This window comes from Euleptes europaea, chromosome 2 (genome assembly GCF_029931775.1).
Source record: "Euleptes europaea isolate rEulEur1 chromosome 2, rEulEur1.hap1, whole genome shotgun sequence".
Classification (NCBI taxonomy): domain Eukaryota; kingdom Metazoa; phylum Chordata; class Lepidosauria; order Squamata; family Sphaerodactylidae; genus Euleptes; species Euleptes europaea.
This window is the reverse complement of record NC_079313.1, coordinates 95,823,259-95,967,437: the sequence shown is the minus strand read 5'-3', so window position 1 is coordinate 95,967,437 and position 144,179 is coordinate 95,823,259. Positions and strand designations below refer to the sequence as shown.

The 144,179-nt window shown below is 43.2% G+C and overlaps 1 protein-coding gene across 1 annotated transcript; it reads right to left on the bottom strand.

Moving 5' to 3' along the window:
• Positions 1-29,232: 29,232 nt before the first annotated feature.
• RAP1A (RAP1A, member of RAS oncogene family) lies at positions 29,233-133,075 on the bottom strand. Its single transcript, XM_056844538.1, has 9 exons — positions 133,039-133,075; positions 72,150-72,220; positions 51,201-51,284; positions 47,361-47,429; positions 46,611-46,667; positions 45,410-45,550; positions 36,261-36,404; positions 30,932-31,047; positions 29,233-29,951 (listed from the first exon to the last, which is right to left on the bottom strand). Exons 3-8 carry the CDS (start codon positions 51,255-51,257, stop codon positions 30,961-30,963), a joined length of 555 nt encoding a protein of 184 aa, XP_056700516.1. The 5' UTR covers positions 51,258-51,284; positions 72,150-72,220; positions 133,039-133,075; the 3' UTR covers positions 29,233-29,951; positions 30,932-30,960.
• Positions 133,076-144,179: the final 11,104 nt, after the last annotated feature.

The window sequence follows — 144,179 nt, the reverse complement described above, 5'->3', positions numbered from 1 at the left end:
GCCACCATGAAGCATGAGGGGTGACAGAGCTGGCAGCCACCTGCTCTTCCTTTCTCTGTCTTTCACAAGGACAGGGCAAGGAAAAGGCTGTCCATGTGAGCCACCACACCCCAAGCTGCCCTCATCAATGCGAATCTGGCGTGAGGGAATAGAGCCTGGCACAGTGGATCTGCTTCTCCTCACTTCCTCTGTTGCAGGGAGGGAGGCAGGGCAAGCAGGGTGTGACCCAGGCAGCAGGGCTGGGGCTGCTGCCTGCCTAGCAAATGTCTCTTGGTGCCCCTGGAGCCCCACCCTCAGATGCCTAGGTCTGCCTAATGGCAATTGCCTAGGTCTGCCTAATGGGCAGGCCACCCCTGACAGACAGGCACAAGAAATCTAGAATCAATGGAACCCAAGTTACTTGGAGATGGAGGATGGACCACTGGGACTCCTACCTAGTGACTTATAGGAAGGACATTTAGAGTTATGTGAAAATAGTAGTCTTGTTTCAAGATACAATTCCTCTACTAGGGTTGCCTACCTCCAGGTAGTGGCTGGAGATCTCCTGGGATTCCAACTGATCTCCAGGTGACAGAGATCAGTTCGCTTAGAGAAAATGGCCACTTTGGAAGAAGAGTTGGTTTTTTTACCCCAATTTTCTCTATCTTTTTGAGGAGACTCAAACCTGCTTACAATTGCCTTCCCTTCCTCTCCCCACAACAGACACCTTGTGAGGTAGGTGAGGCTGAGAGAGTTCGGAAAGAACTGTGACTAGCCAAAGTCACCCAGCAAACTTCATGGGAGGAGTGGGGAAACCAACCCAATTCACCAGATTAGAGTCCTCTGCTCATGTGAAGTGATGGGGGAATAAAACCCAGTTCTCCAGATTAGAGTCCACCGCTCTTAAATACTACAACATGCTGGCTTCACGCTGGAAGGTGGACTTTATGGTATTATACCCCGTTAAAGTCCCTCTTCTCCCCAAACCCCGCCCTTCTCAGGCTCCACCCACAAATCTCCAGGTATTTTCCAACCCATAGTTGGCAACCCTATCCTCTACATATATCAATTCATTGCAATTATATTATATTATAGAAAGAGATATAATTTTGTGTCTGGCTAAAATATGAAGATATGAAGACCAGTGATCTATCTAGTCCAACACCATTGATCACACAAGGGTCAACCAGCTTCCCCCTCCCTGTTTTCTGTCAAAGACATAACTTTATTTTAATGATGCAAGAATGGGCTTGTTTTCTATAGAAGTAGAAAAGAGCAAGAGTCCAGTAGCACCTTAAAGACTAACAAAAATATTTTCTGGCAGGGTATGAGCTATCTGAAGAAGTGAGCTGTGGCTCACGAAAGCTCATACCCTGCCAGAAAATATTTTTGTTAGTCTTTAAGGTGCTACTGGACTCTTGCTCTTTTCTACTACTGCAGACAAACTAACACGGCTACCCACTGTGAATTATCTTCTATAGAAGTGTTAAGCAGTTTGTTTTCATTGACAAATAAAACACAGTAAAACTGAAATACTTTTCACAGTTAGGCCTAACCGCAGTTCTCTTAAGAATGCAGGGAAATTTGTTTTCCTGCAAGTTCTTGCATGTCCCCCACTTGTTTTTTTCTAAATAAATTATCTTCTACTACCCTTTTAAAGCCATCTGTGCTCATGTGTATATATATGCACACATTTTTCATAGTGCTTCATTGTCTTGGATCCCCTGTTCTTATGATTTCTCAGGGTACCATCTCTCTCTGCCCTCTTTTTGGCAAGGCAAAAGTTTAATTTTGGTATTAATAAAGGGGATAGAAAGTGCCTTGCACTGGGATTACCAATAGCGTCTAGCATCACCTGCTATGTCTTCTCAGTCAAGGGATCCCTCCCCTGCCATTGCCAGGTCTTGAATGGGGGAATCACAAATCTGACGGGAAATATTCCACCATTCTCAGCTCCTGTGGTGCAAACACCCCTCCTTCTGATGCCCCTTAAATTCCCATCCCATAGACCAGCAATGTAAATCCCTCTGATGTCAGTTTGAGGATAAACAGCCTCTCCTGACTGCAGCATATCCCATTGTGTTGATAACATGCAGAGATTAGAGACATAAAGGCTTTGGAGCTTCTTCTTGTTTGTTACTAGCAAGAATCTATAGAAAACAAATGTGTAATAAGGCGAAGTGCATTCTACCAAGCATTACAAGGTTACTTGGCCTCCGAAAATCCCGGTGATTGTCATTAGTACGAGATGTTCTTGAGCCTTGTATGTTGGTAATCACACAACACATCCTGTGCTTCAGCTGCATTCAGCGATTAGACAACTCCCTGCCTGGGCAAAGCCCGGCCTTCGCCCTCTGCCCTAGATATGCTTCATCGTATAATTCCTCCTGCAGATTAATAGTTGGTAGTGACACAGACGTTAATAAAGGGATAGCCCTCATATCAAATATTCATTCATTGCAGGGATTATCCTGCAGGGAACTTTGCGCTGTCATCTTCAATAGGCCATCCAGGATCAAAACCCAGCGAGTTTGCCTTGGAGCACTGACAGAGCAGCTTGGTGCTTCTTGCTTGAAAGGCTAAGCAAATCATAGTTGAACGCTGTCAGCTCCTGAAGGCCCCCATAGAACTTTCCTCTCTGTTCATCATTACTTGTAATATGACAGGGCTTAAGGGTTTCAGCAGAAATCAGGGTCACACTGTTGAGGCATGCAATGGAACCCAGTTCCTAGCTCAAGGAGGTGGCAACAGTTTGAAGGATTCGTCGTATAAAGGTTTGGGAAAGTGATAACTCATTGGAGTGGAAAGCACATTCTAGCCATGAGTAGATCACCCAGATCTGGTTCATTCATATATGTTCACCACCAGTCATGTTTTGCATGCTTGAAAGATGCAACACTACAGACAAGATGACACTGCAAGGACAACACCAGAGCCCGTGCTGTATAGTCATCAGAATGTAGGCTAGGATCTGGGTGACTCAGGGTCAAATTCACATTCTGCCTTGGAAGCTCACTGGGTGATTTCTAAGCCAGTTGCTCTCTCTTAGCCTAACCTACCTCACAGAGCTGATGTAAGGATAAAATGGAGGATGGGGGAACACTGCTGTGAGCCACTTTTGGTCCCCATGGGGAGGGAGGGAGTGACAGAGAGAGAGAGAGAGAGAAAGAGAAAGAAACAAACAAATGAACAAACAAACTACAGGTGTTCATATTGCTTCATATCACCCTGAACTCAACATTTTCACTTGATAAATTAAAGTATTTCTCACCACTTTGGAGGCTCAAAAAGGTTTACAGATATGCATAAACAAAGACATTAAACCAGAAAAATATCATCACACCAACTAATATCAGCTTTTAAAACATCAGCTAGCCAAGATGAAACTTGAACACAGGCAGAGAAGATTCCATCCTCACCTCCACCGGTAGTCCATTCCAGACCAGTGATGTAACAACTGAAAAAGCCTTTGAATAAAAAGCTACTGACCCACTCCCCCTGTAAGGGTGTGGATTGTGAGGAGGAACTGATATGAGGATGTGAGCTAGTGCACAGATTCAAAAAGGCAGAGGCTGTCAAAAGGGCAAAACCAGCACCTTAAAATTGAGCCTGGAAGAATACCAGCAGACCAAAGCAGATGTTCTACGATAGGCAAAATATGAGAAAAGCATTTCAATTTTCACATTCAGTTATTGGTGAGAAATGGCTGATTTGCCCACACATCCCAACAGTTACAGCATCAAATGGCAACTTACACATATGAATGGGCCACAAATCCAGGATCACAGATAAAACTTTCACACCCTCTCTCATCACTTCAAGTGCAATGTTTTTCAACGGAGTTAGATCCCAAATTCAGCTGCCAGTGATCAAGACCACGTAAATCAGGTGAAGATAAATAATGCAATGTGCATACACGCACAAGCAATAGTGTCTACTCAGTTATGGGATTGCATAAGTCCCTTCCAGGGTGCAGATTGTTTTTTTAAGGATGTGATTACCTAAGTTCATCTTTCCTTTGAACCACTCAGGTAAAGTTTGTCTCTTTCCTCCAAACACTAATGCTTCCTAATTCAGAAACAAGCAAAATTCAAACAAAAGCTTCTCTCTCTCTCAACTTGCCAATTTGAGTTACATGGACAAGTAAAGTACAGGATGCATATTCAGGGTGCACAGGAAACAGAACCTCTGACAACCCTATTCAGTTCAGAAGCGGAGCTCTAGTCCCAAAGCAACAGAAGTGCTCTCATCCGACACGCCAACCAATGCTCCAGGCCATGTCGAGTTTCTATCCTTAGTCTCTCCACAGTGCAATGCACTGATGTGTCAAATCTACTACTCTACTAGAACTTCACTTTGCCTCCATCAGGTAGGCTAGGTAAGCAGTTCAAAGCAAAAGGAATCTCAGAAAAATATCATTCTAGGTTTTAAGAAGGTTCTCTCTACATGTAAGCAGAATAAGGGCATATACATTTGCCTAGCCACACCAGTTTTACACTTGACACATGGGAATATTGAGACCCTAGAGCATATCTTTTTTTGAATGTAACATCTATAGTCATATTAGGGAAACTCTGATTATCCCTATAATTTCCCGCCATCCCGGCAAAAATAGAAGGACTCTTCTCTCAGTTATACTAGCAGATAAGAATCAAGAGATCACTTTCAATGTTGCCAAATTTGGATGGATAGCCTATAAAACAAGGAAAACTTGGGTAAGCCATATATAGGCTTTTTAGCTATAATTTTATAAAGATAATGTATAACTCTGTGAATTTATAATTTTAAAATGTTTCTTTTCTTAAAAGTTATTTGATATACTGGAAGCTTGAATTATTATATTACACTTGACACCAGTGTTGTCCTTCTTTTCAGTGGACAGAGCTTGCTGCATTCCTGCAGATTTCATCTTCCAAGAGAAGAAACCAATGGCATAGAAAAGCAGGAGGAAAGAAAATGTGCTTCGTGGCACAGTACCTGCCCTGCATGCACAACATCCCAGGCTCAAGGCCAGACACCTCCTGTTCAAGGACTTCAGATAGCAGTTCTCAATAAAGGTTTTAAACCTGTGGTACTGAAGATCCACTGTCAGTTGTGGTAGACTCGACAGTGCTAAGCTGAACATTTTCACTCCTGGGTTAAAGTAAACATGGTGACCACTCATACCTCATATTGCTAGGGAAGGAAGATGGCACCCCTTTTAAAGGCTTCGGCATGAAATAATGGGTTCATTTCCTTCCCTGGTAAAGATGGCTTGGCTGGGCCACCACAAATCTCACACAAGACATGAGGCAGCTCCTTATGTATCAGTGAACTCTGAGCAGAACCAACTGCTTTATTCCATTGGTCTCTTGTCAAGTAACAGCCTAATTTCATTTGGGCTGACCTCTTCAAATTTGAAAATTTAATTAATTAAGAATTGTGAAATTTCCATTTTTATTTTTTCAGATTCTTATGTAATGATTTGTGTGGCAAATCGAAAAGGGAATACTAACGATTAGCATAGCTCTTAGTTTGAAACTGAAAATTTAGCATTTTTCAGGGAAGTAAAAATAGAAAAAGCAACCAGGAAACTTAAAACCTTCCAAGTCAGCAGCCATCACCACATCCTGGGGCAGGAAGAAATACTTCCTTTTGTTTGTTTTGAATCTCTCACCCTCCAGCTTTAGCAGATGACCCCATGTTCTAGTATTATGAGAGAGGGAGCAAAGCTTCTCCCTGTCCACTCTCTCTATACCATGCATAATTTTATAGACCTCTATCATGTTTCCCCTTAACCACCTTCTTTCTAAACAGCCCTAAGTATTTTACCCACTCCTCATAGGGCAGTTGCTCTAGCCCTTTGATCATTTTGATTGCTTTTTTCTGCACCTTCTCAAGGGCTGCAATATCTTTTTTTTGCGGGGGGGGGAGGGGGGACCAGAACTGTACACAGTATTCCAAGTGTGGTCTCACCATAGATTTGTACAAGGGCATTGCGATAGCAACAGTTTTATCCTCTAATCCATGCCTAATTATGACCAGCATGGAATTGGCCTTTTTCACAGCAGTGACCCTCTGGTTGGGTCCATGACCAACTATTTGAGGGCACAGTCACTGACGATGACTGGAAATTTTATCTCTTGTGTCTTGACTGGAGCATGCATTTATCCAGTCAATATGAGGGTAATTAAAGTCTCCCATTATTACTACTTCATCACCTTTGGATGCTTCCCTGATTTCATTCTCCATCTCTAGATCATCCAAGCCTTTTTTATCAGGGGGCCAATAGAATGTCCCCAGTACTAGATTACCTTTGGGGCCCAGCATTGTCACCCACAAGGATTCTGTGGTTGAGTCTGCCCTTTTTATGGTTTATAGTTTGTTGATGTACATAGTTTGTTCTAGTTTGTTGATGTACATAGCAACATCCCCTCCAATATGCCCTTTCCTATCATCTCTATAGAGTTTGTATCCAGAAATGACCATATCCCACTGGTTCACTTCCTTCCAATAATTGGGATTCAAGCCTGACTCAGATTGAGCTATGTTTCCTTATCTAGAAATATTATCTCACTACCATAGACAACTGAGGATCATTCAGGCAAATAAGATGGCACTAAATTTGTTACAGAAATGAATACCTGAATTTGATTTACTAGCTTGACAGCTTCTCATAATTGCTTAATTCATTTATCTTGTTCCACACTTACTTCTGATATCTCAGGTGTAATTCTGACATCCCATCGGTTTGGAGCAACTAATGACCAAACCACCATTGATTTTAGTCCAGTCACGCTTAGAATTACAAATGGAAAACTTCTTGTGTAGGTGATAATTTCTGGTACTGTAGCAACGTAGTAGAATTTATAGCCAGCTGGTTTGAGCTGCCCTTCCAGTGATAGATGGATTCCTACATGAGGGGAGTGCAGAGAAATTTTTCTGATTTCCCTATCAATCAAACAGAAAAAGGCTTCTTTGCAGTCAGACTTGAATGTCAGGCTGAATATTTTATGTTGTAAAGGCTGATTTTCTATTCATCCATTATTCTCATTAAACAAGTAGATGTCACTTGCAAACCTAAAGCATCAATGCCATTAGGAAAGAACTGATATTGGTTCTGCATTTTGACAGTAAAAGACTATTTTAAACCTTTAAAATCACAAGCTAAATAATTTCAATGGAAACATTCTACAAAATGCATCAAAAATAAAATACATTATTTGCAACATTATTCCATTATTTTTTCTATTTGCAGATATATAATTTTATGACACCCTTAATTTCTAAACATTTGTCTTTCACACACATATACTGTTGAGCTTTTCTTCAAAAAACAAACAAGGATTTGCCCAAGTCAATAGATGGATTTTGTAAGCTTACATCTGTTTGTAAGAAACAGCTAATGTGTTCACAACAGATGAAATGGGAGAACCAGTACTCGGATAATGTGGGATTTACTTAATGTAACAAAAATTACTCATCACGTACATAAAGAAAAATCAAGGGTCCACTGTACACAGGAGCCCTGTTGACAAGTTACAGTGAATGTCTGTACAATCTTCATACAAGGCAGGCTTGATTTTTTATATATGTTGGGTAATTCACGTTACATTCATTAAACACATAACTGAACATGTGATTTAAGCTACCGGTACACATTTATCTAGGTCCCTGGTTTCATTTGTAAAGTGAGCACACTTTGGCTATTTCTTACAAATGGATGTACACAGACGGATGCAGGCAGTATGTGCATTCGCCATAGTATGGGAACAGGGCTACTGAGTGAGATCATTTGCCTGTCAATGTCACCATTGTCTGCTTTGACTGGCAGTATGGATCCTGGGTTTTAAATGGTCCCGCAGCTGTTCCTTTAATATAAGTGTGGTCTGGTGCACTTAGCAGGGGATGCCGTTTAGCTCCTTGAAATAAAAAGCTTCAACTGCCCATTTCTCCATACGAAGCCTCTATTAAAGCAACAGGGCATTATTTTTTCTTGGCCAGCAGGCATCACTAACTGGAAGAGGTTCTTCAGAGTCTCAGATAGAGGCCTTTCACATCATCTGCTATCTGATCCTTTAGCTGGAGATGCCAGGGAGCTGGGACCCTCTCTGCATGCCAATTGGACAATTGGACTCTTTGGCATTGAAGTCCCTCCCCTCCCCAAATCCCGTTCTCCTCAGGCTCCGCCCCCCAAAAACCTCCCACTGGCGGCGAAGAGGGACCTGGCAACCCTATGCATCCAGTTCGGCCCTCAATGTCTTCTGCCTTGCAGGAAAGCCTCCCAGTCTGGACTCTGGCCTGTTCTGTTAGTCAATAGTCTCCACAGCCAAACCTTCCTTTAGCTTCTCCCACTCCCGAAGTCCTGAGGCTAGCTCTGCCACTGCATATGCTGTCCTCTGAGTTTAAAGCAGGGGTGGGGAACGTCAGGCCCGGGGGCCATTTAAGGCCCGCAAAATCATTTAGGCTTTGTGGTTCCTGGCAGATCTCCAGCTCAGAAGGATCTAAGACTGGCGATCCGCCCCCTCCTGCGGACAGGAATAGCCTCTATTCAAGGCAGATGTGAGTTTGTTTTGCCGAGAAAAGGAACCTTTTTCCTCCTTGCAGAAGAGTCGTTAGCTATGGAGCTGCTAGGAACGCCCAAGAAACTGTGTTAGCCCTTTCCCACCCGGGCCATGGAGAAACATATTCCCTCTGTACTACATGAGGGCTGGTGGCAAAAGTGGCGACAATGGAGGGGTTAAAGGGGGCAGGGCCAGAATGTGCAGGGGGGCAAGTTCTTACCCAGTGTGCCCTCATTTCATCCCTGCAGGCGGAGGTAGCAGGAGCCGGCTGTAGAATCTGGCCCTGACCATGCGGAGCAGGAGCAACTCCAGCGTGCAGCTGGACAGCTTCGCCTGGCTGGTACAACAGACCATCCTGTGCCGCCAGGTGGGCGAGTGCACCACCGGTTGGATGCCTGCCTGGTTGCCCATGTGGGGGGGTCATCTGGGGCAGCTGGCTGCTTGGGGCTTGGTCAGCTAATTTTTAAGTTGATAATTTTGTATGGCCTGCGAATGATGTTATAAATATCCAAATGGCCCTTGGCAGAAAAAAGGTTCCCCACCCCTGGTTTAAAGCAACGATGTTCAGAAATAGAACAGTTAATGCTATCAAGCTGGGGAGGTTTTTAAAACAATCCTGCCGGTGAAGGAAAAAGACCAACCCCGAGTGGAGCAAATTGCTCCATCCCCATCTTTCCTATGAGCTAATAGACAAAATGTTAGATTAAACAGACCGTGAATATCCTTTATTGCTAAGGGGCTTAGAAGATACCCCCTAAATATCAATAAGAAGAGGCAACGTGGACTGAAAGCGGAAAAGAGGATGCATTTGTGAATAGTTCAGTGTTATGGAAAGAAACAAGACAGTTCTTTTACAAAAACAACAATGGCACTGGTCCAATCAGACCTTGCCTCTAAGGTCACTTTCTATAACCTTCTTAATAAGATGAGAACATTTTGTTGCTAAGCTAACAGTACCGGATTTCTTTAGCAGACATGGCACTGGGAATCCAGGTGGCTCCGTTCATCTAGGCACCACAGTCCTCTTGATAACCAAGCTGCCTCTTTTATAATGTTGGGATCAATCACACCACCTCTAACGTGGAAATACGCTACGTGAGGTGAAGCAGCAGACCCGTACGCCTCATCTCACATGCAATGTCATGTGTGAGCCCCTGAAATCTGGGCCCAGCTGCTCATAGTCACTGAATGAAAAATCTGCAGTTGGGCTATAGAAACAGACAAAGCCCCACTAAAGCCACTGCAGATTTCGGTTTTGGGGAGGAAAAAATGCTTGGAAATATCCATGCTGGATGCATTAAATTCCTGATCCCTGTGAAAGAGATGGCAGTGTGGGGAAATACTCGTGTGGAGGAGGATGCCATCTGGCTCTTTAACACTCAACCCCACAATAAAGGCTATGTACTCTACTTACAAGTGGCCCACTGTCTGCCCATGAAGTCAGCCTTTGTGGTTGTAGCATCAGCTGCTATAGTGGAAAGGACTAGTCGGATGCTGCAGAGCTGAGTGCGCTGCTCTCTTGGGCACACAACGACTGGGGCCCAGCCAAAGCCAGGCTGAATCGAGGGCTGGCTGTCACCCAACTCTATTGCCCTGCAGATCTTTAATGTGGCAGAGCAGTTATAAGTACTGAATTAAGTGAGACGAGCTCTACCTTTTGATCAGCATTTCAAACATGGAGATGCTCGAAAGCCCTGCCATTAAAATGAGAGCAATTGTTGAGGTTTTAAGCTATAAAAGTGGAAAACCCACCACCTGCTAACGTCCTTTAGAAGGATGGAGGATGGTTTCATGTAAGCAATTCTCTTGAGTGGCTGCAAAGCTGCTGTACAATAAACCTGATACATGAAATGTTTGAAAAGGGTCAGCATGTACTTAGTCATTCCCTTTCAGTTTGACCTACCTCTCAATGTTGTTGTGAGGATGAATTGTTGATGGGAAACTAAGAAAAAATAGTGATTTAATTGGAAGTCTCCTCATTGCAGCGAAGTTGGCAATAGTCCAGGCTTGAAGCAACAGGCAGTTCCAGGAGTAAAGGATTGCATAGAGCATGGCACATCATGCTGATGGAGATGATCATGGCCTACATGTGGGGGGAAATGGGTCGCATTTGTAAAGAATCGGTCTCTCTTTGTTGTTTTTAGGAACAATTACAACTCTTTGCATAAAACTGAAACAGAAAATCTGACCCTATGGGACTGTGAAATAATTCTTGGACTGTAATTACATTAAAAGAAAAAAGGATTAAGGGAACATGGTGTAACACAAATTTGGGTGTGGGTTATTGTCTGCTTTTTATAAGTTTGTAGTGTTTTTGCAATATTTTGTTCCTCGGGGTATGTGTGTGTATGCACACCATTTTTTCCTTGAAAAAAAAAGTGTGTGTGTGTATGTATATATACACACACATACACACACACACCATTTTTTCAAGGAACTCAAGATAGTATATATGGTCCTTCCCTCAGCTATTTTTGAATATGAATATATATATACACACACACACACACACACACACAACCAATTTTCAAACCGGCTTACAATCTCCTTCCCTTCCTCTGAGAGAGGAAGGTGAGGCTGAGAGAGCTCTAAGAGAGCTGTGACTAGCCCAAGGTCACCCAGCTGGCTACTTGTGTAGGAGAGGGGAAACCAACCCAGTTCACCATATTAGCGTCTGCAGCTCAGGTGGAGGAGCGGGGAATCAAAAACGGTTCTCCAGATTAGAGTCCACCGCTCTTAAACACTACACCACGCTGAGCAGAATAATTAAAGTAAAAGTGGTGAAAAGGCAGCAAAGACCGCCCCAGCCCACCTTCAAAGAGGTAAAGGGCGGGGCGAATTTTGGCTGCGGTTGCGAGAATGAGAGCCAAGCGCTGGGCATCGTCAGGCCTGATGTATGATGAGGGGTGGAGCCAAGGGAAGGGATATTATGGACTGGGTCGGGCAGACCCTCCCTCTTTGGAAGTCGAACAACTCCGGTGAGCACCCTGAGGCATCAGTTTGGAAGATGAAGGAGTAACCCTCAGACCAGGACTGGGGCCTCCGTCCCTGGCAGGGACCTGGGACAGGAACTCCTTGAGGGGTGCCGCTATCCTTTACCTATAGACCTTGCGGCTAGGGTGGATTGAACGTGGCACACCTCCCTCAAGCACTAAAAAGGCTTGGCAAGGAAGAGCAGGAGCCGTACCACATGTGATGGCTCAGAGCTCAGAGCCAGGGTGGGTCTCGCCCTAAGAATGGGGATGCAAAAAACAAGAGGAGGCCTGACTCTTCAGCATCCCTGCAATGGCCCGCACTGCAATCAGTTATTGGGGATGTTTTGGTTGTGTGCGCTGCAGATCCCTCTTGAACAATAAAAATAAAGTTGGCCCAGCTCTGGTGTCAGCTCTCGTTATTATGCATCCGCGGACAATAAGCACATTGATATTTCCCTATAGGAATCCTGTGACACTGGAAAGGTTGTAAAGTAGTCAGGCTTCTCTAGTTCCATCAAAATATAACACACACACAATTAGTTTATTTAGGACCCATATATAGTTTCTTGGGATCAGACAATAAGGACCTTGATCTTCTCATCAGCAAGGACAGAGAGGAGAACTCTCAGAGCTTCCTGCCTCTCAGTCAGACATGTTTTCCATCCCAGCTGTGCTTTAGCTCTGCTAAAGAACCAGGCCAAAAAATAATAATCATAATATGCCTATTTTAAGCATCAGCTAGGAGGGAAATAAAAATACAGAGTCAAAATTATTATGCCTTAACACTATACCAATAGCTTTGGAGGGACATTGACAGTTGTGAAAATGCTGGTGAGACAAATATTTTCAAAAGTCTCAAGCAGAAATAACCCAATTCAACTAATAAGCTTGACATATGAAAATTAGACACCTTAGGCCTCATACTGGATCAACTTCTTCAGTGAATGAATGGCTATAAGGTTAGTTCCCCAACCCTCTTTGTACTAAATTCCCACAGAAGGTACATAGGTGGGTGATGGCAGAAAATCATGTGTCCCACTATCTCCCTTGCTCACTAGCCAATGCTGGCCATGCTACAAGCTTACCTTTGGAAGAACTTCTCATATGCTTGGATTACATATGCCCAGGGTCATTTGTAATACAACTAGGAACTCCTTTGATTGCTTGATAAAGAGATAATTTTTCAGGGTTGGAGGTTAGTGATCCAATTAAAATTCAAGCCAAGGTGTAGCACCCATCACTGGTTGTGTGTTATTAGTAAAGGTTGTGCATTGGAAACACTATTGCTTCTTGTGCGATAGATGCCCTGCCCTCCCCTATCACTTTCTTCCTTATTTATCTCACACTTCCTTCCTACACTGATCTCCCCCTCCTATTGCCCAACAAAACTATCCCTTTATATTTATTCTTTACAAGGAAATCTCCTTAGGACACTCCTCTCCTAAACCTGTATCTACTTCCAGCTCAAACAGAGGTGATATTCATATTCTGCCTAAAAGGAACTCTGTCACATACAGAGACCCTAAGTATCCTTGACTAAATAAACACTGGCTCCTTAAGAACCGCTCTGTTTGAAATAGGAAGTTGGGGGAGAATATATTCCAAATTTTTTATTTTTAACAGTGAAGAGCATCCATTTAAAATGGGTACTGTGTACTACTACAAGAAAAATCTAATGAAACCAAAATGTCAAGTTTCTTCTGGTCTACCATTTCTGCTTAGGCAGTATGTTGAATTTTAAAAAGCACTAGGAATGTAAAATCCTCAGAAATCACCACAAACGCTCTATTGAGCCTTAAGTATTCAACAACCCCACACCAGGATTAAGAGTGTTTTCATACAACATGAGGCTTATATTGCTTTTAAACCTCTATGGTGCTGTTTATCCATCCTTATCAAGGCCAAAATTTTGAAAGGTACAAGGGATGTATTTGTTACTCAAATGCACAGTCTGGTCAACATAGGCATAGTATGCATGTAAGAAATCTTCCTATGTGAAAAAGTTCTGAGTAGTTAGGCAGTCAGAAATCCATGAAAAGCTGCCTTTTCAGAGAGATGGGAAAATCAGCAAATCCCTGTAAAATACAAGCAAATTGTGAAGATATGCTATGCTGCTTAACAGGATGCATTTTCAGGGGTTTCATAAACCTCATAGTTCCACAAAGGTTTTCTAGCATTCTGAATGGCATGAATATTTCAGAGCCATTCCTTGCAGCACTGCCACTGAGTAACTACCATTTTCAAATGATATTTTGCAAACCAGCTGAAAGAAAACAGTGCAATATTTCAGCAGCTAAGATCCCAAAGGCTACACTGATTCCATGTACAGTCTCATGTATAGCCAGAGGTGATTAAACAGTAGGTTTGGCTCTGGCTTTCTGAGAAATGGGTGCCTACTCTTATTTTCCCTGCTGCCCATCCAGATTCTTTTACTTTCTTGTATTGTCGTACAGAGAAAAGCCACATTTAGACTAAAACAGATCAATGTGATAGTTGATCTTCAGTCTTCGCCATGATCAATGGCAAATGCATGATGAATCCAATAATGTCTTCTCTCTGCTTAATTCATGTCGTTCATAATGCCAATCCAGTTCTGCAAAAAGTCAGAAGGGACAAAAAATTTAAAAGGTGTGCCTAGGGTTGCCAGCCTCCAGGTAATAGCAGGAGATCTCCTGCTATTAAAACTAATCTCCAGCCGATAGAGACCAGTTCACCTGGAGAAAATGGCCGCCTTTGGCAATTAGACTCTATGGCATTGAAGTCCCTCCCCAAACCCCACCCTCCTAAGGCTCTGCCCCAAAAACCTCCCACGAGTGACAAAGAGGGACCTGGCAACCCTAGGTGTGCCTCTAACTTAGTGCAGGAGACATTATGGCTATCACCAGCAAACTCTACAGCTGAAAGTATTTTTTGTTAAAGACCAGAAAACAAACAGATTCATAACTTTTCTGGCCTATTGCATTCATAAGCATGTCCTGCCTGGGAGGCTTCAGTATTGTTACTGAGAGCAACACTGGATTTACTGGAGGTGCTCCTTGCGTTCTGATATAAAGAGAATATTCTGATTGACCGTAACTTCCCCCATAGGGATTTAGAGGCAGGGCAATTCTCTAGCCTTCTGTGTCAACTGGAAGAGGTTATCCCTTTAGTCCATGACTTCCACAGGTGACGTAAGCCGACCAGAAAAAATGGTTCCATAGCTCTCACTGCAAAAACAATCTCTGTGTGTGTGTGTGTGTGTGTGTGTGCGAGCGCCTTCAAGTCACAACCGACTTATGGCGACCCCTTTTGGGGTTTTCATGGCAAGAGACTAACAGAGGTGGTTTGCCAGTGCCTTCCTCTGCACAGCAACCCTGGTATTCCTTGGTGATCTCCCATCCAAATACTAACCAGGAATGACCCTGCTTAGCTTCTGAGATCTGATGAGATCAGGCTAGCCTGGGCCATCCAGGACAGGGCAAAACAATCCACAATGATCCCTTTTCCTGTGGCTTCTCTTTAAGCCCCCAAAATACATTAAGAGATCACAGAACTCCAATATCCCATAAAGAACTGCTTTTGAAATTTTACCTGAAGAGACATTTGAAGCAGATCTGGAATTTCTTCAGGAAAAGCATCTGAGGGATTTTGAGGGGAGCCAACTGTTTCAGTAAGAATATTGAAGTTCCTCGTCAGTGTTTCAGATATGCTAGGTTGTCACCAGATTTGCCCAAAGTGAAATTCAGAATGAATGGCCCAACCTCCCAAGCAACCTTAGCCTGCACATTGGTGTGGTAAAAAAGATTTGGACTCGTATAGGGTCTAATTTAAGCTGAGTTCTCTCCATGTCAAGCAGTGATGTGTGCTCAAATTACCAAAACTGAGAAGAGACACACTGTGGAACTTGCAATCTGTCAATGGAAAGCAATGACAGCCACAGAACTTCGTGACTCTCCGCTGCCCCAAGAAGCCATTTCTGAAAGTTTATTCTTGGGTTCATGGGACCCACAGAGAATTACAGCCACACATGAGAGGAGGCTCCAGAGGGGAGGGAGAAGGGGGCAAAATTGCTTCTTTTTGTTTCTTGCATGAGCAGAACTCTGCTGATGGAAGGGGCAAGAGGGAGTAATTTCACCCCTCCCCAGCCTCCTAAACCCTTGTGTTTATGACTCCATGTGGGTCCCATAACCCCAGAAATAAACTTTCTTGGGGTTGGAAATGGCAGAGGGGGGAGGGAAGAGCTGGGAAGACTGGGGTCTTTGTGTGGACCTCAGAAGGTCCTGGCACTGAATTCTACCCCAGATGCCCTCTAGTTGGCTTATTCATATGTTACCAGCCTATATGTGCACCCTGTAAAATTAACTGTTCCTGTTGTGTTTAGCTATTCTGAGCTTTGTTGTACCAAGTACTATTAAGTGGCTGCTACTTAGAAGCACAGCAGGAGTAAACAGAGAGTAAAAATTCTTAAGCTGTCTCAATTGTTGCTTCCCACCCTATCAGGAAAATAAACAGGGAGCTGTTGCATAAGTGAGAATATTGTGGGAGGAGGGGGAAAGTCCTAATGCTAGCCTTCAGTGCAGACAAAATAATGCCAAACTGAACAAGGTTCTTCCTTCTCCCAAGCCATCTTTGCTGTCCATATACAACACAGCAAGATGTTTTAATGGACTGCAGGAAAGAAAATGTAGAACAGAAAATTCTGTTCTCCCAGGAGCTGTTCTCATAGATATTGTAAAGAGCCAAGTAGCAGCAGCATCCACCAGCACGTGTGTCAGTACCTTTGAGACTATGCTGCAGCTTAAGGTAAAGGTAAAGGTCCCCTGTGCAAGTACCAGGCCATTCCTGACCCATGGGGTGACGTCACATCCCGATGTTTACTAGGCAGACTTTGTTTACGGGGTGATTTGCGAGTGCCTTCCCCAGTCATCTTCCCTTTACCCCCAACAAGCTGGGTACTCATTTTACCAACCTCAGAAGGATGGAAGGCTGAGTCAACCTTGAGCCAGCGACCTGAAACCAACTTCCATCGGGATTGAACTCAGATTGTGAGCAGAGCTTGGACTGCAGTTTACCACTCTCTGCCATGGGGCTTTGTTGCTGCAGTTTAGCCAGAGATTAAGTGCCAATTGGCATTCAAATAACATTTTAAACTCTGGCTGAAAGATGCATCTTTCATGTAGGATAGAGCTATCCATGGCTACTAGTCAAAAAGAATACTAGCCATGATGCATACCTAGTCTCTCCAGGATCAGAGGAGCATGCCTATTATATTAGGTGCTGTGGAACACAGGCAGGGTAATGCTGCTGCAGTCGCCTTGTTTGTGGGCTTCCAAGAGGCACCTGGTTGGCCACTGTGTGAACAGACTGCTGGACTTGATGGACCTTGGTCTGACCCAGCAGGGCTTTTCTTATGTTCTTACGTTCATACAACAACTAATATAAACAAATCTAGTAAATTAATTGGGAGCCCTGGATATGGAAATTCAGGATTGTCTTCGTTCCCCTCTCCTTCCTTGTGTGTGGCTCTTTCCTGTCCCTCACTTCGATGGGAGTGTAAACTGATATTGGCCTTCTTCAGCTCCTCTTCTGATTCCTTCTATATTTTTCTGTCTTGGCACTATCCTGCCAGACCACCTTTCACTCTCTTCCACCTTCTCCCAAGTCTGTGTATACACACATACCATGGGGCTTGTTCACACAGTTATTAGGGAGTTGGAAATCCAAATATGATGTAACACAATAACGGTGGAACAAATTCCTCTTTGAGATCAGATCAGCAAGGCTTATGGCATCTAGATGAACTATCATGGTGCCTGCTAAGCTACTCTATGACATCAGGCATTCATGGAGACACAACCGTCACAGACCATGGTCCTTGAAGTCATGAGCTGCATCCAACCAGCTTTTCTGCTTGGGATGATGGGCAGGGTTGCCAGCTCTAGGTTGGGAAGTTCCTGGAGATTTGGGGGTGGTGCGTGGGGATGGGAGGAACCTCATCAGGGTATAATGCCATGCAGCCCAGACTCACAAGCAGCCATTTCCTCCAAGAGAGCTGATCTTTGTGTGATGCAGATCAGTTGCAATCCCAGGAGATGTCCAGACCCCACCTGATGGGACCTGCATGGACGAAAGCCACATGGGATTAATGCTGTAGTAAGGAGAAGAATCCAATGAGATTGAGTGGGAAAGCTGGCAGGATCCAACCCTATTTGTCTGAAATTAATGTGGCCCTGTGGCACCGTACTCCACTAATTCAGAAGAACATCCCAAGTATACAAGCCCTAAAAGAAGACATGCCCATGAGATGCCTTAGCTGACAGTTTCCGCTTCATTTTCTGTCTTTGGGAACTCAACATAATGGCCATCAAGCTATGCCCCATGTTGGCATGAAGTTTTGGTTGGCTTTTACTGTCTGAAGGATCAGTTCACAAGTTTGAATTGAATTGAAGCGGATGTTTAAAGAAAACTTCCACAGCTGCAAGGACCAAGGATCCATGCACACTAGGAGCCACTGATGACTCAACACACTTCCAGCTTTTAGAAAATTTTCTGCACGTCTGCTTTGTTTTCTAGTAGAACATAAAGATGGTTTCCTGCAGCTGCTACAGTTTTGCTACCTTCTTTAGGGTGTAATGAATTGCTTTGGCTCAGACCCTTTTACTGTTGCCAGGGGTTTCTTTCAGATACTGCCTGAAATCTTGGAAGACAGAGGGACGGAAGTTGCTGTTCTGTTGGCCTTTTGAACAGGCTGGAATCCTTCCAAATTTAAGTCCCTTGTTGACTTTCTTGTAGAGATGGAAGACTGGTTTGCAACATAAATTTACGTCCACCCAAGCAGGCTGTGCCTTCCTTGGCTGTACATGTCATGAACAAAATGCATGAGGTGAACCAGGTGACCCCAGTTATGGCCATCTGCAGTTCCAGGGAAATGAGCCCCCTTTGCCTTCTCTCATGCTAGATGTTTGAATAAACGAAGAACCAGTTTAGCAGAATGAAGTAGTGAAGTTTTCCCTGGGTTGTACCCCTTCAGGGTTTTCACCTAGAAAGTGAGCATGTCAGGGTAAAGGTTCACCTTCACTTTCTCATTGATGCACTCTGTTCTTTATGTGTGTGACAGACAAGGGATTAATCTGTAGAAAAAGCTGAGAGACCAAGAGTGGGCAGAGCCAGAAAGCTGACACTGAGCTCTGAGAGATGGTGGAGGATTCTGAACTTGGTAACCAGCCTGAGAGGAGGCTGTGAAAGATTTTGAGCTTGGTAGCGAGACTTAGAAGAAGCTGTGAAAGGTTCTGAGCTGGTGAACCTGTGTGACAGGGAGCAGTGAACAACTCTGTGAACCAAAGGGTTCTGTATAGCCTAAGCTAGTAGAACACACAACCTGTGGAGTGACAGGATCGAGAATTGCGTGAAAAGGGGCCCTTTCTCAGGTTCAAAGGGGAATTAGTCTCTGGGGCAGAGCTATTCCGATTACAGGGAGGTGTGGAGGATTACTGCCAGTGGTGTGGGGTAGTCAGTGAGAACTGGAAGAGAGAATTTGGTAATTCCCCATACTTCTGTATTGTTCTCAGGGAATAAGAGACTCAAAGTCTCTTCATTCCTGTTAGGTGGCTGGGAACAGAGTCTGTGGAACTGAATCTGTGAGAGTTCTGCGGAACAGAACTAAGCTTGTAAATTAAGAACTGAAGGAACTTAACTTGAGTAACATCTAAGCAAACTCTAAACTAAGCTCTCTCTCTGAAGAAATTGTGTGTGTGTGTGTGTGTGTGTGTGTGTGTGTGTATATATATATATATATATATATATATATATATATATATATATATATATATGATTTTGTTTTCCCCCCAATTTTGCCTTTTCCTCAAAAATCCATCTTGTGAATACTGTTCAATAAACGTCCCTGTTCTGCTTGTTAATGTTAAGAAGCCTCTTGTGTCAAATTTCTCTCTGAGGTAAAACAAGGTGTGGGACTGGAGAAGGAGAAAAATAATCTCCTCACAAATACACTCAGGCTAACGGTTTCCCTCAGCATACACAGACAGGCTGAGAGAGTGGGTACTAAAAGTGAAAAGGGGGTGCATCATAATGTGCAAGGAGTTTTTTCATGGGGAGAAATTGGGACATGTGCCAACTAGTGCAGCACAGCAAAAATTCCATCACTTGATGGTTTGGAGCGTCTACACTGGCCCTGGACTGACAACCGCACTGAAAACTCCTGATATGCAAGCCAGGATTTAGGAATATTTCATACGATAAATGCTGGATCACCATGATGCTTTCAGCTAAAGCTTTACTTAAAGAATGGCTGGGCACACAGAAAGAGACTCATCCTGAGATGACAGCTATCTCCCCTAAAATGATGGCCTTACTGTATTCATACCCATGCATTTCCACCCATCTCCTTATTAAAGTTAGCCTCTAAGGATTTCAGTCCCAGAAAGTGCTCATCAATCACTTGATCTCAGACACAAGTCCTCACTTAAAATCATTCAGCAGTGGCTCAATTTAACATAATAATCCTTCAAATTGAGCAGACAGTGGGGAGGGGGCAGAAGACGGGAGATGGTGCCTGTCCTTTTACTGTTCTTGTGCTCAGGCCCTGCAATTATAAACCAGGTACACAGTAGCAGGAGTGCATTCCCGTTTAAGCATAGTTAGACTGCATGTATCAGAAATCTGTGTCCAAATTAGTATATGACTGACTTACAAATGCTGTCATTTGTCAGCAATCAGACGATGATTCTACATACTGTTTCCAAGGAGAACCATTTCATTGCTCACACCTTCTTAAACACAATCACTGGAAGCCATTCACAAGGAGAAGGCTCTATAGCCCTTCCTTTGCATTACATAGCAGACTGTATAAAAAGTTTGACCGGGGCACAGGGCAGTGCCCCCTCTTCCAAACACAGTGAAAGCGTGCAGGGATGTTCTCAGATCCAGAAATTGCACCCGTTCCCTGCTGTCTTGTAAACACAAGTCAATGCACAGATTTTAACCTAATAAAGGCTTCTTTCTGCTTTCCTTAGACCTAGAATACCCTCTTAATGATTCCGTCATTGCATCAACTGTATGAGCAGCTTTGCACATCACATTTCAAGGTTATGAGGTTCTTTCAGAAAAGGAGGGAATTGTGGGAAGACGTCTGCCAGCTGGGCTTTTGTTTTCCTCCTGTTGCAGGTATTAAAAGCCTAAGTGTGGCCAAAGGCCTGAACCAAAGGGGGTCAAAAAGCTCTTGGCCTGTGCTTGCAGCCTGCAGCTCTGAGGGACTGGCCAGTGGAGACACAGTCTAAAAACGTACAAAGTAAAAGAAGCAAGCACGTTTCTTATGCAGGTTTACTCAACAGGGAGCTGTGATTGGCTGGATGCCTACGGAGTGTATATCGGTGGGCAAAGCAAGAGATGCCTCTGTGTACCATGTGAAATGGACAATAGAGAGGTGTATTTACTTTTTCTAGTTATCCACAGCCTGTCTGAGACTTGCCAAAGCATCTTCAAAGAGCACAGTGAAGATACACCCAGACCAGAACCTGGTCTAAATGAATCCAGCAGGTTCCTGGAAACTCTTTGCATGACTCCTTCACATGAACATGGCAAGTTATCAGCAATACTAATTATTATCAGCCAATTATTTTCTGTTTACAAGTGATCTCCCTTCTATCACAAGCAATGCCAGAAGAAGCTAAAACTTCTTGAGCTAGCTGTCTTAAGCCAAGGAAAGGTGGGATAAAGCTTTCACGGTTATAGACCAGGGTACCTCAAAACGGCGCCTGTGGGCAGCATAGCACCTGCTATTACTTCCCTTGGCTGAGGTAGCAGAACAGCAACAGTGCCAGCTGCAGTTTTGCATTTCACCAGCGAACCAACAGCTCGGGCTAACAGTGGGAAGCTCACCCATTTCCACAAGGCTCAAGTGGGATGTCATCCTAGCACAAGAGTTAACACACTAGCCTCAGAATATGCTGTCTCTTACTATGTAAGCTAAAAAAACACCTTACTGTTCAGCATCACAGAACACCTCTTTAGTCTAGAATAGTGGTTCCCAAAGTGGGCAGTACCACCCCCTGGGGGGGGCGGTGGGATTACCTAGGGGGGCACTAAGAGGCAAGGGGGCAGCAGGGGGCGCTAGTGGTGGGCCGCTTCAACTGTGTTGTTCACTAATTTACAATAGATCAAGCTATGGCACCATGCTGGCAAATTTGGTGGAAACTATCAGAATTTTTCCCTAGACTTTGAAGAGCTGGTACCACTGGATCAAGTTCATCAGTTTTGCTGAATAAATTTCAAGTAAAAAGTTTTAATTTGATTTTGAAAAGATGTACAATTAATTGTTACTGTTTTGAAATTTTATTGTTATTCTCTTCTTTAGTGTGTCATGCAAGCCACTATTTTGAACAATGCTTTTTATAGGATAGGGTAGGGGGCGCTGGGGTTGAGCTTGTGGAACCAAGGGGGCAGTGGCCTGAAAGGTTTGGGAACCACTGGTCTAGAACTTCAATCAGGCGCCTCCTTTAGAATTGGGTGGGACCCAAAAGCACCAGGGGTATTTCATGAAAGATGTCAGAGCTGGTCCCCAAATACAGCATAATCAGGTGATATACTTCATCCCTGGGCTGAAGCAGATTTGACAGCAGGCAGGGTTTCATGCTCCATGAAAAGGCTTCCTTGAACACAAAGCCTGTCACATCGGGAAATAAAGCTATCCCTCAGCCCTTTGGGACATTTTCTATGCACATGGAAAAAATGTTTAACACAGGAGAATATTTAAATAAGCAACCTTGCACTTGTAGTCCAAACTGTACAATCTAGGAAGAGTTGCAAAAAAACAACCCCTTTGCTGCATTTGTAGATCTAGGCTGCTTTTATAACAAGGATCTCCCAACATTTCAGCCACCCAACTGGTGCATTCCCCCCCATGTATCCACATAACAATGTATGCTATTTGTGAGCAGACCATTAACAGCCCTGTTCCTTCCATACACACACAGCTTTATTTTAAACCCATATTAAAAAAACTATGTCTTCTGGCCAAGATGCGATCTGCAGAACATAAGAAAGGCCATGCTGGATCAGACCAAGGTCCATCAAGTCCAGCAGTCTGTTTACACAGTGACCAACCAGGTGCCTCTAAGAAGCCCACAAACAAGACGACTGCTGCAGAGACTCCCCAAATTCAGGGTGCCATTTGAGTACCTTCACAAGCACCTTTCTCCATTTATTTAGACCAGCAGCACAACCCTAATGGAATGTTGTAGAAAGGAGCAAAAATCCAGTAGCATCTTAAAGGCGAACAAAATTTCTGGCAGGGTATGAGCTTTCATGAGCCACAGCTCACTTCTTCAGATACAGCTAGAATGTGATTCCGTTTACCTGGAGAGGCGGCACTTCCCTTTATCCTCACAGCACTTTTGATGTAAAGAAACAGTTGTTTGACCAAAACCATACAGTGACTTTCACAGTTGAGCAGAGTTCTGGACCAGGGCTTCCATATCCAAATACAATCATGTAGGGACCACCTTTCTTATGACAAGAATGCCACAATTACGTACACTGTGGAAAAATGGTTTTACTTGCTTTCCTTTTTGAGCTTGACCCAAGATCCTGTACGAAAGTGTGTCACTTCTCATTACCCAGAATGCCATCCCACCCATGTACAAGGACGTAGGCCAGGACAGTTAACAAACAATGGCTTGGATTCTGCACTATACAAGGAAAGCAGCATTCACAGAAGGGAATTTTGACCTCTCTCATGCCCAATGAAATCTTGCCCTTGAGAATCAGTGTGGGGAACTATGTAGGGAGCAAACTGCATGTGGTGTAGGGGGGGGATAGATAAAAACAACTCCCCCTTTTTCTGCTGGTGAAAGTGTCTTTCATTAACAGAAAGCATAGTTAGGATCCAGCCCAAAATTTATTACGCATCTTAAATACAAGGAGCAGTGCGTACACACTCACAGGCACACACAAAAACCCAGCTTAAAAAAAGGAGTACTGCTTGAAAGGTTCCTATTTAAAGAAAACGAGCCTTCAAAAACTCAAATTATTAGCAGGCTTGAAGAAACATTTTTGAAGTAATACCAAACCACTATCAACTGTTTAGCAGGTGTCAATTGAAAAAAACAAAACACTACTAACAACTATGGAAGCGAAATTGAGGTTTGGAAATGGTCCACTGTGCTTTGTTCATAAATTAATCTGTTTTTCCCCATTAAATGTATCACTAAAGCACCATCTACTGGCACACAAATAGCAAGTGTTTTTTCTTAGTGGTAAGCAAAATTACATGACATTGTACTCTTCTGGCAGCATCATATCTTACATTTCTGCATCACTTTCAATTTTCCACTACCAAAAAAGTATCAACAAGATTTATAAAGGGAGAAATACAGACTGTTCTAATAAAAGAAATAAACACTTCCAGCACAAAACACTTTCCTTTAAACAACCCCCCCAAAAGAACCATATATGCTAGAAGTAAATGTTATGAGGGAAACCCAGGACTCCCAACTCCATGTTTCCCTCTTTATGCTAAGGCAGGCACTTGGATACCCTTGCAGAGGAGGTTTTTTTGGTGCAAATAAGTATTTGTGTCCTTCCCTACTCAACAGTTCTCCCTTGACATTCCCTTCCTTTCCCTTTTTACATTTATTTTCCCCTCAGTAATAGGCTCCAAAGCAAGAAGTGAGCTCTACTTGGGCAAAAGACAGCCTGGGGTGAAGGAGTGGGAAAAGAGTTCTGAGGATACTTGGCAGCATAAACCTTTATCTACGGGGCTTATGGATTTTCACATGGTCACATGCAAGCATATTTTTATATGGCAGGTGCATATAAGCCTGTTCTCTCAGCACATAGAGACTCAAGCTGTAACACCAATGTCTGACCCTCCTGTGCAATTCTTGGTTTTTTCTTCTTGAAACAAAACGAAATATTAAAATCCAAACATCGAGGGATCCAAATGCAACCCACTGCAAATGCTGTCCTGGATGCTGCACATCTAGTGGTGCAATATGCGCACAAACACTGGTTTGCTCGACATTACAGCATTGCTGATTTCAATATACAGGGCATTGGGTCAGCCATCTTTCTGTGTGCTCCATTAGAATAGTGGCAGCACAAGGGAGCTCACATTTCCACCTGACCTCCCTTTACTCCCATTCTTACTCCTACTCTGTGCAAACTAATCACCCCTTTTGCTTCTCTCTTCCATTGCTTTGACTTCTTCTGCCCTCTATCATCTGTCATTCTAACTCACACAAACACACACACACTGTTTAATGGACAAAGTCCCTAACTGGTTAACAGGCCCAATAAAAAGAACCAAAACTGCCCAATCAAATATTGACGGGTCTAGACATTGCTTGAGTTCTGTGGAGATTGACAGGAATAGTAGGTTCAGTTTGCTGATACAATAAAAAACCCAAGAGCACTTCTGCAAGGAAACTTGCTATCCTTCCAATGCCAATTTTTACCACTTCATCCCTGCTACACTTAGTGAAGTGAAGCCCAGGCACATGGAGTATTAGTGGGGAACAACCAGGCCAACTTCATACATTTACAGAGATCATGATGGGTAGCCATAGTCTGTCTGTAGCAGTAGAAAAGAGCAGGAGTCCATTAGCCCCTTAAAGACCAACAAAATTTCTGGCAGGGTATGAGCTTTCGTGAGCCACACACAAGCTCGTGTGTGTGTGTGTGTGTAAAGTGCCATCAAGTCATAGCCGACTTATGGCGACCCCTTTTGGGGTTTTCATGGCAAGAGACTAACAGAGGTGGTTTGCCAGTGCCTTCCTCTGCACAGCAACCCTGGTATTCCTTGGTGGTCTCCCATCCAAATACTAACCAGGGCTGACCCTGCTTAGCTTTTGAGATCTGACGAGATCCGGATAGCCTGGACCATCCAGATCAGGGCCACACAAGCTCATACCCTGCCAGAAATTTTGTTAGTCTTTAAGGGGCTATGAGACTCTTGCTCTTTTGTATTCATACATTAAGTTAGCAGGGCACACTTCTATTCAAAATTTCTCACTCCTGAAACCCATGATGTCAGACAGTGCTAATTCCTTCTGGCTACACAGACATCCCAAGGCTAGGAACAATTGCAGTTGGGAGGGCCCTAAACGACAAGAAAACTTATTCATGTTACAGGGGTCATCCTTTGCACCTGTAATTCTGTAAAGGAGCAAGTACCCCTGCAGAACTCTTTAAAACTTTTTTTTTAAAAAACAGACCCTTCTCATTCACCACATTAAAATATGATTCATGCAATCATATGATGGTTTGAACCACATTCTCTAGTTGGATAAAATCCAGCTTTAATGTTGCTCCAGTATACAGTCCTCAAACGCCCCCTAGTGGAGATAAAGCAAGCGATCAAGAGAAGGAAAGTAGGGAAATGAGAGAGCATATGGGGGCTGCCAGGAGAGAAAAAGGAAATAATGTGGGGAAGAGGATACAGGAAGAAATGAAGTGAACCCCCACAAGCCTCTGCGGATTCCCCACTTGCGCATTTGGCTACAGTCACAAAAGAAATGTCTTGCAAAGTGTGAAAAGCCTGCCTACTTTTCAGTTTGCTCAGGTGGTCAAATTCCACCCTCCACTGTGCTGACTGCAGACTAAACAGCTTCAAACAACTTACTGGTTACTGTGGGCAACATTTAAATAAAAAAACTTCAAGTGTGAGAAGTCAATTGCCAAGCATTCAGCTTCAATTGGAGGGCTTTTAGAGAATCCATACTTCTGTGCCTCACCAGTTCAGAAATATTTTCTCCAGTGAAGTGTAACATTGAATCAAATTAAGTTTGCCAACTCCTCATAGTCAAAGCTATGGCTGTCACTGTAACTTAATCTCTGGAGAAGACTCCAAGCATTTAGGAATGGAGCCTTCCCCCTGAATTACTTCCCCACTTGCTGTTGGAAGCACAACTCCAGTTGTGCTCCACAGCTGGTTTGCAAATAGACTGCAACACAATTCTGCAAATGCTGTTTCTTCAAAGCTGTTAAAATAATAGTTGCTCTCCTTGGGTAAAGAGCTAGCAAGCCTAACACCAACAATTAGATACTCTGTAAAAAAAAAAAAAAACTAAACTTCACTGCATTTTAGAGATTTAAAGTAGCAGAGAATCTCTCCAGTGTGGAAGGAGGTTAAAACGGCCCAGAGCTCTCCTGTAGCGTTATTTACAGCCACCAGGTGTCAGGAGAAAATGGCTTTATCGTAAAAAAGCTGTTTCGCAAGCTAGTAAGAATAGCTCAAAATAGCTCCTATCCCTCTACACTTGGGAATGGATGCAGGTAAAAATAGAAGCCACCTTGACCACCATTTCTCCTGTTGTGTTTTTCTCCACCCTAAGCCACAGCTCAGCAGCCAGAGCATGTGCTTTGAATATAGACAGCACCCTGGCATCTCCACCTATAGGAGCTCAGGGAGCAAGACCTTGGAGATTCACTGCCAGTCACAGCAGACAAGAGCCAACTAGATGGACCAGGGCCATGACTTTGTGCTAAGCACCTTCATTTGCTCCTATGTCTTCAGTCTCAAGGAGGCTGAGAGCCAGAGAGCTGGCATGGTTTAGTGGTTAGACTGTCAGAGTAGGACATGGGAAAACCAGGTTCCAGTCCCTGCTCTGACATGGAAGCCTTCCAGGTGACCTTGGGCCCATCACACACTCTCTCAGCCTAACCCACACCACAGGGCTGTTGTGCAGTTAGGATGAAGGAGGGGAGAGAGAAAAAGAATCAGAATCAGAAGAAGAGTTGGCTTTTATATGTCCATTTTCTCTACCTTTTAAGGAGAATCAAACCAGCTTACAATCGCCTTCTCTTCCTCTCCCCTCAACAGACACCTTGTGAGGTAGGTGAGGCTGAGAGAGCTCCGAGAGAACTGTGATTAGCCCAAGGTCACCCAGTTGGCTTCATGTGGAGTGGGAAAACCAACCCAGTTCACCAGATTAGTCTGCCGCTCACGTGGACAAGTGGGGAATCAAACCCAGTTCTCCAGATTAGAGTCCACTACTCATAACCACACCATGCTGATGTCATAAGCTGCTTTGATTCTGAGTAGGGAGAAAAGCAGGATATAAATAGATTTCTTTAAAAAAGTAGCTTATACTAAAGCAGGGGTGGGGAATTTTTTTCCTGCCAAGGGCCATTTGCACATTTATAACATCATTCGGGGGCCATACCAGGTGTAGATCTCCCTGTGGGTGGGGGAGAGGCTAGGGTTGCCAGGTCTCCGGCCACCACCTGGAGGTTGGCTACCCCAGGGGAGGCCACGCAGAGAAGGCCTGGAGGGCGCCCCCACTCCCCCCCAGGCGGGAGGGCAGCCAGCGGGGGGGGCGAGCAAACGAGGCGCCAGGGGGTTCAGCCCGCAGTCAATCAGCAAGGGAGGAAGGAAGGAAAACAGAGAAAGAGGAAAAGGGAGAGAGGGAAAAAGAAATGGAAAGAGGGGGAGAAAGAAAAGGACGGAGGGAGACAGACAAAGAAAGAGACAGAAAGAGAGGGAGAGAGAAAAGCCTTCCCCCACACACACACACACATCTGCCGGGCCCACGCGACCTGGCCCCAGGCTCCATGCCTTCCCACCCCCAGAGTCCACAAAAGGCCCCCCAAAGCCTGATCGGCTCCTGCGCACATGCTCTGCCGCCAGGAGCCATGGGCCTCTTTTCCCCCCCTCCCTCTCGCTGCTCAACAGCCGACAGGCAGCAAGAGGGGCTTACAGTGTGCCCCGGCGTTCCTGCACGCTGTAGTGATAAGGGGCTAGCCTTGGGGGAAGTGTCCCTCCTCTTGCCGACCTACAGCCGTCAGTCGGCGAGAGGAGGTCCAAAGAACGCTGCAGCGCCCCTGCAAGCCGTGGCCCCAGGAACACCCTCAGGGAGGGCCTCCCTGTGCTGCGCCTCCACGGCGGGGCCCCGGAGCTTCCGAGGGCCACAAAAAATGTCCTCGGGGGCCACATATGGCCCCCGGGCCTGAGGTTCCCCATCCCTGTACTAAAGAGACCATAGTACAGTATAGAATACTAGACTTCAGAAAAACGGGAGAAAACATTTGGAGTTTACAATTCCAGACCTTTGCTGTTAGCTTAATAATTAATTAATTATGTTTACATAGTAGGACTATAAAGGCAAAGGTAGTCCACATATGCAAGAACCAGGTCATTACTGACTCATGGGTGACATCACATCATGACGTTTACTAGGCAGACTATGTTTAAAGGGTGGTTTGCTATTGCCTTCCCCAGTCGTCTACATTTTACCCCCAGCTAGCTGGGTACTCATTTTACCTACTTCGGAAGGAAGGCTGAGTCATCCTTGAGCTGGCTACCTGAAACCGATTTCTGGCGGGATGCCTGAAACCGACTTCCATCGTGAGCAGAGCTTTGACTGCAGTACTGCAGCTTACCACTATGTGCCACATGGCTACCTAATAGGAATATGGGCATCCATTAATAAGTCAATCCCATCTACATCTAATAATAGATGTAGTTATATAATGGAATGTAAATGTTATTTTGATATCATCACTGCTTGGAGTGCTCTACAAAGTTAAAAAGTGTGGATGAATTTACCAACAAATATCACTGGAATGAAAGGAATCACCTTCCCTACCTTGGCCATAAACCACTGTGAACTTTTATGGCATACGTCCTTGCAAAACAAGTGGGAATTATTTAAGATGTCTCACTAATGTTTACCATTACACATTTTCAATTGGCTTTTTAATCAAAGCCTGAAACCTGGAACAGAAACACACAAACAAAATGAAAATGTACTAAAATTTAATCATTCATAAAAGCTGTAATTTAATCTGTGACAATAAAACACAAGAAGCAATCTTAGAGTTGGTTTAGTATATTATATATTTTAGCTTTCAAAGCCATAGAAATCAGTTATCCCAGTTTTTTCCTATAAAAGACCCATTTTTTCAAAGCATTATGCACAATTTTAATTAGAATATAATGGCAGAATGAAAATAATGATATTCTGTAACTTTTTAAATATAAAATGAAGTCAATGACTTGGAAAGTTATTTGCTGCAGTGAGTTCAAAAGATAAAATTTGTATTGTTATATCTATCACGATAGATATAAAGTATTCATTGACCTTTTTAGTGCTTGATGGGAGAAGAATTATGGTAAGAGGTCATTATGAAATTATAGTAGCAATATCTAACATCTGAAATGCATCCATGCTCTTTGTATAATCATACAACTAGAGTCAATTATATTTATCACATCTGTTAACTGCTATTGCAAAGGAGGAGGGCTATTGTCTTTAATTTCCAAGAGATATACACAGACCAATTTTCTTTTCCTTTTTTCCCAGGGACCTTTGTGCAAACCATTATAAGATCGAAATTCTTCACATAATATATAAAAACAGGAGAAGCTCTTCGGATACACTGTTAATTGGTGGTGTAGTCATTTGAAGTCTGGAATGCTGGCACTTTCCAAATTAGGCAACAGTTCTTCATTCCTGCAATCCTGGGCAAAAGGTAGAATTTAGAACAGATTAATATATATATTTTTAAAAATTAAGGATTCACAGAACTAAAGGTACTCTCTCAATATATTCTTAGAAGGAATGTTACTTGTGGCAATTTATTTATTATGGAAAGATATTTCACAGTTTAACTGGGCTCAAGGCCAAGAACTCTGGTTTTTTTTTTTAAAGGATGATATAATTGGAAACTGGATTACTCAGACTGCATATGAGCTCTCTAGGCAATGGCTTAGATTTAAGCCACAAGTGGAGCGGTGCTGGATGAAGAGAGCTCTCCTGCGTCTCTCCATCTTACTGCAGCCTGCTGTCCCCAAAACATGGGCCCCTGAGGATTGGGGCTAGGCAGTCCTGAAGTGAAATCTGCAGTGGGAGGGGGGATTAGAGAAAATTACCCCCTCTGTTTATGCTGGTGGAAGTGCCTTCTGCCAAAAGCAAGCATGCCTAACATTCAAGCCAAAGTTTGTATGGGGGAGGGCAGAGAGAATAAGGAAGAGAGCAAAACTGCCCTGGTGTGCTTGGCACAATAACATGTCTTGCCAAGTCATAAGTTAAAAAGTACATACAGGTTGGGAGCAATGTCCTCACCCTGTGTCAGACGTAACACATTCTGATGAGTTGTGGGTTCTCCTCAGTTCCCAAATCGGGTACGCATGCACAGATCAGGACTGTGGCATGTAAGAAGGGGGCTCAGTCTTGCCCTGCACCGTTTTTCCAACCTGAAACAGCCCAGGAACCCATGTGTGCAAACAGAGCCCCTAGGATCACCGCAGGTTAGGAAAACGGCTTCAGGCTGTTTTGCCAAAGGAACCCAGGCACCCTCTGCCCCCGGCCTGTGAGTGTCCACACATCACACACTGCAGTGAAGCAAGAAGTACCACCACAAGGCCAAGATAGCCACAACATTTGAGCAGAGATTTCAGAGGACAGGAGAATCAATTCTGCATTCTGGACAGCTGCTCACCTGGCTCAGATCTGCTGCATGCTGTGGGTCTAGAGCAGCAGACATGATTTCTTTTTAGGCTTCTTCTTTTCCACTGGTGTTTTTCTATTTATTTGTCTGACGAGATCATAAAAGATCTGGGGGGAAAACAGAAAAGCAGGAGTTAGAGAACATCTTACACAATCCTTTGCTATGGTATAAAAGTTTTAGGCTAAATTAAAGATGAAAAAATGGGGGTGAGAAGGGGAGAGAGCACAAGAGCGTATAAGCATTGAAATTCTCTTGGCACTTTCTTAAGTAGAATCTGGGTCAGGCACCTTTAACCTCCTGCCCTATTAAATGCAAGGCTATCTTATTTTATTCTTAGAAAGGTCTTCTCTCCTGCCGGGGCTCCCCCAACTACGGTCTAGCTACAGCTCTTTTCCTGTGGTTGCAACAGAAAGACAGGAAATGATTTAAGAAAAGCTCCCTAATGAAAATCATTTCCGTACAAAGATAACGAGATTCTGTGCACATCTCATACACTGTCACAGTTGCTGGTCACAAATATCCACATAAGCTTTTGAGCATGTAGTTATTGTGTAGAGCCAGACTTACTTGAATGGAACAGATTTCTGACGGTTTAACCACTTAGAATTGTGCTATGGGATCCTGTAGTGTTCTCTCTGGTCTCCTATGCTGTTGAGCCATCCAGATATCTGGAATGAAGTGTCATCATTATGTTGACTACCCCCAATTCCAGGGGCAAATTGGTCATTATGGGCACCAATGGCCTCCCACCCCACTCAGGCTGGGCCACCCAGTTGGGTAGGCAGGTTGCCTCTTCCTCCCTCCTTCGGGGGCTGGGCAGGGCCCTCTTTGCAGGGCCATTTTTTCCTTCCCGCCCCCACAACTCCATATTTGATTGTCCAGCAGACGAGAGTGAATTCGTTGATTGGTCATTTTGTCTTTATTGTGCTGTGAACTGCCTTGAGCATGATCTTAAGCAATAGCGTAATCAAACTAATAAATTCAAATACTTCTTGCCAGCAGAAGAAAGAGTATTAGTAATAGCCTGTCTAGTTTTGTCCAGTCTAAGCAACTGTTCATATATAAGCCACAGACAGTGTAGCATCCAAGAGGGCAGCACTCTCTTTACAGCCCTTCTATTTATCATATGGCAAAACATGATAGCTGAGATTGGACTATCAATAATGGCCACCATTAAGTCCCAAACAGTACATAGTATACTTAAAGGTAAAGGAAGTCCCCTGTGCAAGCACTGGGTCACTCCTGACCTATGGGGTGACGTCACATCCTGACATTTACTAGGCAGACAATGTTTACGGGGTGGTTTGCCATTGCCTTCCCCAATTGTCTACACTTTACCCTCAGCAAGCTGGGTACTCATTTTACCGACCTTGGAAGGATGGACGGCTGAGTCAACCTTGACCCGGCTACCTGAAACCAACTTTCGTTGTGATCGAACTCACGTCGTGAGCACACCATGGACTGCAGTACTGCAGCTTACCACTCTGCGCCACGGGTCTCTTATAGTATATGTACCTGTTGCTTATATGTAGGGCTCTCACATGAACACAGAAGTATCCTATATGTGTTTGGGGAGGGAGGGCAGAAGCAAATGTTTCTAGAGACCCTTCCCACATTTCTAGTTGTGTACCATCTTGCTGAAGCAGGGGAAAGAGGCTGCTTTGCAAAGCATATATTTGGTAGTTTTGTAGGAATGATAACATACTACTCAGCCTGATGGGAAATGCCACTTTTCCCAGCCTTGTGTGGCCCAAGCCTACAGTTCTTTGTGAACTGCAATATCTGGATATTAGATACAACCCTGATATTATCGTTTTTTCAGAAGAATGAAGCAGAGCCAAGCATTTTTAAAAAAGCAAGATTAAGCCAGCATCTCTTTTATTCTGTACACTCACACACTATAACAGCATTTAGGTTTCTCACACTTGCTCCCCATTGGGTTTACAGTTACACGATGTTATGCTGTCAGCCTAAGGCAAAAACACATCAGCATGGCTTCTTGATAGTTGCTTAACAGAGCTTAGAGATCAAACATTGCAAAGGAAAGAAGGGGAAAAAATTGGGGGAAATCCCATTGTGGGCATCTGCGGACAGAAGACATCTATTATTTTTTTCTGAAGCATAACTCAAAGCCCCCCCCCATGCCCCATCACCTATAGTTTTAGTCACCTAAGTGCTTTACAATCTTAGTAGTAACACAACACAGTTGGGTGAAGTACAAAACTATCAGAGCTAAGCCCCAAACGTTACTTAGGTTAAAACCCAGCCCCTACTTCCCTATTTGTTCCTCACACTACCCATGAACACAGCGATTCATCCGGCTGACCCGTCAGAAGTCCGCTGCCAGGTACCTGAAAGGAGAATTATCTTCCAATGTGTCCTGTACAGTCTGCCCACCAGGATGTTCACTACCATGGTGCAGGGGAGAGAAAAGAAAAAAGGAGATCCAGGACTGCTATGGGACAGGCTATTATTTCTGTTTTACAGATAAGAGAACAGAGACTTGCTCAAAGACATTCAGGAAGTCCATCCCAGAGGAATGTCTTCAGTCCTGCATCCTGTTTCCCTGCACCACATCAGCTTCTCCCCCCGCCCCCCCAAATGATCTATGCATGATCTGTGCATGCTCAGCTGCTGTGCCAAAGGGAACAGCGCCATAGTAGGTCTAGACTAACTCTTCAGATTCACGATTCCCAACAGCATCCTTGTAGGTGAATTTAAACCAACCAACGAGGTTCTAAGGCTATACACAGACAGCACTTCTCTATACAAGTAGAGGCTCTGACATCCTCTTCTTGCAGGAGGTAGAGTATGCACTTCCACAACAGACAGCACTGGTACATACCTGTTAAAACCCCAACAAAATATCCCCAGAAGCTGAACTGATACTACTGAGCTGGTGTGTGCACCATTGCTGTGCCACTGTCTATGGTCTTGTGAGCCACGCTTCTACCCATGCACCGTCCAAAGTTTTAAAACTGGTGTAAACGTGCCTTAACACATTTTATTAGGTTTGATCGAACATCTTCCAGTAGCACTTGCTATTGCAGATGAGCATTCATTGCAGAAGGCACAAAACTCTACTTTCTCGCTCCAATGGCTGCTTGTTTCAAAACCTTGTTATTGCATAGTGTAGTGGTTAAGGACCTGGGAAACCCAGGTTCAAACCCCCACTCACATCATGGAAACTTGCTGCGTGACCTTGGGCCAGTCACACGCTCTCAGCCCTGACCCTGGCTAGTATTTGGATGGGAGGCCTCCAAGGAATACCAAGGTTGTGATGCAGAGGCAGGCAATGGCAAACCACCTCCAAGCATCTCTCGCCTTGAAAACCCTATGGGGTTGCCGTAAGTCAGATATGACTTGATGGCAAAAAACCCCACAAAAACAAACAAAACTCCCCTGCTCTCCAGAACCAGAGGATGGTAATCTCTGTAGCTCTGTCTATAGAGCAGCAAACAGTGATAAATCTATCTCCCCATTACTTTTTTTTTGGTAAGGCCATCACACTAGTGTAGCAGGCTCTGATTGCAAAATACCTGCAACAGCTCCTACCTTTGGGCATCTAGTTGAGGAGTCTGACAAGACCCCTCTCTGCCCTAATTCTTAGATATAGCCTGATTTAGCTACTATTCGCAACTGAATTTCAGCTAATAAAGGTGTGACCGTTTTTGGAAGGGCCTTGGAGAAGAAGGCACACTTGCTCTGTCCAGGGCTACTCTCAGTGACCACTTACTGCTAAGTGTACTTGTCCATCAACTTCAGTGATTTCCACTTTCCAAACCACAGTTGTTAAAGCTGTGTCAGCAAGAACAGTTTTTGGAAAAAGTAGTATTTGTGTGTATTACAAACAGTTCAGGCCGTTCATGTCTCAATCAGTTGCTGGACACGCATTACTTCAGTGAGCGTAAAAATACTGGTATTAAGTATGTACTGACTTTACTGCAATGTGCTTTTTGTTATGTTGCACAAGCATCTAGAGATGTGTCATCAAATATTTGCCCTTTGCCATTTAAGGACCAAAACACAGACTATGGGAGCAGTGAAGTATCCCCCAAGAAACTCTTATTGGTCACATTTTCCACCCATTTTCTATTCCATTCCCAGTCTCTTCCCTAGCTTCAGCATTATTTTTAGGTGATTAGACATTTCTTCCTTCCAGGGAATCCAGCCAATCAGGGATAACATAATGAATGTGATGGCCCTACACAGCTAGGCTGGGCTACGTGAGGGTATCACTGAGGGCCAACAAAGCTGATTATGAAGACAGACAGATATAGAGGTTAGAGTGCCAGACTGTGATACGGGACGCCCAGGTTCAAATCCCAACTCTGCCCACTCTTGCCGTGTGACTGTGCCATTCAGAACACACTCAGCCTAAACTACCTCACAGGGTCATTAGGATGATAAAATGGAGGGAAAGGAGAATGATGTGAGCCGCTTCGAGTTGCCACTAGAAAGACAGGAGGAGCATTCACGAAGTAAAATAAAGAAATAAATAAAGGTGATGATGCTTCTTGGATTGGTTTAGAGAAAGTAACAGGATCACTCATGGGGCAAAAGTCTCTCCCCTTTTGGATCAATTCTTGAAAAACTGCTGCTGTCAAATACTCAGACAATAAGCATGTCCATTTTCAGCTCAGCCCTACTATCTTTGAATTCCATCCGCTGAGATCCCCACCTCTATATAATGATTTTGCCTATATCCATTCAGATGACAATCCCTAACCATTAGATCATGAAGTTCCTTCCTTTCATCTGTGTACTTAAAAGCCTGTGTAGTCTGCATACACCAAGCCATTTTATTTTCAAGGGACACATTTCAAATGCTCTGGCCTTTGTGATATTAAAAAATGCGATGCATGGCACACCTGTTTACACAGGTGCTTGCCAAGCAAATACGTCAGAAGCCATTTAAACCTTACATTTCGACCCACTATAAAAGCACCGCTAGCCTGGGCTGGAGGAAGAGTTTAGGGTTAAAGGATTAGTTTTCTCCAAGGCAACATGATAGCATCATGAATCTGATATTGACAGATCAGGGGAGTTAAATACCCACACCCTGCATTATGACTGCAGGGCCTTTGTACTGCCCATGTGGCAAGTCTCACCTTTAGCAGGTACGGTTTTGTAACTAATAGCAATGACCACGTAGCAAATAGCATCCCTTCAGAACAAAGCCATCAAAATGTAGGTTTTTCAGAGTGGCAAATGACTACGCTCATGGGGCTTTAGAAAAATCTATACTGGGGACGACATACCCTTAAGACTACCAACATAAATGCACTAGCTGCCTTCAGAAGGATCAACTGATAGTTACCTCATTAACATTGATTTTAGACTTTGCAGACGACTCTAGAAAGGCACAGTTACACCACTGTCTTGCTAAGTTCTGTCCCTGTTCTTTGCCAACTACACGCTCATCTTCCAGGTCACATTTATTGCCAACCAGAATCATCGGAACCTGTGTAGAGATACAGAAAGAGAAACAGATTATGAATGCGTGCTTAATCCGGACCGCAAAAATAATTACTAGATAAGGTTACCAATTTTAAGGAAGCTGTGTTCAATAACAGCTTAAATTCTCCTTTGTTCATCGCTTTCATGAGTTTCTTTTTAAAACCAGCAACTTTCACTACATTGTCTTCTACTGACCAATATAAGTTCTACAGTATCCTGATGCTAAAAATGAAGAATTAGGAATTGTAAGATCAAAAGTATCAGAAGCTCCAAAGAACATTTTGTGGACCAGAGATTGAATTATATACCTGCAAGAGAAGCAAACAACATCCTTGCCATGACAACACTGCACTGAAAATTACTACTATCAAATACATTGGGACAGTACAGTTCAGAAGATTTGGTGATAAGCAGTTTATTTCCCCAAACCTTTACTCTAATGTGGTATTCTGGGGGGGAGGGGGAACCCCAAAACCCGAGCTGACATTTCACGTGTTGAGAGACACAATAGCAAACTTCCAATTAAACTCACTTTAGATGGTAGGATGTAGATCACTTCCTAAGAAACAAGTTGTACTATGGAGTGACAGTGAGCTGACCCCACTTAGGAAATAAACGCCATCTTCACCTTTTAGGGAAGGCATTGCTGAATCATGAAATGCAAGGGATCAATTATGCATGCTTTTGTTACCACTTCAGTGGATCTGCTCGGTCTGCCACTTTTGGGGATTCAAGGCCAGTTTAGGAAGAATTCTCAACACAGAAAAGGCCTGAGAAAACATGCCTACAACAGCAAATAAAATCAAAACACTATACCTACATATTTGATCATATTACAACAAGGGCTAACACTACTGATTGGTGCTGTGTCACCTTTAAAGGCTATTCTGAAATTTCAGTTGGGGGCAGAGTACAGCCCCAAGACTTTTACTTGGTACAACTCTTAAGGGAATAATATATCTTGCCACTATTAAGAGAAATCCCCAGGCTGTTCAAAACACTTATTTTTCATACCTTAAACAACCTAGGACCAGGGTGCTGAAGCACTGCCTTCTCTCATATGAGCCTGGCTGTTAGGATCATTGTCAGAGCCCCCGCTGTCTGGCCTTCAGCAGCCACAGAGGACTTTGCCCTGTGCTGGTGCCTCATCTATGTGGCTCTCTCGCCCTCCATCCAGACTCCTGGGAGCTACGCTCTTGAGTTTTAAGCACCAGGTGGAAATGTGTCTGCTGTCCCCAGGCAATCTCCTGTGTCTTTGCTGCGTCTATCAATATTATGATTTTATTAGGTCACTCATGATCACTATAGCCATTTGCTAAAATTACTAGACATTTTTACCATTGCTCCTAAGACAAGTTTGATGGTTTCAGCCACTGTGCAGCAGATAGAAGCAAGACCTGCGGTTTGATTTACAGCATTAATTAGGCTGTGTGCAATTAACACAGAATTTACTGTCACATAGGGTTGCCAGGTCCCTCTTTGCCACCGGCGGGAGGTTTTTGGGGTGGAGCCTGAAGAGGGTGGGGTTGGGGAGGGACTTCAATGCCATAGAGTCCAATTGCCAAAGTGGCCATTTTCTCCAGGGGAACTGATCTCTATTGGCTGGAGATCAGTTGTTATAGCAGGAGATCTCCAGCTAGTGCCTGGAGGTTGGCAACCCTAGTGTCACATGATGTGGTGGGGCCACTAACATAAACGACTTTTAAGAAAGATTAAACAACACATGGAGGTTAGATGCATGCAAATTAACTGTGCAGATTAAAAATGAAACAGTCATGTTTCTGAAGCAGTCGGTTTCCATTAAGCCCTGCTTGGGAGGTGCTAGCTGGACATCCCTGGAGATAACAGGCTATCCTAGGCTGACCTTCAACCTGCTCCAGCAAGGCAAACTCTTACATTCTAAGTGTGAATTACATAAATTTTTGGCAGTACCTGCCATGAAAAGCTTAACTGTAAAACACTAACATACACACCCATCCTGTTTCCCCCAGAGCCATGTAAAAACACTGTCCACAGAAAACTGCTGACACTGGGTGTGCGCACTATTCCATTTCCTGAAATACTGAAACCCACACACACAGATACACAAACACAGCTGCAAAGCCCGCATCTTCCAAAGGAAGGTACATCAACACAACACATTTCTGCTCACAAATGATTATACGGTAAGAAATATTGAAACAACTTTAATATTTAAAATTGGCTGTGCCAAAGTGGCTACTGGACAATGGTTCCCTCAAGCAGATCCAGAATTGCTTTTAATATCTGTTAAAATGCCTGAATGTTTTCTCTGTTCAGAATGATCAGAATGCATTCAAACTTCAGGGGAAACCAGTTTGTACTATTCTGCAGCAGGCATCTCTAAATCCCTCATCAAATCAAACTTATTCTACAAGCAAAGAGACTGCCATATTGAGCTGCAAACACCAAGCATTAAATCAGATGCCCCCTCAAAAGATCGATTTTATCTTCCCTTAGATGGAATACAAAGCACAAATGTTTTATTTCAGTACATTTACAGTGTCATGCTACACAGAGTTACACCCTAAGTTCCACGGACTTCAGTAGACTTAGAAGCGTATAAAGCTGCATAGGACAGCACTGTTAAGGATGCATGAGGATGAATGTAAGACAGCAATGTCACAGCACATGTTCCTAGCTCCTCTGTAGTACTGAAGCAAAGTGAATTTTATTATTCCTCCTGAGAATTTAGAACTTCAAATATAAGATGGAAAGTATTTTTACTGCAATGAGTTGAACTGCAGTTATGTGAAGGAGCAGCCCAGGAAGCTTGCAATCCTATTCAAGATGCTACAAATAAGAAACACATTTAGTATACTGAGATCTGGAACCTACTAACGTAACTTTATCAGTCAGTTAGAATGAGGGGAATCTCCTCCATTATGGTTCCTTTGGACCTCTCCCGAGATACAAGTGTCACCTCAAGCAGTGTTTACTGCTTTCGCAGCACAGCTCTTTGACCTAACGCTAAGAAAGGAATCAGGTCCCAAAGGATTTGTGTGAACATAATACCCACCTAAAAGGAGATTAGCCCTAAAGAGGGTAGCAAACACACTGCATTAAAAAAGCAAGATGTCACAAACAGTGAGCGGCAAAGAGGTGATTAAGGTGCATCAACAGAGCTGACATCTCTCCGCACCATCCAGTCACCTACTCATCTTTTAGGCAATGAATAACCGTTTAAGTACAATGGGCTAGACAAGCAGACTAATTCTGTTTTCTGATTGAGTGGGCAGATCCATCAAGAGGTGAAGAGACCAAGTCACAAGGCAAGCTACATTTGACATTAATCCAACATTCCCCAATTGCCTGGCATTAAAATAATTACCATCATTCTATCACCAACAGAAATTATGACTAATTGTGCTCTCCATCACCAACCTTTCAAAACAAACCCAGAACCTATTTTCTACAAATAGGGAAGGCTGTAATTTTAAAAAAGTGTAACCTACTAAACATCAAAATAGTCAATCCCTACCAAATCCTACCAAAACTGCGCACAAAAATTAATGCAATTAAGAACAGCTGCTTTAAGCAAATTTTATCATGCCTAAATATGTAGTCATACAAAGCTTCCAGCTGATACTTATGTATGAACTAGAGAAAACAAGTGGGAACCCACAAGGAATTGCAGGAGGCATCTCACGTCCCTCTCCCCCACTATTTCCTCTTTCCCTTTCCTGAAAGCCCACATTGCCTCTCCCCTTTTCCTGCTTCCTTGTCTCCTTCTAAGGTTGCCAAACTCCAGATGGGACATGGAGATCTATTGTAATCACAACCCCTCTCCCAACTACAAAGATCAGTTCCCCATTAGGGTTGCTAGCTCCAGGCTGGGAAATTCATGGAGATTTGGGAGTTTGGAATGTCCTAAACTGGAGCTGACAACCCCATCTCCTTCCCACCCAACAGCCAACCTACCTTTATCTGCCCTTCTCTCTTCAGTTTTCCCTCCCCCCTCCAAGCAGCTTCGGCCTAGTAAAACCATGGCCCACTTGTGTGGTAGGGAACCCCCAGGATTTGTGGGGTGCTGCCTCATTTTCCCTAGTATTCCCATCCCCACACTATTTCCTCTTTCCTGCCTCCATATCCTCTCCCCTTAAACTAGTTGAGTAATGCAAGTTGAGTGGTACCAAGTCATACAGAGGCTGCTGCCAGGCCTAAGGTTGCTAACCTCCAGGTGGGACCTGGATAGCTGCCAGAATTACAACTGAACTCCAGACGACAGAGATATGTTCACCTGGAGAAAATTACTGCTTTGGAGGGTGGACTCTATGGTATTATATTTGGCTGAGGCCTCTCCCTTCTTCCAGCCCTGTCCTCCTCAGACTCCACCACAAAACCTCCAGGAATTTCCCAACCTGGAGCAGGTAACCCTAGGACTCAGGTCTGCCTCAATGAGTCCTCCCTCAAAAGCCAAAATATGCCTGCAAAAAAATCCTTTTATCATTTATATTATATTTTTAGATTTCACTTTTTTTAGATTTCACTTTTTTTTGCAAACCTGATTTTAGATTTCACTTTTTTTTTTTGCAAACCTGAGCCCCTAAGATATGTCTTGCCCATTCACAGCTCACATCACCTGACTGAAGTAACCTCAGATTTGGCCAACTTGGCTATTAGTGTATTTATTTGTTTATTTATCTTTTCAACTTATATCATGCCCCCGTGGGGCTCAGGCCAGCTAACAACAATAATTAAAAACAATGTGTGTGTGTGTGTGTGTGCGTGTGTGTGTAAAGTGCCGTCAAGTCGCAGCCGACTTATGGCGACCCCTTTTGGGGTTTTCATGGCAAGAGACTAACAGAGGTGGTTTGCCAGTGCCTTCCTTTGCACAGCAACCCCGGTATTCCTTGGTGATCTCCCATCCAAATACTAACCAGGGCTGACCCTGCTTAGCTTCTGAGATCTGACGAGATCAGGCTAGCCTGGGCCATCCAGGTCAGGGCATTAAAAACAATATAACATATTAAATCAAGTATATAATTTAAAACCAAGCAACAGTCAACAAATAGATGGCACACTAAAATTCTACTGTTATCTCATCCTGCTCTAATAAGCCCATAATCATCCGCAAAAAATACAGGGGGGCGGAGGGAGGGGAAACAGAGGGGGGGGAGTTCTGTCTGGTGGCCAGTGTGCTTTGCAGAGTGCCTGCAAAGTCCTCAACCATATGCCTGGTGGAACATACTCAGCATTATTGGAGGCTGCTTTGGCCCCGCCACCCTTCCTCCCTCTCCCCCTCCCTCACTTCCTGGCTGAGTCCACCACCACCGCCTCTGAAGTCCACGTGGACTTCAGAGGCGGGCACAATGCAGAACAGAAGGCTGGACTCACTCCAAGCCCAGACTTCAGCTCAGCACTACCTATTTTTTAGGTTTGGGTGTAATAAACCCAATTTTTTTTTGAAAAATCTGCAAAAAGCCAATATTGCCATTTGCATTTTTTCAAATTTTTGAAAATTTCTGGGTCTATTAAACCTGAATTTGAAAAATATCAGGAAAAATGGTGCACAGCCCTAACGCTGGATAGGCACATAAACCTCCTAAACACACACATCGTTTCTGTTTTCTCTTTTATTCCTGTGAGGAGCCTATTTTGACTGAAAAGCAAGGTTAAAATATAATAACTATATTCACTCTTTGCTCATAATAAATCTAAGTGATCAAGCGTGCTTGGCCCCTCATCTTGATTTCACAGTTCCAAGGAGGCAACAAAGGCAGGTGGTTTATTGCGCCCCTGGTGGGCTACAAATCACGCAGGCCAAACTAAATGATCTAGGAGGGCTGCACTCAGCAGATGCTGCGATGGTACCGGTGGATACTGAAAGCATCCATTCACAGCACAGACTACTGCATGAACGGCTACAAAGGAACCGATAACGCAGTATAAAGCTTATGAGCTTGGATTACTCAGTGATCAGTTGTGATTATACCACTGTGCCTGCTTAACAGCTGTGTGATGGAATAGGACACCAAACCCATCCAGGTACAGATGCTAGCCTTTATTACTGGTTGAGCTTACTGTTTAACCAGCCTGATACCACACAGCAAGCCAACTGCCAGAGTTAACGTCTAGCTGATTATCAAGTATTAGGAGATTGCTAATGCTGTAGGCTACTTAAAGGATTCTCTCTCCCTGTGCAGCAACTGTGTTCCTCTCAGCAACATCTTTCAGCACTTTGAAATCTGCCTCAGGTCATTGGCAGGGTTTTTTCTGCAGCAGACCCAGCGTTCTCTGGAATGACTTTATGGAAGAGGTCACGAAACAGTTTTTTCTCTGCTACCTTTCAAGAAATGTGCAATGCAGCGCTTTTTAGGAGAACCTTTAATTGACTGCATGATGATGTTGGGTCTGTTTATTTTATGGCATTTTAGGTGTGGATTTGGTTTTTAATCTCTCTTTTTTTAACATGCACGCTTTGTTGTTCTCATGATGAGTGTATATATAAACTGCCCACAGCTCCACAAGGAAGATGTGAAAGGTGGAACAGAAATGTAAGAATGAATAACAGGTGAAATGAGGGTAACATTTAGTATTGGCAACAATATAAGCCTGGGGTCCTCATCGTGGTTCCCACTGACACCTTCCCTGATGTCTACCAAGTGTTTTTAGAAAGTGGGTAAAAGTTAGGTGGGGCTACTGGCCATTGTAGATCTGATTGGCTTTACAGATTTTTTAAAAAACACTGCTGACTGAAGGTCGGCTGCAGCAGCCATTTTGTGGCTGTCTCCATCTCCTCTGGCAGCCATTTTTGGCAGCACCCCCCACGCTGTGATAAAATTCCAAAAGTGCCCACAGGCTCCAAAATTTGGGGACACCAATATAAGCCATCTTGTTTGTATTTAGTGGATGGGAAAAGCTTACACATCTCCCAAAATGGAATCATTTTACCATGAAGTTCAATAGGAAAAAGCATATGGAAGGCTTCAAAAGTGATTTGACAGGGGCCCAAGTGACAAAGTAGGCTGAAGCCCACATGAAAAGAGAAGCCAAAATCAGTAGCAGCGCTTACAACTTCCGGATAAACATTTTAGTCTTCCCTTATGCTTAGGGTTGCCAGGTGCCTGGTGATAGCGGGCAACCCCCCAGCAATTCGCCCCTCTGCCCGCCGACTAACTGAGGGTGGGCAGGCAAACGTGCACGCGGCACTTCCGGTTTACGACCAAGCGAGTGTACAGAGGGTCTTGGGGGCTCCAGGCTCCCTTTGCACGTTACAAGCCTGATCGCGCTTGTAGCATGCAGAGGAAGGTTGGAGCGTTCCTCCCAGACCCGCTGTGCACGCGCACAGCAGGACTGGGAAACCGGAAGTGGAGTTGGGAGCGCGCAAGACTCCCTCCACCCTGCCCCACGGAACCTCCCGCCCAAGGTAAGTGGGGACCTGGCAACCCTACTTATGCTTAATGTGCCACCCAATCACACATAGTTCAACATCTGAATTCTGAATACAAATCTCCGACTGAACAGTACTGGGGTTTGTTCAGAACACAACCACCTTCAGAATAAAGCAACTGTGATCCTAGCAAAATCTCAGTCTGGATTTTGACATGTACATTTACAACACAACCAAGTATAAGAATAGACCCAAACAGGGGAAACGGTTCTGCAGTAAGGAAGTTTGAGTCATCTGGATTCTGTACAGGTCTAGCTTCAGCACACAACAAGAATAAGGCCATTCCAAACCCCCTCATAATTACTGCACCATGCTGATAATAATTTACCAAGGAGAAAATGCCAAGCAATAGTTATTAACATTGCTACAAATTAAAACACGCTCCAACATTTTTACACACAAGGAAAAAGGATGGTAGAAGACTAACTGCCCATTCCTCACCTTTCAGCGGCCAGGGATGGTGTGGCTGAGGCGCCACCATGGCGCCTCAACAGCCGTTTCACAACCGCCAAAAGGTTTTTTAAAAGCCTTTTAAAAATGGGGCTTTTCACCCCATAGAGAACAGCGTCCTCAGAAGTCAGGAATGGGCTGTAAGAGCATATACTGGAAAACAAAATGACCTGGATTCAATTCCCTGATATGCTGTATAAATCAGACTGTCCAAATGCTTTATAATTGCCTGCAATGGCAAACTAAAAGATAATGTTTTTACTAGTCACTGGATTTTGAATTTTTCTTCCTTATTCCTTTTTTTAAAACAAAGAAATAAAAAATAAAAAGTCTGCATTCCTATGACTTGTAGGGAGGAGTGTTGCTTATGTATTATATTCAAGATAGCATGCAGTACAAGGAAGTTTGGTGGTAGTATGATTTTTAGCCCACTAAGCAGCTCATAATATTTAACACACACAATTTCAGTATATACCAGTTGTACACGACATTTTTTTTTCGTCATTCATGCTCTGCTTTTCTCCCCAATGGGGGCTCAAAGTAGTTTACAACATCTCCCCCTACTCTAATTTAGCCAACAACAACCCAGGAGGTAGGTTAGGCTCAGTGCACATAACTGGCCCAAGGTCACCTAGCAAGCTTCCATGCTAGCCACTATACCATGCCGTTCAAACAGATGAATCTCTGTTAAGAAGGTATGAAATCCATTTGTGACTTCACAGCAGCAAGTTTTGAAGCTTGTCTACAATGGGAACTTCTGAGCTTTCTAATAATTTGGCTATATGTTCAGTTAGGTCAGTTACTTTAACAGGAACTCTAGCTTGATTGTCAGTGTGTAAGTTACAGAATGGCCCAAACCAAACCAAACCAAAAAAAAAAAAAAATCCAGCTTCTTACAAGAGCTGAACTTTTGCAAAGTTCACCCCAGTTTTAGATGCTGGGTATTTGTGACTAACTGTCCAGTAATGTTCATGTGAATAAAGAAAGGGGGTCTCTCAAACATTCAAATAGAGAATTTTATTATATTGCAACAGAGCATTCTAAAGCTGCGTTCTTCAGGCATCTCGCAACTGTGCAAAAACAGATGCTGGCTTGTTTAGTCAGAAAAAGATTCCAACCGTTCACAAAGCAAGACGCCATTTACTTACATCTTCAGTGTCTTTGACCCGTAAGATCTGTTCCCTCAGGTCCTGTAAATCATTGAACGTGGACTGTGCTGTAATAGAATATACTAGTGCAAACCCCTGACCATTCTTCATATAGAGATCCCTCATTGCTGTAAATTGCTCCTGGAATAAAAAATTGGGGGGGGGGGAGAACAGCTTTAGTACAATTCATTAATTGGTATATATCCAATACGAACAAGAACAGCACGGCTATTGTTAGGTTTCCACTATTTGCTCTTCAGAAGTCCAATGAAGAATGTGAATTTAATTTTAAATAAATTACCTCAAAGTCAAGATGAAGGGTGGGGTTTTTTAACGAGACCCAAGGGCTGCTTCACACTTTAAGATGTACACAGCTGCTTCATCCCTATATTGTGAGAGGCGGCTATACATTATCTACCAACTGCCACCCCCTCACACTGCATCTCAGTTGAAAATATATTAACATGGAGGCCAATCTGACTCTTGGTCGCTTATGTCACGAGGAATACAAGATGAAAGAAATTGGGTAGCTGTGACATACATTGTGGGAATAGACAATATAGATAAAACTCTCACACTGCATAAGGTCTCAGTTGAAAATATATTAAGACAAAGGTAATTACACTCTTGGACACTCATGTTGTGTGGAAAAGGAGATGAAAAAAATTGGGCAGCAATGACACACATTGTGAGAATGCACAATTTAGATACAGTGGAAATTGGTACATATTATGAATTTAGTATATAAGGTAGGAAGGAGCCTTAGATGAAGAGGGATTTGGGGACATCAAGAATCACTACTGGATTTAAAGAACAGACATCAAGAAATGGCAGACGCACCATCTTACTTTATGGGGTAATTGTTTGGGTCTGTTTTTAACAGGTTCAATCTGCCCACACAAACACACAGATAACCTTAAAGCAATGCATTTAAGAAGTTTTGTTGAAATTTTGGAATGGACAAATCATTTTAATGAAATTCAATATGTTGACCTGAAATCTCAACAAGGTGAAATTTCAGTTCATTCTTTTTAAATAAAGAAACACATGGTAGAATAAAGAAGTAGCTGTATAGCTTAAGCTACCTTTTTTCACACTTGCTTATCAGTAGCATAAGTGGCATTTCACATGGTAATGTAAGCAAAATAGCTCCTGCATCCATAGGCATCCTAGAGCCCTCCCAAATATAGATCACACTTACTGTCCCTGCTGTATCGAGGATTTCAAGCATACATTGTTGACAGTCTACTTCCACTTGCTGGAAAAAAACAAAAGTGGAGATAAACAGTGTTAAAGCCTTAAGATTCTAGTTTGACACGTGATAATTCAGAGCTTGCTTTGCACCGCTGACTATTTTGAGGCTTTTCAGAGTTTGCTGAGTATTCACAACTACATGGGAACACAGACAACTGAAGAATTCATGGAAGGTACGTACATCATTTATATTTCACATCAAGATTTGAAGAGAAGGGATTTTATTTTGGCCCACTGTAGGCTAAAAAGAACAAGAAAAATACTAGGGTCACAGTAACAGAAACAATTTTTTTTTAAAAAAGCCTTGGCATAAGCTATAGAACACTGGATTGCAAAGTTTCCCAGGCATAATGTTATCCTTACTTTGCAGAGGCACTAGTTATAATTTTGAGGAGATGGCCAAGAAGTATGTCCCAAAGCGTAAAATCAATCCCAAAGGCCTAATTTAAGCATGATAAAAGAATTTAGTCATGTGACTTTGCCCAGGGCCAACCTGTACATAACACTTTGTAAGTATGTCAGCACAACATCTGCATGGGTCATGTAGAGCTACAAAGCTAACTAAGCACATGAAGGTTTTTTGTATGGGTAGCAACCTAGGCTAAAACAAGATTCTGGCCTAGACAGAATCATACTGCACTCTGGCCAAAGTAACTAATCTGGTAATTGGGGAAGAAAATATCTCTTCATACTTTACCTTTCTGTAAGAGTCTTCTATTGTAGGGTCATACTTTTCAACAAAAATTCCCTGAACAAACTGAACAGTCTGGGGGGGAAAAAGGACACACACAGAGTCAGGTCAGCCAATCGCCTGCAAATTCAGTTATTCAACAAGCTAAATTGGGTAGACGTTTTATGGAGCAAAGAGCTTTGGTTTTATTCCTCCCAGTCTTATTTACAAGCCATTATCCTATTCAGTGGTGCCTAGGGATCAAAATGATTAACACAGAGATTTAAGATGCCGAAGTTCACTTCAATGAGACATGAAAACCAACAAGTTTCCATGCTGAAACTTCTCCTTTCTAGTTGTGTGTGTTGCCAGTCTTAACAGAAGTATCTTATCTGGCAAGCTTACTAGGAAGAACAGATTGATACCTCTGGCATTTTTACGATTTTCGCAAAAGAATGGTGTTTAACAATAAAGCAGGAGAGACAAGATACACACTGTCTGACCTGCTACATGGAGAGAACCACTCATCATGCACAGCTGTTGCTCACAAGTTCCTAGGACAGCCCACCCAACCTATGTGTTACTGCACACATGCAGTACAATCTTCTTCCCACCCTACCTTCTAGCACATAGTTTATACCCACCCTGTCATAAACAGCCAAAACTTAAAAATGCAAATGGAGGCAAACATTTAAGCACAATGTCTGTCTTAAAAGCTGGGCATGCATGTACAAGTACAAGCTTCAAGAAACAGGGCTATGACTAAAGGTCCTATAGCCAATGGAGCCATTATAGATTTGCAGTCATTGAAAGGGACCAGTTCATTGACACATGAGAGGTTAAATGTGACCACTAAGCTACCTACTGAGGACCAGGGCTTCCCTACTGAGGACTGAAGTTATTATATGCAGGAGTCCACAAATTTTGGTTGGCTTTGGTACCTAGCTAAAAATCAATGTCATCCACAGCCTTTGTCGCTCCCTCTACTTTTTTGATAGGTCCAGGTCTCATTGCAAATGTCATTCAGAGAATCTTCGAAAACAATGAGAACACCTGGTGGTTTCTGAATGGTTCAGAGGCTTGGCGGGACCTCATGGAGAGTCTCCACCCTTACCTGCCAGTAGTGTGTGTGTGTGTGTGTGGGGGGGGAATCTTCTGACTTCACACCAAACCTACCTTAGCTAGATCAGAAAGTGTGCTGACCAGAGGTGAGCACGTTTGTGAACCCGACTATGAACTCAGCTCTCACTGAGAACCCGAATTTGTTACTGAACCTGGATATCAGCTTCTATGCTTCAGATTCATTATAATTCATTTCTATAGGTCTTTCAGATTTTAAAAAATCTGCAGCCATTACTATCTACAGGGAAATGGCACTGAAGTCAAAAGGGTGTGTATTTCTGCGGCTAGTTGGGTGGCAATCGTTGCCTCTCAGTCATGGGACCAAAATGATGGAATTCCGTCCCCAGGGAGATTTGTCTGTCACCTCTATCCTTGTCTCCCACCAGCAGGTGATAACTTTCTGTTTTGGTTAGCATTCCCTCACTGACCTTCCTTCCTGTTTGTGTGACTGATGTATACATGTGTTCGTTATTTTATATTTATCCATTTTAAACTTAAAAGTTGTTTTAATTTTTTTTATTGTTTGCTGCTGTGAAGCCTCTTGTTGGGGTGGAAAGCCAGAATAAAAATGCTTTTAATAATTAAAATGTATTTCATCTTTCATGTGAAAAGAAAGGGTTATACTGTAAGAATCCTATTTTCTTTCTTCTTTCAGCTTCACAGGGATGCTTATCATTACTTCCGTACCAAAGAGGAACTTTGAGAAAGGATGACTTGCTGAAGGCCACCAACCAAGTCAGCAGAGAACAAAAAGATTTGATCAAAGTTTCCCAGGCCCTACTGAGTGGGCTTCAATAGTTTTCAAGGGGAAATCTTATCCCTTCTGGGAGGGGGATATGAGCGCTCACTAATAATTCTTATAACAAAGATATTCTGTATTTTTTAAACATCTAAACAGTAAGTAATTAATGGGCAACTCACTTTTAAACATGGCAAAAATCCTCTTTCTACAGCAACTCACATAAACAGCTATTCTAACTACCAGCTCTTAAAAGTCACACACAGCCTTTAAGAACAGCCCTATTTGGTTCAGGGTCAAAGCTGGGATTTTTCTCAAGGTGACAAGAAACACAAGCACTAATGCGCCTAAATAAGTGGTTTCACGTTTTGAGAGCCCAGTTATCTGCAAAAGCCAACATTGTATTTTGGAGAGTGCTGAATGCTTCAATGGTTTCTTAACCAGGGAGAAAACAATTTTCTTTCCTGAGACTGGGGTGGGGGAGGGAGGGAAGATGCTCTCAAAAATTTTTATTGTGCCACCCCAACTCAACCTATACTGTTACCAAGGAAGATCGAGGAATCTGCTGACACAGCATCACAATGGAAACTCAGTATTACCTCAGGATTTTTTTTTTTCATATGAGAGGTATCCAGGAGCACACAACATCTCCAAACCTAACAGTATTAAGTGGCCTAACTGGCTCCAAATTCAAAAGCTTCGTCCACACTACAAAAAAGTACACATTCTTTTGAGTGCAAGTTCGTACTCCCCCCCCCCCCATTTTATTCCTCTAAAGCAGTGTGTGGGCAGCCAGTAAAAATGGCTTCCCCATCCTGCCCATGCAGTCTTCAGTCTGATGGCTTAATTCCAATGTCAAAGAGAACAGCAACTCATCAACCACAGAATGCCACAACTACCTCACCCATCACACACCACCTATAATTCCTTGCCTCCTAGATCAGCTCTTCACAATCCTAGTTTTATTCTAGGAGACTTAGCTGTCACTTAAACAGGAAGAGAACAAACATGGGGGGGAATAGTAATTTAAGACTTCTAATTTAAAATAGCCACAAATGTTTACCAGCATCTAAAATGTGGTATTTTTAACCTTCCAACAACCATTCAGGTTCAGTATTTTGGAAACTGTTAGCCTGAGCACAAGCAAGGATTCTAGCAGCCTCTAAAACTGCAAATGCACAAGAGAGCATGAATATGTCTTACAAAAGAAAGCGATAATCCTTACAGAATGCTAAAGAGTGAAACTTTCTGCAGCACATGGTGAAACTCAACTGAGAGAAGAAGCCCAATTGTGAAGGAAGCTTATCGGCACATGACACAACTTTTCATGGCATCCCATTTATCTTCGTCCATAACCAATATCTGCCCTACCCCACTGCCACTTCTGTATGAATTCCAACCCAACTTTTCTCAAGGGCGGTAAGAGGAACAAAGTTACAAGTTTGGCAAGAAGTACAAATAAAGAAACCATCAGCAAATTGGCCACAGCAGGGATAGCCAACTGGTAGCCTCTGAACTAGAAAAAAGCCTCGGGCCAAAGTTGTTCAGAACCCCAAAACCACAATTCCTGCTTGGGGAAAAATATTTCCAGCAGCTGTAGAATCTCCCTAATCTCCAATGTACTTGTGAGCCACGTAGCATTGGAAGCCCTTACTGCTAGAAAGCACCAGCTTTATGGAGGGAATCTAACCACTCATGGGGAAATGCTTTTGAAATTTCACTCTGCAAACAGCTGACTGGAGAACATACTGGTACCAACCAATTAAGAAGTTGGTTGACCCTGGCCTAAATGTTCAAAATCCCAGAACACAGGCTGATTGCTAAATATGTTTCTCACCCTTGAAGAGTTCCCAAAGTCAAAAATTTAAAGCTCTGCTCCAATACCTATTTCTTATCTAAGTACCATTGAGTTCATTATTGGAATACCAATACATTGCCAGGTTGAGGACTTAAAATTGCTTTTGGGACAAGACAGTTCAGAAGTTCTCTCTGAAGATGTGACTCACCAAAGCAGATTTCCCCACGCCACCTGAGCCAAGGACCACTAGCTTGTACTCACGCATGATGTGGTCTGTTCAAATACTGACAGGCTGAAAAAGAGAAGGAAATCAAAGTTAAAAGTCTTTCCATATGAAATCATCATCAGAAACAGTTAGTAACTATACCATGCATTTCCCCAAACTGCTGCATAATCACATTCTTGTAAAGGCTACCCTTAAAGCTACAGGGCTGATACAGTAAAGACATCAGTTTAAGTGGACAATTATTCTTCTAGGCAGAATGGTCTGTCCAAGGAATTAACTTAAAGTCTACCTGCAACAATTTTCATATAGAAAATTGCCTCATACTCAGTCAGACCATTGGTCTAGCAAGGCCAATATTGTCTACTCTAACTGGCAGCAGTTCTACAGGGTCTCATCTCAGGCAGGTATCTTCTACATTACCTACTACCTGATGCTTTTCACTGGAGATGTTAGGGATTGAACCTGTGACCTTCTACATGCAACACAGATGTTGTACCACTGAGCCACAGCCCCAACCCTAATCAACCCCCAACTAATTTTTCTCCATGTTTCTGTGCTGAATATAAGTAACTGCCTTACAATGAACCATACCACTGGTTCAGTTAGTCTAGCTAGGGTTGCCAACCTCCAGGTGGTATGGCAAACAAAGGTTAGTGTGCTGTACGATACTTAGCAAACCTAAAACAGCACAAATTAGCTAGACACAAAAATTATGTAGTAGTGGTATTTAATTTCATAACCACCACTAATACTATATAGGCAAAAACAACTGATACTGGTTATAGCCTTCAATATACAACGTCAAAAATAAGGCTATGCCTTTTTACAAACAAGTAACAGCGTTAGAAGTAAGTCCATTAAAGGGGGTAAAGCACCTCCCTTTCTTCCAGAGGTAGGCTTCTTGAGAGTAGTAATTCAACAGAAGCCCGGTAATCTTTCTGTTTCGGCAGTAGAAGCCTTCCTCAGGGACCACTATATCATAAAATAATTCATAATACAAAATTCATAATTAACAAAGACATTCTAGCAACTTGGCAAAAACATAAGAGGAAGAAAACAGAGAATCATACTCACACGTTGGCTGTTATTAACAAGCCTATGCATTGGCAAATTCCAAGAGGTGCTACACCTAATTTTAAGTGGTGCAGTCACATGTAAAAGTCAACCATTAAAGAGACAGTTACATATTGCATTGAAAGAGATCTGACACCAATTAAAGAGACAGCTGATACACAAGCCTTATTACAAATAGCATGCCAAATCCATCGAGGTATTCAATCCTTTTGACAGCCAGGTAGATGCTGAACTAAATGCCAATGTTTGCGAATCGCCTGTCTAATTAAGGGAGACAATGAAGTATACTGCAAGACACAGGTGACACGATCCGAACAATGTTCCATTAATTGCGATAATAACTGGGTCCTAGATTTATCTCGGGTTAAATCTACCTGGCTTTCAGTTACCACCACGCATGGCATATAAACGAACCAGATCTTTTCGTGACATTTTGGCATGTAACAAACCATATGGAGAGTCAGTTTCTAACCTACCTAAGGGCAATTTCAAATGTGGTTCCTGCCAAAGTTGCAGGTTCATGCTAACAGTTAAGGAAATCATAAATCCAGCTACTGGCCACAAATTCATGATCGAGAGTTTTAACAACTGTGACTCTAAACACCTTATTTATGCAATAAAATGTGCATGCCATTATTGGTACATTGGGAAGACCCACAGACAAATTAAGTATTGCATAAGTGAACATAGGTCCAGGATTAGGCAACATGTATTGGAGGCTCCTTTAACACAGCATTTCTTAGACAAGAATCACACCGACGAAGACATCATTTTTTGTATTATGGCGTTTCAATAAACAGAATTATGATAGAGCAGATGTGGATCTCATATTAAGACGCCAAGAATCTAAATATATTCATCTGTTTGACACTTTATATCCAAAAGGATTGAATACCTCGATGGATTTGGCATGCTATTTGTAATAAGGCTTGTGTATCAGCTGTCTCTTTAATTGGTATCAGATCTTTCAATGCAATATGTAACTGTCTCTTTAATGGTTGACTTTTACATGTGACTGCACCACTTAAAATTAGGTGTAGCACCTCTTAGAATTTGCCAATGCATAGACTTGTTAATAACAGCCAGCGTGTGAGTATGATTCTCTGTTTTCTTCCTCTTATGTTTTTGCCAAGTTGCTAGAATGTATTTGTTAATTATGAATTTTGTATTATGAATTATTTTATGATATAGTGGTCCCTGAGGAAGGCTTCTACAGCCGAAACAGAAATATTACCGGGCTTCTGTTGAATTACTACTCTCAAGAAGCATACCTCTGGAAGAAAGGGAGGTGCTGTACTTACTTCTCAGTAATGGACTTACTTCTAACGCTGTTACTTGTTTGTAAAAAGGCATAGCCTTATGTTTGATGTTGTATATTGAAGGCTATAACCAGTATCAGTTGTTTTTGCCTATACAGTATTAGTGGTGGTTATGAAATTAAATACCACTACTACATATTTTTTGTGTCTAGCTAATTTATGCTGTTTTAGGTTTGCTAACCTCCAGGTGGTTACAATAATCAATAACACCTGTGTCGTATTTAACTGCGTTAAAGAAAATGGCGGCACGAGGGCTCAAATATACAACCACACTGGAATTTCAACACAAATCATGTAATATTTTAGAAAACATTGCCTCATGCATAAATAGAAAAGTAAATCCTGTTACAATCATGCACAGCTCTAACGTCAAATAATAAGCGAACAAACAAAGTATTCTGAACGGGGCAAAAGGCTCCCGTCTGTTTCAAAATGAAGCGGGAAAATTCCGTTTTGAATGTCCAAAGTCTCAAGTCCCGAATATCCGTAGTAACAAAATCCCACAAATTATAAATCCAAAGGAAAGGAGAACAAAGGAGAACGTGTGGCTAGTCGTTGGTGCACGTTTCAAAAGCTTTCTTCAGCTCCAAAAGAAGTATATGGCAACTACAGCTTTTAATCCATTTGGTAATAAGCCAGTTGTCCAATGGACCGTCAGCTGTGGAACAAAGATTAAATAATGTAATCACAAATACATACATAAGTCAACCATGTGGACAATATAAAAATTTAGCTTACCTAAGAGCGTCTTAATATTTAATAGCACACATTGTCTTAGAGTCAGCGGTGAAGGTAAGCAGGAAGTGAGGTTTAAATGTGGTATCCAATCAGTATGAAGGAATTTTTAAAGGGACAAGGTATTAAGAAGAAGCCAAAAAGGCAACATATCACAAAAAGGACTGCTGTCTCAGACAAAGCATGACAAATCAAACTCATTGTTCAAACCCTTGGGAATAAGAGTTTGAAAAGCATAGATTAAGCGGGATTCTTGCTGAAGAAGTATTTTCTTGGCATCTTGTATGTGAAAAGGTTGGCAGTTCTTGGCATCTTGTATGTGAAAAGGTTGGCAGTTCTTGGCATCTTGTATGTGAAAAGGTTGGCGGTTTAAATCCAAACCTTTTCACATACAAGATGCCAAGAAAATACTTCTTCAGAAAGAATCCCGCTTAATCTATGCTTTTCAAACTCTTATTCCCAAGGGTTTGAACAATGAGTTTGATTTGTCATGCTTTGTCTGAGACAGCAGTCCTTTTTGTGATATGTTGCCTTTTTGGCTTCTTCTTAATACCTTGTCCCTTTAAAAATTCCTTCATACTGATTGGATACCACATTTAAACCTCACTTCCTGCTTACCTTCACCGCTGACTCTAAGACAATGTGCTATTAAATATTAAGACGCTCTTAGGTAAGCTAAATTTTTATATTGTCCACATGGTTGACTTATGTATGTATTTGTGATTACATTATTTAATCTTTGTTCCACAGCTGACGGTCCATTGGACAACTGGCTTATTACCAAATGGATTAAAAGCTGTAGTTGCCATATACTTCTTTTGGAGCTGAAGAAAGCTTTTGAAACGTGCACCAACGACTAGCCACACGTTCTCCTTTGTTCTCCTTTCCTTTGGATTTATAATTTGTGGGATTTTGTTACTACGGATATTCGGGACTTGAGACTTTGGACATTCAAAACGGGAATTTCCCGCTTCATTTTGAAACAGACGGGAGCCTTTTACCCCATTCAGAATACTTTGTTTGTTCGCTTATTATTTGACGTTAGAGCTGTGCATGATTGTAACAGGATTTACTTTTCTATTTATGCATGAGGCGATGTTTTCTAAAATATTACATGATTTGTGTTGAAATTACAGTGTGGTTGTATATTTGAGCCCTCGTGCCGCCAACCTCCAGGTGGTGGCTGGAGATCTGCTATTACAACTGATCTCCAGCCGATAGTTCACCTGGAGAAAATGGCCGCTTTGATAACTAAACTCTAAGGCATTGAATTCTCTCCCTCCTCCAAACCCCGCCCTCCTCAGGCTCTGCCCCAAAACTCTCCAGGTGTTTCCCATCCCGAAGCTGGCAACCCTAAGTCTAGCACTGCCTACCGTTTCCTGAGTCATAGGCCTCTCACAGCCCTGCTAGAGGGGCCAAGGACTGAAGCTACAGGAGTGGTGAGGTTAGGAAAAGCGCCAAAGCCACCATATCACCAGAGGCTACATGAAGCCAGACTGAATGCAAATACTAAATCCCTTTGTATTCATGATGTATATATCTAGTCTGATTTCAATATTCACATTGCCAAAATATTTGAAAAATAAATTGGTTAACGGCTGCTTTTCGAGAATGGAAAGGGCAGTGCTGGGGAGGGAACAGGCAGTAAAAAGCACAGTGAAGGGCATTAGACAGTTGAAGGTATGGCAAAACAAAACATTCAACTAGTAGCAATCATGTTTTTATTCCAACCTTCATCCAAGGATCAAGGGGTGGTATGCATAAATCTCCCCTCAATTTTATTTTCACAACAAGCCTGCACGATAGGTAAGACTGAAAGTGATCAGCCCAAATTTACCAAGTGAGCCACATGGATGAGTGGTTATTTGATGCTGGGTTTATCTACTTGCAGTCCAGAACTCTACCCTCTATACGACAGTAGTTTCTGAGTTCTGCCAAGCACTCTGACATTTGTGAGATTAAACAAGGCTTTGCCTATATGTCTGACACTCACAGGTAGGTGAGCAGATCCCTTTCTTTACACAGAACATTAAAAAACACAAATTTCCATTATTTAAAATCAAGTGGTACCCCTCTCAATTCCAGTGTGTAAAACTTTGCAATAGTGAAGGCAAAAAGAAGCTAGGTGTACGTTTTAACTCTGAAGAGGCCCTCCCTAAAAGCCTACTCTCAAAACACATTAATACTTGCTTATGCAATTTAATTTTTTCCACACTCAATTGCACAGACGTATGCACAATTAAGCAGGAAAATTATGGTGGTTAGTTGCAAGAGGCCGAGATTGCTTTCCCATCCCCAATAGGGAATGATTTAGGTCAATATTTTCTCTCTGTAAAAGGTCAGGCCTCACTTGCCATTGCCAACTGAGAAACCTTCCTGCGCCTCAAAGCAATGCCTGTGCCTTTTTATGGAAATCTCTGTACTCACTACACTGTACCAGAAAACCTTTCATTCTCTTCAAGATTGCTTGACAAATAAGGAAAATGACAAAACCAACGATAAACACTTTTAACACTGTTTACGTTTATAAGCCAGCCTTCGCTGCCCCAACAGCTCAGCCTGGCCAAGCTATGACATCACTTGTTAATTATCTTTTCAGCCCTTCTCCAAGATAGCCTTGCTCCCATGTAAGGATTTAGAAAAGCAAAAGCCATAGGATTAGAGCAGGCAAGTTCTTCCAGAGGCATTCAATCCAACATCGCTGCAAGATTTATGAGCTTCTCCTACATAAACTCCTACATTTGCTGGTATTCCTCAAAGAGCAATGCGAAAACTACTGCCTTGTCTATAAGAAAATATATATAGGCACGCATACAAGAACAACTTTTAGCCACTGTGACCCTACTCTGGATTGTTTGCCCAAGTAACTGGATCGAGTCTTGCAGCACATGGGTGGGGTGAACCGGTGCGTCATCCTCCCGAAGCAACCGAGAAAAACCTGAACAGTGGTGCAAATGCAACACAGTGGAATCTGGATAGCAAGTGTTAAGTTGCTCATTAAGCCAGGAAGTGTAAGAGAAACTAGGTGGGAACAGTTGATCTTGGAGAAGCCACAGAAGCCCTGAAGAGGGGCAGTGTGTGTGTTAAGTGCCATCAAGTCGCTTCCAACTCAAGGCAACCCTATGGTCTTGCAAACTGAGGGCTGCGGCTTCCTTTATAGAGTCAATCTATCTCTTGTTGGGTCTTCCTCTTTTCCTGCTGCCTTCGACTTTTCCTAGCTTGGTTGTCTTCTCCAGTGATTCTTGTCTTCTCATAATGTGACCAAAGTATGATAGCCTCAGTTTTGTAATTTTAGCTTCTAGGATCAGTTCTTGCTTGATTTGATCTATAACCCACTGATTTGTTTTTTTGGCAGTCCACGGTATCCATAATACTCTCCTCCAACACCACATTTCAAAGGAATCTACTTTCTTCGCACCAGTTTTCTTTATTGTCCAGCTTTCACACCCATACATAGTAATAGGGAATACTATGGCATGAATTAACTTGACCTTGGTTGCCAGTGACACATCCTTACACTTAAGAATCTTTTCTAGCTCCTTCATGGCTGCCCTTCCCAGTCTCAATCTCCTTCTGATTTCTTGGCTGCAGTTTCCCTTTTGGTTGATGATGGAGCCAAGGAATAGAAAGAGGGGCAGTAAGTCAGTAAAAAAAAAAATCCATCTAAGCAGTAGCATCTGTAGTGAAATAAGAATCCTATGCCTTTATTCAAATCCTGCCACTACAGATCTAATTTTCTGCTCCTAAGCATTTCTCCCCTGCTCTGATCAAACATTTTGCATTGTACCTGTGCATCCTGACTTCCTTCTCTGCAACATCCCTCCTACCTTCTGACCGGGATACAAGGGCTCACGGATCACCATTCCTACCCTGGAAATCTTGTTTAAGATGCTAGTGGTCTCGAATCTTGCACTGCATGCGCTTTTAGTTTTCTATTGTACAACAAAACACTGTGATGCAAAATGTTAAGTTCTGTACTTCCACCGAGACACTACAAGAAATTATAGCTGAAAATATAAAGTACCACTGTGAAATTTCTGAGTACTGTGGTGACCTGGCCTCTGGGATTTATTGAGCCCTGATCTGATTTTTGAAAGCTTATGCTGGAATAAACTTGGATTAGTTTTAAAGGTGCCACTAGTTTCTTGTTTTATTTTGCTACAACAGATTAACTTGGCTACCATTTGGCAAATACTTTCTGCTGAGAACGCAACTAGAACTGGCGTTTCTCACCAGGAAAAGCTTTATGCCTGGCTAAGCATATAAGAGACCAAAATCTAGCAGGTCAAATCTAATCTATTCCTTGGAGCGGTTCCTTTTTACGTTACACATATGGGTGTGTGTAGACTGATAACGCAAACTGCTGCAATTGCTCAAGTGTTCCAGTGGTGTCCATGTGTGTCATTCAGTTAGTAAATCATGAGGAGGATAACAACTCTCTTCTTGTGCGAGAATTTGAGTCAACTGTTCTGCTCATTACTGGCTGGCAACTATGGAAAGATCACTGAAGTTCTAAACAATTACCACATTGGTTCTTTTTGAGAGAATGGTTTGCAAAGGAATCTTTTCAACATACATCTGTCTAATTCGACAGTGTGGTAGGGAAGATAGTATCTGGGTGCTGGAAAGCTCTAAAGCATACTGTAGTAGTGGGACACCTTGAGTGAAATCATGCCATGTGGTTTGCTTTTTTTTCTTTTAATAAATCAGAGTCTGGATCTCTGGAAAAATAAGACAAATACACTAGCTGACATTTTTAAAACTGTATTTTAAAACAATTGTATATGTATTTCAGATAACTTTGAATAACATACAATTTTTTGGCAATTTTAATTTCTTTTGAGTTATCAGATTTGCTGACTGAGGTGTTTCTTTAATCACACGTACATTTTGGCAGGGTTTTTTTAATTGTCCCTTCATGGGAACAAATGGCTATTGATCAGTGATACCATACGGTATTGTGAGGCCCCACCTCTGTGCCTGGCATCGGTTGCCACGCTGCCATATTGAGAAATGGAGTCTTTCCCAGACCTCAGAATGGGAGAGCAGGGGATTGCATCACCGGGTTCCTCCCTCTCCTGGCTGGTCTCTCCAGCTCTCGTACTCTAGGGTAGCCAGCTAACTTCCTCCCCAGCCTGTTCCTGGAGTCTCCTTTTTATTTCCCTTTTTGTTCCATCCACACACACCCCATGCTCCCGCCAATCCCCAGTGTTTCCTTCCTCCCCCTTGTGTGTGCTCCACCCTGGGTGGGGGTGCCACTCACTCAGCAGGCTCCCCCACTGGTGTAATGGCAGGGGTCGGTGGCCCCGCCCCCATGCATCTCGAGCCCGGTCTCTCCCTCCCTGGCCATCCCGAGCTCACTGCCAGTCAGGGAGATTCCCTGTGCCCTACCAGCTGCCACCTCTGGTGTTGGGGAAGCCGCCCAGTGCTCCAGAGGATTTTCCTGGAGCAGGCTGCTCCTGGCACGGCCCAATGACATCAGCACCATCCCTCCTCCTGCTGACTACTGTCGCCTCACCCTGCAGCCTGGCCTTGTCGCTTTTGTTGTGGCGGCTCGGACCCCGGCTCCCTGGCCACTTCACCATCCCCAGTAAGTGTGCTCCGCTAGCCCAGGAAACCGGGCAGGTCTAGTGCTGAAGTTGGGCCAGGCGGCTGCGCCAACTCTGGACAGGTATGAAGTACCAATCCCCTTGTTTTTGAAGTAAAATATATAATGTATATATTTATGTATTATATATCATTGTTCACAGTTCTGGTAACTTCCATGAAGGTAAGTTCAGAGGGCAGCTGTGCTGGTCTGCAGGTGAGCAGCTAGATTTGAGTCCAGTAGTACATTAGAGACCAACAAGATGACAAAGCTTACACCCCAAAAATCTTCTTGGTTTCTAAGGTGCTTGAAAGCTTACACCCCAAAAATCTTGTTGGTTTCTAAGGTGCTACTAGATTTGAATCCAGCTGTTCTAGTAACAGTAGAGAGAATGTATGTTGAAGCTATATGAAGATCGAGGAATCCATCTTCACCTATGGACTAGAATAAAAAATTAGACTGTGGGTACTTCTAACAAAATTAACTCATAAAAGGGGAGTAAGATGACTTCAATGAATAGATTTTTTTTTAAACTAAGCTTTTGTTTATTAACCGCTGGAATAAGAAATTTTCTAATACTCTTTATTATTTTTAAAAGAAGTCCAGCAATTTCAATTTTTATCATTTACCATATTTACTTACTGTTAAAGGGTTTTGACCCAAGCTTGGCTGTACAATCTCTTCAACAAAATTTGTATGTTAAAAAGAGAGATGCCCCAACAGCAATTAAGTAAAAGGACTCTCTTGCCAAACAGGTTCCCATGCATGGGATTGCTGCAAGCTAACTGCAGGGTCTGGAGTTCTCCCATGATAGGATCCAGACAGCTCTGCATCTAGCCTTGTGTCCCAGGGGACTTTGGAGGCAAGTTGCTCTATCTGCAGGCCCTCAAGCAGCATGACAAGCTAAAGAGTTTCAAAAGCGGCTTGTAATACAGCATAGGGGACCACTGGTTAAAGTTTTTTTAAAAAACCATAACTGGCCATGGACTAGAGCAGCAGTTAGCAAACTTTTTGCGTCATGGAGCACTTTTCAGGAGAGAAATTCATCACGGAGTACTAATTTTCACCTAGCACCTATATACTAAACCGAATGCCAGTAGTGTTTTCTTTCCAGTCTCTTCATGGAGTGCTAGGAGATGTTTTGAGGAGCACCAAGTGCTCCATGGAGCACAGTTTGTGAACCATTGCACTAGAAATATTAAGAATGTTTAGGTAACCCTTTGGATTCCAGCTGGCATCTCCACTAGTCCAAATCTGTACCTGACCTTCAACATTTTCATTGCAATCAAACCTGACAGCTGCCAGTCTTAACTATAAATAGGATCAGGTACAGGGTTTATTCAGTGAAAACCCTTAGGAGACATGCTGTTTAAGACACAAGCACTGTGAAGCATATTTCTTCTCATTTAGGAAGGCATAGGAACAAGAAAAACTATGCTGCAATAAATAATCAACAAAAAAGGGAACAGCTGGATAGACTCTGGAGAGCCCCAGAGAGTGTCTTGGGCACACCTACACTCAAAGCTCCATCTTCATACTGGGCAAAAACGCATGGTCGCTTTAGCCTCCTTTATTCCCTGTTTCAGCCAGGATCGAATGCATGTGTTTCACCGAACGTGCATTCGATCCTGGCTGAATCCTGGCTGAAACAGGGAATAAAGGAGGCTAAAGCGACCATGCATTTTCGCCCACTGTATTGTGTAATCGCCTTGCAGATTCGTCCAGCCCATCTTACGGATGGTACCAAAGCCACGGTAAAGCAATTACCACTCTAATGGAGCAGGGCGGTTCATATGTACTTACAACTCTCAGCTTCAATTTCCACATGTAAAATACCACCACCTGGCCTCATTTCCTCACAGGGACGAGGGAATTTTAATTAGGTAATTGCCATAAAGCTTTTGGCAGAAATGACAAACACCATTACAAGAGCAGGTGCGTAATGTTCAAGCACATCCATAGTGAAGCAGCACTGCCAGGGGCCTGGCTGAAGTATTTCACAGCACCTGTAACCTCCTATCAGCCAGGCCTTCCCCTTCAGTAGTTTGCCTTCAAGAAAATCCGAAGATTCATCAGCTGCCCAAATAAAAACCCTTCCTTGAACAAGCTGGATCACATAAGGTTATATCGAAGGAATGGTGCCCATTATTTAGAGCCTGCAAAATCAACAGCCGACAATTTCTAGCTAGTCTGTCCGGAAAACTTTAGAGGCCATGACCGTAGAACTCTGGCTGGGTGCCTTCCCTGATAATACTGCCCGGAGTCTTTTCTGCCCAACTTCTCTCCTGTTGCTGTTGTATCACCGTACTTAAACAGTGGCCTTTTGAGACAAGCTGTAATGCAGAACCTCATTTTATCTCAGAGCGGTTTCCCATAAATCTCTATATAACTTAATAACTTTATCTAAACAGGAAGTTTTAGAGTTATGTAGACAAAAGGTCAAAGGGCCTGGCAATATGAGGGGGGGGGGAATAAGCAAGAACATGAGGGGGGGGGGAAGCAAAAAGCCTATTCTCAAACACAACGTCCTAACTCATTCAAAGTGTTCGCTGTACCCAAAACAAGGTAACTAGGTTTCTATGACACATACGCACACAAAAAATTCCGAAGAGGCAGTTTTGTTGGCCGGTTACATGAAGACTCTTAACAAATGAATTGAGGCATGAACTTGTCGACCAGAACCCACTTCATCAGATTCACGAGATAATGTAATGTATGACACACAAATAACAAAAGCCTCTTCAGTTATTAATGCACCAGGATCCAGGCAACAGCGACCACAATACACTGAAGACGCTGTCAGCGTTAACTGGGCAAACAGTGTTGTTGATCTTTTTTTTAAAAAAAGAGCCCAGCGCAGCCTAATCAAGAAGCGGAAGATAGTTAGGACAGAAGCGCTCAATCTTACATTGATACCATGAAGTCAGAGCTTTTCAAACAAGGATGTATTCGTTGCAAGGGAGCCTGTAATTGTAGACACGGGCTTGGATCCTGTGACATGGTCCCCTTTGCACTTCTCTCCAGCCACTTCTGTGCTTGCCTTCCTGTGCTGCTAGCATTTCCATATGCCTAAGGGCCCCTTGAAAAACACACGTGGAAAGGCTAGCAACAGAGGAAGGAAAGCTCCAGAGCAGAGGACAATCTCCACAGTGGCCAGATTTGAGACAGACTCATGAGACGCTCAGTAACCGTTTCCTTTATTTGCAACATAGCTAAGTGTGATCTTTAAAACCATTATTGAGATTGGGGGATGGTGAGAGAGGGAGAGGGAAAGGAGGAGGGGAGGGGAGGGGAGGGGAGGGGAGGGGAGGGGAGGGGAGGGGAGGGGAGGGGAGGGGAGGGGAGGGGAGGGGAGGGGAGGGGAGGGGAGGGGAGGGGAGGGGAGGGGAGAGAGAGAGAGAGAGAGAGAGAGAGAGAGAGAGAGAGAGAGAGAGAGAGAGAGAGAGAGAGAATTGAAAAATGCAGCATTATTTACAATCTCTACATTGCACATTCTTTATCTTCCGCTCCCAACAATCTGGTAAAAACAATTAAGACTCAAACAGGCAGTGTACACTGAAGGGCAGAGAATAAATCAGACAGCATCATGAAAACAGCATAAATCAATTCAACCAGACTCCTAGTAAGCGAAAGCAGAATAAAATTAAATATAGCAACATTTATTCAGAGTCTCCAGGAATGCAAGGGTGGATGACAAATAGAAATAAAGAATAAATAATATATATATTTGCTTATTGCCTGAAACTCAGCAATTTTTGTGCCAGGAAACCCTCTGAAGAGCGGAAGTTCAACTGACACCACATCGTGAGATATGGTGATAACAATTTGACCACATCAAACAATAGTCATGGGAAATAACAGCTTCTACCCCAGTGCCACTGAAGCCCTAATGCAGTCACAATTAGGTATTATATCTAGTCATGGTTAAGGTATTACATCTGAATACCTTAAACCTGGTTAAGTCTAAGATGACCGTGATGCTATTATTTGAAGTGAATGTGTATGAAGCATACCACGGTTGAGTTATTTTTCCAGCCTCTGTTGCCAAGGTAATGATCAGGTCTCAGTGGCATATTCCATACAAACTATGGTTTTACTGCACATCTGGAATCTCCATCAGTGTTAAAGAACAAAATCTTGATTACTATAAACCTTGGCTGAGTTTCTTCTCAATACTAAGTCCAAGTCTAATTTTAAGAGGAATATGAAATGCACAAAAAATGTTTATAAGCAATTCTGGACCATGAACAAACAAAAATCCGAAGTCCCATTCAGATAATGACAAATCATGTGTGAGAGAGCAGCCTAGTTATAGCTACACTGGAGTTAGGAAACGGTATGCACCTACATGTCCAGAGCTACTGCGATCTTTCATGATCCCCTGTCAATGTCTCAACAAGGCTGAGGCTCAAAGGTCATCACAGCTGAGGAGGATCTTGTAGATCAAGATGGTGCGGAGCTGTTTTCTGTTGCCCCAGAAGGTCAGACCAGAACCAACGGGTTGAAATTAAATCAAGGGTTTTCGGCTAAACATTAGGAAGAACTTTCTGACCGTTAAAGCAATTCCTCAGTGGAACAGGCTTCCCCAGAGTAATGCCTATCACCACTTCAGGGTCAGGAAGCAATTTTCCTCCAGGTTAGATTGTCCAGGAATCCTGGAGGGTTCTTTCCCCATCTTCTGGGTATGGAGTAGGGATCATTGGGGGTGTGGGGTGGAGGTACTTGTGAATTTCCTGCACTGTGCAGGGATTGACCTAGCTAACCCTGGGGGTCCCTTCCAACTCTATGATTGGTTCCTCAGAATCAAACTTCCTTGACATCTTCAGAATGAGGGGAACAAGCAGAAAGGCAGTATATGTCACTGGAATCTCAAAATGTGAGACTGTATTGCCATGGCTGTATAAGATCAGCAAATGATCCATTCTCTCAGGCAAGATGAGACTGGAGGCAATAGAACAACCAGGAAGAGCTAAGCCTCCTGGACTCCTGCTCAGGAATCCCTGGCTTCAGCATCACTCATTATGATCTGTGGTCTGTCCACTCAGCCAGCTGGCCAGTGGGTTTTATTGGCCTTGTGTAGATTTTTGCATAAGGACAGCAGGGTCTTTTCTGAAAAGGTAAGAATTAGAGGGTTCTTGTTGGGGTGACAACAACTTGGTGTCTCCCTATTTTACTTACAAATATCTTGCCATAATATTATCTGTCCTGATGAGCCCATGGGAATGTTCCACCAGGAAAAAGGAGAAAACCAGGCAGAGGCTTGAACTCTAGTAGGCTGATGTTCTGTATCTGATCAAGGACCTGGGATCCCTTGGGTTTGTTGGCCCAAGAAGGCAACCTCACCTGGCCCAAGAGGCAGCAATGGTAGTGGTCTACAACAGAATCTGCTTACGAAATTTCCCTTGGAGAGAATATCCAACTTGGATCACCATCTCCTGTTCTGTTGACAAGTAGACAAAATATAGAGTCTGACAAGCATCTCTTTCAGAACATCTGTTAAGGTAGGAGAAACCATTGCTGAGGTCACCCAAGCATGGAGTCACAGTAGGCGGCCACTAGACCTTGATGGTACGCAAGGGAAATACAGGCTACCTGTATCCTCTCATGATCCAGAGGGGTGATTTTTCATCTTGCATTCTTTCTGTGGGGAGGATGAGAAGCCAAACTGTTTATTATCTATCAAGACAATTTTTGTGCTGTCCCCCACATGGTGCCTACCGAATGCAACTTACAAGGAATCTGTCGAGAAAGGTTCTGAGATCTCTATTCTTAATAAGGAAAATAGATTAAGGTGGCTATGTCTCTAAATGCCCCTAATCTGAAAGCAAGTGAACCAGGAGGTTGTCAGTATAACAACGAAAGTACCCATCATGCTGACAAAGGAGGGCCTCCAAGACCTTGAGAAGGCTTGGGGAGAAGTGATTGGACCAGAAGCGGAGACCTGGACAGCAGTGACTGTCCATGTGGGTAGGCCTCCAAGTTCTCACTAGAGCATGCCTCCAAGATTTCCACTGAATGGAAAGGTAAGAGAAAATTGTCTCACAGAGCCTCTGTGATGGAACTAGTGTCTCCATCCAGAATTGCTAGAGTTTCGTGAACTGTCTGGGGAGCTTTTGGAACAAAAGTCATCTCCAGTCCCCATTCTGAGGGCAGCTCAGACACAGAGGCCTACTCTATTGCTCTGATGTCTAAAAGGCACAACATAGCATTTAGAGTACATTGGTGTCTTCCTGGAAGCCAGATTTTCTAATTCACAGGGTTGCCAAGTGGTCTCCCATCAATATCCAGGCCTGCTTACATTCAGCAGGATTGAAACTTAGTTACTCAAGAATATTATCCCTTCCTCAGGTGTCTCCCCTTCCTACCTGCCTGATGAGGGTTAGAAAACCATGATGCCATCATTTAGCAATCACACTCCTGTTTGTAGGAATGTTGCCTAATACTTCATGGTATCACAGATTAGTACACCTTGCAGGCTGCAGCATGGCCCCATGCCCAACTTGGGCCTAGGGAGGGCATTCTTGGCATTGTCCCACTGGAAGGGCAAAGAGGGTGGAGCAGGGGAAGGGAGGAATGTGAGACTGAGATCTGAATCCACTTGAGCCCTCTAGAGGATGTTGGCGCTGTGCCTGCCAGTAGCAATGTAGATTCCTCTGCCTCACTCTCAAGAGCCACCTGGCTACATGCAGGTGGGAGCAGTCACTGAGGTGCTATGTGCACCTCCTGCACCTCTGAGAGGCATGTAGGGTTGCCAAGTCCCTCTTCACCACCGGCAGGAGGTTTTGGGGGTGGAGCCTGAGGAGGGTGGGTTTTGGGGAGGGGAGGGACCTCAATGCCTTGGAGTCCAATTGCCAAAGCAGCCATTTTCTCCAGGTGAACTGATCCCCATTGGCTGGAGATCAATTGTAACAGCAGGAGATCTCCAGCTAGCACCTGGAAATTGGAACCTATGCTGAAAATAGTGAAGACTGTAGAGTGTCAGCACGTGGCTCAATTACATTCAAAAACTAATACATTAAGACAAAAATTGTAAGATATTAGAATGATAATTATAATAACACAGACAGCACCTGGAAGCTGGCAACCCTAGAGACGTGCCATGTTGGCCTGTGGCAGACATCACCAGTGATCCAGTGCTGTTCTGTTCTTCCTCATTGCAGGGATTTTCCTGCTAAAAAAAATAATCCTCTTCCTCCCTGTCTAGGCCATACTGACACTCTGCCATGGCATCCTGCATTGCTCATCCTCCAGCCCATGTTTCCTACACTACATCCATGACAGCAATACAGCAGCTGTGTCTGAGGGGAGGGACTAAGCCTGCTTCCTTCTCTTAAGATCAACGGGAATCTCTATCCTCCAGAGAGAAGAGTAAACCATTCATCGCTGTGCCTGTTATTGCCTTTGCCTCCATTATTAGGCCTACCAGGTCCCATCGGTTGATCGGCGGGAGGTTTTCTGGGGCGGGCGCCTGGCTCTATGCGCCTGCGTGCCGACGCACGTACATCACTTCCGGTTTACTCGGAAGTGATGAGGACACTCTCTCAATCTCAGCCAAAACTTTATGGAAACCACAGAGTTTCAGCTGAATTTGCTAGAGCGTCCCCGTCACTTCAGGGTAAACCCTGAATTGACATAGGTGTGTCACATGTGCGCGCATGCACAGGGTGCCCACTGGCCCTCAGCTGGTTGGCAGGCAGCCCGGTGGATTGGCACCACCGGGCACTTGGCAACCCTATCCATTATGGCTGAGTTAAGACTGCAGAGATCTTAGTTTCACTTTCCCTTTTTTCTTCTCTTGACAAAGGGACAGGAAGGCAGATGGTTGGAAAAGCACTGGGTTGTTGATTGAAGAGAAAGGCTCAAAATTCAGAAGCAGAATTAGAAAGAAATAGTTATAATTAGTAGATAGTGAGAAGCTTTTAGCATGGCTCTTCTGGGCAGAAAATGGAGTAGGGTGAAAAAACCCCTCCCACTGGAGACAGGAAGTCTGGAATTAAGACCTACCTCCTTGACTTAATTGGTGGGAATCTCCCATACTAAGATGTCCTCCCCCTCACAGTGCGAAAACGCTGTTCTGCTTGAAGACTTGCCTGAGTAGCAACATTCACTTCCTTCATTTTACAAGACTACTGCTTTGCACTGGAGATACAGGAGTGGAAAGTCTAACTATGAGTAATACCAAAGAGGAAGTTATATATTCAGACATTAAGAAATGTTAACAGTGTTAAGGTAAGTGCAAATGAAGCTTATTTTATAATCAAATAATGGAATACATATGCTACAATTCTCTTGGCTTATTTATAGATTCAATGTGGGGAGGTAAAGAATGATACACAAAATTAAACATGCAGTATGAATACATACAATAAATGAAATAAAATCACTTAAATTTTTCCACATACATTCACATAATGCAACAGAACTGGGTTGGATTCAGTCAGGTTTTCTACCAGTGAAAAAGGGAGGAAGGACCACCTTTGACCACCAAAATGTTGTCCTTGAAATCGCTGACACAAACAAAAGCCATGTGGGATAGGGGCTATGGTAAGGAAGGGAATTGGGCAAGACTGAACGGAAGAGATGTCTGGGTTCAACTCCTTGTCTGAGCTATGGTTTAGTGTGATGTCTGAATTGACAAACCATGGTTTGCAGCTGGTCAACAAACCAGAATCAGGAGAAAAAAATCTTCTGAAATTGATTTGCAACTCATGATTTGTGCCAACTACTGCTTGGCATGACATCCGAACTGACAAAAACTGGAATGCTGAACAGACAGAAAAAGAAGAGCAGATTGATGGTTTATTTGTATATCTGGAAGCACTAAGTGTGATGTGGGTTCTAAACTATGGTTAGCCCAATGCTTAGTGTGATATGATGTCTAAAATGGCCACAAGGTGCTTACCAGCCTGTCACCTAGAATCATAGAGTTGGAAGGGGCAATACAGGCCATCTAGTCCAACCCCCTGCTTAATGCAGGATCAGCCTAGAGCATCCCTGACAAATTTTTGTCCAGCCTCTGCTTAAAGACTGCCAATGAGGGGAGCTCACCACCTCCCTAGGAAGCTGATTCCACTGTCGAACAACTCTTACTGTAAAAACATTTTTTCCTAATATCCAGCTGGTACCTTTCTGCTCACAATTTAAACCCAATAGAACCTGAAATGTCGTTATCACCTGCAAGTCAGCCACAAGGCAGAAGTAAACACAATCCAGGGGGGAAAAACACCAAAAAAGTTATGACAAAAAATTTAAATCTAGGGTTAATTTTATCAACAAACACTCCTTCAGATTTCCCCCACCTGAATTAAAGAAACACATACTTCAAGACTTTCATTTGTATGACCTGTCATTAGTATCTCTTATTGCTGTGCCAACAACTGCCCAGGCCAGACCTTGAATGCCAGTTTTTAAAAGCCTCATTTTAAATCAAGTGCCAAGAACATAAAAACTTCTGTCAGTCTTGCTGCACCTTAACGGTTAATTTGTTAGACTTTAACTACCTTGCATGCCCCTCTGGTATTTATCCTTCCACAGTTTAAGGCCCCTAGCAGGAGACATTTAATCTAAGTGGTAAATAAAAATTATAGCACGGCACACTGTCGTGACAAACTACATGCTGCATATTGATAAATGGATTTAATATACTCGTTGGAAATGCAAAGATCCGCCATGAATTTCTGAGATGGAAAGGCTGGCCAACTGCAATGAATTACATTAAAAACCCAATCTTACAGAAGAGTCCCAGTACACCATAACTGCGCAGGAGCAGAATAGCTCCAAACAATTTTAGAGCACTCAAACTGACAGCCTAGGGATATAGGTCAGTGATACTCATTTTATATTGCATAAATATATTTACAACAAAATTAAGTGGTTTGCTGAAGGCAGTGCTGGCAGGGGTTGCACTGAAACTCCAGTCCATTCCTGAAATCAGCCAGAGCCAGTTTGATCCACAAAAAACATCATTTGACTGATGGGGGGAAACGCATCTTCAAATCCTACTTGAACCACAAATGGCCTTGTACAGTGAAACCATAGGAGTGGAACAATAGTGCTCTACCTCTCAGAGTTCCTTTGAAATGTGATGTTGGAGGAGAGTATTACAGATACCGTGGACTGCCAAAAAACAAATCAATGGGTTCTAGATCAAATCAAGCCTGAACTGACCCTAGAAGCTAAAATGACTAAACTGAGGCTGTTGTACTTTGATCACATTATGAGAAGACAAGAGTCACTGGAAAAGACAATCATGCTAGGAAAAGTCGAAGGCAGCAGGAAAAGAGGAAGACCCAACAAGAGATGGATTGACTCTATAAAAGAAGCCACGGCCCTCAATTTGCAAGATCTGAGCAAGGCTGTTAAGGATAGGACATTTTGAGGACACTAATACATAGGGTTGCCATGAGTCGGAAGTGACTTGACAGCACTTAACACACACACACACACACCTCAGAGCTTGCAAAGTCCCTTATCCCAAATGCTACATAAAATGATTTATTCAAGGAAGGCAAGGGTGGTGGGTAGAGGAGGGAAAAGCTAGTTAACAAGAGCCTAGATGAGTACATATTTTACGTTTTTTAACTATTGGAGGTATACAGTTTTTAAACAGACTCATCAGTTTAGCTGGTGGGGGGAAGCGGAAGCAAATAATCACAGTGGAATTAAAACAAGAGTTGCATGTATTTATTTACGAAGGATACTATGAATTCTTGTCTGATGTGTGGCTCATTCAGGCCTGGAGCGGTTCCCCTGTTCTTGAGTCTCCTCAACTATGCACCTGCATGAACACATTTCTTCTAAGGTATCAAAAACTAATCCTATTGCAACTCATGACAAGATTTTGGGCGACATTTACCATAGATATGCCCAATAAAAGTGATCCTTGATGATGCATCTGAGGATGGAGATGTCTCACAGTGATACTAATTTTTAAGGCTTTAAGGAATTTCATTACCCTCCATGGTCAAGTTGGCTGTTACTCTGGTGTATTTTTCTTTTCACTATACTATAGGGGCTTTTGTTATCCCAGTTAGCCATCTGAAGCTATTTGCCAGTAAGCACCTCTTCTGCAGCGTACCAGCAGACTGCTTGTACAACATTATGACCAAGATTGTATAAATTAGTGGGGGGGGGTGGATGATGTCCAGCTCATGGTTTTATCAATTCATATGTAACTTTATCTTGAAAAACTGGTTACTGAACAGGTGCATAAATGCAGGCTGGATTGTTGCCAAAATTCACTCATGAAATCCTCAGAGCCCTGAACCCATATTATGTACCAAGTTTTAAATGGCTGTCAGCCAATATCCATCAACCTGAAATCTTTTTTCCCACCTTGTCTCGCAATGGGGCATGTGAGTACAATTTTATAAACTGTGAAAGGCAATTTGGACATGCCCAACTCCCTCAATTTTCACTCACTGTTGCGTCAACAATAAGCCTGCATCAGATGCAAAGATGAAGTCGGTCATGCAGATCACTAAAAAGTGGAAGTGGTGGTAATGAATGCTCTTACACCAAGGAGACTCACAAATTTAGAAGTGCAACAATCGAAGCAAACCACTTCTTTAAATAAATGTAAGGATATAGTAATCTTTCCCACAAGACCAGTTTATATCAAATTTTACGTTACAGCAGAAATCACATTGTGAAAGCAGACTAGTTTTGTCAGGTTTTGTAACACATGGACTATTTTTAAGCCATCCACGCCTTTTTCCTCAGCCCCTCAGAATTTCATCATTTGGGAGAAGCCCAAGTCCAGCTGCACAGCACATGCTTTGTATGCAGGTCTCAGATTTAATTCCAGTCTTTAATCCTCAATTAAAGGATCTCTGGTAGCAGAAATGGGAAGTCTTCTGATTATGGCCTTGAAAAGCCACAGCCAATCATAGAATCATAGAGTTTGAAGGGACCACCAGGGTCATCTAGTCCAGCCCCCTGCACAACGCAGGAAATTCACAACTACCTCCACCCCCAGTGCCCCCCACTACATGCCCAGAAGATGCCCAAGATGCCCTCCCTCTCATCATCTGCTTAAGGTTATAGAATCAGCATTGCTGACAGATGGCCGTCTAACCACTTCTTAAAAACCTCCAGGGAAGGAGAGCTTACCACCTCCTGAGTAATCAGAGTAGTCATTCCTGGCCTAGACAGATCAAAGGTCTGATGACACTTAAAAAGTCATAACTACATAGGGTACACAAACGAAATTCATACCTTGGCATACAAGATCTCTCATCAGTGTTAACAGCACCTGCTAGATGTCTTCTCAATTTCTCTCTAAGGGACTGGGGGGGAAAGGAAAGTGTAAGTATAGTTAAACATCTAATTGTGAGGTAGCTGGCCACTATACCAATAAAAAGCAGTAAAAACAGGCCACCTGGACATGGTAGAAGTATCTGTATTTTTTGAGGATTCCTCCCAAGTATCCAGAAAAAATATGACTTTGTAAATTAACCAGAAGAAATAAATCCCCTTAAATGACCTGATGAGGAATGGGTTCCAGAAGGATCGAATATTAAGAGCTACTGAGGGTTAGTTAAAGAAAAAGGGGGAGGGAAGGGAAATTATTCTGCTTATACGCTTTAGAACCCATTCTATGCACGTGGAGCTTGAAAATGGGGCAAATAACTCCACCCCAGGGAAGTTTCAGCTCTGGAAAACGGCTAGGAGACAAGTAGCAGCCCCTACTACCTCTGTGCCATGGTCCTGAGCCAAATCAGTCAGACTTAATTCATTATACAACATAACACATAGTTTGGCCCTTAGAGAATCTGGGGAGAGTGGAGGTTTTGGGAAACGGAGCCTTGTGTACTCACCGTGACGGCTCCTTCTGTTCTGGGTTGAAGGCCATCTTGATCCGTGGGTATTACTATCACGTGCCCAGGGAGGCAGGACCAAGTATTTTTTGTTCAGCTTCCTGTCTCCCTGGGCAGGAAAACCCAGTTTACGGACTCGCCGAGCTAAGGAGACAGGTAAGTGCACAGAAAGCAAACAACAGCAATGCACTTATACTAAAACATTGAGCTCCTTCAAACAAGAAGAGAAAACTTTAACATAACATCAATGACAAAGAGAGAGCTATAACAATGGCGGACATAGGGAGTATCATAACTGGATACATAAACTATTGTGAACTCCTGCTTTCAGTACTGTAAGCTTAGGAATAATAGGGTCTTGGACCTGAGAAGGGTGGGCAAGATGGCCTTCAACCCAGAACAGAAGGAGCCGTCACGGTGAGTACACAAGGCTCCGTTCTCGGTTCTGGGTGGAAGGCCATCTTGATCCGTGGGATATCCAAGAGCTATACCCCGGGGTGGGACTCAGGGTCATTCCAAGACCTGCTGCAAGACTCTCCTCCCAAAGGCGGCATCCGCAGAAGCCCTAGAGTCAATTTTATAATGTTTGATGAAGGTAGAGGCCGTTGACCAGGTGGCTGCTCTACATATTTCTTCCAATGAAGCCTGCCTATTAAAGGCTGCCGATGTGGCCGCACTACGCACTGAGTGCGCTGTGATTCCAGTTGGAGGAGGTATTTTGTTAGCCCTATAGGCTTCCACGATGCACTGTTTGACTGTCGCGCTTATAGCGGAATTGGACATTTTCCCTCCCTTGTTTGGGTTGGTTAGGGAAATGAAAAGTGCATCAGATTTCCTAATGTCGGCAGTGCGAGAAAGGTAAACCTTTAGCAGTCTGAGTAAATCTAGTTTGTGCCATTCCTTTTCCTTAGGATGAACTGGGTGAGGGCAAAAGGAAGGTAAGTGTATTTCCTGGGACCTGTGGAAAAGGGAGTTAACCTTTGGAATAAAGGTGGGGTCAGTTCTCAACACGACCTTATCCTTGTGAAATACACAGAAGCCCTCCCTGGAAGAGAGGGCTCTAAGTTCGGAAACTCTCCTGGCAGAGGTCAAAGCAGTGAGGAAAATAGCCTTCATTCTTAAAATTCTCAGAGGCACTTCCTTTAACGGTTCAAAGGGCGGCTTAGTAAGCGCTGAAAGAACCACATTGAGGCGCCACGTGGGAAAACGATGTACCGTCGGTGGTCTGGTTTGTGTTACCCCTTTCAAAAAGGTAATGATGTGTGGATGCCTAGATAAAGGTGACCCTTCTACCTCTGTTAAGACCGTGGTCAATGCTGCCACCTGTCTATGCAAGGTGGAGGCTGAAAGACCCATCACCAATCCCTCCTGAAGAAATTCCAAAACCTTAGGGATTCCCGGAGATAAGGGGTTAACGGACTTTCGTTTACACCAGAGCACAAAGGCTCTCCAGGAGGTATTGTAGATCCTCCTAGTAGACGGCTTTCTAGCTTCCAGCATTGTGTCTACCACTGCAGAAGAATAGCCCTTCTCTAGGAGAGATCCCCGCTCAATTTCCACGCGGTTAAGCGCAGCCATTGAGGTTCCTGGTGGAATATGGGGCCTTGATGTAGTAACTCTGGGATGGCTGGAAGTTCCCATGGGGTCTGAATGGACATTCTTTGGAGGCTGGGAAACCATGGTCTCCTCGGCCACAAGGGCGCTATAAGTATGACCGTGGCTCTCTCCTTCCTGATTTTCCGTAACACTCTCGGAATAATGGGGATTGGAGGGAATGCAAATAGAAGCTCCCGTGGCCAGGGAGCCAGCAGGGCATCCATGTCCTCTGCTTCCCGATGAAAGTACCGAGTAAAGAACCTGGGGAGAAGATGGTTGCTCCCCGAGGCAAAGAGATCCACCTTGGGCTGTCCGAACCTCTCCTGAATCAGACTGAAGATGGAGTCGTCTAGGGACCTTCGTCTAGGACTTGTCGGCTCAGCCAATCGGCCTGTGAATTGAGAACTCCACTGATACGTTCTGCGGAGAGAGATAACAGATTTGACTCCGCCCAAAGGAGAATCCCCTTTACCTCTTTGTGGAGACCCAGAGACCTCGAGCCCCCCTGTTTGTTTACATACGCCTTGGCCGAGATGTTGTCCATCCGGACCAAGACGTGTTTGTGTCGAATGGTGTGATGGAAATGGAGCAACGCTAAATGTATGGCCCTTAGCTCCAGTCTGTTTATGTGGAGTTTCCTCTCCTTTTCGGACCATGACCCCTGTGCTACAAGAGAGTGACAGGTCGCCCCCCATCCCTCCAGGCTGGCATCTGTGAAGATCTGAACCTGATCCTCTACTATGAAATGCAGACTCTTGCAGAGGTTGCTGCGCTTGAGCCTCCATGTCAGAGACTGTCGGAAGGCCAGCGGAAGAGGAATTACTCTGTCCCTGCTCTGCGTAATGAGGTCCTGGTATGGGCGCAGAAGCATCTGGAGATCCCTTGAGTGGAATCTGGCCCATGGAACAGAAATTATACAAGCCACCATTTTCCCCAGTAATTTGGCTAGGTTCATGATCCTGCCCCGAGTGGAGCAAATGGTAGTCTTGACCATAGTTTGGATTTTGGTTACTTTGTCCTGGGGTAGAATCACCAGGTTGTTGTGCGTGTCTATTATGACACCCAGATGTTCCAACCTTTGTGAAGGAGTAAGATGGCTTTTTTCCAGATTCACCAGAAAGCCGTGTGAGGTCAAAACATGGATCACCCTGGAGGTGTGAGTGAGCGCCTGTTCTTTGGACTCTGAACTGATCAAGAGATTGTCGAGATACGGAAACACCGTTATCCCCTCCTGGCGAAGCAGCGCTACCAGCGTCACCAAAATTTTGGAAAAGACGCGGGGAGCGGAGGTCAGCCCGAAGGGGAGGGCCCTGAACTGATAGTGTCGGCCACTGTAACAGAACCGAAGAAATCTGCGGTGAGAATGATGGATGGGTATGTGGAGGTAAGCCTCTTTCAGATCCAGGGAAGTGAGGTACTGGTCCAATTGCAGAGCTTCTAGAATGGAGCGGAGGGCCTCCATGCGAAACCTTCTGTAGCGCACGCTCCTGTTTAGGTGTTTCAGGTCTAAAATAGCTCTCCAGTCCCCATTTTTCTTGGGGACTGTAAAGAAAATTGAATATACCCCACTTCCCTGTTCGTCCTGGGGAACTGGCTCTATGGCCTGAATCTGTAGTAGGTGTGAAATAGCCTCCACTGTTCTCAGGTGTTTCTCTGGCCGTATGGATCTCGGGGAATTTACAAATTTGTCATGGGGTATGCTGGTGAAGTCTATGAGGTAACCCGATTGAATGACTTGGGACACCCAGGCATCTGTGCAGGATCTTCTCCACATGTCGTGGAAAAGAAGGAGCCTGCCCCTTATCTCCGTTAGGTTGGCGTCACTGTTTTGGGTTCTTGGAGAACTTGTCTCCTTTGGTGTTTGAAAACTGCTGATGTCCCTGGGGGGGACGAAAAAATTTTCCACCTCCCCTGCGAGAAGATCCCCTGTAACTATTGTTACCCCAGGAGCCTCTTCTTTGATCTGTTCTAAAGGGAGCAAGAGTATGAGAAGATCTAAAGTTGGGATAAGAGGAAGAAGGCCTCCCATCCCTCTTGTAAGACCTGGGAAGAACCTTTTTCTTGTCCTTATTTTCTACTAGAATCTTTTCTAGCCTTTCCCCAAAAAGTTTTCCCCCTGTATAGGGATAAGACATGGTCAGTGTCTTGTTCTTAACCTCGTTCTGCCACGGACGGATCCAAAGTGCCCGTCTTATGGCGATGTTGGAGGACGTGGCTCTAGCAGCAAAGGACATGGCATCTAAGGAGGCGTCTGCCATAAAGGCTGATGCTTTGAGGAGCCTATTGAGTCCCTCAGTAAGCTTGCGATTGTCTCCAATGTACAATTGAATGATTTTCCTGAGCCAGACTATAGAGGCTCTTGCCATGATTGAGGTTGCCGCTGAGGCCTGAATAGCCAGGGTGGAAGCCTCGTGTACTTTTTTGGAAAGGGTCTCCGCTTTCCTGTCGATGGGATCCCTGATGCTTCCCATCCCGTCCTCTGCCGGCAAATCCGGAGAATGGACCGCTGCCACAGGGGCATCTATAAGAGGGAGCTGGAACAAAGACATAGCTTGTGGCACCATGGTGTAAAGCCTCTTAATGCTTGCAGAGAACTGTCTGTTAGCTAGCGGCTTATCAAACTCAGTTTGTACTTGAGATTCAAAAAATTCAGGAAAGGGTATCTCCCAAACACGAGGCTTGGTGCTGGGGAAGAACTCCCTAGTCCCTTTCTTTTTTGTTTTTGGTTTGGGGTCAGAGGCAGGGTCTGGGTCCTCATTGAGGTCCAGAGCAATTAAGGCTTTATTTAAGAGGGCCTGAAAATCTTCCACCAGAAACAGGCGGGGGTGCTGTTCCTCTAATAGGACTGGAGTGTCCTCATCGGAGTCGTATTCGCCTTCCTCTCTATTCTCCTGATCAGAAGCTACAGACATATAGTCATCAGAGACTTGGTAAGGCTGAGCAATGGGATGTGACTTTAGGGCTGCTTTGGTACGCCATTGAGTGCTTGGTTGACTCCCTTGCACTCCCCCCCCCCTGCAGATTGGAAGGACGAGTCTGGGTAAGGTCTGCCCCCTGTAGCAACGGGGCCATGGAATCCCTAAAAATAGACATCATTTCGGCTTGCCTATCCAATACCCCGTTAAATAAGTTCAAAACCTCCCTCCTGTTAACCGGAGCCTCAGGCTCGTCGGTGCATACCTTACCCTCATGTTGAGGAGTGAAATCAGTAGAGGTGCCTTCCAGATTCGGGTTCCCCGGGGCTGGGCCCGCGGTTCGTGCCCGATCGCGTCCATCTGCAGTTTTGGCGCCATTTTGGAGTGGCTCCTCAGAGAGCGCTCTCTTTGCCGCGGCCGCTCCTTCAGAGCTGGGCGCCGCGCGGCCGCCAGTCTGGCCGCTAGAAAGATCTTTTCTCCTCCGCCCTGTTGAAGCAACGAGGGCTGGATCCTGATCACCCTCGGACAGGAGGTCCGAATCCGAGTCCCTCCTGCCGTCCGCCATCTTGCCCGACGGGCGAAGAAGAAAGTGAAAGTCCGGGAAGGGGGGGGAGAGGTCGGGAGATTGAATAAAGTGAGATGCAGCCGCGTCTCAAATCGGCAGGAGAGGAAAGGAAAAAACACACAGAGTCTCTCAGGAGGAGAGAAGGAAAGAAAAGAAACACACTGGTAAGAAAAGTCCTCACAAGACGGAGCTCAAGTAAGTCGCTGCCACCCTACACAAGGCAGGACGGAAACTGGGTTTTCCCGCCCAGGGAGACAGGAAGCTGAACAAAAAATACTTGGTCCTGCCTCCCTGGGCACGTGATAGTAATACCCACGGATCAAGATGGCCTTCCACCCAGAACCGAGAAGGCAGAATTTCCAGATTGGTTCTCCTCCTTCCACCACCACGATTCTTCACGGGCCCTTAGCTTGTTTCAGGATATTTAACAATGTGTTTTTGAAAGATATTAACAGTGAATGAAAAAAAAATATCCTTGTAAAATAAATATTAGATTTAAAATCTCATTGAAGAACCCTCAAAGGTGCTTCATTCTCTCCCTGCTAAAGAAATGTCTTATTCCCTGCCCATTCCCATTAGAGTACTATAACCAGAGGTAAATGAGTTCATCTTTCAACACATGACTTGACAAATCCCAGGCACCAGAGTTGCCACGGCATCTAGAAATTTCACTGGGGCACCAAATATTTTCAACTATGATTTTATTGTAGTATCTCAGGGCACTGCTTAGTGTAAGTACAAATCTTATTTATCATTTTGCATCATACTTATTTGTTGCATGACAAAAATAAACTTGCATGAAATTCTTGTCATTGCTTGTGTACATGTAAACTTTACACCTTTCACTGGTGGTCGATGAATCCGTTTTTTTTAACTAGCTGCTTTGCATACTGGCTCCAAGATTCAATTAAATTGAGCTTTTTAAAGTTGTGAGGGAATTATGAGAAATCAGGGAGAAGTTAGGTTAGAGTCAGGTTTATCTATTGAAATGTTTATATCCTTCCTCTCTCCATGGTTAAAGGCAGCAGGCTAGCTTTTCTCATTGAGGTGATGACAACCAGGGTTACCTCTGCATTTTTTTTTAAATATATACAACATTTTTGCCAAAGCTTTAATAAAATTCTAAGGAACTGTTAAGAGGTTAGAGATTAGGTTTTGTGGCAGCAACAATTAGAAAATATGGTCATTCAAATACAAAACCGCAGATGGTTGAAAATCAGCCTGGCTCCATTTTTGGGGGGGGGGGTGAAAATTTGGTTTTCAACAAGAGCAAGCGTCTGGAAATAGGAGATGATGGCCTGCAACACGACTCAAAAGCACTACATCAGTGTAGAGCTCTCTTAAAGAACATGCCCCGTCGCTCTGGACCCAAACTATTGTCAACAGGACATTCACATGCCAGCCTATATTTTAAGGAGTTCATAATTCCTAGATCCAGGATTATTTCAATTATATCATACTTCGCAAACCATGGAGTAGAACATCATAGCCAGTTTAAATAATCTGATGCCATCTGCAGAAGCTTACCTCCTACTGCACATTCTTTCATTACATTATGCTAACTACCGAACAGGCCAACATTGTTTAAAACTGTCAGGCTGTAATGAATAGCTGATACTATGAAGGGACGGGATTTTTCCATGTACTTTGTTTTGTTCCCTTTCTCAGATACACAAGGGCCACGCAGTATCACATCCTCATTAATGTCGCTCATCTTTCCAGTAACAAACCACATACACTAAACAAGAGAAAAATCAAATACTGGGCTGGAAAAAAAATGCACAACAGCTCTACGCAGAATCTACTCACAGCAGAGGCCTTGCAGCTAATTCCAGATCTGTTTACAGAAAGCAGCCATTAATTCATGATAACTTTTGAGGCAGAAGTGGCCCCTGAGCTGCGCCTTTAACTTAGATTCCCTTCAGATACTTGCAACTGTAGCAAATTGCTTTCTACAAGAACTGTTCCACAGCTGTAGCCTTTTCCTCAGGTAAGCAGGTGCATTTGAGTTTAATCAGGAGAAAACCCAGAGAAACTAGATCTTGGTAGATATGCGAGAAGTATCAATGCTCAGGATATGAAATTGTTGGATCTGCCACTGAAGTTAGAGAACATGGAAGGTCTCAAGCTTCTTCAAGGATCCACCCCCTTCCCATGTCCAGAATTAAATTTCCATGAATGCATGTTGCAATTAAAGCAAGCTGATAGGATGCTCAAGGCTTTTAGTGTATGAGCTATTAGAAGAAAGGAAGCCTGTATTTCTGGGTACACAATGATTTTGAATGTGGCATTCAAAATAACACCACAACTACTCAATACAGCCACCACACTGCCAGACAGAACTTCCACTAATAGAAGAAGAAGAGTTGGTTTTTATATGCCGACTTTCTCTACCACTTAAGGGAGACTCAAACCGGCTTACAATCACCTTCCCTTCCCCTCCCCACAACAGACACACTGTGAGGTAGGTGGGGCTGAGAGAGAGTGACTTGCCCAAGGTCACCCAGCTGGCTTCATGTGTAGGAGTGGGGAAACAAATCCAGTTCACCAGATTAGCCTCCGCCGCTCATGTTGAGGAGTGGGGAATAAAACCCAGTTCTCCAGATCAGAGTCCACCGCTCCAAACCACAGCTCTTAACCACTACACCATGCTGACTCTCTTGAAGTCTTCTGAGATTGAGAAATGCAGCCTTTGCATTGCAAAGAATATTCAGTTACTTTTCCACAGACTTTTAATGGTGCTCTTCCTTCCAATATATATGTTTCAGAAGGACTGCCTACCTGAACCTGCCCTGCATATTCTGATACTCTGTAGAGGGTTCACCATCAGCATAAACTGGGCAAGGGAGCCAAGGAACACCAAGAAATTAATGTCAATGCAATGGAAGGGACAGGTTAGGATGGTTATCAAAAGGGAGAGAGTTGCATTCTTGTAAACTATGTTCATCAACTCAACACATCCCCAAATCTTTCATCCTACTCAAGTACTTAAGTGGTACCTTTTTGACCTAACAAATGCTTACAAGACATAGTTCAACTGCATTTGACACAACAAATAGGGACTACCCTCAATTCTAACCATACACTATTTTGCTGACACGGTGTCATAAAACATACACACCAAGTAAAACACCAACAACCAGCATCCAAACGAATTCTCATAATCCATGTGCATGACAGTGGGTGGGAAATTAATGGTTTTGTAGGCGGAAACAACAGCAACAACTGCGGGAACAACTATACAGAAGCACAAAGGGTATTTAGAAAGACAACAGATATTCTAACCTTCCAAATATCCATATGCCTAAAAGATACCTCCAGTGTTTGTTTTATGCCTTTCTGGAATGATACAACTCCTCTTCCAAGAACATAGACAAGAGGTAATAAATACAAGCATCTTTCAACACATGCTCTCTCAGGCTGCCTGCCACTGGCTCATGCGCAAGTCCCATTGAAACAGAAGTTTGGAAGTCCTCCTTTGAGCAGTATACATTCTACTTCTACAGACCAACTGGTACAAGACTTTGTAGCTGTGGCTGGCCCCATTGTGGCACATTATTTGTTCACAGAGGGGCCAGTACTTGGCTATTAGATACAAGGGTGCTACTTTAAATTGGACAAATATTGGAACAAGATAATATAGTACTGCCTGTTCTACACGTGCCATCTGTAGGATCAACATGGCTTCAAGCTTCAGATTGTCAGGCAATTCTAACATTTGTATGACTCATTAGATAATGTCGCCTATCAATGTTTCAGGTTCTGAGAAGATGTTATTTTGCCTTCCCCCGCCATAGGGTTTCTACCCCAACATCTCAAATCAAATGGCTAACTAGCAGCAAGCCTGAGTGGAAAAGCTTGTGTGCAATCCTAGAGAAGTTCTAGAATCAGTCCTCGTAATATTGCCACCATTCATGGTCCAAATAAGGGGATTTCTGTTGCTATCCTTCCAAGTTATAAAATTTTCTTCTATTGGAAGGTTACCAAGAGAAGGTTGGTGCTTCAGCCTTCGCTGAGTAAATGGGTTTCTAAACTGGAATTACATTCCTTTTTACAAAAACAAACTAACAAAACCTGTTGCTACATGCCCCCAAACGTTCAAGGTCACATGGACTGTAAATCTTAATTATTACTACTTGGAATAACTTAATTGACCAAATATATCCTAAAATAGGCACCTGTCATTAAATCATTAAATAGTCTTAAACTGATAAATTTCCTTCAAATTATTACAGAAGTATTTACCATTGGAAAATATCACCATAACAAACCATCTACCGCTGATCAGCTCAAAGAATTCTTCCAGCAATCGGACAGTAGCAAAATCTTTTTTAAAGAATGTGAAACTAACTGATCACTTAGATTTTTCCATCTCCTATTTCTGTGGGAACTTCAACACATAAATAATTTGTTTACACTTCCTTTACCTGTGCAAAGAGTTTAGAAGTTTGTTAGATTGGTAACTGATAATGAAAACAGAGAAAAGGGCAGCAGTTAAGGATCATGCTTGTGGCCATGTGGCAACTGCCTGGCAATCCAGTGTTTGAAACCATGCTGATTCCACAGAATGAGTTACCTAGACTAGGCAATGTGTCTTATTCCAAGATAGCATTTCACCTTTTCTTTGTCTCAACATTTTGCTGGGAAATCTTAGGATCTTCTTTACAAAACATTGGAATTCAAAAGATAACAATTTCAACAGTGTAAGCCAAGACATTCTTAAAGCCAGTAAAGCTTAATGTTTGCACTGTCATCCAGCACTAGATAAAACTGGAAGAGCAAATAATTTTTGATAGTATATCTCTAGGAAATTAGCAAAAGTAATTTTTAGACAGTGGAAAAAAATGGGAAATTCAAGAACTGCAAAAGATGCTTACAGTAGGCGCTCCAGCTATACTTGAACTCAGCAATGTGAAGAAGAGTTGGTTTTTATACTCCCCTTTTCTCTGCCAAAAGGAGTCTTAAAGTGGCTTACAATCACCTTCCCTTCCACCCGCCCACCAACAGGCACCTTGTGAGGTAGGTGAGGCAGTGAGAGTTCTGAGAGAACTGTGACTAGTCCAAGCTCACCCATCAAGCTGCATGTGGAGGAGTGGGGAATCTAATCTGGAGAACCAGATTAGAGTCCACCACTCATGTGGAGGAGCGGGGAATCAAACCCGGTTCTCCAGATTAGAGTCCAATGCTCTTAACCACTACACCACTCTTTGGGAAAAAGAGAGTACAAATAAAGCACAAAATTTAGGAAAAAAGCATACCACATTCATTTAAAATATTCCAAACAGTTGACAAAAAAAATTAAAATAGTAACATAAGACCACCAAGAATGTAACCATCAGATTTAAAATGTCACACAGACTAAATTAAATCTCATACTCAACCAGAATATCGCAGATAATTTTAAAATGCCTTAAAGGATCTCAAAAGCCTGACAGAAAATAACCTCATGGATAAGTGGGCACTAGGAGCTGTCTTTTCAGATTACATCTTTCTTTATGTTTTGCACAAAATAAGAGCACAAGTGCATCAGCTGCTCTCTTTAAAATACTCAAAAAGGTCAAGGATTAAGCCCACGTGTATATTTTAAAGATAGTCGTAACTATTCTCTTTTCCCACACATTATTGCAAGATTAATTTCTAAATGGATTGCCTGTTCCTGCACTATTCAACAAGGGTGAAGGATGCATCCATACTTCTTGCCTTTTCTAGTACTTAAGCTTTTCCTCTAGCCAGACAACTCTGTCTTTCTCTTCCTCAACAGCATAATTTTCCTTCTACCAGCTGTACCATTGCTACACCCTTCACTCAGTTTCCAGAGGTTTACAGCTATGTCATTGTGTTCACTTGTTCACCATCAAGGACCAAGTTGGCAATGATGTAGGTCCCCCCCCCCAAGTCTCAAGACTAGTCTCCAAAACATTTACATAAGGCTGTACATGCACAGTACTGTACAAGAACATTCCTTTGCGTCTCTCTACAGTTACATTTTGTACTTGCATTTTAGTCATGACAGGGTTCTTTGCCTTTATAAAGTGAAGATTTAAGCAGAAAAACATACTTGTTCTTCAGGGACCTTCAGCCTTCTCTCCCACTCTCCTAAGCTAGCATCTACCTTGAGACCTCCCTTACTACTCATATGAAAACTGAATACTTAAGAGCCAGCATGGTGTAGTGGTTAAGAGCAGTGTGGAGCAGTGGACTCTAATCTGGAGAACCAGGTTTGATTCCCCACTCCTCCACATGAGCGGTGGGCTTTAATCTGGTGAACCGGGTTGGTTCCTCCACTCCTACACATGAAGCCAGCTGGGTGACCTTGGGCTAGTCACAGTTCTCTTAGAGCTCTCTCATCCCCACCTACCTCACAGGGTGTCTGTTGTGGGGAGGGGAAGGGAAGGTGATTGTAAGCCGGTCTGATTCTTCCTTAAGTGGTAGAGAAAGTCGGCATATAAAACCAACTCTTCTTCTTAATTTTATGTCACAAGTCAACTAAGGGAAAAACTAAATATTTAAAAAATGGGTGGCCGATTCTGAAGAGTCCCATGTTTTACACTCATTAGCACTTAAAAAAAAGAAACTATGAAGTATCACTGCACTAAGCTTGCCAGCCACTGCTCCACTACAATACTTTTTGCTATGGTTAACAGGCATCTACTGCAATGTTTAACTCCACCCTAATGCTGTGCAATGGGTTTAGCGGGTTTTTGACAATTCACAGAATTCACACTTAACAGGTGAGCGCAGTGCCACAATACAGCTAAAGCAAGTAAGCTCAAAGGCCACTTCCTGACCAAAGCATATTATGCCACACCAGCTTAACTCAGCATTTGCAGAGCTCTAGCTAAAAAAAAAATACCCTGCCCTTTCTGGTAATGGCTGACCAATGCAGAATCAGACATTTAGGAGAAACAAACCCAGCCAACTGCATTTAACTAGATAGATGAATAACCACACTATGTTCCCCATTTTCTCTAGTACACATGCTTCCCTACCACATCCCTACCCCATCTTGCCTTTCTTCTCACATGACATAAGGGTGACTGAAATATAGTAAGTTAAAAAGACATGCGGAAAGGTGACTCAGATCAGATGGATCCATAAAGGGCAACAAAGCTTGACTGAAGCAACCATGCCAGCAGTCAGGAAAATGCCAGAATTTTCACTTGATAAATTTTTAAAGCTGCAGCTGGCAGAGTTACTATTTGGGGAAACGTCTGCAATTAAAAAGAGAACAGGTTGGTAGATTTTCATAAACTCCGGCTGGCAAATGAAGTATTTTGCATCATCTCTTTCATTTTGACTAGCATATTTGGATGGAGTGGGCAGAAGGATCAGGAAGTCATGAGTATTAGATTTAAATATTTTCATTCTGCGTGGATGTTTTTTTCCAGTTTTTTGGAGAAAGTGTGAAATTCTCTGATTCTGCTCACTTCTTAAGTAACAAGAAAAAAGGGGGTAAAAAATTGAGTCACAGAATTGCCGAAGTGCTTTTTAAAAAGCATCATCATTTGGAAGCACTTTCTATGGGATTGTTTTATGAACCAGAGCTTTAAGACTGTACCATGCAGCTGAAAACAAAGGCATTGCATCTTAAAACTCAAACATCTGTTCACACCTGATATTTGAAAAACTCAGCTGTTTATAGGCTGAGAAAGTCAAAGTCTGCCCAACGCTGCTATAAAGCTTTATTATATTCCTTATACAGATTCAAAGACAGAGGCTTGCAAGCAAGTCACTAAGGACTCAAAGTGACAGGCCACCCTAACCTGGATGGCCTACACTAGTCCAATCTTGGAAGCTAAGCAGGGTTGGCCCTGGTTAGTATTTGGAAGGGAGACCACCAAAAAATCCCAGGGTGGCTATGCACAGGAAGGCACTGGCAAACCACCTCTGTTAGCCTTTTGCCTTGAAAACTTTACAGGGTCACCATAAGGTAGCTGTGACTTGATGACACAGTGACAGCCCCGATGAGAGCTCAGCTAGTCTGGGTGTTTTGGTCTTGTTATAGTAATCACAGAATAATAGAGTTGGAAGGGACCACCAGGGTCATCTAGTCCAACCCACTGCACAATGCAGGGAATTCACAACTACCTCCCCCACACACACCCAGTGACCCCTACTCCATGCCCAGAAGATGGCCAAGATGCCCTCCCTCTCATCATCTGCTTAAGGTCATAGAATCAGCATTGCTGACAGATGACCATCTAACCTCTTCTTAAAAACCTAATGATACTCCCTTCATATACAAAATTCTACTAAAAAATAGGCTTCAGTGTTACAGAAGGTAGGAAAATTATATGCTAAAACTATCACACAAAACCATTTCATGAACACGTCACACCATGGAAAGTCTCAGAAACAACCACTGGTGTGAAGTGAGCATTGACCTCTCAGCACTAAACACTCACCATTTCTTCCATCTGAATTTTTATATGTGAAATATTATCACTGATTAATTTCCCAGTTGTATATTTGAAGTGACCGTGAAGCCATCACAGTACTGCGCTGACCTGGAAAGTTAAGAGCAGAGCAACAGCAGCAAACAGTACAGGCTTTAAAGAGCTGAGACAGCCTTAAAAGGACATCATTGCAGTGGTGCAGGCAGATACAATTCTCCACACAGATGCTGATCTCAAAAGGCAACTGCTGCTTGTCCCCAGACAGTGAGCCAACTGTATCGCTGCCGTAGCTAAAATGAAGTTACAAGTTCTACATCTCAATTTCAAGAATAATTATGGATTTTTAGCAACCAGGTCGCTCTAAGGGCCCCAAGCTATATAACTGAAGCTGCTTCCATACAATTCTGACCTGGGTCTCCAACTGAATCAGGATTTTTCATTCTAAAAGCGGGGGGGGGGGGGGACAGGATTAGTAGCCGTTAAAAACCCTGGAATACTACTGTATCTCTTGAGTAGACTCTTGAGAAGAAGATAACTGTACAAATACAATGAGGGGCAGGAGGGAGTGCTGATACAATCAATATGGGGAGGGGCTGTGGCTCAGTGGTAGAGCATCTGCTTGGCATGCAGAAGGTCTCAGGTTCAATCCCCGGCATCTCCTGTTAAAAGGACTAGGCAAGTAGGTGATGTGAAAGACCTCTACCTGAGACCCTGGAGAGCCACTGCCGGTCTGAGTAGACAATACTGACTTTGATGGACCAAGGATCTGATTCAGTATAAGGCAGCTTCATGTGTTCATATGGATCCGTTCTAAGGCATCCTGTCTTAACTCAGTCAAAAGAAAACAAAGCCAGGCTGCACTCATTCTACATGCACTACCACCTGCGAACCCTCCAACAATCATATGAAAACTTCTTCAAAATCTACACACTCACTCCATAGTTCTGAAGTCATTCCATGTATTTATTTCTCAATCCATGGGTCATAAGGCAATTAACAACAACAAAATACAATAAAGGTAACTAAAACAATGAACCATATCAAAACATAGCCAAACAGCCAACAGAAAACAAAACTAGAACCATCTCAACTGCATAATCCTTACTAGAAACCACATTAATCAAGGAAACTGCAAAGAGGATAATGCAGGGAGTTTTCTTATGGTGGTAGACAGATAAATTAAAGCAAGAAGGTATTTCCCTATTTTCTCAAGGATCAGAAGCAAGCTGAAGAATCAGATTTCCTCTATACCATCGTCCATGCCACACTTCAGTCTTACATGTAGACAATGGAGCTGAGAGCAGGCATCATATTTCCACATCCTCCTGCTACACTTAGGGCCTTCAGTGTGAAGTAGTTTCTCAAGCACAGGTCTTTGTTCACACTGAAACACTGCGCTGAAACATAGCTCAAAAACCAGAGAGCAAAGTAGGCCTACAAGCTGTTAAAGACTGGACAATACGCAGACTTTTTTTTATTCTCTTCAAGTGATTCACAGACTAACAAGTCAAGCTCAAGGTTAAGTAGAAAGCAACTTCCACAATTAGTTCCACCATGTACCTAGGGTAAGACAAACAAGTTCTCACTCAAAGTCAACTCTAGTACACAGTAATTATTAGGATGCGTCATGGTAATATTTTATGGTAATATACAGCCATGGTAATATTTTATGCTTCGAAGTCTAAGGCATTTTAAAGATGCCCAGTATAAAACATCTACTATTAGTACTGAAGTTTTATACCTCCCCAACCAAAAAAAAAAAAAAAAAGCTAGACAAAAGTAAGAACTACAAAGTAAACAAGTCAGTCCAAACCACCAAGAGTCTTGTGGCAAAATAAAGGCCATATCTGCAGTGCACTCCTAAGCAGAGTTAGAGTTTAGAAAGGTGTAACTGTGCTTTAGGAAGACAATGTTATTGTTGCATAAACGTCGATGAGCCAGAACTCACCTTATCAGGTGCTGAATTATAACCTTCAGTTTGCAGAGATAGACAGGCAAACATACTGGGGTGGATGCCTCCCCGATCCTACCACTCCACTGGGCAATACTTCACCTATTAAAATATACCCCACCTTTCCTTATGGCTCACGCTGGAAATCTTCCTCCAATTTAAGAAGCCATTTTCCAACTTAAGTGGCTCTTCTGTTGGAGGAAGGTTCCTTGGAGAATGGTTGGACCCACCTTAATGTTACTACTAGATGAGACCAGAATACCTAAGAACGCAAGAGGTATTATGGTACTATGAAGAACCCAGGCAAAAACAAGCCCCAGTCAAAACAGTAAGCAATCCCATTTGAGTGGGAGTAGACCACTCCTACTGGTGGTGAATTGGCAAATCAAGATGAGCTGGTTACTCCCAGATCAAGTCTGACAGCATCATTAGCTGTATATGAATTCACATTCAGCAGCTATGCATCCATTAAAGCCCCTTCTAGCAAAATTCCTGGCTCTCAACAGGGAAACTATGGATTTCAAAGCACTTCAACAGGAAAGCAAGTTCCACTGGTATAAACCAATCCAGATGCCCATGAGGCTCCAAATATGGACCAGCCCAGGCATTTATCTTAGCTAAAAAATGCTTTCTGTGGCCAATGTGGGGCAGCACTCTTATCTTGAAGATACGAGTGAGCCAACATCTCAAGGCACTCACATGACAAAACCAAACAATTCTATGTATTACAAAAGAAGATCCATAGGGGTACCAGCCAAACCAGATGATTTATTTCACTTCAATATTCAAAATGGTTCATAACTTGTGTTTATGCTTACATTAATTTGCTGATGCAATCTTCAAAACGAAGAAAGCCATACTATTATTGGGTTCTTCATTTTCATTATTCTCACAGCCTCCATTCAGATCAGAAAGACCTTTGTGATCTATCAAATAGGATCCACCAAGCATGATACCAAAACCTGTTCACAGAGCTTCTCCATCAGGAATCCTTTCTGCATGGCAAACAAGCTTCCACCATTATTTTGCCTTTAGGAATAAAATGTCTGCATATTACAAAAGCACCACTCCTGTAGAAGCAAATTTGAGGTAGTCGTTCCTTGAGCCAATGTGACAAGGCAGAATGAGATCCCTGCTCGGTAATCTCATACATATTTCAGAGAAGCAACCATGTTAGTCTGTTGTAGCCAAAACACAGTATGCTGGCAAACCCAAAAAAATGCATTTATTACATAAGAGGCCAGATGGCCCACCTACTGTATATTATATTACAAGAGCACAGATCAAAACAAGTGCTGGTCAAACAATCCAAACAAAGTGGCTGTGGACCACTACTGACTGCTGATGAAGACAACATGAGCAGAGGGACAATTACATTCTGTAGTGAGTCAGCCGTTCACAGTTATTAGTTAATCCAAGCATGATAGCATCTTCTATTTACCATCCAAGATACACAAAGCAGAAATTCTGGACACACCACTGTCTGGGGAAATTATTCTCTTTACTGGGGGGTTTAGCTCTTTACTGGGATGTATGCGCAGCTCTTACGTTACAGACCGTCCCAGTTATTTAGCAGACCACACAGTCTTTCTGATGAAGCTATAGTGCTAGGATGATCCTTCAGGAAACACCACACGGACCACCATGGATGAGGAACTTCCATACATCAACATTCCACAAAAAACTACAAGCCATTAGGAATACTGTCCATAATGATGTAATGGCACACAGTTGCTGAGCTTTGAGATTTTGTCCTCACCCACAACTATTTCAGATTTGGGACACTCTGGATCTTCGAATCATTGCACGGTCACATGAACTTGCATGGCCCCACAAAATTACAATACAGTTAGGGTGGCTTGAGAACATTCCTTCAACTCATGTCCCAAAGCCTGTCCTATACAATGACATCTTTATCATCTGAACACATGGAAAGAAAAGCCCTCAGTAAATTCGACACTGACTTTAACATACTCTGCACTATCAACTTGAGCCTGGCCAGGCTGTGCAGTAGGTTAACTTTCTCAACATCACTGCAAAAATACGGGGACAAATAAGAAAGCACTTTATACTGGAAACTGACTGCAACACTTACCTAAATTCTCCCAGCTACCATCCATAACACACACACACACACACACACACACACAAGATAAACCTGTGTTCTAGATAGTAGCTGGCAAAATGTAGGTAAGTTACAATGAGTGTGTGTTACAATTAGCCAACATTGCAATGCCAAAGTTCACAGTGTATTTCAACTATGGAGCGCAAGGTGAGAGATACAAGTTCAGCAGCTGTTTCCTCTACTACATATATATTTATTATTGGAATAGGAAGGGGTGGGGCAAAGAGTCAACAGGAGCCAGAAAAATTCTGTCTTGCTGCACGCACAAAAATGTTATTTCCCCACAACAACGAACTGCTTGTGTTTGCAGAGTCACTATCTCATCTCAGAGCAATGCCTTCTTCAGACATGCCATAGTAGGTGGTGCAAGATCAGCTAAAAGCAAATAGGGAGGCGGAAGATATTATGCTCAAAATAAACAGTTCTACAATTGTCAGAGCTACCACCATCCAGGAACTTAAAATAGTTTCCTTATTAAATGTTTGAGGAGATAATGCTCAAGAATCCTGATGTTAAATCTACCCAGGAAGACATTTTCAAAGTAAGGGAGTCTGCCATGGAGTCACCTCAGATGGAGTTGTGGACTTCATGTTTGGTGGCTTCCCCCCACGCAGAGACACTTAGAACTTGTATGTGAGAGAAACCTTTTATGCTGGACTTTACCCTGAGGGGCTTACTTTGCATGTGTAAGGAGACTCTGACATGGAGATGCTACTGAATAAATCACATGCAGATTCAAAATGGTATAATCCCATGACAACCACACATTACTTCCTTCAGCGTGGTGTAGTAGTTAAGAGCGGTGGACTCTGATCTGGAGAACCGGGTTTGAACTGGATTTGTTTCCCCACTCCTACACATGAAGCCAGATGGGTGACCTTGGGCCAGTCACAGCTCTACTAGAGCTCTTTCAGCCTCACCTACCTCACAGGGTGTTTGTTGTGGGGATGGAATGCATCACCTTACAGCAGGATAGAGCTAGAATTGGGGGTTGAATAGAAATGTGCATTAGGGGGCTGCTGCCACAAGGTATTGGGGTCAGCTTCTACAATGGTTAGTATTTTTTTTAACATTCCTCCTCCTCCTACCATGTCACTAAGAAGCCCTGCCCCTTATTGTGTGCTGTGTGGCAATGTTGCCTTTGGTGGAGTATAGATAACTTGCATTGTTAGCGCCAGGGTTGTTATAAAGAGAAAATGTGGGGTGGGTCTCTTATGTATGGCACTCTAAGCTCCTTGGTGGAAGGTCAGAATAAAAATATACTAAATAAAATATTTGTAACACTAGAAGGTATATTTGTAAGTTTCAACAGTCCACTTATCCTCTGCTTTACTGCTGTTTGTTTGCAGATGAGGTTTTCTTAAGTCAATTTAAGCAAACATGTACATTCTGTTCATGTCAATCTCCCAGCCAACTTTTGAGTGAACAGGCTAAAGGAAAGAAGGGGAAGGAAGAGAGAGGGGACGAATGGCTATATGTACGCTACTTACAGGTGATTTACATAACACTTTTCAAAGGGTAGGCACAGGAGCACATAGAATGTGAAGGGGGGCACTGACTGGCAAATATATACCTCCTGGATACTTTTCATGGGCTACTAAACTTATCCCTCGTTATTTGTAAAGACTTTTTAAAAAAACATATTGGTATGAATAAGTTAACACAACCTCAGAATGAAAATCTAGTGGGGAAAAGTACTCTAAAGTGGAAGTTTGTCAGATTATTTTTTGCTCTGTCAATATTTTATTCAGGGGGGAAATTCCCCCCAAGAATGAGCTGACAATATTAAATCAGCAAAATTTTAGTCAGCAATAGTGAGTCACATGCACACAAAAAACCTTTTTTTTCCAAAAAAGACCAAGTCTGAGGATGGAAGAAACAGCTCATACTTTAGCTCCCACTTACTGAATGGATCTTTTAAACTTGCTTTTGAATTAACTAGATAAAATAGACAAACCAGAGCAGGAAATGCCAGCAAAGGCAATCACTAAAGCTTCTCCAGGTCTCCACGTACATATGCTGTGGACAATTTTACAGATTCGGCTGCATCTAAATATGCTGAAAAACTGAGATGACTGTAATGGTTTGTCAATTAGAATAATTCAGACTCATGAAGAAAAACCTATTTTTTTGCAAGTTGCAAATCCCATCAGCACACCCTTAATTCTTCTGTACAGTTCTTGCCCAGCTGACTTTTCTCTTTGTATTGTACATTAAAACTCCAATTAAGGTCTAAAGTAAGTTTGGATTGTTCAGAAACAGCAAAGAAAAGAGCTTATTTTTTTCTGTATTCTTCCAACTTTAAAAGCAGAGATATGAACAAGCCTCACATACAACCACACCCTGTCGACTGAAATGCACAAAATCGCCTGGTTCAACCTCTAAGAGCCTATACGTCTTGGAAACTGATAACCCATCCAAATTTAAATTAAGAAAACCAAGTGGGGCTGAAGTCAGGGCGGGCCCAGCTAGAAACAGTCAGATACTGCAGGCAGGAAAGTAAGCGGAGTATATGATGACCAGGCAGGAAAATGAATTGAGTTCTTGGTAGCAAACACATCTACCAAGCAAGCATGGAGGCGGGGAGAGAACAACTTCCTGCAAGTACTTGGGCAGGAAAGGGAAGTCATATGCATCCCCAATGCAGGCTGCCAACCACATACAACCAGTGCGGCTTAGAAAAACAAATGATGTGGATGGTTTGTCTAAACCTTGGCCTCTGCAGCACTGAAAAAACCCCGGTACATGTGTAGCCTCCTAGGGACTAGGGATGCTACAAATTTTGTCACAGACTTCAGTTGTTGAACTTACTATATTTGAAGGTGGCAATCAGATGACAGCTGATCACTCAGTCTGTTCAGTTCCTTCCAAGCAGTCACGAACACCTGCTGGGCCTGTTGGGATGGGGTTTTCCCAAAACTGTGAATTGGCTGTCAATTCCAACTGATCCTCGGCCATCTGTTTCACTAAGGACTACATATATGAACACTGAAGGGCAGGACTGACTGGAACACAGCATTCATTGATGACTGAATTGGGAGCGATTTAGTTATTTGTCTATTTAAACAACTGCCTGCTTGGCAGTGCACTTATACAGCAAGGATGTGGAGGGGTTACAGAACTCAAAAAGGCTGTGTGAGAACACGCACACACAAAAAGCCAACTGCACTGTACTGTGCAGTTAGCAAGGAATACAATTAAACAACCTGCTGGACACTGAAGGACAGATCGACAAATTGTTGGGCTGTTGAAAAACTAGGTCTCTGTTTACAACAGGATATGAGCCGAACCGGCAAGTGTTCAAGCATCCCCCACTGAAGACAGGGGCTGAGACTTTAGGTGCTGCACATGGCAGGGTCGGGCCTGAAGGCCTGGAAATGAATGACTTTGCAGAACAAGAATCATATAATCAGAGTTGGAAGGGGCGATACAGGCCATCTAGTCCAACCCCCTGCTTAATGCAGGATCAGCCTAGAGTATCCCTGACAAGTGTTTGTCCAGCCTCAGCTTAAAGACTGCCAGTGAGGGGGAGCTCACAACCTCCCTAGGTAGCCGATTCCACTGTTGAACAACTCTTACTGTAAAAAAAAAAAAAAATTCCCTAATATCCAGTCGGTACCTTTTCACCCATAATTTAAACCCACTAAATTATGGGCAGAAAGGCTGGATATTAGAAAAAAAGAAATTTCCTAAAAGAATTTTCCTAACCTTCCCCCCCTTAAAATACCTTCCAAGTAAAGCACAAATACCAGATTTGAAACTGTGACTGCAGGATCCCTCTTTGGAGATCACGTCACTGTGCGATAAGTCAAACTAGGCAACAGTCACAATCCCGCCTGGCCTCAAAAATTATGCAATTAGATCTATACACTGAAGCGACACTTGCCTCAGGGCATCATTAACTTTTATTTTCAGCCATTACTACCTTAAGGTTCCTAAGAAACACTGTAATTGGAGGAGCTTATTAACAGATCAGCATTAATACTGAGCAATCTATTCAGAGTTGACATCAGTCAACACACGTGGCGTGGTTTCCAACTACATAAATGCATGCAAATAAATCCTGTGTGGCATCCCATAAGAGATTTGGTAGTACACGTAGGACCTTAACCTATTTTAACTTGACACTGGATGAAAAAGTATAATTGCACCAGGAGCCAGATACCTAAGTTGTCTCCATTTCCTTCCAAGTTATGTCTTTAAAACTCATTTCAGCTTTACCTATTGGGGGAAAAAATGCATAATCCATGCTGTACCTGAAAAAACTCTAGGGCCATACTGATATCCAATGCAAACAGAAAATTGATCATTACAGCTATTGGCATATCTAGTGTGATTTCATTTCTCGCAATGCTCTGTATTCAGGGGGGGAAAAGGCCAGTTCCATGAAACTCGACAGCTTGAAGCATTTTTAAATGAATTACTAACAGGGTAGTATTTCATCCTTTTAGTCTTTTGTTGATCTGTTAACCTTCAATATACTCTTCCTCTAACAAGGAGGCAAGCTTCATAATGATAATCATAGCATGTCACAGGATCTCTGAATAAAACCATCAGGTTTCCTAATGATTTAAATATTTTTATACAGTAATGAATTCTAGGGCATGGTCTCCAGTATTCAATGTTGCCCGAATCTCCAAAAGCCAACATTTAACTGGTGAATATTTAGCAAACCACAAAGTCCAGGGAAGAAAAAAATAAGTTCACATCACAATTACAATATCGTAACAATTTAATACTGGAAAGCAACAGTTATTTCTTTGTGTATAAGTGACCTCCAATGCACCCGAAGTTAAATCATACTCTACATAAAAAGCTATGAGTTGCATCCAACTGACTGCTAGCACAACCCAAGTAGACTTATCCTGCTTTCCCATTCCCTCAGTAGACCATTCTGACCACCAAGATATCAATGCCTTAAATCCCACGTAAACAAACAGCCATACAGCTCATGGGACTGCAGTAAAGAGAGAAGCAATCAGACAAAATTTCTTCCATACTCCTAGTCCCATAATTCTGCATGTGAAAGGAGGCTTTAAAGTGTTTAAAATAAATAAAATAAAAATTACCTTAATTTATGGATACAAGAACGTCAGCACATGCTTCCTGTTTACCACTGGTACTAGCCAAAATTACTGCAGCAAACTACCTGATTAATACTTGGCACTGGGTAACATACCATAGGGCAGTTTCTGCAACTCATTGTAATCATGCCACTCTTTCCTGTAATGCAATTAATTATACTTCTGTTACTTGCTAGTATTGTATGTTCAAATGAAAAGCTCCTCAGGGCAGGAAACTCTCTTTCAAATGTAACTTACCATACAGAAAGGAAACCAACATTATTAAGTTATTGCAGCGACACATGGTAAGAAAATTTACAGAATCTTTAACTGGCAAGTGGCCGATCTATCTTTACTAAATGGAGACACCACTACAAGCCAGTACACAAACGTGAAAACTGCTCAAGAGACCCAGATCAAACAGGATCCCTATGACCATTTTCAAAAACGGAAGATCCCTATCCTTTCTCTCTATAGACCACCCAAGTCATTCACTGACTTTTGTTAAGGGAGGCTATAGGTAAGTCTGCTAAAAGAGGACTGGCTAGAAGAAGGGAGCAGCCTCTCAGCTTGCTACTCAGAGCGTGGAGAGCTGCTGTTCATCAACCACTGCAGCAGAGTCACTTTGCCTCTTTCCTTGCAAGTATAGCTATTTAGACCACAGCTGGTGCTTGGGGGGGGGGGCACCCTCAATGCGAACTGACGGGCAAACGCCAACGGGCTCTTAGGGTGTTGGTCTCACAGCCGGTGGCTCAGCTTTCTAGTACCCTAGATCAGTGGTTCCCAAGCATTTTGGTCATGGAGCACTTTTCAGGAGAGAAATTCGTCACGGAGCACTAATTTTCACCTAGTACCTATATACTAAACCAAATGACAGTAGTATTTTACTTTCCAGTCTCTTCACAGTGCACAAGGAGATGGTTCGCGGAGCACCAAGTGCTCAGTGGAGCACAGTTTGGGAGCCGCTGCCCTAGATGAAACGTAATGAAGTGGCGGGCAAGCAACACCACTTCAGTGTTGCTGTACTGAGGTCCGGAGAGCCATCCAGAAAGAAGACTGGGAACTCTGGGTGGGTGTTCTGGGAGGAAGGAGGGTGAGGAGTGCCTTACTTTGAGTGTTTCTTACCAGTTAAGAGCTGGGTTGTGCCTGTGTGTTTTTACTCAGGCCAAGGTGGGGGGTGAGTGGATCTGAATTTGTCTGCATGTTTTCCAAGATCCAGGTGAGAGGTGGGCCTGGATTTCTGTCTAGTAAGTATTGGCTGCACGTGTGTCTTTGCTGTCTGTTGGTTCAATGGTTCTTTCATCTGCTGGTGGAAGAGATGTTCTTGGGGAGATGGAATGGGGTGAGAGATGGTGCCACGATCCATAGTGTGTGGGGTGGGGGAGAGATGGTGGCAGGAGAAGAGCTGGCCAGGTAAGATGCAGACACAACAGATGTCTGCATACTGCTGCCCTTTCTGGCTCTTCTCCCAGCTGAAGCGATGTCGGTAACCATATCAACAAGCCTCCAGGCTATAAAATCCTGCCGCTCAATGCCAGGTCAGTCACACCAAAAAAGGCAGCAATCCAAGATTTAATCTTGGTGTTGCATAGCCTCTCCTACCACCTTTTGATTCAACATCCAAAGCCATGTTTTCAGAGAGGATTCTCTCCCAGCAAAGGAAGGAAAAGTCACGCTGTAGACATTTTCCTTCAAACCTCCAAAAATTAGATTTTAAAAACCAGAACCAACCAGGGGTTAATAAGGTGGTTCCTTATTTCAGAAGAGCAATTCTTCATTTGACTTCCTTGCCCTTCTAGCTTTCATTTATTGTGTCAGAGAACAAGAGGGATGGAAGTATGCTACCCAGCCTCCTGCTGCAAGGCAACATTTTACCATTCAAGTGAAAGTTCTTTCCTGTTATCTACTTCCTGTACCTCCAAATCCTCCCCTCTCTTCTTCTAGATGTTCCTTAATAAACTGCTGTCATTGCTCATCCTATGCGGGCTCTTTCAGGCTGTGTAATCCAAACCTATTTACTGCATCTTTACTTATCTGAATTAGGGTGCTTGTCTTTCTAAGGAAATTACACTTTGAATTTTGTGAAGAACTCTGCACACGTTTCAGCATTCTGGGTTACATTATATGAAGCCTCCAGAAGACTACTGAACACCACCCTTGCTTAGGCCACTATGTTCTAACTCTTGATTCTTTCTGGAACATGAGTTTTCCTCTCATTTGATTCCCCCCCCCAATTGTTGACAGTATCACAAATCTCAAAACTTCTCTATATGGTTACAAAGGCCTTCAGGCTAAAATAATGCACCTGTTCAAAGCACAGTTATTGTACAGAAGCGTCATTTGAAAACTACATCCTCCATCTATATGCTATTAATTCAAGGACAGGAGACCCTTGACAGTTCGCTGCATTAGTTTATATTTATACCTCTCATTCACATACAGAAATGTGGCAAGAGAGCAGAAATGGCAAGAAAGGAAAGAACTCGATCACTAGGAGGTTACCTACACTGCATCCCCAAAAATCTCTTCCAGCTCATTCATGGTTTACAATCTTCACTGAAGATTTCTCTGTGATGCAAGTATTTACAGTGGGGGGAAATTCAAAAACTGCTGCTGCTCCCTCCTTGCTGAATCCTTCGTGTCAAGGTTGAAAGTCTTTCCTAGTTCCTGGGACAAGGGTTTAAAAGCAGGGGTGTCCAATCTTTTGGCTTCCCTGGGCCAGGGTGGAAAAAGAAGAATAGTCTTGGGCCACACATAAAATACACTAACAATAGCTGATTCATAACGTTTTAAGTAAGTTTACGATTTTGTGTCGGGCCGCATTCATAGCCGTCCTGGTCCACATGCGGCCCAGGGGCCGCAGTTTGGACAAGCCTGGTCTAAAGTGTTACCGAACATGCATCTGAACTGGGGAGAGATGTATTACCCACATGCATGCCCTTCGAAGAAGAATGCTAGATGCAATTTCCATTAGTCTCAGTTTCAAGGCTCAGAAGACTTAGATGCATACTATAGGCAAGAGTTTATGCTGTATTAAGATAAATAAAGATGTATACAAGCAAGCACCTGAGGCAGGTGTGATTTTTCAGTACTGTCGCATTCAACTATTTTTAATGTGTGACTGTCCAGAAGTTACACAGACCATGAAGTATATAGCAAATACAATCCTAGGGTCACACTGTTGGTAGCATCCAGGGCTCTGTACCTGTCACACCTTGCAAGAATTACATCTACCTGGTGAACAACATGGCAACTGAGAAACTCAACTTTACTTTTTATAAATTATGATTTTAACTATAATGGAGATAAAATGCAGAGTGCCTGGTGACATTCGGAAACCAGGAGAAGACCAAATAAAACAGAGCAGGCACAGACTGTGTAGAAAGTTGGCAGTAATCTGATTCTGACAGACAAGTCTTTCACTGCTGCATTTAGTTTGCCCCTTATGCCATTAAGAGTCAGTTCCAAAAGCAAATGCTGCAGCACCCAACAGATCTGCTCCAACAGACACCAATATCTTAATCACATACCGCATAGAATGAGCTAAGAAGTAATTTGTCTAATACTTCAAAAGGGGGAAATGAAGTTTCTAGGAAAGGAACACAAATATGCATTTAATTAGCAAGAGGAAAAAAATAAAACTAGCTTGGATCCTGCCTAGATTTCTGTAGTCACAAAGGGGGTGGTTCAACTATTCCCTCCCCCTTCCCACAAAAGATCTCCTAAGCTACTCCTGGGGATTCCCCATCCCCCAGAAGAGGAATTTCAGGGTGTGCTTTGGGCTCCTATAGGAGGAAAGAATTGGCAAAACTCACCCTCCTCATGCCCATGAGACAATGACTTTCTGTGTCACTGCCACAACACATTACATTAAAATGAAATGTGTGTGTTAAGTGCCGTCAAGTCGCTTCTGACTCATGGCAACCCTATGAATCAATATCCTCCAAAACGCCCTATCTTTAATAGCCTTGCTCAGGTCTTGCAAATTGAGGGCAGTGGCTTCCTTTACAGAGTCAATCCATCTCTTGTTGGGTCTTCCTCCTTTCCTGCTGCCTTCAACTCGCAAAGATGAAATACTGACATGCATTGATAGCTTTTTTAAAAATGAGGGAGACGGATGCAGTTTTAAGGGAGTGTTTAATATATTCAACTATGTCCCTCTTGGATTGTTGAGAATCCAAGAGAAAAGGTGTGCTGCCCCTTCCAGGGAACTGTTATGATCATGATAAGTAAGTGTCCAGATTCCCTGGGATTTTCTGCCCCTACCCCCCTCCCCTTTTTGCTGGTGCAATCTTGTAGCAATGCCAGGGAGATGCCTGTGTCTATGGCAGGGGTGTCAAACACATTTGTTATGAGGGCAGGATATGACATAAATGTCACTCGGTCGGGCCGGGCCATGCCTCGCCAGCCCAGATCGGGACTGGGTGGTGGTGGCTGCCTCAGCTGGCTCGCGGGCTGGATAAGAGCTCTCAAGGGACCACATCCGACCCCTGGGCCTTATGTTTGACACCCCTGGTCTACGGCTTTAGGATGAGGCAAACCGTGCTGCTGAGCAGCCCTGACCCACAGATGCGCCCCTGCACAAGTGTTAGCAGTTTAGTTCTAATTATAAAGGCTATTACGGAAACCAGTTCAGTGATCTTAAGCAAGTAAAGTTCACTGCAAGCAAGTAAAGAGTTTCTCCCACGATGCTTAATGCATGCAAGCCATAAAAAGTGTCAAGTGAGGGAAGATACAACACTGCCTTTAGTTTGTCAGCTCCCTTAGCTGCACGCCTGGCAGAACACGCTGCAATTTTCACTTTCCGTTCACAAATAGCAAGTGCTATTTTTAAGGGTTACTTTTAGAACATAACTCGCTGCAACGTAAAAAGGAAAATGTTTCTGTGGGTACAACACACTCATAAGGCTGAAATGCTCAGGGACATGCCCACTTTAAAAATATTTAGGGATAGACATACCCATAACCAGTGTGACATTTCCCTACTGCTATCACAGCAAAATTCAAGACTAATTATACTGAATTAGCAATACTACACCAAAACAGCCTTTTAAAAGACACTATTCATATGGTCAAATCTATAGTATGAGGAGCATGATTACAGCTCTCACTTTTGGAGGAAAGACACTTACATTCTAGCTGCATAACCGCCTAAACTATCCCCACAGAATACATAAACTATTTAGTTCTTGTAAGAGTTTTAAAAGCTAGTTCAGCCTTCCATCTTCAACTCAAAGTTGGCAAAAGCTTTTAGCGCCATGCCTACAAAAATATATGGTTTGCTTCCAAGCAGAAATTTGGATTGCCCAAGTCAACCAGTATGAAACATATTCGCAGAGGAGCTATAAGCCCTTAAAAACAAACTAAGAACTTTTCTTGTTTTGATGGTTTGGATGCTTTCCAATCTGGTTTCAGGACTGGTTATGGGACTAAAACAGCCTTTGTCACCCTGGTGGATAATCGGTGCCAGGAGATGGACAGAGAGACTGTGACTCTGTTGATTCTCTCAGTAGCTTTCAGTATCACTGATCACAGTAACCCTTCTGGACTGCATTTCCAGGGGCTGGGGGGCACCCTTTTGCAGTGGTTCTGGTCCTACACACCTGGAGTCCTGAAAGTTTCCGTAAAAAAGCAAAAAGCTCCTATCTTGGCGGCGGCAAAAAAGGAACTGAGGAGGGAGGGGGATGCCCCACCCAGGAGCATGCGGGTGATTCCGGCGCAAAGACCGGTCCCGCCTGTGGTGGGAGGGGCATCCCCAGTCTGAGGCTTAAGGCTAACAAAGTTTTTCCGGTGGTAGGCCTGGGCGCAGGCGCAGTCCTACATGTGGGGCTGCACCGAAGACAGAAGATGAACCACTGGATGAGATCATCCAGAGATTTGGGCTTGGCTGTCAACAGTATGCAGATGACACTCAGCTCTATTTCACACTTCTAGCTGATCCCAGCGAGGCTGTAGAAACCCTGAGCTGGTGCCTGGAGGCAGTCTTGGAATGGATGCAGGATAATAAACTGAAGCTTAATCCCTACGAGGCAGAAGTGCTACTGGTGGGCAGAAGGCCTGGCCCAAGATTAAGGTGTCATTTGTTCCAGATGGGATTGCACTTCCATCCTTGAAGGAATGGGCCTGCAGTTAGCAGATACCCTTGGACTGTTCCTACTGAAGGATAAGCATCGATCTTATTGACGGATAAGCATGTGGCAGCTGTGGCCAGGAGTGCCTTTTACCAGCTTGAACAGGCTAGCCAACAGCAGCCTTTCCTGGGCAGAAAAGATCTAGCCACTGCGGTGCACACCCTGGTTACATCGAGATTAGACTATTGCCAGAGACTTCAACTGGTGCAGAATTCTGCAAGCCAGGATCTTGACTGCAGTGGGTTATAGCGACCATATCACTCCAGTCTTGGCCCATCTACGTAGGCCCCAATCTGTTTCCGGGCACATTTCAAAGTCCTGGTGTAGACCATTAAAGCTCAAATGGCTTGGGACCAACCTGAAGGACCACCTCATCCCTTACGCATGTACCCAATCCGTGTGGCCATCTTCCAAGACCTGGCTTCAGGTGCCCCTGCCTTCTGAGATTAGGCCAGGGGCAACCTGGGACAGGGCTTTCTCTGACAAGGCGCAAAGACTCTGGAACTCTCCCTTCCGGGGAGCGCATCCTTCCTGCCCTATGTTTTAATTATTGTTTTATGTATTTTACCTTTGGTTTTAGCAATCATAATTTTTGTTGTTTTAATGGTTTTTAAGATGTGATTTGTATATTTTTAACGTTACCCAACTTGGTGGCCTTGAGGGGGCAGAAAGAGCATGGTATAAAACGTATAGATAAAATAATAAATACTCCCAGATGGACACTTCAGTGCCTAACAAAGAATATGTGAGAAACTGCCTGAAAAAGGAAATACGACACAGTGAAGAAGCACCAACACAACACCATTGGTCAATTGGAAGGAGAAGCTGGGATTACCCCCTGTGACCAGTCTACTGAGATGATGTGCAAGAAACCATTGCATATATCTATGCTAGATAAGCACCATCTGATCCTTATATAACTCTAGAGACAGAAATTCTCCAAGTGATGGTAATGGAATAAGATCCCATATCACTGCAGTGCTTAAAATAATTCAATAATGTAGCAGTAAAGCAAGAGTCAATCAATTTACTCTGAAGAGAAAGCACACTTTTCCCTAGGAAGTCCTTGTCTTAAACTGATGGCTGATAAAGCAATCAGCACAAGTTCAATTTCACCACAGAGCAGTTCAAAATAATCAAAGGATTTTAAGGTACATTACTATAAAGGTAACCTATACTTACCATTTCACCACACATCTGCACATGAAATATGGTAAAGTGCCGTTCTACCCTGACAACATTCATTCTATCTTGTTTCCACGATCCTTCCATCTCCACATAAGGTTGGAAGGAAACCAGCCACCTGGCATATCCCATGTACATTTATATGAGTGCATACTCTAATGTCACACTGTGCTTCCTATGCATGGTAGCATGCCTGTACATTCCATGCCTGCACTCCAAGACATTGCAAGACACTGACCACATCTGGCAGGATATAAAAGCTTTTTTAAACAAATAAATCATGATCTCACATCAAAATACAATGAGAAGCTCAAGGCTATTTCATTCTTTACCATAATCCTTTCATAATGCACTAACCCTAAAATTAACAACGAAGATAACAATCTGTCAGCACGTTTAGATGTAGATTTGTTCCAAAAACTTACTATAGGCTTGCCCCACGCATGTTGACTTTTCTCTCCTCTGAAAGATTACACACTATCTAGAACAGTGAAGGCCTGGGGGGGATTCTTCCATTCCCCCCTCCCTCCAATGGCCTCTTTTAATTTTTTCCTTTGGAAAAATTGGGAAATTTGGGGGAGCACAGGGGGGGGAAATCTTATATTCTAGACAAACAACACATTCAAGATTTTTTAAAATGTAACTTCGGCAACAATTAATATGGTATAGTGTTTAATAATGATAATATATTATTCAGTGTTTTCAATGCTATAAAGTTTAACTTAATATCCGGTTATGCCAGTCATGCCCAAAGTCCGGCCCGGGGGCCAATTGCAGCCCCTGGGCCGGTTTAATACGGCCCCCCAGCCTGTTTTGCAGAGAGAGAAAAGGGGGTGCCTGGGGGCTGCACCTGTGCTTTGCATCCCTGACCGAGGGGGCGACGCTTGGGTGGAGGGTCGCCTCGATTGGCTGTCTCAGCCCCACACCCCGGAATGAAGGCCAGCGAGTCTGAAACCCTAGAGAGGCCACTTCCTTCCTACCCAGAGCCCGTGCGTGGGGACACGGCCTTTGCTGTTCTGAAGCATGGAAAAGCAGCAGCAGCTCCTCCCGAGTGGGTCAAGGGGGATCCTGAGGATCGTTGGGGGGGACTCGAAGGTGGGAAAGGTGGCGGGGGGGGGGAAGGGAAATGCAAGGGAGGTCAGAGGCTGGCCCCAATCTGGGAGAGGAAAGACACCCCCCCCACACACACACACACAAACACCTAAAAGCCTGGGAGTGGGGGGGGGCTGCTCCGTCTGGCTCTCCTCCTTCCTCTCTGCAGAAGGCTGGAATGGGGGGGAGATGCAGCCCCTTCCCTGCATTGCGGAGGCCTCGCGAGGGATTCAGATTTGCAGGGTGGGTGGGAGGGAGGAGGGGAGAGACTGGATGGGTCTTGAGTGGGGGGATTATAAGTCAAGAAAAGGCAGGGGGGAGAGGGGGCTGGATTTGGGGGCAGGGAGTGTTTGGAGTCAGACCCCCCCAGCAGGTTCTCTCCAAGGCAAGTGGCTGCTTCGAAAGAAGAGATGGGGTGGGGAAAATAAATGACTCCTGGCAAGTATCGTGTTTGGAAATAAGGCGCGTTCAGACGGGGCAGAGTCTGCAGAGGACACCCGTGTTCATTTCGGAGGTCAAAGCCCCGAGCAGAGAGCAAAGAAGTCAGAAGGAAAGAAGAAGGGAAGAGTTGGTTTTTATATGCCCACTTTCTCTACCACTTAAGGATGGCTTACAATTGCCCTCCCCTTCCCCTCCCCACAACAGATACCACAACAGGTAAGGCTAAGAGAGCTGTGACTAGCCCAAGGTCACCCAGCTGGCTTCGTGTGTAGGAGCGGGAGAAACAAATCCAGCTCACCAGATTAGCCTCCACCGCTCATGTGGAGGAGTGGGGGAATCAGACCCGGTTCTCCAGATCAGACTCCACCGCTCCAAACCACTGTTCTTAACCACTACACCACGCTGGCTCTCATGGGGAGAAAAACTCCACATTCCTCCCTGCACGGGAGATGTCAGAGTGTTTGAATCTTGGACTCCATGAGAATGAAAACCAGTTTATTTCCTAGCTCAGATGAGGGGAGGACAGAATACCCCCGGCATGGTTGAGGGGAGAGAGTTGACAGTCCCAGAGAGGCACATGAGCGGGGGGGGGGAAGGGGGAGGAAGAGTTCCTGCTCCCTCCCTACAGAAGGAAGGTTGGAGATTTAGAAGCTGGGGGGCGTCCGGTGAGCTGAAAGGAGCTTTGGGGAAAGGAAGGAATGTAGCCATGGTTTTTGTGGTGCAGTCTGTGGTTATGGGCATAATAAGTATGCCATTTGCAATAAACTTTGCATAAAATAGTTAATTTGCATTTAATTAATTTAATTAAGAATGTCAGGCAAAATGGTCGGCCCTCACGCATGTTCACTTCATCAAATCTGGCTCTCTTTGAAAAACGTTTGGACACCCCTGGGTTATGCATACAGCCTGTTGGGGCTCTATGGGCATGTTTCTATCCAAATAATACCCTTTCTTTTGTTTCTTACAGAATCTCTTTTGAAACTGAAGAGTTTCATAAGCAAGAGATGAATTTTTTTTTGAAACTCTGAAGCCACTAAAAAGCACAGAAACGTTGGGAACGATTGAGAAGCATAAGCAATACTTACTTTCCTATCAAACTTAAACTTCTTTTACTGATTCAGCAACAACAAAAAATGCATCATTTATAAATGCATTAGCATATCCAATTGTACTGTTTGGCATAGTTACAAAATTTAAAATCTTTGTTTTCTGTAAGAAAAATTGCAAGTATACCCAGTACTTGAGAGAGAACTGCAAACTACTGCATCTTATGCTGCACACATAGATTTCATTTTCACCATCTGAGAGATGGGGAGGGGGGAGAGAAATAAAAGATGCCGGTAGAAAACAAAAATTTAACTTTGCTGCATCACGGCTGGCAGAGGTGGGAAGAAAGGCACTGCTGTTAAAGAAAATAAAGCTCCCATGGGGCACATGCAGTTCTTTGAATCCAGGCCTTGACACAGTACAAATCAACCGCCAACTTTGAGAACTGATTCTACCCAGTACAGATGCAATGATGTTTCAAGCTGTATTCTGGTGACAATGCACCAAGAAAGGCCTCCAGGCCCGCACAAATATTTCTGCAAGGCTCTCATTTTGTTCAGCTGATGAATGCAGGGTGCTACTCTCTAGGATTTGCGCCAGTTTTTTTTTTTAACACAGTACACTTGGCCTTGGACCCAGTCAAGCAAGATGTGATCCCAACATAGTATGATTGTTTCACAAAGCCAAAGTCAAATGTGGTTCGACCAGCCACATTCAGCTGGCTGCGAGTTTCTATAATGGATCCAGGTTCCCATATGAAATATGAGATCAGGCTAGCCTGGGCCATCCAGGTCAGGGCAAAGGCAATAATAGGTACTGTAAAAACAGCAACACAGTGCCACTCATCAGACAGAAACAAGGTTTGCATCCCCTCTGAAAGCTGCAAGATGGGTATATCTCTGAACCTCGCCAGTGAAGTCATTCCACATTCATGAAGAATTTGTGGTAAAGACTGTGCTTCTTGCTGGTTCCCAATGTTTCCATCACACCCTAGCATAGACAAGAGACAGAACCCAGGAATGAGGATGAGAGGATAGGAACAGGCTTGAAATTTATTAGCTTGTACCACTCAAGGCAGAGAACAGATGTAGTCCCAAATCTAACGCTGCAGTGCTTTTACTTTCTATTGTATCAGTGAATGATTGTCATTCATTTCTTTTGGGGAGAAGTGAAGGGCAATATTTGGGGACACTGTTTGTTGGAAACAAAACTCTGTCCTCTGTTCCAGAGTAGGAGGGTTGAGTGTCACTGATGAGAATCCTGCGAAAGGTAGAAGCCTGTGGGGGCTCTTGAACGTACAAGGATTCCTATGCCCTTCTTTCAGACCTCAGAATGACGGGGACCTAGATGGCCTGTTTCCTAAAAATGGAGAGAACTGTACCAACTAGGCAGAAGAACAGAGAACCGTGTGTCTGTGAGACAGAGATCATTAATTTCACTAACTGCTCAAATAAAGTATGATGTTTTAATGAGAAACAAGTTTCATCTGATATGGTAGGTTAAGACTGAAAAACACATGCCGTGTGAATGTGTGAAATCAGGGTCAAGGGGGAGAAGGGATTAGTCCTTGAATACACTGAATACATTAAGCTGCCTTATACTGACTCAGACATTTGGTTCATCAAAGTCAATACCATCTACTCAGACTGGCAGAGGCTGTCCAAGGTCTCAGGCAGAGCTCTTTCACATCACTTACCGCCTGGTACTTTTTTACTGGAGGTGCGGGGGACTGAACTTGGACCTTCTGTGCGCAAAGCAGAAGCTCTGCCACTGAACCACAGCCATTCCCTCTTCTTCGCCAGTGCCATTTCCCTAATAGATACCAGCACCCTAAAGCTTCTAGTAACCACAATGCAGGGAGAAGAGCCAGTATGTATTGGTGGGTTTTAAAAAAAATTATCCCACTTTTTAACCATCTGGTCATCAAAGCAGCTTAAGACATCATAAAAATGCCACCTAACTTTTTCTGTTCCCCCCTGTGCTTGGCATGGCAGTTTTTGAAATGGTGGACACTTGAGAGCCTTCCTTCCCAGGGCTAGAGATCTTGTATGGGCCTGGAGGCCACACTGTATCCATCTTTCTTCCTCATTGTGACAAATGAAAATTGCGCCTCCACACCCCTGGCAGGTGCTAATAGCCACAGATATAATATAATCTCTCCCCCAGCTTTAGGGAGGCAAATGCTGCATATCTCCTTTTATCTTCCTTTTCCCCAAGGATTTTAGAGTGACACAACACTGGGGGTCCCCAACCACAGAATGGGGGCACAGCCAAAAATAGCTGCTACAGGAGGTAGAGTTACACAAACACACACAAAAATACCACACACAGAGAAAGCCTAAGTGTGAGGAAGAAGAGGGGTAATTTAAAAAACACACTAGAAAACAATCCACCATGGCAGCAGGAAAGGTGTAGGCAAGTGCCACGGCACCATGTTGGGGGCCCGTATAACAACATTGGAACAAAAAAATTCCTACTTCAAGTATAGGTTAATGGGATCTGAACTTGCTGAGACAGAGGGACTCAGAGAGAAAAGATCTTGGGTTCGAATAGATAACTCAAGTGTGCTGCAGCACTGAAAAGGGCAAACTCTGTGCTGGGGATCATTAAGAAAGGGACTGAAAGTAAAACAGCCAATATTATAATGCCCCTATATAGATCTATAGTGAAGTCTCATTTGGAATAATGTGTGCCATTCTGGTTACTGTAACTCAAAAAGGACATCACAGAACTGGAAAAAGTGTAGAAGAGGGCAACCAAAATGTTTAGGGGGTTGAAACACCTTCCCTATAAGGAAAGGCTGAAGTGTCTGGGACTTTTCAGCTAAAAAAAGCGATGACTACGAGGGGACATGATAGAGGTTTATAAGAGTATGGATGGGGAAAGAGTTAACAAAAAGAATTTTTTTCTCCTTCTCCCAAAATACTAGAACTCCAGGGCATCCAATGAAAATGACGGGCAGTAAATTCAGGAGGGACAAAAGGAAATAATTTTTTACACAATGAGTGATTAAAATGTGGAACTTGCTGCCAGAGTATGCAGTGATGGCCACAGGTATAGGCTGCTTTAAAAGGGGATTAGGCAGATTCATGGAGGATAGGTTTACCAGTGGCTCCTAGCCATTGTGACTAAAGGAAACCTCCATGTTCAGAGGCAGTAGACCTGTGAATCTCAGTGCCAGGAGGCTATACTGTCGCTTTGACAAAAATACTCCCTTTTGAATGCCAGCAACTTAATACTTGAGTATTTACTTTCTTCCAAAAGCATAACTTGGAAAGCACTCATTTGTATTAAAGGATTATATTCCACTAAGGTCCTCATGCAGAGTAGTATTACTTTCTAATTTTAACTCTAGGGAGCAACCCCCAGCTCTTTAACCCACAAACATTCACCAGGTCTAGGATTTTTAGCATTCCTTTGGGTAGATTTACTTTTTATTCTGCTGGTGAATATTTTGCAGGAAGTTCCAAGGGCCATGTGCCAAAACAGACAGAAGAGAAGCCAGAGGCAAGGCTTGAAAATAGCACGTTACACCCTGGCTTAGAACAAACATAACTTCGTTTGCAGTAGTTGGTGGAGCCCTTTCTAAATGGACTTCAATATTAGCAGAGACTTCATAATAATGAACACAGCTGTGGGACCAGAAGGATAGGAGCCTACCTAAGATCTATGTATGTGTGTGCCTTTGAATGGGGGGGGGAGAGAAACAGCTCTTTTTGTTGTGCAGATACAGCAGGACAATAGAGTTACCTTGACACATAGGAAGGGCTGTGTACTAGCACAGTGGAAACAGAAGGTCACAAGGAATTGCTCTGTTCAGTCTCATTGGACTAAATATCATTCTCAGCTGCCAAAATACATAGGTAATGTAGGTCTTCTCATTGCACAGAGTTACAAGTTTTCAACACAGGATGTTATACAGTGGAAAAATTCTTTTTCCTCTTCTAGTCCTTTGGGAAAAAGAATGGCCATATCTTTCATTTTTCCTTCCTTTAACGCAAGCGAGTTAAGTCACCATGGACATTAGTTGGCTTCCCAGGTTAGAATACTCCTCAACTCAATCTGACAAAACACTGAACAGACGACAAACAAACTCATGCATTACATCATGGGTGGAGTTCACACCATGAATCCATTCTTTTGTACCCCTTACAACTCTAGTCCTACATCCTATCCTGCAGTACACCAAATGTGGAAAAGTAGCTTATTAGTACTAAACCTGCCACCTTAAAAAAAAAATCACTTGGCTCCATCATCAACCAAAAGGGAGACTGCAGCCAAGAAATCAGAAAACTGAGACTGGGAAGGACAGCCATGAAGGAGCTAGAAAAGATTCTTCGGTGTAAGGATTTGTCACTGGCAACCAAGATCAAGCTAATTCATGCCATCGCATTCCCTATTACTATGTATGGGTGTGAAAGCTGGACAATGAACAAGGCTGATAGAAAGAAAGTAGATTCCTTCAAAATGTGGTGTTGGAGGAGAGTGTTACAGACACCATAAACTGCCAAAAAAACATAAGTGGATTATAGACCACAGCAACCCTGAACTGATCCTAGAAGCTAAAATGAGGCTATCATACTTTGGTCACATTATGAGAAGACAAGAGTCACTGGAAAAGACAATCATGCTAGGAAAAGTTGAAGGCAGCAGGAAAAGAGGAAGACCCATCAAGAGATGAATTGACTAAAGGAAGCCACAACCCTCAATTTGCAAGACCTAAGCAAGGCTGTTAAAAGATAGGACGTTTTGGAGGACATTGATTCATAGGGTCGCCATGAGTCAGAAGCGACTTGATGGCACTTAACACACATACCACTAAAAGGTTAGCAGAAGGATAGCTGCATATACAGTAAAAAAAAAATTATTGGAAGCCAACAGAAGTGCATATACAAATAGCCTATTTCCTATACTCCACAATAAGTAGCCATGTTAGTCTGTCTCTAGCAGAAGCAAAGAGCAAGAGCCCAGTAGCACCAAGGTGCTACTGAACTCTTGCTTTTTTCTACTCCGATACTCCAGTAAACATACCACAACAAAAAGAGTAACACAAGTCAACAGAACGCACTGAAGAATTACTATAAGAGAAGACAGTCTTTTCGGTTTCCTACCCCCAGGCCGCTTAGGGCTCTGAAGGTAGCAATCAGCACGTTGAGTAGGGCCCCAAAACAAATATGGGCTAGTGCAGTTGTAAAACTGGTGAAACATGATCTCTGTGATTAGGACCAGCCAGCAATCACATGGCTATACTTTGTACTAACTGCAATTTCTGAATAGTCCTATGTAGAGTAGAAATTTATTTATTTAAAGGCAGGTAACAGATTTAAAACATACCTAACAAAATCATATTTTTAAAACCATTAAAACAAAACAAAAAAAACACACACACACAATTACAAAAACATTTCAAAAAACTATTAAAACAACTATAAGCTCCCTGGGGAGAACGTGCCAGACTCTTGATGCCACAACCGAGAAGGCTTGTCACCCGCCTAAGCTCAGAAGGCAGGGGAACGGAAGATGACCGGCAGTAGCCAGGTAGGTTTATAAGGGATTAGGAGCGCCTTCAGGTATGTTGGTTCCACGCCCAATATAGATTTAAAGGTTAACATTGAGTTATGACTGGAAATAGACTGGGACCCCGCACAGAAGGGCAAAGACTGCCAGGATATGGTCCCTATGACCCACTCCGTTCAACAACTTGGCTGCAGCATTCTGCACCAATTGAAGTTTCCAAACACTTTTCAAGGGCCATCCCCACAGAGTTCAGCCCACATTACAGCAATTTTGCCTGGATGTAGTCAGAGCACTGGTAAAAACCGCCAGATCTTATATCTTAAGGAAAGTCTGTAGCTGGCATACTAGGGAAATCTGGTAAAGAGTGTAGAGTTTTACAGAGAAGGCCTGAGTCTCCATCTACAGATTGAGAGTTTAGCTGGACAGCTAAATTGCAAGCCTGCTGATTTAACTGAAGTGTACCCTTACTTCTCAACCCGATTGGCTGCATCATTGTTCAGCAAGATAGACCCAGTTCACACTGAACATGTCCATCAATGACTATTAGCCACAAGTCTGTTTATTTACAAAATGTGTATCCTGCCTTAATGCTCAATCAGGGCCACCAAAGCAGCTAACAATTTAAAGCAGAACATTATAAAACATATCATCAATCCAGCTAAACCCCAAAGTAAGTTACTAGGGCTGTTACCCTCCTCACAACACACACCCTGTGAGGTAGGTGAGGCTGAGAAAGTTCGGAGGGAACTGTGACTAGCCCAAGATCACCTGGCTGGCTTTATGTGTAGGAGTGGGGAAACCAACCCAGTTCACCAGATTAGCCTCCGCAGCTCATGTGGAGGAGTGGGAATCAAACCCAGTTTGCCAGATTAGAGTCCACCGCTCTTAACCACTACGACACACTGGGTACTTTCTGGTTCGGCTTTAGCTGACTGCACACCCCTATAAATAAAATATATGAAAACAAAGAAGTAATAATTAAAACATAGGGCAGGAAGAAGGGATCATTGAGAGAAGGCAAGACCCCTTCAACTAAAACAAGTGTTTTCAAAAAAAAATTAAAGAAGCAAAGCACTGAACATGGGACCATCAACAAAGAAAGCCGGTAATACGATACTGAATTACATCGCTTCCCAGAAAAAATATTTGCCTGCAAAGTCTACTAATCACAAAACAGAACTCAAGAACATAAGAGGAGCCAGACAGTGGCCAACCAGCTGCCTCTAAGAAACAGGATGACTGACTTCAAGACCATTCTCCTGCCCATAATCCCCAGCAGCTAATTTAAGGAGGCATTCTGCTTCTGGTATTGAAAGTAGTAGATATCTATCATGACTAGTAACGATCAATAACCCCCATCCTGTACAAATTTGTCCACTCCCTTTTAAAGTCTTCCAAGTTCGCAGCCATCACCACATCCCATGGCAGTGAGTTCCACAATTTAACTGGGTGTGGTATGAAGAAGTACTTCCTTTGGCATGTCCTGAATCTCCCACTCCTCAGTTTCAGTACTATGGGAGAGGGAGAACAGCTTCTCCCAGTCAACCATTCTATACCATACATAATTTTATAGACCTCTATGTCTCTCCTCACCTTTTTTCTAAGCTAAACAGCCCTAACGGTTTTAACCAATCCTCATAGGGCAGTTGCTCTAGCCTCCCTGTTCATTTTGTTTGCCGTTTGCTCCTTTTCCAGCTCAATAATATCCTTTTTCAGGCACAGTGTCCAGAACTGTACATAGTATTCCAAGTGTGGTCTCACCATAGATTTGTATAAGGACAGTATGGTAGCAGCACTTTTATTCTCTATCCCTGTTCTAATTATGGCCAACATAGAATTTGACTTTTTTCACAGCAGCCACACACTGGATCAGCATTTTTTTCAAGCTATCCACCATCACCCAAGATCCCTTTCTTGGTCTGTTGCTGCCAGTTTAGATCCCATCAGTGTACACTGTTCTGGCAATTCAATGTCTGCCCTTAAAATGCCACAGGCAGGTACTATTTGTTTTCCCTTCTCTGAAGCTTCAGTAGTGGCAGCAGATAATATGTATAAAACATGGTAGGCTACAGTTACACCAGCATTATCTACATGTTTTTAAATACTAGAGTCTTGTGAGTAAGAACGATGACTGGATCAGGTTCTCCAATGTATTTCTAAGATTCATCAACAAACAATTTACTCGACTGCTGCAGGAAACACTCACATATCTACTGCAAACAAGTCTGCCCTATGAGTGTGGAGCCACCTAATACGCTCCAGCAGTAGTCAAATTGATCAAGAGCAGGCAATGAAGCTTAGAGACCGGCAGCAGAATCTACAGGTATCCTGTGCAAACTAATGCATGAACAGGAACGATATTTCAAGGGGCTTTTCCACTCTTACTCATTTAGCATCAGAACAATTCACCAGATAGTTAAGACATGCTTCAACACCCTCTATCCATGGAGTTCAAGGCTTGTAAGTCCACCCATAAGAACATAACAAGATCTACAGCTGGAGAGATTGTCAGCAACTGGAAGCATCAAATGGCATCAAACAACTACACTTAGCGTGGTGTAGTAGTTCAGAGTGGTGGTTTGGAGCAGTGGACTCTAATCTGATGAACCGGGATGATTTCCCCACTCCTACACATGAAGCCTGCTGGGTGACCATGGGCTAGTCACAGTTCTATCAGAGCTCTCTAAGCCCCACCTACCTCACAAAATGGCTCTCGTGGGGAGAGGAAGGGAAGGTGATTGTAAGCCAGTTTGAGACACCTTAAAGGTAGATAAAATTAGGGTAAAAAACAACAACTCCTCTCCTTATGAATGTGCAATATTCCAGCCTTACAAGGTGAAGTTTCTGGTCCTAGGGGCAAAGTGGAAAGGGCTTGTCACTAAAATTCTTATTCCCCTGCAGCCAACAAAGCTCCTTAGAAATCAAGGGGAAACACTAATCAGAGGGTGACCAAGAGCAAGTGACAACAAGAAGGCTAGAGAGAACTTGAGTCTTAAGAGCTCTTGAAAAGCCTCTTCTGGGAAAAACTGAGAGAATGAGTCTATTATTAGATACATAGATTTATGAAGCTCAGTATTGATCTGTACAACGCAATTCTGTGAGCTTGCACAATATCACACTCTTGAGAACTACTGGGTGAGAACCGGAGCACTAAGTGTGTTTTCTTTTGAATCTTGCATGAACCATGAAGCTGGTAAATTACATATCAGGCTTTTATTTTTAAAACTTGTGTGCTTTACTCCAAGCCACCACAACTTGCAACAACATACTTAACAAGAGTAGTATATATTTATGGGGAGGCCCAGGTTCAAATACCCACTCACCATGAAACTCACTGAATGATCGCAGGACGGTCATTTTCTCAACCTAGATCTATCCCACAGGGCTGTCACAAGGCTAAATAGAAGAAGGAACACCACTGCTGGTATGTATGTTGTCCTGAGCTTCAAGGAAGAAGGACAGGATTTAAAAATATGATTTAATAAAATTTTAGCGACAAGACAGGCAGATGTCCTCATAACTGAGCAAGGGTGACTCATTGCAAGAGAGACAGACTATGCATGATTACCAGGCAAAGAAACCAAACTCATGCTCATATATGACTCCAATTATACGTTTAGAACCTAAAGGAAGAGAGGAATAAATATTTATACAACTAACTCTGCTGCACATTAAGTTTCTGCCTAAAAACAGCTTTTTGCCTTTTCCTGTTCCAAAATATTTTCATCCTTCCTGCAGTTGGAACACAAAGAACTAGCAAACATCTAATCATGCTGACCCTTCTTCATGGAGCTTGTAGATGATGGATACAGTCAGATAAAAGTGTTTGAGAGTGCTAACTGAAGACAATGCCGTAAAGTATTTTGTTTTGGGAAAGGTACTGACATACTGTTTTAGCACTGGTGTATTATGTTCTCGCAATGAGGACCCCATGAGGAGCCTTGCTGCCGCATTTTGCAACAGCTAGAGTTTCCAGATCAGTCTCAAGGGCAGCCCTAAATAAAGCTGTTTACAGTAATCCAGCCTAGAGGTAACCGTCGCATGGATCACTGTGGCTAGGTTGGAGCGGGAGAGGTAAGACACCAGCTGAGTAGCCCAGCAGAGATGGGAAAAGGCTGCCTTGACCACAGCTGTGACCTGAGCCTCCATTGATAAGGAGGCATCAAGGATCACACCCAGACGCTTGACAGCAGGTGCAGATGTTAATTGCACGCCATCAAGAGCTAGGAGCCAGCACCCTGCCACAGAGCCACCCCCGAAGCCCCATGATCCAGTTATTGAGACCAGCTTAGTCTTTTAAGTATCACCATATTTGCTGATGCAAGCCTGGACACCCAAGGACACTTTGAATGAAATGATAAATATGGAAAGAAAGTAAACACCTTTGCATTCAATTACCACCATGCTGTGGGACACCACTAGTCATAGACAACCGCAACACACTAAGGTAACTCTGGCTCACAAAAAAAAGAAAGAAAAGGGTATGACAGTTTGCATTTCATTTCCATCAAAAACCATGAACGCCAAACCTGTAAACACTAGGGAAGGAGCATTATAGGTACACCAGACCCCCACAACACAGATCTATGTATTAGTGTGCTGAAACTAAGCAGAGCAGGCATACCACTCAAACCATCAATGCCCCCCAGCCCACAATGTCACGAAAACAAAGATGCAGAGCACTGCTAGAAGAGCAACTGAATGGTCAAAACTACCTGGTCCAGGAATTGTCCCATATTCCACTGTAGGAGGCAACACCAAGAGCAGGTACTGGCCCAAGGCAGGTATGAAAAGGAGGCCTTCACTCCAACCTCTCACTCTCTACAGGCCATTTATTGAGGCCATCTATTGGCAGAGGGATTTATTCCACTAGTCCTAGAAAGAGTACAGGACAAATCTGGCATCCTAAATTAGGGGATGCAGTTTTATACAGTTTTGTATAGCTTCGTGAAGCATGCTAGCCAGATGGAAGATGTGCCCAGTGAGACAGGACCTGACCATGGCCTGGAGATCATTTCCCTTCATGTTAATAATATATGCAGATCACATCGAACCAGGCATTTTCAGCTCTGGCATTCAAGATTGAGCTGCCTGATCATTCCCAGGGACGTTTTTTTTCAGGAGGAGGAAAGGCAGGCCTTCACTCCCAGCTATTTGAAGCTAAAAAAAAATTAAAAAAGCAAAATCCTTTTTGGCTGGTGTGGTCTGTAGTGTTCCAATTCTATTTTTGAATGTCCTTTAAACCTTTGTTCAACAAACATTAAGGAACACAGGGCTGAACTCAGTTTTCTTTTCACCTTTTTTTAAAGAGGGCTTATCGAGCCAGAAACTAACCCCATCATATAAACAAATGCAAGAATACTTTAATAGTTCACACTTGAGCAGTGCAGCCACCCAAGTGGTTTGACACATGCTTTCAAAAACTTCCACCCTTCAATACAAGCTGAGCCTTCTCCACCACACCCAACCCCAAAATCTCCCATTCACATCTAACTAGAAGCCAGCAAGATGGAAAACACTAGGCAAAAGATAGATAGAAGCCAGAGGGCATATTAGTTCAGTAATTGGATTCTGCATTCATAAAAGTTCACTGGAAATGTTTCAAGGCATTCTCTTTAAGGTTTATCATACCAAAGGCATTGAAACAGATTCTATCACAACCAAAGCAAGTTATTCATGTTGGCAAATATTGTGGTAAATTCACAGTAAAAAGGTAATATTACAATGTACACAGTGAAGCAAAACAAAAGCCTTAGATAACCAGAAACACAATGGCAGAGGAATAAAGATACAATTCAGAAAGACCCATCACAGTTCTGTGAATATTCATGACCTAGAGTCTAAGGAAAGCCAGCAGAAATTTCCCTGTAGACAATACCACAAAATTAAAATCTTTGTACTGTACTGCTAAGGAGCTTCTGAACTGAGGCAAACTTACGGTGGAAAGTGCTGTCACGCCACAGCCAATTTATTATGACCCCGTAGGGTTTTCAAGACAAGAGATGCCCAGAGTTGGTTTGCCATTGCCTGCCTCTGCGTAGCAACCCTGGACTTCCTTGGTGGTCTCCCATCCAAATACTTATCAGAGCTGACCCTGTTTAGCTTCTGAGATTGGACAAGATCAGGCTAACCAAGTTACTTCTTGGTTATTTGTCAAGTCCATGTCTCATTTTCAAAGGTTTTTCCAAAGGAAACCCTTGAAGCTGATGGAAACCAGCAACTCAGCTTCCTTTTCACTTTTTGGGGATGTCTTAAGATCATATTTAAGCCCATTACTACGATGTATTAACAACATACTACAAGTGTTAAAAACTGCCATTTTCCAAGCTCGGCTAACTTTGTCCCAGTTTAGACTACTGCTAGATAACTAAAATTCTAAGCACTAAAAATCTTTAGATAGCTTAGGCCAGCTGTTCCCAAACTGTGCACTTGGTGCTCCGCAAAACATCTCCTTAGTACTCTATGAAGAGATTGGAAAGAAAAATATAACTGTCATTCGGTTTAGTATATAGATGCTATATGACGAATTTCTCTCCTGAAAAGTGGGACCTGACCACTGAAAGCATCAAACACATTTCTGTCTACCGGAACCATTTTAAATGCATCAGAAGTGTAGACCCCTTCTGATCAAACAAATTATACAAATGAAAATAAGCAGTTTCCTTTTTCATGTAGAAGCCCCTCAGAAGCAGTCATGTTTCTAACCCTGAAGTTCAGCTACCATCCACCATACTGCCCTTGAGGCACCAGGCCAAAACATTTCTTTTTTACCCAGGCTTTTACCTGAGGGGCTCCATCTTTTCAATCTGCTTTTATGGTTAGCTTCTTGCCTGGGGACTGTTTTTATAAATATTATTTTAGGCTGCTGAATGTTATCTTACGTTATTTTTATGCCCCTGGCTTGTTTGGAGGTTTGTTGTCGATAATCCACATGTAGTTATTTTTTATATTTTTTCATGCGCTACCTGGAGCAGGTGTCTGGAAAGATGGCATATAATTTTCTAAATATATTAAAATTTGAATATCAGTTGCGGGATCGACCGTGCTATTTAAAGAACATATTTCAAACAGATTAATAAAGTGGAAAGTTCAAAGCAAACTTAAATGTTGTCTTTTAAGAAGTAACACGTTTTGAGTATTTCAAATTATTCCTTATTTTGCTCATACATGATGGGGGGTGCAAATCTGAGAGCAGAAATGATACACCCTACGGCATCCTCATAGAAGACAATATAGGCTAGCTACCCAAATCCAATCCAGTTCCAGTTCTATCACAGCCTGTTGATCATCTACCAATAGCTGTGTGTTATGCTTGAAGCCCCAAGGCTCATATCTGTTTCTGCTTGCCTTCTGAACTTCAAACCACCACCCACCAAACAGCAACAGGAATCCAAGATGTTCCATCAAGTTGTTGGTCTGTATACAGCTTGGGTCAGCAGCCTCCCAAGCGTGAGATTTTTTTTTTTACACACCCAGATTAGACTGGAATCAGACATGCAAAGCATAAAAGGAAATGCAAACATTCTAAACTATACCACAGACTACCAACCCTTGCCCAAAGACACACAAACATGCCCTGGAGATATTAAAAACTCCCTCCAGAAAACTATTTGCTACTTTAAAGCAAAAGGCTAACTTTTGAGTCCCTAAATTAAATGAAAACTCTCTGAATAACCAGAAAACCAGATGGGCAGCATGGCTAATGAGGGTGCAAAGGCAGCAGCAAAAGCTTGCGTATAGTTTCTGCAACAAAAAAAAAATCTAGAAAGGTAGAAGTTCAAGCATAGCACTGATGAACAACACTCTAGATCATGCAAACAACTTCCTTTTTCAACATATTTGATGGGGAGGGTGGAGAACCAAGATATTCAGCATTTTCTGTGCAGAAACCCCTTACAAGGCAAATATGCAGTTGTTTTCCGTCTTCAAGGCCTAAAGTGTAGCAAATCAGGAACCCAGAGAGGAGTTTGTGACTGCTAAACAAAGCTTGCTTAATACTACCCAAGTAGCATTTAAAAACAAATACCTGCATACCCATGGAAACACGGTATTTCTCCTCACGCTCTTAAGTGAGGTCTCACAGGTTGATCCTCTGCCTTTTTACTCAGTCACCTTCTGCAATCCTCAGCTGAATGTGGTTTTTGAGGAAGTCAAAAGCAGAGTTAGAGGACTGGTTTTGCCATTGTCAGAGACCGAAAGTTGTGTGGGAGAGAACTGCCTTAGTATCTTCATACCTCTTTGACATTTCAAGGTTCTATACATGTAAGGGCACAGAAGGGGATGAAACGACAAAGCAGAGAAATAACGTGTTTAATGAGGAAATGTGTTTTCCTCCCACTTCTGAGATGGACTTTGAAAAGCCCAGAAGCCCCCCAAAAGCTGCAGAGGCCCAAAATGAGGACTTCCCAACACTTTCGCAGTGGATTTATAGCATTAGCCAAGCTTTGGATTTTTCTGAAGCTCCCTAGCTTAAACAGACAGCATGATGTTGGCAGTTTACCTTAAAACCTCTTAGGAAAATGAATCTGGCTCCCATCTTAACAAACAAACAAAAAAGACAGAAGGAGGGAAATATGCGAAGCAGGTCTTTAATGAGTCACCCTTCTAAAAGATCAAGACTTTTTTGGACTCAGGAAAGCTCACCACTAGAAAACAGGATTTTTAAAAAATGAAGTCACTTGATATCCAGACCCAAAAGATGAAGATGATGAACTGAACTAATAGAAGGAGGTATAACCATTGTTGAGAGAAATAATTTAGCGGAAGCTGATATTCAACCACATTCTCTTTCAGAAGCCTCTTACAGAGCCTTACAATATATACGCCCATCACCAATCACAATTCCAGACTGTTTAACATTGGTGATTTAATCCACTACTGCCCTCCATAAACATTACTATAGATTGCCCTCATATAATATACATACACACAGAGAGAGACTTTCCCATTGACCACACAGCTCAAAGCAGCTTTCAAGTAACAAGTTCCTCTGACCCCCTTGGAAAAGTGCCCTATAAAGCTGGAACAGCCACCAAAAGTAAATGGGCCTATGCTGTGGCCTAATGGACAGACCAAAAAGAAGGCTCAATCGAGAAGTGGCCCTCAGAGGATTTCAGGGGGCAAATAGGTTCAGGGTAAGTGCACAAGTAAGCCAACTGTAATTATATTGGAATATTTATGACGTATTAATGTTTCTCAGATCTCAGACATATATTTAAAGAGACCCCTGTGCATGATGGCCATCAGCCAACTCAAAGTTAGGTTTGATTCTGATTCAATGTGTGCCATTTCTTAAGGCCCTGTGATAGAAGTCTAGGATTTTATCTTTAGATTGGATGCACAGTATAAAACAACTCTCCACCATTGGCTGTCAGAAGCCATTGCAAATGGGGAGAAAGGGCTATGTAAAATCCCATCTTGCCCCCCCCCCCAGTTCTGAATGCCTCTCAAGATTTAGATTGCCCCCTAGGGTAATAAGGCACCCCTCTTAAGAATCACTGGCTTACTTCTGTGCTATCTCTCGTTGACTTCTGGTGACAAAAGATAACCTTTCAATCTTCTCTCCTAAACCTCAGAGTAGTCACGATCACCTGTTATGATATCATCTACATTATGAACACAACACTATCCATTATTCAGTTATCACAAATACAAAACGGCCAAAAAACCTTCCTCTTCAAGAAAAATGAGTATGACATCTCTCCTTCCCAAAATTAGCCATCCACATCCTTTTTCTCCTACCCTTTGCTTGGCTTCTGCTTTCCCCATTCAGGACCAATTTGCCTACTGTCCATCAGCCCTTTCCCATTACGCCCTGATTAAGGACTCCCTCCTTTCTATCCTAAATTCTGTTCCTGTGTATTCCACTACATTTTGTCATCCCAATTTAAGCAACCCCTCACCTATCTCCTCTCTGGGTTGGTTGCTCTGGACTAGCCAAGTGGGATGAACACAATTTGAGTAACAAGTAACTTTCAAAGGTATACAAACTCACGTTAGGATTGTGCAAAAAATACATTTTTATTGGTTATCTTGCTTTTTTATCCTTCTCATTTTTTAATCTGTACCTTGGTTGAGGTAGTAAAGTTACTTGCTGGTTAAGTGTTTCCTTTCCATCCTTTCTTTTTCTGTGATTTATTGTGGCAAACTGTTTATTATGCTGTGTTCCTTTACACAGTCCCCCTTTTACTCCTGGGCCTATGTTTTGGATTTTCAGGTGTAGTGAGAGCTCTTGAATGACAGGCCTGACATGGGAACTGATTTGGGTAACAGAAAAATAGACTAAATTTTTTCTCAACTACCAGTTTGTTCTACTCATTTTGCTGGACCAATGCTCTCAAGGGCCTGTTCGCGCTACTGCCAATCAAGTCTTCCACAAGTGGACATAGTTCAGTTACTTCCTATTCATTTTATATCATTTTCTGACTAATTTTAGGAATCCACATTCTGTTTCACACTGAATTGTACCCTCATTTTAACATGCAAGATCCTAACTGGCCTTGTTCCAGTCTTATGACTTCACTAAACCACTGTGTCCTTCAGTTCTTGACAGTGCCATTATAGTTGTAATACATTCTCACCTGGAGTTGTCTCCTTGTTCAATGGTATTTACTCTACAATATATTTACATAAGGAATCCATATATGCGTAGATGTTAAGCAGCCTGATTTAACATAAATGGTCACCTTAATCACAGTTCTAGTTACATACTATCAAAAAAGATGAATTACCAAATGACACCAATGCAATAAATTTCACAGCAATCCAAAACATGCCCCTTGTCAGAATGGGAAGATAAGTGCAAGTTAACACATCTATGTTCATTACTTTATGACTAACATCAAGTAATGATTTTCACATGCATGCAACAGTCAGAACAGATCCAGCATTATGGGGAACTTTACATGCCATTGGGACAATAAATGCATTCAAGCAATATACATGTATGTGTGAATCAGTTACACTAGGATAAGAGGGAAGGAACCTATTACCTTTGCCCAACTAAATCATGTCCCATGCTAAAATTATTGTCTCCGCTGGATAAGGATGATAGGAGAAAAGTACAATTTGAGCTGTCATTAAGATCTTTTGATCCTGTACACATACTATTGATCCTTAGGGTGGAAACAGAAACCTATCTACTACATGACCACTGATTTCAAATTTCTCCTGGGCAACTGGAAAACCAGCTGTCTGCTAGTTTATTCTTACAACCTATTATGCCACCATTTGGGAAACCTCACTTTAATCAACTACTCTCCAGAATTCCATGTCCTATACCTAGGAGACAAAAATGCTGTACGGGAAGCACCACTTATTTCTACTCCTTCTGAAAGCCGGTTTAATAATTACAGGATAGCTGCCACCTCCCCCTCAACACCTTCCAGAAAATTCAGCAAACAGGAAATATTTCTATGTAGGTTTAATGCAACTTCTAGCTGCCCTAGTTTTTCGATCAGACATTGCAGAGCAGCCATGGTTTGCTCTTCTCTACCACTATCAATACACATATTCTAGTCTGTCACATAAATAAAACTTACAATGCCTTCAGATCTAGAGTTTAGCAAAATCTCTTCATCTTTTGTGTTGGCTTATTTTCATTCCTGAAACTCTGACATGTCACAAGCCAATGCTTCCCACTCCTGGGGTGTTTTTTTTTCCAAACAGCTGCTTTTTTAATGAGCAATTTAAAAGATACTGAAACAAGCTCCCCCCTTGACAGAGTCGCAAAAACACATCAGGCCCTCCTCCCAGAGATCTGCCTGATGGAACATTAATACAGTTAGATAATTAGATCCAAATTAAGAATTATTCTGAGCTGCAGTGGAAGAATTTCAACCCTTCAACCTTCCCCTTTATTTCTTATTAAATTCCCAATATGTAAATACACACACAGGTTTCATACTAATGAATTAGCTTCAACATCTGAGTAGGCATAATCCACCAGAATACAGAAGATTGGACATACAAAATTAATAAACAATCCAGCACATAATTTATGGACACTTCAGGGAACCTACTTTTCTCTGAAGGTTACAATTACATAGTAGGGAAATGTCTTCAACTCGCTGAATTTTATCAGTCTTGATCTGCCATGATGTTGTAAAGCAGAAAGAAATTCTGAGATGTAACTACTTTGGCATCTGATTCCCACTTACATCAGCAAGTTAAACACACTAGACTCATTTTTTCCATGCATATCATTTTCAGAAGTATGAAAGTGTTTGGGTAACAAACACCTTGGATAATAGAGGGTTGCGTATATAAATTATTAGCTTCAAGACAATATTGACAGAGTGAGATAATAATGCCTGAAACCTCAGTGAGGCACCTGGCTAAAGATGTCATCTTGTCACACGCTTCAAGAATACTTGAAAATTAACATATTAACACAACTGTGATAAAACACAAAGTACTGAATGGGGGGAAAAATACAGCGTTGAGATGTCTGCAAAGTGAATTTTAAACCTGCTTATTAAGAAATGCCAAGAGGCCAATGCCAAAGGAACACAGCATACAAGCTGTGCATTCAGATATCGTATCTATGAACACAGTTTAAATTCCCAGATAATTTTGTGAAGGTAATCCAATTTAGATGCCATTTATCTCAATCCTCCAAGTCAACAGAGGATAGAGCGATGCAAAGGCCAATCACGGGAGCCTCTGCTCTCTAATGGTGACACATTATCAAAACAGTGTCAAGGAGACAAAGTACGTACACAGATGCGAGTGCCTTAATAAAGTGCAGGAAAAGGCATCATAAAGTCCTTTGTTTCTGCGTCCTAGTTCAAAACTGAAGATCTCAAAGCAACTGATAACATATCAACTCGGAATGCTCTTGTGAGCAGTGAAGTAGCACGGCAGCTACCAAAGCACTACACGAAGGCTTCACCTTATTAATGCTGAATAGTTTGCACATTTATTCTGCTAAAACTAATATCAGCTGAGCTTCCCTTTAATAAATGCAAACTTGTAAGCCACAGATCCACGTAAGTCAGAGTAATACTATGGTAATACTACCACAGCATTCTAGGCCACAGCGATGTACTCTCCCCCTTTGTATAGGCAACATAAACTCTTATATCAACAGACTGGCCCAAATTGGTGCAAAACGAGAGCCAAACTGAAAGTGACTGGGAATAATTCCCATGAAGCCACAAGTTTTGAAAGCATAATTGGAAGCTTACAGAACCACTTAAATACGTTAGTAGATTTTTTTATTTATTTTTTTCAACGTACACAGTATTATAACTTATTCAAAACAAAGTTTAGCAACAAGTAATTACAGATTGGATCCTCTATTGGCACTGGTGCATCTTTCCTACCTTCCCTCAGCAGCCCCCTGCAAGAGGTTAAAAAAAGTAGTATTGGGTTGCGGGGGGGCTACATGTACAGAAAGGCAAGAGATATAATTGCAGCACATAATTATGATACAATGCAGAATGGAACCTCACACTGGCCCTGGGCTCAGCAAGACGCAAGTAGGAATAAATACCATACATGACTTATTGGGTCATTTATAATGCTTAAACTCAGAAATCATCTCTGCCTATCGTTTTATCTTTCACACAGAAAAGCAGCCTTTAACCCAATGAAGTTGATTGGTTGCCATGACTTGCTTGAGAGATCATGGGTAGGGCTTAAGATGCCTGTCTGAAAAGAAAATCTAAATTTAATACAGGCAATAAAAACACACACACACACATAAAGCTAAAGGTCCCCTGTGCAAGCACCGGGTCGTTCCTGACCCATGGGGTGACGTCACATCCCAACATTTACTAGGCAGACTTTGTTTATGGGTGGTTTGCCAGTGCCTTCCCCAGTCATCTTCCCTTTACCCCCAGCAAGCTGGGTACTCATTTTATCGACCTCGGAAGGTTGGAAGGCTGAGTCAACCTTGAGGCAGCTACCTGAAACCAACTTCCGTCGGGATCAAACTCAGGTCGTGAGCAGAGCTTGGACTGCAGTACTGCAGCTTACCAAATGTGCCCGCAGGCTCAAATAGGGAACCCCGATCTAGAGAACAGCACTTCCAGATAAACCAAGTATTTAGAATGAAACCCAGCGGTCAGGTAAGCTCATAAGGGAGTAGGTGGTGCTTCAGATAAAATGACCCCAAGCCATATAGGGCCTTAAAGGTCAAAACCATCACCTTGAATTGTGCCTGCATAGATTGAATGCTTGCATAGATGGGCCAAGAATGAAGTGATATGGTTTGTATGACCCACTCCAGTCAACATCTTGGTTGCAGCATTCTGCAGCATCAAAGTTTCCAAATGCTTGTGAAGGACAGCCCCGTGTAGCGTATACTGCAGTAATCTAACCTAGATGTAACCACAATGGCCAGTGTGCCATCCACAAAGGCTCACACGTTTCCAAGAGACTCCTTTTTCCAACATCAGTGGCGTGAAATTTCCTAGAGCTAAAACTGGTGGGTGGGGGGTGGAATCTGCCACAGAATTTCAGAGCAGATGCTTAAATAATGCAAGGAAGGACCAACAACAGGAGTAAAATTGCCTATGCAGTATTTCATGTTTCTCTTTATGATAATCTGAAGTTCCAGCATGTAATATTAAAACCGAATTCAAATGAGGAAACATCTTTATAGCAACCTGAATACAAGCCCAATAGCTTGGATTCACCAGAAATTTCTACTGACAGAAAAGATTTTCATCAGCAGAGTGTGATTTTCTCACCTTTCTCATCCCAATGCAGCCCAAAATGCTGCTCTTAGGTGATAGGGACCCCCAGAAACAGCATGAGGTGGGAGACGGATATCTGCAACGGAAAAGTGGAATTGGCAAAAGTCACCCCCTTCGGGCCTCAAAAGTCCTCTGCTGGATTCAAGTCAGTGAAGGAAAATTAAAATAATGCAACTCAACAGTCTTCATTTCAGCGTTAGATATAAACAATATGGGCATCAGATCTCAGGGTTGCATAACTATGTTTCTTTCAGACTGATTGAAGCAGTCATAAGATTCTTGTGGATGTGTCTAATGAACAGGCAAAGGCAACGTCAGCTAACAGTGGAAACAAATCATTTCAGAGTTTGATGCCTCACCAGGATGCCAAGCACACTAAGAAAGAAGAGACACTGGATAGATGCAGCACAAGCTACTTCCTCATGATCCTATGCACAGGTTGCAAGCTTGCCTACTCTTAATATTCTGCCGCAAAAACACATCATGTTTTAGATCAAGGAAATGAGTACGAATGGAAAAAATACAACAGAATGGGATGAAATGGACTATTGCACACATTTGTTTCTTGGGTACAATTATTCAGCATACTACGATGCATCTTCCTCTTTACATGAAACCTTTATTGGCCCTTCATATTAGCCAACACTATATTACTTGCCGTCTTTGTTACCTACATTTCCTCTCCCCCCACCCTTAACTCCACAACCCAGCTGTCCTCCAAAGACTACAGAGTTAGCCCTAATTACTGCCAAGGTAGGACAGAGCCTAGTTCTATATCCACCCTTCACATAGTGAAAATGCACAAAAATGGAACTCAACACAAGTTATCACTCGCTGCTAAGACTTCTGTTTAATGTACAAAGTGGAAAGGAGTGGGTAGGAGGAAGGACTAGTTTTAAGAAGTCAGGCACGCTTGAAAATGTTTTACACACAAAATTATGCTTGCCTATCAACCAATCTAGTAGGATGTTATAGAGATCTGGGTCCCAATATATGATTGTGCAACAAATGTTCACTTGGAATTTTATATGAGCACTTTTTATACCAAATGGAACATACAATTACCCCTTTTGCAATGTTACCCAGTCACTGTAGAAAGCTGATTAAACTCTGATTTTCCATGAGAATTTATGCAAGAGGACTCCCCTTCCCCCCACTGAAAGAGGAAGTCATTCAGAGAAACTCACCTCAAACATTAAGATTAGGATTTTAGTCTAGATTAAAAAGCACTGCTATTATACTTCGGCAGTCAATACAAATAGTTTCCAGTTATTAGGGCATATCCAGATAATATGGGGGGGGGGATCCTTTATCTTACATTCACCTGCCATGCTACACAAAGATGTGTAGGTCTAGTTTCAATTTAGTTGGAAATTCATGGGGACTTCTGAAATCCAAGGACTTTTGTTGCAGAAGTATGTTGGGGTACATTTCAAAGAAAAAGAGGCAACAGAACCTTGCTGGTTTCCTGCCTATCTATTAGGTAAATAGTGGAAAGTGTATTACCTTATTCACTCTTCTATGGGGTCATATCAGGAGCCTATTTTGTATTTAACAAAATCCCTTATTTAACTGATTACAAGCATGTCCCAAAGCCCCAGCACAAAGTTCCCAGGTATATATACACAGATTTATAAAGGCACAAGTCATATAATCTACTCTTGATACAACTGCTGTGAGCGCAGTAGTGTTCACTCCAGAAATCTTGTAAAACACCCTAGGTGTACCACTGTCCTCTATTTCACATCCTCACAGTTTCATAGAACACAAGGATGTTTATTGTCACAAATGCTAGAGGACATACCATAAACCACAGTATTTTACAGACGATCCAACAGAGCTCTGAAACATTCCTTGTTTCTGAACATTCTGATCTGGGGATTTGCTACATCGTTAGCCATCTCCCAGGGAAATCAAATTAGTGCTGGATTATCACAAGTGTGTACTATTATATCTGACAAAGACTTGTGCCTCTGGCTCATGAAAGCTTATGCCACAATAAATTCATTAGTCTTTAAAAGGTGTCACTAGACTCTTTGATGTATTTAATCCATTCTTTATACATTTTACATGCTATGAAGTGTTATGCTTTAGGAGATCCACAGCTTTGCCTCAATTCTAAATCCTCAGGAGATTTACCACAAATGGGAAACTTCAAGCTCAAAATGAATGCCATACTTTAGGCATTTTGCTGCAAGCGCATGTTAATATGACTTGCAAACATACCCATGTCTTGGGGGACCAATATGGGCTCAAACTCAGTTTCTACAGCACAAAACTGAACATATCACTTAGAAACAAGTAATTCTGCACCAGCATAGATTTCTAAAGGCTCGGGCCCACAAATATTTTTTTTGCTCACATTCTATAGTTGCCAAACTAAATTCCTCTTGATGCCAACAATGCCCTCCAGTGTGTGGGAGGGGGCATGAAATCTATAGCATTTGGCACACCAGAGCACCTACTTGCTTAGTGGGAGGTTTCAATTGTGAACCATTCCAATAGTCTTTATACAACTGCTTGAAAGAAGTATTGGAACACAAAACACCCTGCACTAAATTCAGCTCCAACCACAGGATCTAGCCTGCAAAACATATTTACTAGGGAGTAAGTCCCACTGAGCTCAATGGAACTTATTTCTGAGTAAACGTTTTAAGAATAAGGCTGCAAATCTATACATAATATGGAGCAAATACATCTACAATGGCTGTAGGGTGATACCAGCATTACACATGTTTCTTGCAGCACATAAAAGAATGGATGTACACAACCATATACACATTTAGACACCCTGGACCCATCCCAGAGGTATGTGTACAGGATGTATACAGCAGCCCGAAACCATATGAATTTTCAGTAAGCGTTTATGTTAATGCGTGCATCAGGTTCACAATCTACAAACTATTAAAACTTGCTCAGGTAATGCAGAAGCAAATTTTACCCCAAACGTGATTGTTGTGTGCCTGATTTATCCACAGCATTTACTCTCCAATTACTACATGGGCCTAATACAGTTTCCTTAGTAATATTAATCACTTGGTTAACCCAACTGCTAGAGGGGAAGGGGAATTCATCTATCACATACTTATTAAATGCAGTATAGTTAAATGAAGAGTCCTTCCAGCTGGGTGACCTTGGGCTAGTCACACTCTCTCAGCCTCACCTACCTCACAGGGTGTCTGTTGTGAGGAGAGAAAGGGAAGGTGATTGTAAGCCAGTTTGAATCTGCCTTAAGTGGTAGAGAAAGTCAGCATATAAAAAAACCCAACTCTTCTTCTTCCCTACCATGCATGATCTTACATCTTTCTGAAGCAATAATTGTTGTTCTGCTGAAACATCAAGCTTCGATGAAAATATCCTGTATGAAAATAGAACACAGGACTTCCTGTTTCAGCTCAGCTCCACCTTACATTCTTACTACACATGTGATATTGTTAGTTTCTTATAGCTAACTGTCATAATCTCTCCATCAGCTGCAAGGAAGAGGACTTAAAACTTGCAACAGGACACGCAAGCTGCCAAGTTCCCTAACACAAAATATTCCCATAAGGCAATGACATTTATTCATTTGGAGCAGTCAAGTTTTTAATCTGCTGCCATGAAGACTTGGGGGCAAAATCTACTCAGCTCCTTTTCCCATATATGTCTCTTTAAAAGAAATGCAGTTGCACATAACAGCTGCGCTTTTGCATGAACATCCATCCATTCCTATTTAAACAGGAGAGATTCCAAGTAGATGTTTTACTGCATAACAGCCAAGAGCCAACGAATCATTTGCATGTGGTCAAAATGCAGAGAAGTTACTGATTTCTCCTTCTGGTTGTAGTTTCTTGTGCCGGGTTCAATGGTGCTCCAGCGTGATCCCCACTATTTTAAAAAATACTTTTCATGGAGGGTGCAAAGCACTGTAGCAGAAATGGGGATGAAAACTCCGCGAATATATCTTATTTTAAGCCTTGCTTTGAAGCATACATAATCCTTCAGCAGAAACACTGCATATGTCATTAAAACACCATCACACAAATATAGCAAACTGCTTCTCTGTTTAAAACAAATAGTAAAATTCTACACAATCAGGGCAATTACTAAATTTCATGTCAGCTTCAATTTCTGATTCATTCACTCAAGACAGCAACATCTGTGTTTGAAATAAAAATAGTCTTAAACAGATATTTACGTTTAAAATATATATGCCACAATACTTCTGTTAACAAGAGCTACTGCCAATTTTTTAAAACTCACAAAATTTCACTAAGTAGTTCACGCCAGTTTCTCATCTAGATAGATGCCGCTCTGATTTCATATGTCTTTACTGATTATGGAAATTTACTACATTCTTTTTAGCAAATAAACAGCTAATGGCACATGAACATTACCCCAGGGATTACTAATGTGGCGAGTCAACTATTTTGAAAGTTTTACAGTCACAGAGATAATATAACCTAGCCATTTCCCAATATACGTGGGAAGTTAGAGGTTTCAGAATTGAAACGTGATATATACCGAGCCCATGGCAGGCTTTAAGTTATCTAGGATAACCTGAAGATTCACACAAACGATATTTCAATCACACAGAACTCTTTAAATATGTGCAAGCTTGATGAGATATGGGGTACTGCTCAGGAAGGAAGTGACATATACACAACAGAATCACTCGCCCCCATCACATTAAAGTAGAAGACTGGCATGAAGTGGAGTAGATATGACACATAACTCCTTTCCTCCCCCCCCCCACCATCCCTACTACCCCAGAGACAAATTGCTAACGGTAACAATATCTGTAAAAAGGAAATGCAAGACGCTCTTTCAAAATAGGAAGTGCTACAAGACAACTGCATGAATGACAGGAGAGACCCATTGTTCCCCTCAAAAGCCCACTCAGTGATGTTACCAAGAACAACACGCCACGATAGTATGTACCAATAACACCTGCTTGATAATTTGACAGCTCTACCAACTTCAACAGCCACTAGTTACCCCAAAACCTCACTACGCATATTAAAAGTTGCCCACAAAATGCTCACCTTCGAGTTTCAGTTCTATGAAGAAACAACCCTAATTCTGCTGCTGAAATAATCAGCGACCAGAAGCCACAGAGCAGCCTGCCTTCCATTCAATGTGGCTCATTTTTATTTGCCCTAATCGGATCGAATGATGCACTTTCCCCTTACATTGACTCCTGGCTACTGAGGCGAGGGGGCTTTCCATTCACTGTAGTTACAATCCAAGGTCTGCAGTTCCATGGCTAAACCAGTCAGACAAGGTCACCTCAGAAAGTACACCTACTGGACAAAGAATCGCTATTAAGGCAGCAATGAAACCAGAAACCCACGTTCCTGAAAAACAGATTTCTGGGCCCCAATGATTCCTGACTGTTCCTCTTCTCTCACTGTGGGGTAGGAGGCCACACTCATAAATGCGTATTGGGTGACACTTGTGCCAGTAGCACAAGGTATCACATATCCATGCCCGGGCCACTCTACCTTATCCATCAAAAACACGATTTTACTGAGATTCTCTCTGTATTTAACTTCAGAGGCTACGCATTCATCCTCTGCAGAGTTCAAGCACAAACTCCCTACAAACTTTGATAAAAAGGACTGTGTCAAGATTGCCAGGAAGAGTCAGTATTCATGGAAAACAGTGCTAGCAAAAGAAGACTGTTATCTAGAAACAGCCAAACGGGCATCCTTTGACTGAAATATACCCCCAGCAAAGTCGCTCTTACAGAAGGGATGAGAAGGCCTACCTCTGTTCTAATCCAGAAACAGGGTGGCAGCATCAGAGCAAACCCAAATGTGGTACGGAGAAGCCAGGCTACCAAAAACTTTCCCTACCAACCACAACAACCCAAAACAGAGAAGTACTGGGTCTCTGGCGCCTGGTTTCTTCTCCTTATATCCTGTTGCATGGGAACTATGGGGAAATTCTGTATTTCACTTCCCCATCGCTGGCACCAGCAAGTAGCAAAAGCTCCAAATGGAGGGGGGTTTCACTGTAAGGTCTAGCACCGCATGCCAATGACTCCAAAGGAATGGGTCAGGTCACACCACTGCATTAAAGAAACAGTAGGCCACCAACTATTGGCTGGCATAGAGAGCGGGATATAATTCTGAATAATAAATAAATACAAGTTGGAGACAACTGGCAAAAGATGTTCTTCATCCTGCTACCAGGATGATAACCAACAAGGAGGCCTCAAACAAAGATAGGATCCCACTGCTTAAACCCCTTTAGTAATAATACCAACTTTTTAGGAAATGCAGCTATATGTCACAATGAGGACTCCAGCAACACAAGATGTCAGCGCCAAGCACATTCAACAGTGTGTGTGTGTGTGTGTGTGTGTGTGTGTGTGTGTGTGTAAAGTGCCATCAAGTCGCAGCTGGCTTACGGCGACCCCTTTTTGGGGTTTTCATGGCAAGAGACGAACAGAGGTGGTTTGCCAGTGCCTTCCTCTGCACAGCAACCCTGGCATTCCTTGGTGGTCTCCCATCCAAATACTAACCAGGGCTGACCCTGCTTAGCTTCTGAAATCTGAAAATTCATCTGCATGGGCTCCCGCTGCACACACCAAAGACGGGTGAAACTCCAACACAGCGGGGGCCAGAGAATTCCCATTGCCATTTGCCCCACAAAGAACCAGCCCACCATTCATCTAATCCTCCCATTCCCCAGAACTGCACCCCCACCCCACCCCCAATGGGTTACATGCAAAGCATCCAGCTGCTCCCTTCCCCTTGCTAGCAGCTCCCTCAACACCTTCGGGGAGCTCCAGGTTCGCCAGACGCTTTGCTGGAACCGCCTCCCGTCAACCAATGACACTTCGCAAGAGAAGACCTGCTAAGCCCCTTCGAAGGGGAAGGGCCGCGGGGGCCCAATTCTCCTATCCCCTCCCCACCAACCAGCCCCCCCCCCAAAAAAACCGAGGCCCTTCATTGCTTTAACCCAGTGGTTCCCAACCTTTGTTTCCAGCGGCACACCCCTTGGCAGCTCATTCCTATAAACTGTATCCTCCTTAAGACCAAAATGTTTGCAACGAATACAGCTGCTGTGGTTTCAAATTGAAACTTCCGCCATTATTATTATTATTATTTTCCCTGCGTACCCCTGGGGGTACACGTACCCCAGGTTGGGAATCAGTGCTCGAACCCACGGCTCCTCGGCGACGGCCCAGCCTTCCCCCTCCACCGAGGGGGCCAAGATCCCGCCCGGCCGCACTGCCCCGGCCCAGCCTGTCACTACCTCCCCCCCCCTCCAGAGTCCCTTCCCCGGGCAGGCGTCATGCCTCCCGCCCGCTGCTCTCTCGCCTGCCTGCCTGCCCGCCCGCCCGCCTCCCTCCCCGCCGCCCCGGCCTTTCGCCTCCCTTTCTCCGGGGAAGGGAGCTGGGTGGGCGGCGTCCTCTCGCCCTCGCCCGCCCCGGGGGGAACGTCCCTGCCGGGCCCCGAGCCAAGGGGAAGCCGCAGGGCCCCTCGGCCTGGCTGCAGGGCCAGGAGAGGGAGGCGAGCGGGCCCCGCTCTGGGCCGAGCCACCAACCGCCACCAACCGCCGCCGCACTCACCCCGTCGCCGCTGCCTGCCGGGGCGAGCCGAGGTGGCCGGCCGCCCGCTCGCCTCCTGCCTGCTTGCCTGGCTGGGTCCGGCTCCTGGCTGCCTGCTCTCGCCCGGGGCTCCGGCGGCTCCACAGTGCGCGGCGGCGGCAGGCTCGTCCGCTCCGCCCCTCTTTCCTCCCTCGGCCTGGGGAGGGGCCGCCGGGCCGGCGAGGGAGGAGCGAGCGAGAGAGACAGGCCAAGGGGCGGAGCGGCGGGGCCGGCCCTGGGAACTGGCTGGCGGGCAGGGGCGAGGGCAGGCCGGTGTTGGGGGGGGGGTCAAACTCGGCCCCCGGACCCAGCTCAGGGCCAGGCCGCGTTCTCGTCTCTGGAACGGGAGGGGGGGCGAAGAGGGCGCTCCCGAGCACCTACAAAGAGCGCGTTCTCTCCCCGCTCGCCACGACGGGCAGCTTCAAGCGGGGCTGCGCTTGCGGCGGAAGGTGGCCGTCGAGGTAGGGGGGCCAACTTCCAGGTGCTGAGAAAAAAAAATAGCACTAAACAATAGATTTATGCAAACGTGAACAGTTTAGTGCAAAGTGCAAACGTGACACTCAAAAAGACAAGTTATACTGTCAAGCAGCAAACAGTATAACTTGTCTTTTTGTGTGTTACGTTTGCACTTTATGCAAACATGAATAGTTTAGTGCAAAGTGCAACCGTAACACACAAAAAGACAAGCTGTACTGTTTGCTGCTTGACAGTATAACTTGTCTTTTTGTGTGTTACATATGCACTTTGCACTAAACTATTCACGTTTGCATAAATCTATTGTTTAGTACTATTTTTTTTCTCAGCAAAGTCTTGTTAGTACTAAGTGCTTGTTTCTCTAACTTCCAGGTGCTGGCTGGAGATCGCCTGCTTTTGTTACAACTGATCTTCAGCGGATAGAGATCAGCTCCCCTGGAGATAATGGCCGCTTTGGCCATTGGGCTCTATGGCATTGAACCCCCCCCCCTCCCCAAACCCCGCCCTCCTCAGGCCCAGCCCCAAAAACCTCCCACCAGTGGCAAAGCGGGACCTGGCAACCCTGTGATCGAGGCTAGGGGCGGGAGAGCTGGTTGTAATACGGCGCAGGAGTGGCATTTTCGAATACCCAGTTTTGTTTTGTTTTTAATTTCCGCAAATAGGAAATTAGCGCGGCCAAGAAACGCCTAGACTCGGGCACACACGAACACTTGAAGCTCCTTAATACTGAATCACACCCTTGGTCCATCAAAGTCAGCATTGTCTACTCAGACCAGCAGCGGCTCTCCAGGGTCTCAGGTAGAGCTCTTACACATCACCTACTTGCCTGGTCCCTTTAACTGGAGATGCCGGGGATTGAACCCGGGACCTTCTGCATGCCGAGCAGATGCTCTACCACTGAGCCATGCCCCCTCCCCATCGTTCTCCCTGTACTTGTTTTCTACCTGCAGGGTTTTTTTTTAATAGGAGGACATATAAACACGTCGTCCCCTTTCCCCTCCCTCACATCTGTAAGCAGAAATCTTAATACCCTTATTACCTCTGGTTAGATGCTCCCTCCATAGTATTCCTCCCATAGAACATCTTCAGCTGCTTTGGGGAGAAAAGGGGTTTTTTACAAATGAATTAACTAAATAAATATCTACTTGTGCCATATAAAGCTGGGAGATGCCTCTCGTTTGCTTCCCACAGCAGGAGATATCAGACTCAGGAGAGCACAGTCATTGGAGCTGTTATGTGAAAGCCAACCCTACAGAACTGATCCTGGATTGGGTTCTTTCACGTATCCCAACTGCTAAGAAAGGACTGGAACTGCTGGAAACAGGAGCTGAAGTGTGTTTGTGTTAAAACAGAACGAGTCAGGCTAGAACCAGCAAAAACACTGCTTGAGCGCCATTGTCAGTAAGCAGGAAAACGTGTCAGTAAAGCAGGAAAATGCGAAGCTCTGTTTTAAATTCAAGGGTGTTTCTCATCACGGCTTCTGTGATTTGCAACATTATTAGCACTGTCCGGGTTTCTGAGGATTCCAAGGATTAAAGTGCCAGTTCCAAAATAAAGGCTGCCTTCCAAGATACGTCCTGGATTTGCAATTCTGGACTTGCATAATCATTTCAGCTGTGCCGTCAGGCCAGTTTCCATGGAGAAATATAACCTGTGATTAACCACTGGAGACTGTTGCTCTTGTCATCATGACTGCAGCTATCGGGTGATAGCCTACGTCACATGAAACTTCTGACACATCCACCGCAGACACAGACTTTCAGTCACATCTAGGCAGTACCTCTCAATAGGAAGGAAAGCGTACATAGATAAACACCATAACTACTGGTTATGTGAAACCACTTAGCATATTTTTTTTTACATGAGAGGACTTGTTATGCAGCACCAGTATTTTTAATAGAAAACTTTTTTGTAATCTATTTGCTTTAGAGAGCAACCCTGCATGGGTCTGTTTAGTGGGGCTTAAAATTCTTTAGCATAATCCAGGTGTGCTTCAATTGCAAAGTAACTGTTGTTCCCCCAAGATGCAAACTGCTTAATCTAGTTGGCGGAGGAAATGCAGTGCTTCCAACAAATGAATCCATTTCAGTTGTGAGATAGATAGACAGACAGACATGTAGGTTTGAATCCCCTCTGCCATGGGAGTTTGCTGGGTGACCTTGGGCCAGTCAGACCCTCTCAGCCTAAACTACCTCACAGGGTTGTTGTGAGGATAAAATGAAGGAGAGGAGAACAATGTAAACTGCTTTGGGTCCCAATTGGGGGGGAAGGGAAGGGGAATAAATGAAGGAAATAAATAAATAATATAAGATTAGGCAGATGATGAGAGGGAGGGCATCTTGGCCCTCTCATCATAAATAATAAAATAATATAAGATAAAATAAATATTATAAGATTAGGCAGATGATGAGAGGCGGGCATCATCTTGGCCATCTTCTGGTCACGGGGTGTGGCGGGGAGGTAGTTGTGAATTTCCTGCAGTGTGCAAGGGGTTGGACTAGATGACCCTGGTGGTCCCTTCCAACTATGATTCTATAGTGAATCACAGTTTAAGATAGTCTTCATTGTGTATGTTATGCTGTGTTTACTGTGTAGTCTTCCCATTTATTATGTACTGTTTTCTAATTTTGTAATCCAGTTGTATCACACCAGCTGTTGTATATATTGTATTCTACTGCTCTCCAGTCCTGCAGATTCTACTGTAAATTAGTACAATTTCTCTAATTTTGTTTACATTTCCTATGGAGTAATTGTTGGGTGTGTGCATTATGCTGTTCCTACTGTGTTCTTTTTAGTTGTAACCTGCCTTGAGTCTCAGTGAGAAAGGCAGACTATGAATAAAGTAAATAAAATAAATATGATTGCTGAGTAAGGAGTAGTAAGGAGGGGCTCAGTGGAAGTGCCTCTGCTTCGCATGCTGAAGTTTCAATCTGTGGCGTCTCCTGTTAAAAGAACCAGGCAGTAGATGATGTGAAAGACCTCTGTTTGAGTCCCTGGACAGCTGCTGCCAGTCTGAGTAAACAGTATTGACCTTAATGGACCAAGAGTCTCTGATTCAGTATAAGGCAGCTTCATGTATTTTCACAGGCATATATTGGCTGGTACCTGTAGTGTCAGTGCTAAAAAGGAATAATAAACACAACAGGTGGTGTGAGGGTTTTAAAAAAAATGTTTCAAGGCCAAGCGATCCCTACACCAGAGGTGAGTGTGAAGATCTTGTGTTGCTTTTAAATGTTTGAAAGACTGGGCAAACACAGCAGAGATTATCCATTCCCACTGCAGCAAATGGCCTCCCACTGCATAAGCATTTTCTTCCCTCACACACACACCCTTTCCCTCTTTAAAAATTGCTCTTTTCTCCATCAGTGGATTACACCATATATCTTAAAAACCCAACAGTGACAGGTGGTGTCCTCACAGCGTGATATTCCTTTTGCAGCAAGACTAAACACTCTCCCCTCCATCTGTTTGGCACTAGATCCAGTGCTACTTTAGCACTAAGAATAAAAACTCTTGGTTCTTTTCCTCTCGAGAGGCCTTCAGTCTCCTCTCATTCCTCCATTTCTATCCCATTGGACAATGATACAGACAGGTCAATTAATATATCAAAGCGAGTCTGACAAATGGCTCAAGGTTGTGTTCTTTCAGCCAAGTTCATGGTTAAAATTATTTTATCCTCAAAAAAAAAAAAAACCCTCTGAGGTAGGCTAGGCTAGAGAGATTTGACAGGCCCAAGATTACCCAGTGAGGTTAATGGCTGGGGTTTTGAACCTATGTCTTTGCAATTCTAGTCTTAACACACTAATTGCTACACCACACCCAGTAATTCAGCAGAATGCTTGCCTTCTGTCCAATTTTGGTGGCTAATAAACACTCTGGTCTATCTAGTTTCATTCTTTATCATTTAGCAACACCCAAAATTGTGTTAAGTCTCTCACTGTACAAAGTAAGTATCGCATTTGTCATAATACTGAGAATTTAATATATCCTCTGAAAACACTTCATCTAGTGAAACCTCAGGCCTTGAACCCATCTGAAATAGCTTCAATAAGAATCGAGAAGACAAAAGAGTTGTTTTTTATACCCCACTTTTTCTCTACCTTAAAGAGTCTCTAAATGGTGTACAATCACAATCCCTTCCTCTCCCCATAACAGGCACCTTGTGAGGTAGGTGGGGCTGAGAGAGTTCCGAGAGAACTGTGACTGGCTCAAGGTCACCCAGCACGCTTCATGTGGAGGAAGGGGGAATTGAACCCAGTTCTTCAGATTAGAGTCCACTTCTTTTATCCACTACACCATGCTGGCTCTAATTGATTTTAAGATCAGACACCATTTTTTGAACAGTATGGAAAACAAGATAAAAGAAACTGTTGGTCTGTGACCAAGTAAAAGGGGAGAGATTTTATGGCACAGTAGTATATAGACTGTATTGTACTTGACAAAGAGAAAGATCTAAGGGCAATATGATGATACATGCCAATATCTGTATCTCCTTTCAGATACCAGGCCTAGTGAGTTTCCCAGGTGTATGCAAAGTGAGCTGTAAGATCTTTATAAATTCTATGCTGAAGCCTTTGGTGAAATTTATGAGGGAACTTTGGTTGGGTTCGAAAGAGGACTGTATTACAGTGAATTATTAAAATGCCTTTCTGTAAATGTCCCAGTAAATATGGATCTTAAGGAATAGCACAGTCCCGGATCTCAATGCCACTTCAGCAAGAGTTTTCTCGAACAGGCCTATGTTAATCCTCAGTATGCGTTTGCCTACAGACTTTGGAATCAAGATTAAAGAAAATGTCAGCGATGAAATAGGCAAAAGCAGAAGGACAATGCGCAAAAAAAGCAAAGGCCTTTAGGTCAAGAACTCTTTACCCCTTTCCCTATCGGACCAGAAAGTGTGGTGTTGTATTATTATTATTATTTTTTATTTTTATTATTATTATTATTATTTCATAAATGTGAAAAAACATAACATAAAAACCCATCACCCCCCTCCAACCCCCTTTATATATCCCCAGTGCATGACTTCCGTTAGAGTATTACCCAAATCCAAATTCTACATTACTTCCCCTATTACAGTACTCAAATATTATAACCTTTTCACAACAGTTCTAAAATCCACCTTCGCATATTTAGCTAAATACACAAATGCCAAGCTCCATTTCTTCCCAAATTCTTCCATATCCTTTCCGTGTAGTCCATTTGTTAGCTTAGCAGTCTGTACATACTCTATTTTAAATTTTTCTCTCCAATCTTTCTTCGACAATTTTTTATCTGCTTTCCAGGTTTTTGCAATAATTATTCCTGCCGCGGCAAAGCAATATTAGATTGTTTTATCTTCCACATCCATTCCCTCTTTAAATAAACCTAGTAAACACGCTTCTGGAGATTTTTTTACACTCCCCTTTATCATCTTATTGGATTCTACTATTATAGCTCTCCAAAACTTTTTCAACTTCTTACAGGACCACCAAACATGGAAAAATGTACCTCTGCATTTTTTACATCTCCAACATTTATCACTGGCATCCTTATCCATTTTTGCTACCATTACCGGCATTGTATACCACCTATAAAACATTTTGTACATATTTTCTCTAATACTGCCTGCTATTGAAAACCTAAATTCCTTCTGCCATAGTCTTTCCCACCTTTCTAAATGTAACACCATACATTTAGAAAGTGGAGCAGAATGGAAAGTAAATGAGATGGTATGATTTCTGGTTGCTTTGTCATCTAGTCTATGACTGGATTGCTTTGGAATATTTTGGAATAGGCTGTGTCCTGAGATGATAATTAACCACGGCTTTTGGTTTCTTCACAATCTTGTTGCCCTTTACACATCTATGCGAGGCCATGAATCCAATCCATTCCCTTTCCACAGCCAGAGTCTGTACTTCAGGATATACTTTAATCCCCTCTCATTGCCTAAAGTATTAATTGGGTTGTGAAAATTTTATTAGAAAACCAATAAGATGAGTTGAAGAAATGTCCTGTGGCAGATGACAAATGACCATAGTTTCTCAAATGCTCCTGTAGAACTGTAAAAATGTCCTGACCTCGAAAAAGAAAGGCTGCACCTGTTTGAAATCTTTGAATAGTGAAATGGGTTGGAAAAATCAAACCAGAAGAGAAATGGAATGACTCTCTGCCTAACCCAACACAGAATGTGGATGAAAAGTCATCTATGGTGAGTTGATTCTGACTTGGATCTGCTCTTACGCTGGTAGGTTACCCTTTTTCTTCTTCAACATATCACATTAACACATGAAGCTGCCTCAGGGCCATAGCTAAGGGGGGGGAGCAGGGCAGCCACCGCCTCTGTGGCATGCAAAGAGGGCGGCAGAACTGCCTCTCCTACCCAGCCCACTCTTCTCTGCATGCCACAGGGGTGGCAGCTGCCCCGCTTGCCCCCCACCATTACAGCCCTGGGCTGCTTTATACTGAGTAAGATCCTGTCAAGATCAGTGTTGTCTGCTCTGAGCTCTCCAGGCTCCTCAGGTAGAGGTCTTCCGCATCTCCAACTTCTTCTCAACTAGAAACGCCAGGGATTGAATCTGGGACCTTGTGTATGCAAAACAAGAGCTCTACCACTGAGCTACAGGCTCACCCAATTCTGTTTCCTGTACGGGCTTAGATAGAATGTAGACAGAAAATGAACTGGAGTAGCAGGAGAATCCTCTACACAGAATGGAACAATTAGTTATCTTAATCCATAGAAAACAAAATTCAAAATTAACAGTTGTGTTACTCCTATTTATGAGGACCAACCCAAGTATCGCAAAATAGCAAGCATCTGAGACACTAAATTGGGCTGGTTGTTCAGTACAAAAACAAGGGGAAGCAAGGAGAGAAAATATCTTTCATGGCATGAGAGAGAATCCCCTAGTCTGCAGTTTGTAGAGTCTTCAAACAGAATACAGGATGTCTTGCCAGATTAATCGTATTAGGCAGCGTTGGGTGCCAACCAGGTTTCAGAAGTACGAAGCAATGCAATCAGTGGTTGGCCCCTCCTCACAAAATTCATTATTTTCTATTTCTACCTAATTGAATGGCCCATCCATTGTCACATCATCAGTACCAACTGAGGTGTGGATACTCTTCAGTTACAGTCATCAAGGGACTTCAGAAATCATGCAGATCCCAATTGCTCAGCATGTGTTCTCGGAAGTGTGTGGGAGGGAATATGCAGGATACAGCTTCAAAGAGGAAGTTGTATTGAAGTAGAGTGGCCCCTCTACTTCAACCATGTCTGAATTATTAACAGGAAGTTACTGTGAACGCATCTGAGGACTAGATTCTCAGTCTGTGTATCTGATATGGTTTGTGGGGTACCAGTAGAATTTTCTGCTTGATGAAGAAGAAGAGTTGGTTTTACATGCTGACTTTCTCCACCATTTAAGGAATAATCAAACCAGCTTAAATCATCTTCCCTTCCCCTCCCTACAACAGACACCCTGTGAGGTAGGTGGGGCCAGTGGCGGATCTACTATGAAATGAATGAAGCTTAAGCTTCAGGGCCCCTAATCCAGGAGGGGCCCTGAAGCAAGTTTTTTTTTTTTTTAATGAGTGATTTTTTCAACAAAATCGATGGAGTTTTTTAAAGTGTTTGTTATTAAAATAAGGCTTTTTTAGTGATAGAATCATAAGCCAATGGGCTGAAGTACTTAATACTGATCTTAGAATATGCTCTAATACCCATTTCATATGGCCTCAAAATGTCCCTGTAATTGGTCATAGTTCAAAAATTTCTTGAGGGCTTGCAGTGCCCGAACCCCCAGCCATATGGGCTTGCTGACCTCACCAGAATCTATTTATAGCCTACATTTTGGCAGCTGGATCCTCAAATCCTTCGTTGGTGTACGGCTTAATAGTTGTGTAGCTCAGCCCTTAGGCTAGAGCCAATTTGATCCATAAAAAGACATCTGAATTCTCAATCAAGGCTGCACTCGTCTTGCTTGTGCATTTTAACACCAAAAATCAGATTTTCACCTCTTCATCCTTATGAGCCCCCTCTGATGACCTCCTACCTCTCTATTAGAGAATGAACCAAAACATCTGCCATAGAACAACCTCACTGAAGAAGATAACAGTGGTTTACCCAGACCTCGTTGCAGGTGGGAAGGGCCTCACTGTATGGCCCATTTTTAAGGACTCTACCCCAGCCCCTTGTTCTCCACCATTTGGACCTTGAGGCCCTTGCAAGGGCAGCAAGGCCCTTTCGACCTTGTTGGATGTTATCCTATTGTTGCTGGTTGTGAAGGGGCCCCCATAACAGTTCAAGCTTCAGGGTCCCAAAACTGTAGGTCCACCAGTGGGTGGGGCTGAGAGAATTCGAAGAGAACTAGCCCAAGGTCACCCAGCAGGCTTCATGTGGAGGAGTGGGGAATTGAACCCAGTTCTCCAGATTAGAGTACTCTGCTCCAATCCACTGCTCTTAACCACTACACCACGCTGGCTCTTCCTCAATGGCTGGCTCTTCCTCAATGACATGAAAGAGATTAACAGTGCAACAATTAAAGGAACACCTCTATACTAAATATACAACTAACAAAGTCAGTATAGAACACCAAAAAAGGAACTGTGAATGTCTTATATTCAGACAATATTTTCATATATAACACTAGCACTGTAACAATAGTACAATAATAGCCAAGTAGTTCACCTGAACATAGGCACAGCAGCCAAGAAAGATCAGATTGGTATTCTCAGTTTTAGGGGCTAGGTCATGAGTAATCACGGCCTGCCATTTATATAGTGTTATCAGCCAGATTCTCGGTAAACAAGTGCGACTCGTTTGATTTCAGGATTAGGCTGCTATATGCCAGCTCAGCACCTAACCTACCACTGGTACTAAATTAAGTGGTAGTAATTACAATGGAATTTGTCTTCTCCCCAGAACAGCATAATTGGACTAGAAGCTACAATTTGTTACCCTCTAGATCTGCTATTTACAGCTTACATCTGAGCTCACTTTGAAATAGTCCTTCATGTTGCTGATGCAGTGCAAGAAGCTATGGTTGACTGGGTGGGCTAAAATGCCAAAATACCTGCCAACTCTCGGGGCCAGCATCCATAGAGAATGTTAAAATCACGTACATTTCTTTATTGCCCTGCTTCCGTTTACACATGTATTGTGAGAAACTATCATCCCAGTTAAGGTACAAATGTTTCCAACTCTGTGGGACCATTGACTTTGACAGCTGAGAGAAACTGCACACAGCCAACCTCCAAATCTCGTTCCATGTGCGCAGAGAGCAACTTGTTCCCATGATCTTCCAGGCACATTTTGGTTCCTCCAGTTTGCAGCCTTGTCGCTCAGTTCTCTCTCACACGAAGGAACACCACTTCTGTGCCTTCTGTGACATGTGTGTGCATCACTGAAAAACAACGAAAACGCGTCTTTGTATTCACATACAAAAATATGCAGATTTATCATTCAACCAATTACAACAAAATTAAATAATTTAAAAAAATAGAAAACACCAAAGATTTATTTAATCAGCAGGGCAGTTTTTCACTAGCACCACCTGGTGAGATGGCAGACTTTGTTGTCTGATCAAGAATTTACAACCAGCTACAATGTTGGCTGTGGAGCCAATGGATAATAGTGTTCACCCACACTATCAAGTAGGACAGTGATGGCGAATCTTTTAGAGACCGAGTGCCCAAACTGCAACCGAAAACCCACTTATTTATCGCCGAGTGCAAATGCGGCAATTTAACCTGAATAGCACCCCCAGAGGGGGCCCAGAGGGAGAGGCTAGGATTGCCAAGTTCCTCTTCGGCATAAGTGGGAGGTTTTTGGGGTGGTGCCTGAGGAGGGCGGGCTTTGGGGAAGGACTTCAGTGCCATAGAGTCCAATTGCCAAAGTGGCAATTTTTTCCAGGGGAACTGATCTCTATTGGTTGGAGATCACTTGTAATAGCAGGAGATCTCCAGCTAGTACCTGGAGATTGGCAACTAGTTCCTTAGTGTTTTCTCTACATATCAAGACAAATGGAAAGGTGTTTAGAGGATGACTTGTGGGCACTTCAAAGGTGGAATAGGACTGCACGCCCCTCCGCCCGCACAGACCCAGAGGGTGCCGAAGAAGCCGTTGGAGGGAAAGAAGGAAGGAAGGAAGGAAGGAAGGAAGGAAGGAAGGAAGGAAGGAAGGAAGGAAGGAAGGAAGGAAGGAAGGGAAGGGAAGGGAAGGGAAGGGAGGGGGAAAGGGAAGGAAGGGAGGGAGGGAGAGAGAGAGAGAGAGAGAGAGAGAAAGAAAAAAAGAAAGAAAGAAAGAAAGAAAGAAAGAAAGAAAGAAAGAAAGAAAGAAAGAAAGAAAGAAAGAAAGAAAGAAAGAAAGAAAGAAAGAAAGAAAGAAAAAGAGAGAGAAAGGGAGAAAGAAATGGAGCGAGGGATAGAAAGAAAAGTAGGGAAAGAAAAGGACAGAGGGAGACAGAGAAAGAAAGAGGCCAGTTATGCATGGGAGGTTTTGCCTTGGATTTTCTACTCTCCAGATGCACATTTTCCCCATCAGAATTCTCAAAACTCTGCATGGGGACTTACTGATGAGTTTTGAGAATTTGGATAGGGAAAATGTGCATCTACAGAGTGGCAAATCCAAGGCAAAACCTCCCATGCTTGAATGGCCAGAGACAGAAAAGCCT

Coding starts and splice junctions, on each gene's coding strand:
- RAP1A (XM_056844538.1), bottom strand. CDS start 51,257: ATGCGTGAGTACAAGCTAGTGGTCCTTGGCTCAGGTGGCGTGGGGAAA. Junction 45,551..46,610: donor TCCTCGATACAGCAGGGACA/GTAAGTGTGATC, acceptor TTTTTATTCCAG/GAGCAATTTACAGCAATGAG. Junction 31,048..36,260: donor CTAAAATCAATGTTAATGAG/GTAACTATCAGT, acceptor TTTTCCCCCCAG/ATCTTTTATGATCTCGTCAG.